The 121,896-nt window shown below is 36.6% G+C and overlaps 4 protein-coding genes, 7 long non-coding RNA genes, 5 other non-coding genes and 1 pseudogene across 20 annotated transcripts; 8 read left to right on the top strand and 9 right to left on the bottom strand.

Annotated features, from left to right (window-relative positions):
• Positions 1-1,416: 1,416 nt before the first annotated feature.
• Positions 1,417-103,192, bottom strand: LOC137579331 (uncharacterized). Of its 2 annotated transcripts, XR_011032801.1 has the most exons (5): positions 102,876-103,192; positions 97,708-97,869; positions 9,804-9,848; positions 1,710-1,854; positions 1,417-1,650 (listed from the first exon to the last, which is right to left on the bottom strand). It is a non-coding gene; the product is annotated as an uncharacterized lncRNA (long non-coding RNA). The 2 variants fall into 2 exon arrangements; XR_011032802.1 differs by lacking the exons at positions 9,804-9,848; positions 97,708-97,869; positions 102,876-103,192 and adding an exon at positions 1,922-1,947.
• LOC137579030 (V-type proton ATPase 16 kDa proteolipid subunit c-like) lies at positions 11,750-12,386 on the bottom strand. The gene has a single exon (XM_068292697.1). It carries the CDS (start codon positions 12,284-12,286, stop codon positions 11,804-11,806), a length of 483 nt encoding a protein of 160 aa, XP_068148798.1. The 5' UTR covers positions 12,287-12,386; the 3' UTR covers positions 11,750-11,803.
• LOC137579016 (V-type proton ATPase 16 kDa proteolipid subunit c-like) lies at positions 14,134-14,955 on the bottom strand (annotated as a pseudogene).
• Positions 34,335-35,769, bottom strand: LOC137579315 (uncharacterized). Of its 3 annotated transcripts, none has more exons than XR_011032797.1 (3): positions 35,657-35,769; positions 35,120-35,514; positions 34,335-35,063 (listed from the first exon to the last, which is right to left on the bottom strand). It is a non-coding gene; the product is annotated as an uncharacterized lncRNA (long non-coding RNA). The 3 variants fall into 3 exon arrangements; XR_011032796.1 differs by having other exon boundaries at positions 34,335-35,074; positions 35,124-35,514; XR_011032795.1 differs by having other exon boundaries at positions 35,124-35,514.
• Positions 39,322-39,395, bottom strand: TRNAI-AAU (transfer RNA isoleucine (anticodon AAU)). The gene has a single exon. It is a non-coding gene; the product is annotated as a tRNA-Ile (tRNA).
• LOC137579107 (uncharacterized) lies at positions 40,037-40,428 on the top strand. Its single transcript, XR_011032782.1, has 2 exons — positions 40,037-40,136; positions 40,285-40,428. It is a non-coding gene; the product is annotated as an uncharacterized lncRNA (long non-coding RNA).
• Positions 40,621-43,089, top strand: LOC137579116 (putative alpha-L-fucosidase). Its single transcript, XM_068292812.1, has 5 exons — positions 40,621-40,763; positions 41,201-41,319; positions 41,394-41,520; positions 42,571-42,677; positions 42,747-43,089. Exons 1-5 carry the CDS (start codon positions 40,621-40,623, stop codon positions 42,911-42,913), a joined length of 663 nt encoding a protein of 220 aa, XP_068148913.1. The 3' UTR covers positions 42,914-43,089.
• On the bottom strand, positions 54,925-54,997 carry TRNAR-UCG (transfer RNA arginine (anticodon UCG)). Its single transcript has one exon. It is a non-coding gene; the product is annotated as a tRNA-Arg (tRNA).
• Positions 55,474-55,547, bottom strand: TRNAI-AAU (transfer RNA isoleucine (anticodon AAU)). The gene has a single exon. It is a non-coding gene; the product is annotated as a tRNA-Ile (tRNA).
• On the top strand, positions 56,008-56,081 carry TRNAI-AAU (transfer RNA isoleucine (anticodon AAU)). The gene has a single exon. It is a non-coding gene; the product is annotated as a tRNA-Ile (tRNA).
• LOC137579291 (uncharacterized) lies at positions 64,196-65,542 on the top strand. Its single transcript, XM_068293011.1, has one exon. It carries the CDS (start codon positions 64,342-64,344, stop codon positions 65,461-65,463), a length of 1,122 nt encoding a protein of 373 aa, XP_068149112.1. The 5' UTR covers positions 64,196-64,341; the 3' UTR covers positions 65,464-65,542.
• LOC137579372 (uncharacterized) lies at positions 90,608-91,281 on the top strand. Its single transcript, XR_011032806.1, has 3 exons — positions 90,608-90,770; positions 90,838-90,982; positions 91,043-91,281. It is a non-coding gene; the product is annotated as an uncharacterized lncRNA (long non-coding RNA).
• LOC137579404 (uncharacterized) lies at positions 92,176-92,822 on the top strand. The gene is made up of 3 exons (XR_011032813.1): positions 92,176-92,310; positions 92,378-92,522; positions 92,584-92,822. It is a non-coding gene; the product is annotated as an uncharacterized lncRNA (long non-coding RNA).
• Positions 95,315-95,905, top strand: LOC137579459 (uncharacterized). The gene is made up of 3 exons (XR_011032819.1): positions 95,315-95,346; positions 95,404-95,590; positions 95,760-95,905. It is a non-coding gene; the product is annotated as an uncharacterized lncRNA (long non-coding RNA).
• Positions 103,193-104,832: 1,640 nt separating the features above from the next.
• Positions 104,833-106,024, bottom strand: LOC137578968 (protein arginine N-methyltransferase 1-B-like). Its single transcript, XM_068292604.1, has 2 exons — positions 105,618-106,024; positions 104,833-105,558 (listed from the first exon to the last, which is right to left on the bottom strand). Exons 1-2 carry the CDS (start codon positions 105,977-105,979, stop codon positions 105,387-105,389), a joined length of 534 nt encoding a protein of 177 aa, XP_068148705.1. The 5' UTR covers positions 105,980-106,024; the 3' UTR covers positions 104,833-105,386.
• A 642-nt stretch (positions 106,025-106,666) lies between these two features.
• LOC137579396 (uncharacterized) lies at positions 106,667-108,125 on the top strand. 2 transcript variants are annotated; one of them, XR_011032810.1, is made up of 3 exons: positions 106,667-106,870; positions 107,016-107,168; positions 108,069-108,125. It is a non-coding gene; the product is annotated as an uncharacterized lncRNA (long non-coding RNA). The 2 variants fall into 2 exon arrangements; XR_011032811.1 differs by lacking the exon at positions 108,069-108,125 and adding an exon at positions 107,290-107,374.
• An 8,842-nt stretch (positions 108,126-116,967) lies between these two features.
• On the bottom strand, positions 116,968-117,041 carry TRNAI-AAU (transfer RNA isoleucine (anticodon AAU)). Its single transcript has one exon. It is a non-coding gene; the product is annotated as a tRNA-Ile (tRNA).
• Positions 117,042-121,896: the final 4,855 nt, after the last annotated feature.

The following is a 121,896-nucleotide window of genomic DNA, read 5'->3' as shown; positions in this document are numbered from 1 at the left end:
CAATAAAATTACAAATTGTGACATAAAAAACAAACAAAGAGAATAATAATACATAATAATGAATTTGGTTTGCCAACTATTAGCTTTTGTTCAGTCCACATTATTATGGATAATTTAAATCGTTTTTTTCCCCCCGTCTCCTTTAGATTTAAGCCACAATTATTTTGTTTTCTTGAACAAAATTTCTTCGAGAAAATGAAAATTCTTTAATGAGCTTAAATCAAAAGCATTCAGACAACTAAAATCTATTGAAAATTTAATACTTGAATATTTGAATATCTCGAAGTAAACATGAAACAATATTGAGCAAAACTTTTTCGTCGAAATTAAATCAATTTACCTTAATCTGCTTACCTTAATCAATGTATTAAAGCAAAGTTTGCTAATGATGGGATTTGCTGATGTTTGGAATACTTTGTGTAAAAACAATCTGCTTACCTTTTGAGCTGCCTAAAAATAACAATGGGACAGGCTATGCCGTCTTAAGACTTTGATTTAATCAAATTTTTTGTTTTGTTTTTAGTAGTAGAACTTGCTAAAAAGTTAATGTTAAATATTAATGTAATTTATTTAAATATTTTAAATCTAAGGGATTTTTCAAATACCAAGGGCTTTATAAGATTATATATGTATATACTGACGTTCCATTAACACAAAAATATTAAGTTAGTTATTGCAACGACTTTTGATATACTATGCACTAGGTGAACATACTATTTTACTCTTAACTTTAAAACATTTATTTCCAAAACTTTATGATTTTCAAACCCATTTTTATACCCTTGCAAAAAGGGTATATTAATTTTGGTCAGAAGTGTGCAACGCATAGAACGAAGCATCTCCGACCAAACAAAGTATATATATTCTTGATCAGCACGACGAGACGAGTTCAAATAGCCATGTCCGTCCGTCCATCCGTCCGTCTGGATCAACGCAAACTCCTCCTAGACCGTAAGAGCTACAGAGCTGAAATTTTGCACCTAGGCTTGTATATACTGCAGGCGTTGTATATCTCGGATTCAGCCGGATCGGACCACTATATCATATAGCTCCCATACAAACCCCAAAGTCACGAACAGTGAACAGTAACTTCGTTATTTCCTATGGGCCCGGCCCAGACATCTTCCCCAGGCATGAACTCTTTTTAAAAACGCCGCAACGTCTGGCAAGACAGACGCTTTGAATTGAAAATTATTGTTTTTGTTTTTTCTTCATTTACATCTTCTGGTCTTCTTCTTCTGTATGAAATCGGAACGACTAACGGTAGCAGTTACAACCGGATATGCTGTATGTACATACATACATATCTTAAATATATTAAAAGAAACAAATTTTCAGTCAACTTCTCCATGTAAATAATGTCACTTGAATATCTAATTCAAGTTGTATAAATAAGAGAGAAAATTTGTATTTTGTTTTTAGTCTACAAATTTATTAAATAGTAGTTACATCAGTTTTTTTTTGGCTCTCAGTTTTTTAAATTTCCCAAAATTCTTTGTACTCATTTTCGACTTCATTGAAATTGCGGGTCCTTGCGCCGCGGCTCGAAAATGCAACAGAGATGCCTTGTATTGCTCAAGTTCACGTAAGCTGGAAGATGATGGTAACGTTCTGTCAGGTTCTCATTCAAAATTGCTGACAAATTCTTTCCTAAAAAAAAGCAAATGATTCAAGTTCAACGGGAAGGAAGACCAGAAGACAGAACTTACATTGCCACTCCATAAAGGGAGAAGTCCTTTGAGAATGAAATTCTTTCTACGCCATCGGCCACATTGAACTTCTTTTGTGACATCCTTGCAAGCTGCGCCTATCACCTTTGCGTCAATTGGGTCGGTCCATCATTGGTACAGAGCTCTAAAAATCAGAATCATCGTTGTCGTCATATTATTTTGAAGCGACCAAACAGTTTGTCGTTGCTCACCGTTATTCGCAATGGATCAATTTTCTTTGGACTTTTGGAAAATCATTCTAGTAACTTGTTAACTATTTGCTAAATTTATAGACGTTTTTTTTGGGTTTTTTTTTAAATTTTTTATAAAAGTATAAAAGTATCCATACGTGCCAGTATGAAAGTTAGAATGAACAATTTTTCCTTCCAAACGAGGCGATGTAGAAAAAACATATTTTCAAAATCTTGGACAAATTTCTCATGGCTATCTATGGCAAACAAATTTACATTGACTTTTTCTGTTAGTCTAAATCAACGGAAAATCTTACTAGAGCCTAAGGACTAAAGACATTATTCAACCATTGCGGACCTTAGATACAATTGCTTCAAATGGAACTCAGGATAAATGTTTGAATGTATCGTTCATTTGTTATACCCTTGCAAAAAGGGTATATTAATTTTGGTCAGAAGTGTGCAACGCATAGAACGAAGCATCTCCGACCATACAAAGTATATATATTCTTGATCAGCACGACGAGACGAGTTCAACTAGCCATGTCCGTCCGTCCGTCCGTCCGTCTGGATCAACGCAAACTCCTCCTAGACCGTAAGAGCTACAGAGCTGAAATTTTGCACGTAGGCTTGTATATACTGCAGGCGTTGTATATCTCGGATTCAGCCGAATCGGACCACTATATCATATAGCTCCCATACAAACCCCAAAGTCACGAACAGTGACTATTCTCAATAACTTCGTTAATTTCTGTGCTATTATCGTAAAACTTAATATTAGAGATATATTTATATTAATTAATTAATAATAAATTAATATTTATTACGCCTGTAAACTTCTGTGCCAAATTTGATTAAGATCGGGTGACTATATCATATAGCTCCCATAGGAACGATCGGTGGAAAACTGTGACTTTGGTCAATATCTTCGTTATTTCCCATGATTGTAGGCCATTCTTTCGCAAACATAAGCCTTTTTAGATAAAACGTTCTTCCACATTGATGGCTAATAGGTAAGGAAAGAGTTACCAAAAAGTTGCAAGGGTATACAAACTTTGACGCGGTCGAAGTTAGCCCCGGCCCTCTGGTTATAATATTCAATAAATTGATAGATATAGCTCCAAAGTTGATTGGGTTTGGCTTTTGTTTTTACAGTCTCTGAGTTTTTCTTTACTCACGACTAAAAGCATTCCATTATTAACTTGAGCTCCTTTTATACCGAACAAGTCTAAAAATCAGACCTAGCTTTCACAAAACTTTCCAAAAATCTATATACAATTTCATTCACGAGAGTGCATGGTATAAAATTGATTTAAACATTAAGTTTAAGGTAAAAGTCCTCATTCCTATTAGGAAAATTTTCAATTATTTGTTGCATTATTTCTTTGTAGTTTTTTGTTTTCAATGCTATTAGCAAATTTTCTAACATGGTAACTTAAATGAAATATACATAAAAATACACATTGTACACGTGTGTGTGTGTGTGTATAGAAAATTCACTTTGTCATTTACACAGCCATTAGCCAGAACCAGAAACAGAGCTAAGAACCGAATTGCTTCCTTCTAGTCGTCGTCCCTTGTCATGTCAAAAAAGTGGACAAGCCTCCAAGCGCGACCAAATGAGCACCGTAGTCCTTCCCCTACCAACCCCATTCCAAAAAATACAAAATGGCCAACTTTCAAACTTTTAAAAGTTTTCAGCTTTTCACTTTTTTTTTTTGTGCTTTCCATTTGCTTTCGGGTTTTTTTTTTTTTTTTTTTTTTTTGCTTTTCAATTTAAGCAAAGAAGCTTGGTAGGAAGCTGGCCATGGTGCGTCGTTAATGGTTTCTTTTTTTTTTTCTTCTGTTGCTCCTCTTTTTCTTTACCAAAAAAAAAAAAAAAACCTTTGAAACAAACTATGTAGAGGCGGGGGCGTACGGTTCGAAGGAGCTTCAATGACCGGACCGGTGCGTTGGGCACGTCAAAGTCATCTCTTACAAGCCGGCATAGAATTGAGAAGAATAGATGGCGACCACCAAGAGGGTTTCTCTAAAGATTTCATATGATATTCATATTCTACTCTCCCAATTTTGAAATATATTTGTTTTGAATGCCAATTCTTAAAGGCAACTATACCTTCAGATTAGTTGACTTTAACTTGTCTTTTATAGATAGGAAGTTAGATGGATTTATAACTTGAAAATCTTCAACTAGCCTTATACAAAAGTATTTAATATTTAATCTTAAACAACATCAGCAGCTTTCGAAAACTCCTGGAAAGTATGTATTTGCTTTTCGGTGTGAAAAAAAAATGGATTGTTACCTTTTCATTATCTGGCTAATTTGGATGATGAATTTTGTGATCAACCCTCGTTGAATAGCCGGTTCACTTACATGCTGCTACTACCCATTACAATGGCTGGGTAATGTCACGTACTTTCGCCAGCTAAACTCCTTGTCGGCACAAATGGTCGTTCTCGTCCTTGTCGTCAATGCGTTGCCCTTCGAAAACGAACCTATTCAAAGCCTCCGTGCGTTTGAATTCTATTAGCCCAAGAAAGGATTTTCTGTGCTTCCGAACAGCTACTACTGCTATTGCTATTGCTGCCATTGCTGTTACTGTTGTTGCTGCTGCTGCTGTCATAAGCACTTTTGCCCCTTCACCCCCTCCACCGCCCATTCCAAGCAAGCTTAGAAACTCTCCTTTTCGTTTGCCATTTACCCTGGGGTGTATTTTCTTCATCATTTTCATTTCTGGTTGGGGTTTTTCTCCTTGCACATCCAATTGACATTTCAGCTTAAGTCATTGTATAAGGCAGACCAAAGAGAGAGAGAGAGAGAGGGAGGAGAGGGAAGAAGGATGGGAGATTGCTAGTAGGGAAAGGGCCAGAGCAAAGAGGAGGCACAACAAAAGGCAATGCCAACAAAACGGAAAGCAGTCAGGTCCCCGGTACCAAGTAGCAAGTAGCAAGCTGAAGCTGTCCGCCATTCAAACAACCAGCCAACCCAGGCTAACCAGCTACTAGTGCTCCTGCTTCTGCCTCTTACATTCTCCATCTCCTCCTACTGGTCTTGCTCCTTAACATTCTCATTCGGTGTCGCTGTGTACATTTATTCTGCTCGCTAGGCGAAAAACAAAGCGCAAGGAAGGAAGCAAAGTGCAAAAGCTGCAACGGCAACAAAGCACCACACAATTACAGTCCACACAGGGAGACAGAGCATACAAAAAAAAAAAGTTACAACACAAAACGAAAGACAGACAAAGGCAGGGGGGCAGAGAAAGAGTAAGAGTGAGAAAGATAAAGGAGAAAGGGAAGAAGGGTATTGCTGCTGCTGCTGGTGATATAGAGGGGTCGTCTCTCGGTGTTTACATAAAAACATTTAGACTGATCCACAGATAGGCGGAGGAGAGACAAAAAGATAGATAGATAGAGAGAGAGAGAGAGAGAACGGGAAGGAGAGCTTGAGATTGAGAAAAAGAAGACTAAGCAGAGCAAGGGATTTGGTAATGTCCCATCAACAGAATGTGGGTTAATGGACGACGCCCCGAAAAAAAAGAAACAAAAGAATGAAAAAAAAAAACCAACACACAAAAACTTCAACTGACTAAAGAAAAGCAAAGCGCTCAAATGATAAAAGAGAACTTTTGCAGCAAAACTCTCCCAAGAGGTGACAAACATGAATTCTCAATTTGTATCTGCAAAAATTCAGAATACTTTTGCTAAACACACACACACGCACACACTCACACAAATGGATAGGCATTCACAAAATTTTCATAGCAAACCCTAAAAAGTATGCTACATATTTGCTTAGGGTCAAAAGGTACCCAACTAAAAAGGGGCCACAACAAGTAAACGGGGTGCTCTTATGCAAAAGGTCAACAGACCAATACTTTTGAGCCACAAAAAAAAAAAAAAAAAAAAGAAGAAACAAATTGCTCAATATTTGCATTCGCCTCAAGATTTTGCATTTCTATATACAGCAAAGCGACAAATTTTACTCCAGTTTAAACATTTCAATTCCATATTAATATTCCACGAATACATTTATTGTAAAGTTTAATTGATAACTGACTTAAAGTTTTCTTTCTTCTTTCTTTTTCTTGAGTCATTTCTCAATGGAGGCAATCAGCAAAGGCTTTTTACATTTTAAGCAACTGAATGTTTTCTTAAAGTCTTATGAATTTCTTTAAATTCCACGTAGATTATGCTGCAGATTTATAGATATATAAAATGAATCTAAAAATATTTCGCCCCCCAAACTCCCCAAAAAGGAAACACCTTGAGCTCTCTAGAACTGGCCAAAAGTCCAATTTATAGGCAATTATTTGTTGTTGTAGAATTTTTATATATTTTGATTTAAATTTTTGTTCTTTGTTTTTTTGTTCTAGCAATTCGACACCAAGAGCAATTGCCACAAGGCAGGCAGAAGTCGGACGGACACAGAGCACTTGAACTTCACTTCAAGTGAAGTGATTTCTGGTGTAGCTGCTGCTGTTTGTCCTTGCCAACACACACACACACACACACACACACACACACACACACAACCAGCATGAACTGTCGCCACTAACAACGCACCAAAATGAAGGCAATATCTCAAATGGGGAACCACATAAACGAAATAATAAATACCAAATGATTTCATAATGAATGGCAGCCAGGCGGAGAGAAAGAGAGAGAGAGCCAGTCAAAGAAGCAGGCAAGCAGAATGACATTTCTTTCTGCCAAAAAGGAACAGCAGCAACGTCCCAGCAAAATGCAGGGAGCAGGAGACAGGGGGTCAGCCCTCATCCTGGCTCGGCATTTCTTTCTTTCATTACAGAAATTGCAAAGGAAAAATAATAAAAAAAAAAAAAAAAAAATTTCTTAATTTCGTTTCATTTCATCAGCAGCAACAGCAGCGACAAGATTTACAACATACTGCGAGCATAAAATAAAAATCTTATTTTTTCCTCTCGTTCATTCTTTGTGCTTGTGTGTGTGTGTGTTGTGGGGGCGAAATAAATAAAATGTGAAAAAAAAGAAACGTCGAAATGGAGAACGAAGGAATAGGAATGAATAAAAATACTCAAACGTACCGAGGAAAATCGAGAGAAAGAAAGAAAGACAGCCAGCCCAGAGGGGGGCGTTGACAATGTTAATAGTTATGGCAGAGAGAAGCACCAAAAGCGAAGGCAAAAGCATCATCATCCCATCACATCACATCCCAGGACCTTGGCAATTGGTAGTGGAGCAGCAACAGCAGAACCAGACTTGTACATATTTCTGCGAATGCAATAAAACGCACATGTGTTGGCCCCCCAACCACTTTATTCCTTACCCAGTCACCCATTCCTTCCCTTCCTGTTCTCTCTTTGGCTCTTTGGCCGGCTTCTTCATAATTTCTGTGCGGTTGTCGCAAATAAATTTGATTTTGAGCGAAATGCTTGAAGATTGACTGAGCGACTGACTGACTGACTGAAGGAAGGACGAATAGACTGGCTGGCTGACTGACTGACTGCCTGACTAACTGAGCTCAGGCTCTGGGGCCGTTTCTCTGACTGTGAATTATAGTTAACTCCCGGGGCTTACCATGGCAACTGGCCACTTCTTCCATTGCCACACCCCCCACACCCACACACACAAACACACACACCCACATACATAGAGAGCAGCTGATAAGTTTTAGCTTCTTTTTTTTTTTTTTTTGCTGAGTTTTGCCATTTCCTTTTTCTGTGCATTGACCTGCCCATTGTATGCGAACCCCCAACAGCGATGTCTCCGGCCATACACACACACACACACACACACATGGACAAAAGGGAAATTGAAACCGTATTGAAGAAATAATAATTCATACAAAAAAACGAGATGAAGAAAAATAATCACAAAAATAGATCCCTTCACACACACACACACAAAGAAGATTGCCTAGAAAAGTAGAGAAAAAATGAAACGGAAAAATAACTAAACTCATCAAAGCCCAAGCATCAACACATTAGATAAAGAACCATACAAAAAAAAAAAAAAAATAATGAAAAAGTATAAAAAGCATAAAACGAATTGAATAGATTGTGGGATACCAGATCAAACGAATTATACAAAGATTCAAAATGACAAAAAGAAAAATTCTAGAAATATTCTTATCAGATCAAAAGCGATTTATATTATTTAACTATTGCTTTGGTAGGGGAATTAAATAAAAGTTTCTCATCTTAATTTTATAAGTTGAAAAGGTCGAAACGAGAGACGTTTGAGACGAAACGAAAGGAAACATCGAGATAAATGGCTACCAGGGCGGCTTTAAATCCTTTAACACAAATGATTTATGAGATATACACTTTATATACTTTATTGCCATAACTTGAAATTTTGTAATTTTTAAGCTATAAAATCAAAATTTGCCAACATATTTGTTTGACATGTCGTATGAGTAATATTTCGAATATAAAACTACATGAAAAATAAAGAATGCAAGAAAGAAAGAGAGAGAGAGAGAGAGGGCAAGAGACAAGCTGATGAAGTAGCAGGAAGAACAAGAAAATGATGATGAACAAGAGCAAGAGAAAGAAGAAGAAGAAGAAGAAAAAAAGCAGCAGCCAGGCAGCAATAGGTCGTAAGAAGCGCGTCAAACGGAAACGCAAAAGGACAAACATGCCATAGAGCAAAGGACAAAAGTCAAAGCTGAGGACAACTTGGCCTTCTCCACCCCCCCCAAACACCACTCTCTGCTCTCACCCTCTTACTGAGGTGTTGGCAACAGGAAAAGCTTCAATCAGCAAAAAAAAAAAAAAAAACGCACAAGGCATTGGAAACTGGCAGAGGGGAATTTTCGGGGTAGGGGGGATGGCAAACAACTACACATTTAGTGTTTATTTCGCATTTATTGAGGCACCGGACGGAAGGAGGTGGGGCGGCAGTCTTGGGTTGGGGAAGGGGGAGTGGGTGTTGGTGTTGAATGAAATCAGCAAGAAATAAATATCCTTGTCCCCTCCCCACACAAACCAATACATACACAATATATAAATTGTTTCCAAATCATTGGACACCAGACCAGGCCACAGCAAAATACGAAAATGAAATTAAGTCCACACAACCAGAACCAGAGCCAGAACTAGAACAGAACAGAAACCCAAAAGCAGAGTTACAAAACGATAGCATAAGCAAAGAAGTAGAGAAGAGAAAGAGAGAGAGAGAGAGAGAGTGAGAGATGAAACCGAAAATAGAGAAATGGAAATGGTAGCCAGAAACTGAACTAAAAGCCAAAAATCATATGATGCTGATCTCAATGATGATGATGAGAATGGCAACGGCAACGGCAACGGCAACGACAACGACAATGAATGTTTGCTTGAATGACTGAGTGAGTAAAATGAATGAATAAAGATTCTAATAGAAGGCCAACCAGCACACGCACACACAAACATATACATAGATGGATTGATGGGTGGATGGGCGGTACAACTGTTTGGACGGACATTAAAATTAAAGGCGGAACGGTTGAATGGTTTGTGGTTGATGTGTGCGGGTTTTAATGGTCCAGAAGTAGAAAGTTTTTGGCAATAACCGAAACAAAAAAAAAAAAAAAACACAAAATAGAAACCAAAAAGAGGGTTTCCATAACACAGTTACGCCTGACTGAGTAGTTTTTATCGGTTCTCCATAAAGGACAACAGCAAGAAAAATAAAAGGATCGCAAGCCACACACACACACACTTAATCACAATAATCGTTAAAACAAAGTTTGCCAAACAAAATGAAAATCAGTTTTTCAGTTACTTTTCTTTTTTTTTCACATTTCCATGGGATAAGATTTACATATTTCGTGTTGATAAAAGAAATCAGAAATTGATATACCTATAAACCAATTTTTTTAAATATTCTTATACCATAATAGTATATATGTATGTATGTATGTAAATTCGTTTTTGTGACTTACCCAAAGGACCAGCCTACTTATGATCTTGACTATCATCTACACATCCTGTAAATAGAAGGAGATGAAGGTTTTACTTTGATTACTTCCTTGATACACAGATTCAATTGAAAATTAAGTAAACTATTGATACGAGCACTTTATCGCACCCAGCGGTCAGCTCGTGGAGGTTAAATAATGGAAAATGTAACTATTTTTACTCAAACTTTTATGAAGTTCGATAGACCTATAGATTTTCATTACGATTAGTAGTATACCAAGTTTGAAAAGAATATTTTAAACAATTAAGTAAAAACATGACGAGGCATCAGTGCATGGTGCATAACTCCAACTTTGACTGTTTGGCCGATGAATTAATATAAGAAACTACTAAAATCAAATGAGTTTGCAATTTTTTAAGACTCCGAAACCTGAAGCATTCGTTTTCAAGATTTACAATGGGTTTATGTATGAAGAGATGATGGTAAGGATGCTTGAAAACTTTTTTTCTTTTGGTTTTCTTGTAACACTTGAGGTTTGGGACAATGGAGTGAATTTTTAGGTTCCAGTAGCTTTTATTTTGATACATTAAAAATCATCTAACCCCAGTCCCTTATGCAATCCATTTGAAGTAAAAGTAAGTCTGACTTATCCCACACTTTTGTTCATTCATTCGTTCGTTGGTTCGTTCATTCCCAAGCATATTTATTTATGTTTGGGCCCTGCCATTTGTACAAAGTGTTTGCCACTTAATAAACCCATTTTGCTAAGCACTTTGTCAGTGGGTGAGTGGGTAAAAGGGAGTAGTGGTGGGGTGGTTTGGTGGGTGGTATTGTGCTAGAGGGATGTAGGGAGAATGCTCTCTCTGTGGGCGTTACGTTTTGCAAATTCAACTGCTTCCGTTTGTGCTTAACGTCTCACACCACTCGCTGTTTTGCTCTCGCCACCCCCCACCCCCTAACGATTTCACCACCTACGACGACCCAATCCTCTTTCCATCTCATTCCGTTCCCCAAAAAACCATTCCCATACCCGTACCCATCCATCCCTCTATTCCCTCTATTGCCACACGCATTTTACTGTTATTTCAGCATTAAAAGTTCATTGAGTGGCAAAGGAAGTGAAAACAATTATCTTCAGGAAGGTGAAACATAAATCCTCGAATCCAAAAGTAAATTGCAAATTTCGTTTATTACTTTCTATGTCACACACCGAGACCGAGAAGAGGAAAGAGATGAGGTCGTCGTCGGTCCCTTTCCTTTCGAACCGAAAAAGAAAGAAGAGAAACCCACCCACAATCTTCCCCACCTATCGTTCTTGTTCTTCTTTCTCTCACGTTACGCTCCTTCTTGCGGCTCGGCTCGTGCACGGTGGGCGGGGCAAGGGGGCAGGCCTTCTCAAGAGATTTGTGGTTAAATCGAATCGATATTTTATGTTATCTCATATTTATTATGCAAACACACTTCAAATGCTAATGCCAATTGGTGATGACTTGCCAAAAATGACACACGCACCGGCACACACACACACACACACACACGACTTACAGTCCCAGATACAGATACTTTCATATAATTGTATGCTGGTGTCAATATACATATATACGTGTGTGTGTGTGTGGGTGGATTTCCCTATTGAATCGCCACTGTATTCACATTAATTTTGATTGGTATTGAGTGTGTTCATTAATTAGAGAAATTTATTATAATTCCACCCACAGAACCAACATTCAAATGGAATTGGAATATAATAAAAGATTGAGAAGACTTCAGAAATTGGTAACAGATTATTGACTAGAAGCAGAAAGGTGAACATGATAGACCCAAAGAGTTGCCACCACGAATTTTGAAGAGATTCAATGATGGTTCTGGAATAGCAACGACTTTCAAAAGGTTCTCTCTATAAATTCCTCCGATTGTCTAAAAGAATAGTCAAGACTGTGAGCACACTTTGTTTTAAGAACAAAAAGATTGTGGAAGAGTAACCAGGAAGGACCGTCAAATGTTATTTAATGACCAAATAGCTCACAACTTGGTATACAAATAAATGGCCACAATTAGGCCATATAGACCCAAGACTTCAGCAAAGATCAGTATCAAAATCATGCCAACGAATAGACGTGGCTGCTGGGCAGTCCCTCGTACACCAGCATCTCCGGCAATTCCAATGGCAAAGCCAGCCACAAGCCCAGCAAGTCCAACAGCCAGACCGGCACCCAATTGTATATAGCCCTTCTGTATGGTATAGTCTTGATCCAGAGAGCCAGCAATAAGAACAGCCACAACCAGACCATATATCGCTATAATGCCAGCCATCACAATGGGTATTATTGATTTCATAATCAAATCCGGGCGATCGACGGCCATTTGCGTAATGCCTATAGCCGAGACGGCAGTCCCATATGAGGCACCAAGTGTTGAAAATATAATTGCCGATGCCGCACCAATGCTGCCACAAAATATGGCATAATCGGGCGTATCATTATTTGGATTAGCTTCCGAATTCATCGTAGGATGGTAGTAGTAGTAGTAGTGGTAGTAACGGATAAGTTGTTTCGTTTTCTTTTGCCAATTTCAATTGAATTGAAATATTTGTTTGATTAGAAAAACCTTGGGGCCCTTTTTTCCCTCGTTTTTTTTTTTTTTTTTGTGTTGAACATAAAGAAAAGTTTCTTTTTATATATTTATGAATATAACGCATAGAAAGAGAGTGAGAAAGTAAAGAAAGAGAATAAACCACAACAAAAAAAAAAAAAAAAACCATTTAGGGTATTGAAAATCGAAGTTGTGCGGTTTCAAATTTCCTTCGCTCTCTCTCTTTGCTATCCCTCTCTGTCTCTGTCTCGCCCTCTTGCCACACCGCGCACTTGTTTCAATTAAACAAATTGAAAAATATGAACCCCAAAAATCGGGGACTGAGCTTAAAAATGCGCAGGGACCCGGAAATGGAAATTTGTTGCTATCGCTAAGGGAGTGGTGGGGGAAGGTGGGTGAGCAAATATGACTGGAATGGGGGCGATGGCACCATGTTACGTACATTGGGTGATGGGTTTTTTGGGTTTGAAGCTCTGTTGGAGGGGTATATGCTCCTGCGACATCTTATGCGGTGGCACGGTCACACACACACTCACACACACACACACAGAGGCACATACCCAACATATACACCATTTACACCACAAACAATCCCTGCCATAGCCTGATGTAGCAGCTACATGACGTTTTTATTTGTGCGCCACAATGTTTTGCATTTTGAATACACATTCTCTTTTGCGCCTTCCTTAGGGACTCTTGTGTTTGTGTGTGTAGACTCTGAGAACCTGGCTGGAAAGGATGTGGCTAAGGAGTGGGGTAAGGGTAGTCAGAATACAACCAAGGACGGGGGCTTAGGACTTTATTACTTGAGTTCACTTCTGGCGTTCGCTACTTTCATGTTGATGTGATTGTTAAGTTGTGCGCGGTGGTAAAAAAAAAAATATATATATATATATACATATATACATATGTATATGTAAAAAAAAAGGTGACACAGATTTGTCGCTAGCGAATTATTTCGCCTGGGAAATGTTGCATAATTGTGTAAGTGAATTTATGAGAGGCCACAACGGAAAGGTTGTACCCAGTAATCAGATGTGAACACGACTCACAAATTTCTCTCTCCCCCACTACACCCCCTCACCACCACGCGCCCCGCAAGAAAACAAAAATAAAAACAGATTGCAGTACCACAGAATAACGCGGGGGCGGGGAAACGGGAAGATATAAAGCGCAAAAGCGTTACCAAAATGCGATAACTAAGTGACGACAATATAAACTACATATACTTTTGCATGTACAAGCGGGTTAGAGACAATTTCAGTATAAATTACGGCAAAAAACAAACGTTTGGAAGTCATAAACCTTTTCACATTTCAAAACCCAAAGAAAAGCAGCTTAAAATTAGAACAATTGTGGCTTGGGTTTCATAATTTTATTGTCAATTATCTAAGTTGTCGGTTTTGTGTATCCTTTTGGTGGGCTCACTCCATGTATGCCCAACGTATAGTAGGTAAGCTTATAACTGATATAGGCAGAACAGAATCGGATTTCTATAAGGTATTGGCCAAAATGCAATGCTTTGCGTGTGAGAGAGATAGATATCTTCGAATTAATTGGCCATTGATCTGCAAGGATGTAGAACTTTGGCATAATCCAAGTTAGAATTCCTTCAATACTACTTGGTCCAATGAACTTTTGCATTCTCTTTCGATGATGTAATGAAAATTCACTTTTTCCCAATGTAAAATATAAATGCATGACCATTGGAAGAGTTTAAAAGATGACTTGACCCCTTTAAAGCATAATTAAGATTAATATTTAAGGTGTTTTGTGATGGTTTTTTTTTGGTTTTTGTTTTTTGGTCTTGGTAATTAGCAACAACAACAATTGAAAGCAAAAAAAGGAAAAAGAAACACCAACAAATTGTCCTCGATTATTTAGTGTATAAATAGATGGCCACAATGAGACCATATAGACCCAAGACTTCAGCAAAGATCAGTATCAAAATCATGCCAACAAATAGACGCGGCTGTTGAGCGGTACCACGTACTCCGGCATCGCCAACAATCCCGATGGCGAAGCCAGCTGCGAGACCAGCAAAACCCACAGAGAGACCGGCAGCCAAGTGTATATAACCCTTGCGTATGGTATAGCTCGGCGAGAGGGAGCCAGCAATTAGTACAGAGACAACCAGACCATAGATCGCTATAATGCCGGCCATAACGACAGGTATTATCGATTTCATAATCAATTCGGGACGCATCACAGCCATTGAGGCGATTCCAGTGCCAGATTTTGCAGTACCATATGCAGCACCCAATGCCGAGAATATAATGGCCGAGGCAGCGCCCATTCCACCAAAAAAAGAAGGCATATGCCGGCTTTTCCTCTTCGTCCTGAACTTCGTTCGATGACATCTCTCTGTTTTTCTTCTTCTGATTTCTCACTTCAGTTCTGCCCTCTGCGAAAGCGAAAGAAGATTGTGTCAGTCAAGGATGTTAGTTATGCAAATGAGAATACAAATTCTGCCTGTTTTTGTTTTTACCCCTTTTTTGTTTTTGGTTTTTATTATTATTTTCTTGGTTCTTTTTTGGTTTTTTTTTTTTTTTATTTTTTTTATTTTATTACTATACTCACATATGATGTGGAAATTTATGCCAAATTGTATGAATATCTATGGAGATTGCTATTTGACAATGACGACAGATTTTACAGCGCATGAGAAGATTGCCTGATTTGTTTTCTAGAGTACATTTTCTCGAATTTCTTCGATTTCATTTCGGTTCGCTTTTTTTCGGGTTGGAGAAAATTGACTGATGAAATTTTGGTTATTGGAAAAACAACGAGCTATAGGAATATTCAATTTTAAATTGACTTTTTGATACAGAGAAAAATATATATAAAAAAAAGAGTTAATAAGAAGAATTTCTTAAGAAAGTGAAACATCCTCAATCGGATGGAATCTGAAAGTGAAGAACTCTGTTAACCCAGTATTCACTTAAAGGTGGTAAATGAAAAGGTAAGAAGCACTCTAATAACATCCTGAATTGGGAAACAATACTCTCTTAACCAAAAATTAGCTTAAGAGAGAAAAAACAAAGTGTTGCCCAAGAGTTCGAAGAAGAATTATGTAAATGGTCACGGCCCATCAATTTTTTTTAACAAAGTAGCCTTCGACAATTAGTTTACAATTTAACAACATGAAAACTGTGAAAATGCTCAATCTATAAAAACTATTGTTCTCGAGTTTGCAAAAGCAAGAAAAGGATTGTGAATTAACGAAGAGTCTTTCTATGAAGATTCACAAAACAATGGCTGGAAACACTTAATTGATGTTCTTTTGCCTTGAAACTAGTTTTCTCTTCTTTTTTCCACTTTTGAGTTCCTGCTGCAATTGATTGTTATGGCTTTAAAATTCTATTTGGCACATTTTTCTCTTGCTTTCGCCCTCGGTCGTTTGGCCTGTCAGAAGCAATAAAAAAAAAAGGGAATACAAACAATTTAAACTGTTACATATATACAAATAAGTATATATATATATATATATTAGCAATAATTCGAAGCATCAATTTTTTTATTGTCGCTGGCAATCATTTAATCATCTGGAGTCATCAGTTGTTGCTGTGTTATTGTCGAAGGACTTTGATGGCAGAAGGGAACCATCGGGCATTCGAGCAGTCGAGCATCCGAGCATCAGCGCAAATAATGGAGCGAGCAGCGGCTCTATTTCGCTACGAATCGCCTCATCGCCCATTTGACACATGTGTCACTCGACTGTGACTGTGACTGTGACTGTTGGCCTGGGTCTGAGTCTGGGGGAAGAGGCTGTAGCTCTAGCTGTAGCTGAAGACTGTTTTGGCTGTTTGGTTGGGCTGTGGCTGTTCGGCTGTAGCTGTTCGGTTGACAGCTGTCAGTGTCAGTTTACATAATTTATAGATTTCAACGCATAAAAAAGTCATAAAATTTACAATGTTGCTTTCAACACACACACACACACACGCATGCATAGACTAAAGCGGTAGGCCTGAAGCCTTATTTTTTTTATGAGCGAAGACATCAATTTTCGCACAGCTAGCAACTACATACATACATACATACATACGTACATATGTATGTATGTACATACTTATAGCAAAAAGAAAGATACATACATATATATATATATATATGTCTCAATTCTCTATTCTTTTCATTGGCAATACGAAATACTTTTGATTTATTTGTATTTATGTGTGATTCCCTTTTCAGCATATTTCTCTCCCTCCCTCCTCCTCCTCCAATAGCCCTACTCACCAACATCATTCACATCACAGCCCGAGTCTGGCGATAAATCCTCGCACTCAACAAAATACATAAACGATTTATAGTTGCACAAAACGAGGTCCAAACAATAACTAACAAACGCTGCAGAAAAAAGAAGAAGGAAATAATACAATCACACTGAGAGAGAGAGAAAGACGAATTCATGTCGAAGAGGTGGAGAAGGATGAGGAGCAGCAGCAGCAGCAGCAGCAACAGCAATGGAAACAGTTGGAGGATTTGTGTTAGTAAATCCCAGGCGCAACTCGCATAAATCTTTAATGGAAAATCTTTTGCAGCAGCAGCAAAGTGCCATGGCAAAAGGCATTACTACAACAGCAAAACCAAAAAGACACAGCGAAGGATTGTGCAGAGGCAGAGCCAGGGGGCAGAGGTAGATTAAAGGGGCCCATGTAGTTGGTTTAGCGGTTTGATCGATTCATGGCATAGAGCAGCAGCAGCAGCATATAATGGTAAAAGTACTTAGATTGATTTGTTTGCATCGGTTGAACATTTGCAACATTTTTTCCTTCCTTGCAATTGAAATTATTGCAATTTTCATTCATTTCACTATCGGTCAGAGTTGAGATTCATTTATTATCCAGGTACACACATACATACATACATACATGTGTATATATAGTCTTTTTACCATATTTTTAGACTGCAATTCATTCAAAGTTAACTTATTCAAACTATTTGACCATTCTTTTGTGCTAAGATTTGATATTGAAATATTCAAATATAATGAAACTAACACAAACTAAATGAAAGCCAATGAAATAAAATGAATTCTTGCATATTGCAAACTTTTAATGTTAATTCTAAAACATTTAGAAAGATGCTTAATTAGTTAAAGCACAGTGGAACCTTAATAAAACAAACTGAATGTAACGAATTTGAAATTAAGTCCCTTGAAAAATAGTTCCCTCGAATTCGTTATATCAAGTTATCAAGAAAAACATTCTTGATTTTACTAGCATCTTCAAATTTTTAAATAATTACTTGGCATGTTAAAATACCCTTGCCAAAATTTATTACCTTACAATTTTTATGGGCCCATTTCGGTTTAATTTTCTACGCCAGCTTTTCGGGGTGGTTTCCACCAGGCATTTGAGATTTCAGTGACACCCTCTTTCCATTTGTATTTATTTATGGCAAAAATCATTTTCAACATAATTTTTACCAATTTTACAAGCTTATTAAAATTTAGAAATAGAGTTATGTTTAAAAAATTGACAGAGTTACAGATTTGTAAATTAAATTTCCATTTGGGCTTAGAATCAGTGGCGAATGGAAGTGAGTGAACTGTTTTCTATAATCCTTAACATAAATTTCCAACTATTTTCCACTAATTTAAGCTGTTATCATTTGTCGTCTAAAGTTCGTTAAAAAATCTTAGCTTTTTCTACAGTTATTTTCATTTTTTTTTTAAGATACTTTGAAATAACTAGAAATAGACTAACCCCAAAAACTTTATAAAGACATGACTTTGGACTATGAAAACTAAGTCTATATGTATTTGTATGTAAAAAAGTCATCCAATTGTATATAGTGAATTTATATTTGCTTATTACGGTGTTTCTTATTATGGGAGGATGGGGGGGAGGTGTTGGTTTCCTTTAGGGTTTTAAATCGCGCGAAAAGTTTCAATATATTATTTTAATGTAAAACATTAAAACACATGGCTTATTGCAAATATAGTGAAAATTTACCTTATACATGCTAGGTTGGTATTTTCATTATTAGTGTTGTTGTTGTTGTTATTGTAGGGATTTGCCATGACCTGTCCATTGTCATAGTTCCACAACAGCAAGTAAACATGCGTTTCCGTTTCATTTTCCTTTATTTTTTTTTTTTTTTTTGGTATGTTGGGGAAAAAGTAAATCGACTAAGTTCCTGCCAAAGTGCAATAAATGAAAATTGTAGGGCATGGGTTCGTTTTTTTTGCTTTCTTTTTCGCTTTTCCTCTTCCCTTACCTCATCCCATTTGGTGTTTTTCCTGTGTGTGTGTGTGTGTGTTTGTGTGTGCCTTGGGCAAAACACAGTAAAAATAACTAACGAAGGAAATTAACCAAAAATAAATTAACTGGAAACTGCTGCTGTTGCTGTTCAACCGGCTCCCCGGTCCCGCTGATTGCCCCACAACGCACCACGCCGCACCGCATCGCACCGCTAGAGTCAAAAGGGTTTTATGGTTTCGGGTGTCAACTGAGCTGCGTTGCGTCGTTGCTTCCGCTACTCTGGGCTTTAGCTCCGTCTCCGGCACCGGCACCGGCTCTGGCCCTCCAGCTCCTCCGACGATCCGGTCCGCTTTGACTCATTCTCTCTCTTTTAGTCTATATCTCTCTCTGTCTGTATGTGTGTGTGTGTGACTTTTGGAATCCCAAATGTGTTTTCAACATGCAATTTTTATTATTGACTGCTGCTGCTGCTGCTGCTGTTTCAGTTTCTGTTGCTGCTGTCGTGCTGGTGCGCAGCTTTTCAGAGTTTTCCGCCCGACGAATCGTGAAAATGCCATTACTGTCAATCAAGTGCGGGGCAAAGGTTTTTCTGTTTTCCAAAACATTAAAGCTACACATTCTACGTACTATGTATATATAAATATATATATGTATGTATATACAACAAGAACCAAACCAAGTTCTGGTTTAGTTGGTGGAGCCAACAACAACAACAACAACAACCAAATGTTGATTAAATTTGTATGAGAATTTTTATATTTCATTTGAAATTGCCGAGAATTTCCATGGGTTCCCCTTTTCCGCTCGATTGTAAATTGATTTTGGTGATGAATTTGTTAAGTGAATTTCCCTTCAATTTGTAACCAGTTTTTGCTATTTGAAAACTTTGATTCTATTTGCTTGATTTGTTTTATGGTACATACGAATGAATATACATACATACACAGATATATCAATATATTTTATCTATCTATGTATATACTTAAATCGTATTGACGATATCATCGTATATGTAATTTCATTAACCTAATGCATTTTTAAGACGCTCATAATGTTTTGAGGCAGAAAGCTCTTTCACTTTTACACAGGAACAACAACAAATATCGAAAGTACCAAATAAAAGTTAAACACAAAACAGAAGAAGAATGACGAAATCTCATAACATAAAAAATGCGAGAAAATTGCTACGCCCAAAAATTAAAAGAAAAACCCCCAAAAAGGGAAAAAAAACGAAGCAAACCAACAAAAAAAAAAAAAAAAAAACACTGAACTTAAATAGACAAGGCAAAAGAGAACAGAAGTAAAGTGAAGGACGTTGATGAGAATAAAAAATACAAATAAACAACATAAGATACAACAAAAAGAAGAAAATAAAAAAACACGTCAACATATTTTGTCTAAGTAACGATCATTTAATACCCTCTAATATAGACTTAGATGAGTCAAAAAATGGAAATAATTCATTAAGAAGTTCTTTCTACTTATCGGTATCCATTTCGATCCAAATTTCAATGAATTACGACCATCTATATCTACATCTATCTATCTTATTCTACAACCTCTTTATATCTTATCAAATCTCATAATACCATTATGTAATTATCGCTTTAGATGCATCTATATACATTTATCAGTCTTCGAATGTAATTATCTAATAATAAGTAACTCTTTCATCTTTGTACAATCTATCTTGTTATTTATTTATAATATATAAAGTATAACCATCTATTCTATTATAGTTTACTATGTATTTAGTATTAATTTACTTATTTATCTAAATGTATTTCTATCTATATATGTGTGTATCTATCCTCAAGTTTTTGCTAGTTATACAATAGTTATGTATCTATGTATCTATATATATTATATAAATATCTATCTATGTTTCTTTTACTCAATCTATTCATTTTAGTAAGGATCTATTAATTAGTCGTTTCCTTCACCTCCATTATGATCCTTCTGATCTGCGTCAAGTATACCCCATTTTCATTTTCAATGAGCATAGGGTATAATGAGAGCATTATTTTCGCTATAGAAAATCGTGAATAGATTTCGTTAGGCCTAGCCTAGGCTAGGGCAGGCATTTTGTGTGTCAGTTGATGTGTCGTTAAACTGTAAAAGACCGTAAAAAAAGCGAGAGCCATAAAAAAATGAATAGTCGCACAGTCAGTCAGTCAGTCGAACATGGAAGCAGCAGAAGCCAAAAGCGAAGACAAGCCGCAAAATGAACGGAACGGAACAGAACAGTACCAAAAATTTGAAACGTAACGAAACGACAACGATATGGCTGTGTACTGTGGCGGAGGAGGGTGGTGGGCGGGGTACTGACCAGGCGAGTAAATCATTTTACAATGGAGCCGCAGCAATAGGCTGGCTTTGCCTCTAACTCCCTTTCCCCGTCCAGAGCTAAGACTTTATGGCCATTCTCAATGAAGGACAATCAAGTAATAGCCTGACGATTTTTACGATGACACAGAACTACATAATAAAAGATATATCAGTCAGTCCAATGTCCCACACACACACACACACTTACACACCACTCTTCATTCACCCATTGACCAGTGACCAGTTAGCAGTTAACGGCGACTAGCAAACCATAGAACCATTCAAAATTCAACAAGCTCTACTCTTTTCCCTCACCCTTCTCCAGCTAGAAATATGGCGTTACATGTTGGCAATCAGTTTTCAGCTTGTTGGACATTTCTGACAATTTTTGCTTTTAGCCTTAATTTTTTGAAATTGATGTAAAGCACGCAAAGGATTCTAAAAATCGGTATTAGAATCAGATACCTCTTTTTCCTGCCTTTTGCTCGCTGATTTCGCCAAATTTAAGGTATATATTCAATAGTATTCTAAAATGGAATGAATCAGTTAAGTCACCAAATCAATTCATTACCAATGTAACAAACTTGGTAATAGTTTCTTCTGATTTCAAAGACATCAATTGGACAATCCGCTTAGGGAATTAATTATCCCTGCAGATGTTAGGCACCGACTGCATTTGGCGATAAGTGCGATAAGTAGATATGTATACTATCGAAATGAGTTCATAATTTAGCCACTTTATGAGTGGACATACACACACACACACACACACACACACACAGGTGTTTCTCAAATGTACCATATTCCTTTTGTTATGTACCTGCTGAAACAGCGAAGCGTGAAGTTGATGACATTGATTAGGGTAGAAATTACTGAATAGAAAGATCTAGAGTAAGGTAAGGTAAGGGCTATCTAAGGTTAGGTAGTGGTAGTTGCATTCAGCGGCAGAAGTGAAAGTGAATAATGCACGTGAGTTATGTAATATTGTAACAAACTCATGCATATACATACATACACATACATATGTATAGGTGGAAAATAGTGTAGGTATCTTCTGCTACCTAGGTTTTATCTGCCTGTGTATGTGTGTATCGGGGGGATAAGCTGCTGTTAAGCCAAAAGGAATGGTACCCATTTTTGGGTTTTGCATTTAATGCCGTGTCATGGCTACCGCCCACTGACTGACTGGCTGGCTGGCTGGCTGACTGACTGACTGGCCACGTCTTTACATATTAGATAAATTAGCCGTAATTTTTTCTTTCTTCTGCCTGTATTTGATGGCAGAAAAGAAGAGGCCACCAAAAAAAAAAAAACATAGAAAAGGTTTTTTTTTTGGTTTTTGTTTCTTCTTCTATTCGGTGTTCAGTTTCTATCAAATGTGCGTCTCATGTGGTGGCTTGGCCTGGGCCCTAAGGTTCCATAAGTTATGTGTCATGGCTTAGACAATTTGGCTAGACCACTTCCACAAGCAACACACACACACACACACACATACACAAACGGACAATCAACATAACATCAAGTGAAAAACCTCTTATCATTGTTAGGCGGGTGGCTGAAGTGGAACAAATTAATTTCGTTCGTTTTAATTCTCTTCTCTCTGTCTCTCTTGCCTTTTTTACTTTGACTTGGTCTTGGTCTTCACCTTTTGTCGTAGTCGTCGTCGTCGTCTTTGTTGTCTATTCTTTTGCCTCCTGTCCCCCCATTTTTCCATCATTTTAAGTTGTGTTGTTATAATTTGAGAGCCATTAACTCACATCATGTTGTTGAGGTCAGAAATACATTTACATATGCAGAGTTACTTTATTTCTTGCCAGATTTATGGAATCATGGTTTAATTATTTGCATGAATTTTACATTTAGAGTTCCTGTTTGATGTTTACTTCTTTAGTTTTTAATGCTTTGATTATGAGTTGATTGTGCTTGATTTCATTAAGTCTGAATCTCCATATCAATTATATCATATCAGCAGTAATCAAGTGAAGGAAAACCGATTTGTTAATGTTAGTAATGGAAGCCGATCGCAAACGATACACATTTAAGTTGATATAATATGGAAATCATGTTTCTCTTTAAGATTGTATAGCTTAGTATGAGTATCTGGCTGAAACTTGGACAAGAATTGAAGTCGACTTTGATTAAGACGTTACTTCTTGGTTCCAAATTTCTGGCCACTTGACTCTCATTATATTACGCTCCCAAAAATATGCTATAAATATTTAAATTGATTTATAATAACCCAACTTAGGAATGGAACTAAGATCCAAATTTTTTCCATTATACACCCCAATTGAACCTTTTAGAACGGACTGTAATAAGAATTCAGTTACTTAAGATATTGGCCCTTAGTGTTTTTTGAAGGATAAACAAATTGTATGGTTGGACTATGTTTGATAGGACTCATGGCGATAATAAACCAGATGGGGAGGTGGGAGCGTCTGTGTTAGGGTACGGGATTACACAATGTTTTTACGCAGGCTTTCCGGGTTGGAGTGTTTGGTGTTCCTTTTATTTTTTTCAGTTTAGCTTAAAGTTTAACCCCGTCGCGTGTGGCTTGAAAATTCACACCCATGGCATCACATATACGCGAATTGAGCAAACCTTTTGGCCCCAGAGCTCAGCACACACACACACACACTCACACAAAGAGCACATGGGCACGCAATCCGCTTCCTGCCGCCTTTTTGCCATAACCTTATACTCTACTCTATATCGTTCGTATCGTATCGGGCCCTGCAGTCTAAAGTGTCCAATCAAGTTTTTTTTTTCGGTTCCCTTTTTTTTGTTTTTTTCTTTTTGTTGTATTTTTGAAATGAAACCTAAATAACATGTCATAATAAATAACCTTCAAGCGACCCAGCAGCAGTAACAGTAACAGCAGCAGTAACTTTAGCGGCAGCAGGCGAGAAATAAAGGCAACCAGGAACACACAGGGCCAAAAGACGAAATCCAAAATCCTGTAATTACAACGTAAATCCAAAATGTCTCAACAGCACACACACACACACACACATAGAGAGTGAAAGAGAGAAGTCGACAGAGAAAGAGAGACAGAGGCCAAAGGGAAACTTAATTCATATATCAAAAAGTTTGCCTTGCCCGGTCTGAAGTGGACGAGAGTAGCAATTTGCGCGCAAGTAGCCAAGTCCAAGACCAAAACCAAGACCAAGACCAAGACCACGACCAAGTCCGAAGTCGTGTAATATATTGTACACACTTTATAGGTCCCCAAATGCGGTGCGGGTGGTCAACGGAAACATGGGGCTAGAACGAGTGAATGAACGATGGAAGGGGGTGGGGTTGGGGGGTGCTAGGAGGCAACAGCAACAGCAACTGGCCTGTCGTGTCGAATGAGAAACACAGCAATTATGCAATTTGATAATACTTCATTCTCGGGTAATAAATATTAATTATTTTTTCTTGTTTTTTTTTTTTCTTTCTTCTCTTCTCCTCTTTTCCTTGCCTCGTTTCAGTATTATTTTTGGTTTTTTTTTTTTTTTTTATGCGAATGCGATTTCATGTTTTACTCACTGAGCTGAGCGCTAGTTTACGGAGATTTATGGGCCAACTGCCTGCAAATGAAATGAGACGTCTTCCTCCTTCCTCTGTTGAGCCGCCTGTCCTGTCCTTTGGCTCCTTCTTCTTCCTTTCCAAGATTCGAACGGATTCGCATGTTCATGTTCAGACATGTGAATTTGCTTCAAGTTTTCGTGTTATTCTTTTTGGGTTTTTGGTTTTTGTTTTGTTTGTTTCATTGTTTTTTGTTTGCTCTCTGTTATTTCTTTATTTTTTTTCTGTGTGTGTGTTGATTTCATTCTGTTTTAGTGTTTCGATGTTGCTTGTGCAGATTATTCGCTAGTTGCGCTATCCTTCTAGTGGTTAGATGGGTTGCGGTTGCGGCAATATGTGCAAAAAATTCTAGACATGACCAAAGTTGAATCGCTGTATACGGATGTGAATACATACATTCAAAGATTATTGTGTGTGTGTGTTTGGAAGGATGAACAGTTCCACGAAATAATTTTCGATAGACCATTGCTTATGCCGATTGTACAATTATCAGACTACAAACGAAAATCCTTTTTGTTTCATATGAAATTGATGTAAAGTAATCCTTCTGATGGTCGAAATACATAATCGTTTCTATGTTCAATCTACTCCTAAAAACATTCCCTTGGAACTTATCAATGTCTTATCTACATCCTTTTCCTTTTGTTAAATTTCTATTATTATAACTTTTTACAATCTGGCAAAAAGATAAACCTGTTAAATGAATGTGACAGACCAAAAAATGACTCAATTCTATCTAAAGCTTCCAAAATTGTGTACATCAACACATAGAAAAGAAGAAACCACTGTGGGGCATATCCATAGACAACTTATCATATAGGAACAGCGGATCCAAAAAAACGAAAGCATCTATTCTAAATTTTATCCTTATTGCTAAGATCTGAATCGGTTTGCATTGCAAACGATGGCGACTTCTTTCATTTATTTGACAATATTTTAGACAACATTCAGATAAAAAGTCCTTGATATCGCATTGCAAGTTCATCAGTCATTTAACCTTTAATTGAGCTAACTCTATCCCAGGGGCTATTGGTTATGCAACCCCCTATGCCATTTACCATTTCATTCTATGTTATTCATCTAGCTATTGTCATAAAACCAATTGAATGCCTGGATATACAATTGGGTATTAGCCAGCATTTCGTATACTTAACTTTTCATACAAAATGAATGTGTTTTTGTTTTATTTTCATTTGTTTTTTTTTTTTTGAAACTTCCAGGCCGTTTACCTTTCATTTCGTTTTACCCATCAGAAATCTCTCGTGCATAAGGAACATTTTAATTTTCGAGCAAAAAAAAAAAAAAGTAACACTCACACAAACACACACACACACCGAAATTCAACCGACTCCAATGGAAATTGCTGCTACACATATCACACTTGCACTCGCAGGGGAGTGAGTGTGTGGGGGGTGGTGGGTTGGTGGGTGGTTGGAGGAGGAAAATAATAATAAAAGGCAACACGGCACCGAAATGAAAAAAGTTAAATTGAATTGTGTACGCTCTGGAATATTTACTCCATTTCGCCTTGTGTCCTCTGTCCTCTGCCCTCTCCACTTGTCCCTGTGTCTCTTGTTCTGCGTCCTGTGTCCTGCGTTCTACTACTGTTTCCTTCTGCACTTGAAGTTGCCGCAAACGCAACTTTTTTCAGTTACTTTTCCCTTTGCTTGTACTTTTTTCGTCCTTTTTTTTTTTTGTGTTTGTGTGTGTGCAGTTGTTGTAGGTGTAAGGAAAACTGTCAAAGTTGCTGAAATGGCAAAACGTGGCAAACGAAAAAGAAAAGTGTAGAAGCAATGGCAAAACGTTAACGAATAACTCTAAACAGAATTTGATATATCACAATACATATACATACATATGTAGGAAATATCAAACAAACAAGCAAAATAGAAGAAAAGCTTATGGTAAGCGCCATATAGTTTCTATACCCTAACAAAGTCTTCATTTACCTAAATGAAGTGAAAGAGTAAAGTTATTTTGTTTGAGAACACCTCACAGTAAATCCTTTTGAATCAAACTATTCGAAAACTATCAGATATTGACAAATTGTTAAAAAGCTCACTTAGGATTTGTTACTCAATTGTTTCAATACTTTGGCTCTTGCTCACTTCTTATAGATCGATTATATGAAAGATTTTAAAATAATATTTAAAGGCGGTTTCTGCAGTTCAATAACATTAATACTAAGAATCACTTGATTAACACACATATTGACTAATACCATAATGCAATAATCAGAGGGAGCAACACCTTGATAGATGTACACATCGTTTTCACACCAAGATTTCGTTAAAAGAAACGTTATCGATTATTATCTCGACTTTACTCTTTTACAACATATCAAAAATGACTAGCGATTGCAGTCTTTGTTGTTAAGGGTCGTGGGTGGTCAACCCGCACCTTATTCTGAGCTGGCCATCAAAAACAGAAGAAAAAAAAGGAAGACGTGTAATAATATTTGACATTTCTCTTTCCCAATGTTGTGGCGCCCATCATCATTATCATCATCATAGTCATCTCTATGCTGTATGTATGTTATACATAATATGAATAGAAATTGGCAATGTACATATGTATGTATGTATGTGAGATGGCAACTCACTAGCCAAAAATCCAAATGGCCAAATTGTCGCCAGTTAAATGGTTTACTGTCACGTCATTGGTCTCTCACTCTCTCTCTCTCTCTCTCTCTTTCTCTTTCTGTATGTTCTGTTGGTGAACATAAAAACCTGAAGTCAGAAAATTTTTTGGTGGGGCAACAATTAATTTTAATATACCCCCACAAAACTAAAAGAGAGCCAAAAAAAAAAAAAGAAATCATTCCTTCTACACACATATACTACACAATTGTAGTCTTTTAGCCTCATTTATATGTGAGTTGATGTTGATATTGTTGGCCACATTAAGCCATACGTCGCCATAATACAACACGTCACAATATACAGTCAGAAAAGAAGTTGCTGGCTGCTGGCTGCTGCCTGTGGTCGCTGACGAACTGTCAACTTAATGTCAATATGTCGCCTGACATTGATGTTGATTTTCCATCGTCATCGTCATTGTCAGCTTCGTTGTCGTCTGTCGTTCTCATTGTCGAGTGTGCATAATTTTATTCTTAACATTTTATTTGACTTTTGGTAAAAGAGATAAGCAAAAAAAAAACAAATGTGTATGGTTTTATTCCATCTCCCCAATTTTTGCTTATATATTTATTTGTTTGCCAACTTGAAAGTGTATGTAATGAGCTTCTAGTATAGGATATATGTACATGTGTATGTGAAACACATAAGTATAAAAATCATTATCATCTTCTTCATTCCAAGTACTATACTATATATACATATACAATAAGTGAGTTCATAACTTCCACTCTACTAAATACAACTGATGACTTTTAAAGGGCTCTAACTTTCTGTCTCTCTGTCTCTCTCTTTATCTTTCTTTTCTTTTGGGGTGATTTCTATCACAATCAGATTTTTGGCTGTAACTGATGGGATCAATAGTTTGCATATATTTTCAAAAATCTTAATCTGCACTTTGAACAAGCAAAAGGACTAATTCGATTGTGTAGCTATCAAAGGCAGACTTTTCCCATAACCAAAATGGCTGTCCAAGTGGGTAAATTTTCTCCTTTTTTTTTCATCGTTCATTCGGACATGTGTATGTAGCCTTGGAATACTCATTCTCATTCTCATCCATATGTATAAGCTGAATCCAAAATGCAGATGCAGTTGGGGTGAGTAAGTGAATAGATGCTTTTCGCCATCATCATTGCAAATGGCTCCTAAATCATAAGGATATCATCAATGTGGCACACGACAGTTTGTGGCATATGCCACTCCAGTTTTTTGGGCCGACGGGGGTGAAGGCGGGCGGCAAGGACAATGGAGGAAACGTTTCATGCATGCACAATCGCTATCCAAATGCAAGCGGAAACGGAAAAGGCAATGGCTCTGGCTCTGCTTTGGCTTCTGCTTCTGGTTCTGCCACTTTTGCCAGTGCCACTGTCAGTGACTATGCCTCTTCAGCCACTTCCACTAACTCTGGCTGCATGTAAAATGGATTTCACCAAAATGGTTGAAGCAAAAGTGAACGTCACTTTTTATACCCTGTAAGTTAAATCCAACAAAAATGATAGATTTGCCCATGCAAATGACTTTGAGGTCAACACTTACATATATGTAGGCTTTAACTTAAGGTAATCTAATTATCTTTATTTCTTTTCCATTTTCAATTCTTCTTCTAAAGTTCGAAAAGTCCTTCACACACCATGTTAAGGAGTAGCAATCAATCCATGTTTAAGGACACTCTTTGGTGAATCTACAGAATATTGGCAAGTCTTTTCTATTCTCTCTAGACACAAAGTGTAAAAAATATTTAGTTCCTGACATGTCTAGTGGCCATTTGAGATTAGAAATGCGAACGTTCTTTTGGAATATATATATATTAAGTCTTTTGTTTATACACTATGATCCTCCAAATCGTGATCTACAAGGATGACAAAAGCCTGACAGAAGGCAAATAACTTTGTTAATGAAGTTAATACGTGTATGGGATAAGGTGCTTGACTTCTCGAACACTTATTTTGAGTATTGGTTCAGATCTGATTGGAATCACAGTTATTGAACTCGGACTTAATTGCATGCGATACTTTTAGAACGATCTATATTACTCGAATTATTCAAGCCTCTTTCGTTTGATCTACTAGGTGAAGTATTTGAACATATTTGAATGCATTAATGATTAGATTAGATCGAAATAGTAATCGCACTCGAAAATGATTTAATCTCTTTGGTATGAGCATTTCATTTCAGATTGATTAATCAGAAACAATCTCACATACTCATAGCAGTTCATTCAGTAGATTCTCTTTTTCATTTTGTTTAAATTAGTTTGTTTTGTTCCTTCAATTCATGTTTTTGGTTTTTTGTACTCTTTGATCGATCGATCCTTGTCTTGTGGTTCGCGTTGGCTTTGGGTATTGTGTAGTTTCTTTGCCTGAATGATTAAATGCAGTCTGCATTAAATGCAGCAAGTTCCATGGATGCTAATATTGCTTAAATCAAAGAGATGGGCGGAACCGTTTTGGTCCGATTTTGCTATCTCTCGTCTTATTTCATTTCGTTTTGAACCGTGTGCCGTCCCAATCTGTCCTCGGTCGTGGCTGTGGTTGTGGATCCTGGTCGCCTGGTCTTTGTCATTGTCATTTGTCGTGGTTTTTTTTTTTTGTTGTTTTGTGCAACTTCCGCTTCATTGGGCAATTACGCAAGCAGCGCTTTGATTATGCTTGCAGCCCGCAATTGTTTTGACATTTAATCAAAGCGAAAGAGCGAGTGAGCCAACCATCCAGCCGGCGAAATGGCAGTGTTGTCAGGAAGATGGCTCCATAACAAAATGGCAAACATATTCACCGAAACAGAGATAGATAGAAAGATAGATAGATAGATGGATGGGAGTGGACTGGAGTGGAGTGGAGTGAAGTAAAGTGGATGAGTTTATGGGGAAAAGGGAGCAAAGTTGTGCTTTAGCTCCCTGATAAGCTCGACTGGACACTTTGGTAATTGAGTAACTTGTCCGCTGGCAGTTCAATGTCCGCTTAATGCTAACCCAAGTCCATCTGCCGGTGGTTAGGAAGGCGCTGGCGGAACAATGGTAGCTCACGATACTATGAGGTATATGGAGATCAAAGCGCTTTGCTTTTGCTTTTACTTGGCAAAGCACAAAAAAAAAAAAAAGAAAACCAAACGAAACGAAACGAAAGAAAAAAAAGTGCTTTCATTTCCTTCTACACTCGCATCAATTGCGCTCGACATGACAACCACAAAACATCCTTCGATAATGTCAAACAAAAAGGCAACAATTTGGACTTAAAGAGGCGACCTTGTTGCCTCTATTTAGGATACCATTCGACCCACCCATCACCCACTTATCCCATCCGCTGCCCACCCCCTCTCTCTCTCACTCACTCTCTTTTGCTCTCATTCTCTCTATTTGGTTGGTTGGTACTTCAATTTAGTTGCAACACATTTCCGTTAGGACTCTTGCACAACTTTTCTCATTTCGCCTTGTCATTTCATTTTTATTTCAATTTATAAATCAACAAAATTGACTTCCGCTTCCGTTTTGCCTGCCACTGACTTTCAGTCAAGACACAAATAGAGAGACTGAGCTTCAGAGAGTGTGAGAGAGGGTAAGTGGGGGAAAAACGGAAAACTTTTTGATATACATAAACTTTAGTCAAGTTTTCTTCTTTTTTTTTTTTTTTTTTTTTGATTGCCAACGCGTGTGGTAATTTGAGTAGAGCTCTACGACAAATAATAGAAGAAAAATGCTTGTACTTGTACCCCGTGTACACTCAATAGCCTAGTGTGCCTCCTGCATGGCAAGTTGGGGTCAGGATGGCAGGCAAATTGAAGTTGTCAGATTACATATGCATGTAACCTTGGACATATATACATTTCACTAGATAAATCGATAAGCAGCTATCTAAATTGGCATCTTTTCTTTCAGCCTACATGCACATACATGAGATTTAACTATTTTCGGTACAATCCATTTGCTAGTTATATACTCTGTATAATCAAACAGAAAAAGTAGGTTAAATTACCGAAAAGAAACAATATACTTATGTATACTTTTGCTCATTCTTGCAGAAATCACACATAGGAAAATAATACAAAAATTAAAAGTCTTTAACATTGTGGTCAAAGTTATCTTTTCTCTTTTAGGTTCAAACTTGGCTATTTCGATCTATGACTTATAGTTTAAAACTGATTGTGAGATAAAACAATTCGAAATTATTACGTTTACGACAGTTTACGTAACAGTATTTGTTAGTTTGATCATACCTTTAAAGTCCTTTTCGCACTAACAATAAAAGGTTTACCCAATATGATGGTTTACCCAAACCAATTAAACATTATGATCTGGAGATGGGACTATAATTTAACATCAACCTCTCAATAAAGTGGAAGAGTATTTAGGGATGTCCTTTCCTTAACAGTTTTTTTTAAAACCGAAAAGTCTTCAACCAAAATTGAAACAAATTTCGTCATGTTGTTTAATTAGTATTATTTAAAGATTGCCAAATATTTTGGGTCCATTTAATATTTTGCTATCTTCTTCTCTGTATCTCTGTGATTCTGTGAGTGTGTTCATGCATAAACAGGCTTTACTGTAGCCGTATTAATATCTGTATCTTGAGCTTTAATCGTTTGTCGGTCAGAAAGTCAATTCACCTCACATACAGGGTGATATGTATGTGTGTGTATGGGGGGCTTGGGTTTTCTTTCCTTTTGACTTTTTCATTCATTTCAAAAGTTGCGTATGCGTAATTAATGCCTTGTGGCTCTTGATTAAACATGGATGAATGGCCCTGCATTGCCCCATCTCTTAAACGTACATACATATGTATTTTGTATATGTAGATGTACATATGTCCCTTTCTCCCCCCATTATCGTCGCATCCTGGTTCTCTACTCCTGCCACTTTTTTGGCCCTCTGGTCCCCTTTTTTGTTTACCTATACGAAAAGTGTATTCTGGTTTCTGGTTCTTAAAAGTTTGTTTGTTTGATTTTCGGGTATGTATATATGTATATAGGTAGGGTATGTATGGATAGGGTAGGTAGGAAGTGTGATTTGGTTAGAAGGAAATTGATTAAAAAGTCTGCACACGTTTCGTTTGTTTGTGTGTGTGTGTGTGTGTGTGTGTGTTTGTAGGAAGGAGTTTTGTTAACTTTATTGAAATTTTTGTATAGTTTTTGGTTTTGTTTGTTTATATTTGGTTTCTGGCTGGATGGAAAAACTAATTTGTACCATGATATGGCAATACATACAAATATATATTCACATACATATGTACATACTTAATTATATATGCATGTGTGTCCCAACACAACAACGAAAAGTTTTCAAAAAGTTTACAAGTTGTTGTTAAATAGTTCATAGACAATTGGGTCCAAGCCATCAGCAAAAGTTGAAACGAAACCCAAAAAGTTGATTTAAGAGAGAGAGAGAGAGAAAATGGAGTTTAAAAATATAATTTCTTTGGCTTTTTTTTTGGATAAAATAAAACTAGGCATATCAAATTTTGATTATATCAGGACAAAATAGAAACAATGAGTAAAAATATTCATGATAATCTTATCTAAGGTCAATTTTGTTTCCTTCTCGTACGATTTTTCCAAACAAAATGATTGACCATGAATTCGGAATTGCTTGGGGAGACTTCTGACCATGAATCATAGCGAGAGAAGACAAGAATGAAGGTGAGTGGGGTAATTTCCATCAGATTCCACCACATCCCTGATTGACCATGAAAAAACATAGAGAGGAGAGAGCGTGAAAGAATAAAAGCAAATTAAAGTCCATCAAGGTCATTTTTTTCTCTCACACACACACACACACACACACACACACATCAATTTGCTTAGAGGGCAGGGCAGTAGGTGTAAGGTTTACTGGTATGGGTACCTGGCAGACAATTGACAATTGGCTATTGACATTTCCAATTGTTGCTCACCCCATGGATCCGACAATAGAATAGAAAATGAACAAAAAAATATATATGTATATATAAAAAGGAAAGGCAACCGAGCAACCTCCTACTGAATCATACAGAGAAAGGAGCAGGAGCAGCGATTGTGGTTGGGGTTGGTGTTAGTGTTGGGGTAGGGGTTGAACAGACACACGCATGCATTGAAAAGAAAGAAAGAAATTTGCATAATAATAGCAATTGCACACGCTTCAGGTATTAAACACTCCACTCGACCCCATCGACCGACCCATCCTCAACTCAATTTTCTCAAGTCAGAATGAGGCAAAAAAAAAAAAATGGAAAATGAAAATAAAAATGGAACAAAGCAAAATGTAAAGAATCCAATTTTCACTTAATTTTCTATGATGGTAGAGTTTGCTTTCTTGGAAAATGTCCTGCTCTACAATGTCCCCTCTAACCACCCCAACCCCCGACCCGGACATCACGACTCTACCTTATATATGCATAAGTGTGTGTGTGTGTGTGTGTGTGTGTGTATGTTTGTTTTGTCGTGGCAACCATTTCCCATTTTTTTTTTTTTGGTGCTGCTGATGCAAAAATAAAAGAAGAGAACCCCGAGAGAGAGAAAGAGGAAGCGAGCAAATGAGTGAGATAGGTTGAAAAAGAAAATGCGAAGAAAAGAAAAGTAGTCGTCGAAAAACGCTTCGAGCAATTTTCATTTGGTTTGTTATTTTGTTTCAAAGTATCAATTTGTGTATCATTAAAATAATTTGATTCCACTCCGACGACCCTCTCTAACGGCATTTCGTATACAAAAAACCAAATCAACCAATTCGGATACTAAAGTAAGGGTATGGGTAAGGGTAAAAGAAAAACAGGGTACAGAATACAGAGTACGGGTGGGGGGCTAGGGGCACGGGTTTCGACTCTCAACCTAATTATATCACCCCGGGGAGGATTCCTTGCCCTTGAGTACAACAAGAAAAACCGATTGTTTGTATGCGAGATGAAAAACTCCCGAAACTCTGAAGCTCTAATTATGCCCCTAAACGTAAAACGATAGAAACCTAATAAAAAGAAAAGAAAGGATGAGGCCGACAGGGCGATAGCGAGAGCAAAACGGGAGGAGATGGCTTAGGGAGAGTTCACATATTGAATTTCGTTCAAACAAATCAGTTTGGAAAAAAGTCGAGATAAAAGTTTAGAAAAAACAGACAAAACACATACACACACAGACAATGGAAAAATTATGTACTTTTTCGTAACTCAGTTAAATCCTAACCGATTTTAGTTTGGAATGCCTTTGGCAAATGTTTTTTCTGTTTTTGTAAGAAATTTTATAAGAAAAAATAAACATCAAATATAAAACAAAAAGTTTACTTCTGAATAATCTAAAATGTAAAAAGTGAAAACTGAAAAGTAAAAAAAGTGAAAATGGAATCCGGGAAGGTTGGTAATCGTAAGGATTGCAGCTGCCGATCTCAGCTACCATAAATGAGCTGAAGACCGAGATCGAAAGTCTGCTCAAAATCCAGCCTGGAACATTGGAGATTTCTGGTTCAGATGTACCGTTGGCCGATTCAGATCTCATAGCAGATGTTGCTGCGTTGCGTAGCAATAAAAATGTTAGGCCGGTTATGTCGTGCTACGACGGCACTAATTTTGTGGGTCGCATTATGGTTGAGCCTGTCTTGGTAGATAGTCGGAGTTTATCGAACACTAGCACAGAATCCCAGGCACCCGACGGTAGCCAGCCGTCTGACAGTGCGCTATCCTGCGGATCAAGTAGTGAGGTCCTAGATAATTGCTTGCCGTTGACGTTCAATCTCCAGCGGGGACACAAACGAAAAGGCCAAGGGCACGAAAAACCCGCGTACGTTAAGCGGAAATGTTGAAGATATCCGCATCAGGTGTTACGTTAGCGGAATCCGATCTCATAACATAAGTAGCTGGTCTGGTCGGTTTTGTCATGCTATAACGGAAACAATTTAGTGGGCTTGATATGCAGAGGATGTTGCGGTTCCTTTAGTCGATAACCAGGTGTCAGATTCTTCCATTATTGATCTTTCCTCTGAATCTAATAGCAAAACAGCTATAGAAAATCTGAATTAGATATAATTGAAAATTTCGTCTATTGAAAATAGGTACAAACACGTTGTCGAATCCAGTGAGGAGAGTTTTCCGAGCACGTCATCTGATGGAGACATGATAGCGGCTTGCGGTATGGGAGGCTGCGAGGTTAAGTCCAGACCTCAACAAGTCGAATCCGAATCGGAGCTGGAAATGGATGAAAATGGACTGCGGCCACCATACATGGATATATTGCCGGAAAACAGGCCATTTGTGCTGGTCGTTACTTCTTCAGGTTGTCCGAAGGATTATTGCCATCTCCTTGAAGATTTCTTCGTCCTACTCCAGATTTATAGAAGCGTGGCTAGCTTATCTTTTAATGCTCTCGTTGCTCCCGTCACCGAGTTTAACAGACGAGTGTTCCTTGCACCCTCTAATGAAGACTTCGGAACGGGTGGAGCGAAACATCTGTCCTATGGGATAGTATGAGGCGGAAACTTTGATTCAGTTCTTACGTTTAAACGCGGCTAGAGTTACATGGCCGAAAGTCGAATGCAGCTTACGTACTCTGCCAAAGCCAAAAACTCTAATAATGCGACAGGCGAATTCACTTACCGGGAAATATTTTTTGTTTTTTTAATGTTTTTTATACTTTTTACTTAATTTTGTTTTATTTTTTTACTACATTTTACCGAAACTTTTTTAATGTTTTTCACTCTAGATGTCACTTGCTACTGAAATGAATCCGAAACGGATTTGGGGCATTGAAAATTTCAATGACAGAAGAAACACAAGACCTACTTTGATTTTGAATTGAATTCAAAGAGTTTATGTTTTTATCAATTTATATACCCTTAATAGATTTGTGTAGACTTTATAATTCTTGTATTTTTATGTTGTATTTTTAATAAATCTCAACTCATGCTCTTTACAACATTTTATCTTAATTTTGTCTTCCTGAAATTTTCTCTCCCTACAATTTTTTATTTGTGTTTGTATAAATTTTTGCAAAGTGAATAAAGGACTTTACATTAGAAACTTTTGGGCCTTCTCCTCCTAAACTTAAGGCCAACCTCCATTTGGAAACTTATTTGCATTTTGTGGGTGTGTGTGTGTGTGTGTGTCTGTCTGTGGGTAAAAAGAAATTAAGAATAATTATATGTAGATGCTAGGTTGTTTAATTTTTGTCTAGCTGAAAATGACCAACGTTTCAGTTGATGGGCCAGAGGTGTGAGTTGGTGTGAGAGTTGCAGATTGTGAATGGGGCGACGATGAAAATATTCTGCCTAAACAAAGTTGACTCTCCTCTCAACTGCCCCTCAGCGTCCAACCGACCAACCTACCAAACAATAAACCCAAGATAAGGGACAGGACCAAAAGAAAATCATTAGCGTGGGGTTGGTGGAGTTCTGGTGGTGGGCGGCGGCTCGGCTGATTGTCATCCAGCTGTAAAGTGAATATAAAAATGGCAACAAAAAAAAAAAAAAGGCAAAAAAAAAAAAAAAAAGAGAAAAGAGAAAAACACGTTTGAAAAATCGACCATTCCATGATTTTTGATACCCTTCCAAAGGAATGTAACTATTTTTGATTCTATTTTAAGCTAAGTTTATGGTTCTCAATATTTTATAGTCCGTCAAGTTTTCTATTTTGCAAGAGATAATGCTTTCATTAGCATTTCCCTCTTAAACTGATGTACCCATTTCCATGGTAAGGGTATTTAAAACGTAAATAAGTAAAGGGGGTGGGGTTTAAATTTGACTGCTGAAAAATTTCAACATTTTGCTGTTATCTTCTATGGAGGGAGAGAAGTAAAAAGAGGAGGATGGAGGCAGCGTGATGACCTCATTAATTTTCAATCTGAGCACGATTACAAGACGCTGGCGCCACGCCCACCTCCCCAAACACACCACACACACACACAAACACACACGTATATACACACATATAAACGCACTCCTCCACTCCACTCTAATTTATGATGATAAATGAGTTTCAATCAAGCGGCAGAAGTGAAGTTGACTGCCACGGACGACGGCCAGTTCCGGTGGCCATTCTGACCAGACCTACTCCTCCTTCTTCAGCCTAAACCCCCGGCTCCCATATACCCTCTATCCATTCCCCGTTCTATCAACAACCGACATCCTCCAGCAACATGGCCACAGCTCCTCCAATCCTCGAAAATTTTTATGTATAAATTGTATATAATTTGATTTGACGTCCAGTTTGATGGTGTGGGGCGAAAGGGGAGGGGTAAAATAGACCTTCATTTGAATATTTATGAATGATTTTTCTGCATTTTTCCATTTGAAAAATTCGAACGAAAAAAATTAAATTTAATTAATTATCTCTTCTTTTTTTTTTGTTGCTTTCTATTTTTATTGGAATTTATATACACCCTGTAGCAAAAGCCAATAAAGTGTATTGGGTGAATTCTAAAACTTTTGGCAATACACATCAAATAAATTGTTTTAAAAATAAAAAACCTCTGGCCAATGCCACAGAGAATTTCAAGGGTATTTAACATTCGGTACAAGCCAAATTGAAGCTCAGGGATTTGGTTTTTGTTTTGAATTTCTATCTAATTGAAAATACTGACGATTTTTAGTAATTTGCATTGATTAAGTGGAAGCAATTGCCATTTATTTAAATAATCTTGCCATATTTCAAATTGACAATGTGCTAGGATGGCAAGGGAGATGAATATACATAAGTCCAGTCCTTTTACTTCACCTCGGCTTACCCACACCCTACCACAAAAAAAGGGTTAAGCCCTTTTCAGCAGCAGCAACAGCAACAACAAGAAAACTGAAAATGAAAAGGAAAATGAAATGGCAATGCAGTAGCAACCATTTGCAATCAATTGGAAAGGCAACACACGTACATATATGCATATATCGACACAAACGTACATACTTATGGTATATATATAGATAAAGTATACATATATATGTGTATAAATATTTTGCTATATTGAAGGATTCACATAAGAAATACTTACTTATATATACATATGTATATATTTATATATATAAATGTATGTACAAGCATATAACCATATATCCGATAATTTATTACTGTTTCATTTTATGCTGGACGACAAGGGGACACGGACATACTGGACAAAAATGGCAAAAGGACAAAACACAACACAACAGAACCGTACAGAACACAGTGCGGAGGTAAGGTAATTATTATCTTTGGCCAACGGTGCGCATACGTAATGAATGGCCCGGCTTTAACGGTTTAAGGTTATGTGACACTTTGAAAGCCCCGTTCTCTTTTCTTGTCTTCTTCCTTTTCACCCCAATCCATTGTCACCCCCCCTCTCGCCATTTTGCCACATTTTCACTTTATGCTATAATACATAAATTGTATATTTGGCATGTTCATTCATTCATTCAACATCGAAAGGGAAAAAAAATGAATCCAGTATCAATGAGGAAAAGAATCATTGCTTATTACGAATATCGTAGACTCTCACAAGCATTTGACATCGATCCAGAATCACAGAAGGAATATGAAGCAAGATATCAAATGACTCTTAAAGTCATCTGATTCACATTTACTCTTCAAACTAATCGGCCTGCATCCAGAGAGAAATCAATATATCCATCTCATATAAAGAGTATATGTCTAAAAAGGAATTCACTTTTCGATTTAACTCCCGAAAAAGGCCATAAAGAGTTTGTCCCCCATTCACCTTTTTGCTTTGCTTTGCTTTTTCTCTTTGGCTTTTGTTTGTTATCATTTATTTTCCAAGAATTTTTGATAAAACAACGAAAGCGGAATTAACAAAAAAAAAAAAAAAATAAAATAAAATAAAAGAAAAGAAAAAATTGGGGGAAGAAAAAATAAAACAGAAGCAAATCCCTTTTCAATTTCACTTTTCAACAACAGCAAAAACATAAAAAAAAACAAAAAAAACGAAAAACTGAAACGAGAAGGACCAAAATGAAGGCCATAAAACGCAGGCAAAGATTTTAGATAATGTAAAAGCATAGCAAATGGCTGGAGTATGAGTGCCTTGGGCTTGGGGACCCGACTGAGAATCAGAGATATCAAATTATGTAAATCCTTTTTAACATGGATAACTATAACAACAACAACAACAACTTATTCGCTTTTTGTTTTCAAATAAACGACAGAGATTCAATATAAGAAAATCTCCCGCCATCTGTGCCGGCTGAGCGATACCCTCTATTTTTAAATATTGAAACAATAAAAAGAAAATTCTCCCCAGCAAAAAACTGCTTCAAATAAAAATATGAAAAAATTTATCTTGGCCCATGAGGGGATCGAACCCGCGACCTTCGCGTTATTAGCACGACGCTCTAACCAACTGAGCTAATGGGCCATGTTGCTCTTCGATGACAAAAGCTCATTTCGAGCTTCCTGTGAAGAAAAAAGTTTAAGAAAATATTTTTTTCATTCCCACATTTGCCATTCCATATTCCATACAAAATGTAATTATATTCCTTATCTTCATCCTAAAATCAATCGAGAATTAGCCATACTATTTACATCTCTACTAGCTGCCCAGTGTGATTCGCCCCACAAAACGAGAATTTATGAATGATTTGTATACCCTTGCAGAGGGTTTTATAAAATTGGTCAGCAGTTTGTAACGCACAGAAGCAAACGTAAGAGGTATATTTGCGTCACCTTATGTACTGATATACTTATGTCTTTGAACTGATTAAATTTCAGCCTCGGCGAAGTTTGTATACCCTTGCGAAAAGCGTATATCAATGTTGGTCAGAAGTGTGCAACGCAAAGAAGGAAGCATCTCCGGCCATATTCTTGATCAGCAGCCAAAATAGCCATGTCCGTCATGAGTTGCACATTTCTGCCTTTTTGGAAGGGTATATAAATTGAAAAAAACATAAACTCTTTAAATTCAATTCAAAATCAAAGTAGGCCTTGTGTTTCTTCTGTCATTGAAATTTTCAATGCCCCGAATCCGTTTCGGATTCATTTCAGTAGCAAGTCACATCTAGAGTGAAAAACATTAAAAAACTTTCGGTAAAATGTAGTAAAAAATAAAACAAAATTAAGTAAAAAGTATAAAAAACGTAAAAACAAAAAATATTTCCCGGTAAGTGAATTCGCCTGTCGCAATATTAGAGTTTTGTCTTTGAAGAGCTTCAGAGTACGTAAGGTGCATTCGACTTTCGGCCATGTAACTCTAGCCGCGTTTAAACGTAAGAACTGAATCAAAGTTTCCGCCTCATACTATCCCATAGGACAGATGTTTCGCTCCACCCGTTCCGAAGTCTTCATTAGAGGGTGCAAGGAACACTCGTCTGTTAAACTCGGTGACGGGAGCAACGAGAGCATTAAAAGATAAGCTAGCCACGCTTCTATAAATCTGGAGTAGGACGAAGAAATCTTCAAGGAGATGGCAATAATCCTTCGGACAACCTTTAGAAGTAACGACCAGCACAAATGGCCTGTTTTCCGGCAATATATCCATGTATGGTGGCCGCAGTCCATTTTCCTCCATTTCCAGCTCCGATTCGGATTCGACTTGTTGAGGTCTGGACTTAACCTCGCAGCCTCCCATACCGCAAGCCTCTATCATGGCTCCATCAGATGACGTGCTCGGAAAACTCTCCTCACTGGATTCGACAACATGTTTGAACCGAAAAACTCACTACCTTATCCAGAGGACTGGCTATCGAGAACAATGGGTGAAGGAGAAAGAGACGATTTGCAATAGCGGGTATAATATACTTATATAACTTTTATAGCGTCGATTTTTATTTGCTTGCCAAACCTGTCACAGAGCAACGTAATGCAAATAATTGAAAATTCTGCTTATCAACCTATTTACAGTTCTCTCGGTTATCCAGACTGTCCAGTTTCTCATACATAAACAGAGAAAAGGAGAGAGAAAGAGTCGGTTGAGAGAAGAGGCAGACCCTCCCACTAATAAAATGTCATTTCATTTCGGATAAGCATCTTATGCTTAGTTGTCGTCGTCGTTGTCGAAGCAAACTTTTTCAATTTAGTTGAACACGGAACTTGCAACGGAACGGAAGTCTTTATAATGCTTCTTGGAGCTATATGCCTACTTCTGATTCTTGTGGAATCCACCGATTTTTGTATAGGTCAAGTGCCTGGTCCACCACGTACACGATATGAACCAAATTGAGCCAGTCTGGATAAGAGACCTTTGCCCCGTTGGTATGAGGAGGCAAAAGTTGGCATCTTTATACACTACGGTGTCTATTCAGTGCCTAGTTTTGGTTCTGAATGGTTTTGGACCAATTGGCAGAGTGAGTATTGGCAAGCGTTTAATATTTCCCTCGGATTTACATTTATTTACATATCATAGATCTACACAATCCAGAGTATATACGTTTTATGCAACGTAATTATAAACCAAATTTCACTTATCAACAATTCGCCGAGGAATTCACAGCCGAGCTGTTCAATGCCACACAATGGGCGTTGCTTTTTAGAGATAGCGGAGCCAGGTACTTGACTTCACAACTCTACAAGAAGAACATTGGGCATTGGGACATTGGGACTGTTGTGCCCTACTTGAGGGGTCTTTTGGGAATTTCGAGGATTGAAATTGAATGAAGTCATCGAATAGTTGCATCAGCTAAAGATGATGTTAATTCTAGATAATGGGCTACTCTGATCGAATGTGATCAGATCTGACTATGTTAAGCGGAAATGTTGAAGATATCCGCATCAGGTGTTACGTTAGCGGAATCCGGAAACAATAACGGAAACAATTTAGTGGGCTTGATAGGCAGAGGATGTTGCGGTTTCTTTAGTCGATAACCAGGTGTCAGATTCTTCCATTATTGATCTTTCCTCTGAATCTAATAGCGAAATAGCGATAGACAATCCGAATTAGATGTAATTGAAAATTTCGTCTATTGAAAATAGGTACAAACATGTTGTCGAATCCAGTGAGGAGAGTTTTACGAGCACGTCATCTGATGGAGCCATGATAGAGGCTTGCGGTATGGGAGGCTGCGAGGTTAAGTCCAGACCTCAACAAGTCGAATCCGAATTGGAGCTGGAAATAGAGGAAAATGGACTGCGGCCACCATACATGGATATATTGCCGGAAAACAGGCCATTTGTGCTGATCGTTTCATCTTCAGGTTGTCCGAAGGATTATTGCCATCTCCGTGAAGATTTCTTCGCCATTTTCCAGGATTATAGAAGCGTGGCAAGCCTCTCATTTAATGAAGTGGCTCCCGTAACGCAGTTCATCTGACGAAAGTTCGTGGCAGCCGCTAATGAAGATACAATGGAATGGGTGGAAAGAAATATTTGTTCTATGGAGCAATACGAGGCCATAAGCCTTATTCAATTCCTACGATTAACCTAAAGAAGCTAAAGATGATGTCAATGCCAGATAATGGGCTACTCTGATCGAATGTGATGAGATCTGAATATGTCACAGTCATTCTTGATGCCCAAAATTCCAATTCAAGCCCATTTAATCCCTTTTGGATTCACCGTTGAATCATAAGCTCTATCAACTATCTTATACATTTTCTCAGATATGTTGTTTTGACAAGTAAACATCATGATAGATACACCCTGTGGCCTTCAAAACACAGTTTTGGCTGGAATTCCATGGATGTTGGACCCAAACGGGATATAATCAGTAAGTACACATGAACAGAGTAATTTAAAAGAAATCTTATCCAACATTTTTCATTCCATTTATTTCCAGAGGAACTATCTGCTGCTGTGAGGGAAGTTAGCGACCTGAAATTTGGTTTATACTATTCACTCTTTGAATGGTTCAATCGTTTGTGGATCGATGATAAACTACACTTGTTAATGCAACAAAATTATGTAAATCAAAAAGTTCGACCCGAACAAATGGACTTGGTTTAACAATATTTACCCGATGTCATATGGTCTGACGGCGATTGGGAGGCACCAGCCAAATATTGGAAATCCGAAACATATGGCGTATAGTTTTACATAATCAAATCAGTGGATAACAAATGAACGACAACAGCGTGAAAATACATACATAGAATGTCAATCATTTAGCATTCAACTTTAAAGTGGCCCCTGTTAAGAATTGAATTCGTGGACACCTTATTGCATACTCTAGGGGGCAAAACCCACCTTTCCAGAACTCTAGATTAGGCACTGCACCAAATCAAAGTAGAAACATTTTTTACTTTCTAAGCAAAAAATAAAAGCTTAATCAACAGCATTAAAAATTTTTTTGTCTCTCACTCAAAATCTTATTTCTACAAATAATGTATATTAAAATTTCTTCTTTTTAAATTAAAGTGTTGTGAATATTTTCGATATAAGAATATATATACTTTATATGGTCGGAAATTCTTCCTTCTATGCCTTGCACACATCATCCTAAAATGAATATACCCTTTTCGGAAGGGTATAAAAGTCGATCAAAACATAAACTCTTTAAATTCAATTCAGAATCAAAGTAGGCCTTGTGTTTCTTCTGTCATTGAAATTTTCAATGCCCCGAATCCGTTTCGGATTCATTTCAGTAGCAAGTCACATCACAGACCAGCTGCTTCTGTTATGAGATCGGGTTCCGCTAATGTAACACCTGATGCGGATATCTTCAACATTTCCGATTTCACTTTTAGATATCGTTCAAGTTCTGACTCCAGGTCATATATGGTAGCTGAGATCGGCAGCTGCATGGCCAATTACTGAAAAGGAACACTTGGCCACCAACCTTTCCGGACTCCATGATTAATTTAACAGTCAACATTTTTTCACTTTTCACTTTTTACATTTTAGATTATTCAAAAATAAACTTTTTGTTTTACTTTTGATGCCGTTCAAGTTCTGTGTTTTTTCTAAACTTTTATCTCGACTTTTTTCCAAACTGATTTGTTTGAACGAAATTCAATATGTGAACTCTCCCTAAGCCATCTCCTCCCGTTTTGCTCTCGCTTTCACCCTGTCGGAATGAAACGGAAGTTACTGCCGAAGAAATCTTCTGGGAGGTTGCAATAGTCTTGCACACTCTAAAGACGAAACGACCAACACAAACGACCTGTTCTCTGGCAAAATGTCCATTTTCCTCCATTTCGAGTTCCGATTCCGATTCGACTGGAAAAGTTCTGGCCTTTACCTCGCAGCCTCCCATACCGCATGCCTCTACCATTGCTCCATCAGATGAAGTACCCGGGAAACTCTCTTCACTGGATTCGACAACATGTTTGAACCTTCATTTCAAAAATCTCATTACTTTACCCAGGACTTGCTATCGTCAGGCGACTAATTCAATGCTTGAGCAGAGTTGGACACCTTTAAAACCAACTGAGCAAGAACATTGGCCCCACAACTTGCAATGAAACGGAAGTTACTATAACTCTTCTTGAAACTACCTGGTCAACACAATCGGAACCCGAAGAGATCCTGTTCTAGTCTAAATTCTATTGCCAAAATTAAAGTGAAAAATACAAAATTATAAAATTGGAATGAAAACAATGGGTGTAGGGAAAGAGGAAACGATTTGCATTTGCTTTCAGAGATTTCTTTTCCTGATTAGTCTAAGAATATCGTTTATATCTAAGCCATGTGGTCCGATTTCCTAAATTTCAAATGAATAAACGGGCGGTTGTACTTCGAAAAATTTAAACCAAAAATTTATTTATTTCCCACGACTAATTACAACACTGGAGAAACTAAGATATCGGCTATATGATCGTAACCAAATTTGGTGCACTTATGGCTGGCCATGCGATTGCCAAAATCTAGAGATATTGGAACATCACGCTCTCGTATATATCTTGCATAGATAAAAGATGCAGCTAATGTGTCGCCAGCACCAAGGGGATCGATCATTTTCGATGGTTTATATGCCGGAGCCAATGTATAATTGCCATGTGGATCAATACAGCCGACACCCTCATTGCCCCACAGGAAGATAATGTAGGGACGCTTCAGATTTAAGCCCCAACGCATACGCATTCTTTCGTCCATGGTGATGCAAGCATCCTTCGGCGTAAGCCAGCCATGTACGGTTGCCAGCTGCTTGGAGAAGAACACATAGTCACAATAGTCCACCAGTGGCCACATCTCTTCCAGCGATCTATCAAAATCCATGGATATGACAATTTTCTGTCCCATAGGGTTATTTTCATTAAACATCTCCACTTCACGCATCATAGAGAGTGTGACGTTTGCGTGTACGGACCGAAAGTGTATCCAACCATAATTATTGAGATCAATTTTTTGAAAATCCTCCAGTGATACAAATGGAAATGCGCTATTGCGACAATTGATAATATTTTGCATCTTTGTCGATGACGAGAGTATTACCGATGAGAAGGGCGGATCATGATCACAGCGTGGACAATGATCGATGCAAATGCCACGAAATTTCATGTCTTCGATAAGGATCCGATATAGATTCGATGTACTTAGCATGCCAAAAAATTCACAGTTTACACCAAACTTTCGTAGAACTGTGCATATATTGGATGAATTGCCGCCGCGTTGCCAAAAGCCTTTAGCACAGCGTGAGTCTACCGTCTCTTTGGGAAGTTTCTTAACAACCGAAACGCAATCAATGATGCATACGCCCACACATAAAACTGTCTTCTTGCCAACAGCCCAGCTCATTTTTCTACCCGGATCACCCATCTTTATCTCTATATCTTCCCCGGCCTCTCTCACTCTCTCCCTATATGGCAATTTAGATAATTTTCAAAACTTTTGAATTTTTTTATTTGTTTGTATTTTTCCAAAACAAACATCATGTGAGTTGAAACGAAGAGAGATACTGTTTACTGTGATACTGGCTTCCGGTTTGTCTCGGCATTTATGTAAATTACAAATTATTTCACTGGGAATTGTTTTTGGCAAACCCAGTGAAAATTGTGAAAATGTGAAAATGTGAAAATGTTGGCAGCGGCCGCGGCGGTGGCGGCGGCAATTGAGAGAAAAGCATTTGGGATACAGATCCCAGTGTATGAGAGAGTCTGCTGTAAATTTTTGTTGCTCTTTCTTTGTATTTCAACAACACACATTGGCTGTTAAGCAGATATAAAAGATAGTTATTGTTATTATTATTTTCATGCAGAGGAAGTGGAACTATTTGAATTTGAAATGAAATGAAACTGCACTAAAAAAAAAAAAACAACAACAACAACAACGCAGAGAATGGAAAGCATTCAGGCCATACAGTGGAACATCGTTATGAATGAAATTGATTGTATCGAATGTACTTACATACAATTGCCAACCCATTATTAAGAATTATATTGCTAATAATGATGGTGGCGTTCAGGGTCCAGTTAGCCATTCAATGCAAATCTCTTGCTCTTTCTTTGGTTAAGTTGGTTGGTTGGTATATCAAAATCAAATACGTACTTAATATTTCTTACTATTATTACTATTAAGTGCAAATGATAAGTTAAAAGGACATATTTGAAAAATAACTTTGCATTGACACAATTCAATAGTGTTTTTCTAAAAAAAATTTAATTTGGTGACCCCGATGTTTAGGCGAAAAATTGGAAAATTTCTAACAAATGTTTATATTTTTTACAAGATACAAGTGTCTTCAGGTTATTATTATACAGCCCTCGTACTGGCACCAGTTCCAATAGATTCTCCAACCAATTTCCGAGTCACTTTAATATATTCCTGCTTCAGCTTCATGCCCGCAGCTATGCCATGGCACGCATAGATTATGCAGTTGGCTTCAGTTTATGATTGGCAAATCCAATATATGTCGCGAGGATGTTTTTTTTTTGCCTTTGCTCCTTCTCCTTTTTGGCATGATGCAGGCAGACGACGCACTCTGGCTGCAGTTTCGACAACTGTCGACGCTTGCACGCAGATTTCGCTTGGCTAATATTCACACACACTCACATACATACATACATACATACATAAGGGAGACAGAACATGATGGCAATGGCGATGGCAGTGCAAAACCGTTTCCGGCTGATGGCGCAGCGAAAGGGCAAACCACAGTGAAAGAGAGAAACCCCAAAAAAAAAAAAAAAAAAGAAGAAAAAAGGGAAGAAAAGTTGCTGTCGCAGCAGTGCGCTAGGCAAAATAAGCCAAAAATATGCGCCAATAAAAAAACACACATACACTCTCTTACACACACACACACACACATATGTATATACACTTACATGCATACATACATATATGGTATATATTCGCCACAGCTGGAAAAACAACAATCAAACCACAGTGGTCACATATTTTGTTAATTTAACAAAAGAGAACAATAATAGTGGACTTGCGATAAGACTAATAAATTCTGCAATACATAAAACCTTTTATATCGATTTTCATTACTGTTCGTTTTCTTTAAGAAGCTGTGGAGTTTCTTTGGAAAATTCATACAAGTTTCTCTTTCATTTGTTAAACAGAATCAAAATATTAGTCAATGATTCTTCTGGATAAGATTTTTGCGTTGTGTTAGCTAACGAAAAAGTTTAACCAAATTTTGACCACTGTCTGCATGACCATTTGCAGTTGAATTGCTTTTGACATTGGCCGCCGCTGCCGTCGCCATTTTGCATTACTTTGCATAACCCAAGCGGCATCTGAAGTGCCAGAGGAGAAGATATTGGGGGCTCCAACGAAATAAAGTCTGGAGGGAATGGGGGGCATCAGGGTCTGCCGCTGTGCCTCTATTTTACCAGAACATTATGCGAGACACACACACATGGATGAAAGAGTAAGATGATAGGCAAACCAATGTTTTTTAAAGTCCAAGTCCAATAATTTTTGAGGACTCCCTTTGGATCAAAACGAAAATAAGAACCGAAACCAAACAAAATGGAAGGAGAAGATCTTATATTTCGTTTGGGCATGTTTTTCCGATTATTACGCTCATTACATAGAAAAACAGTTAACTTGTGGGCACATTTGTGTGTGTGTGTGTGTGTGTGTGCCCGAGATTTGTTATTATTTTTGTGCTTCGTTGCTTTTTCAAACTCCAATAACACACTCATATATGTATATGTATGTATGTGTGGGCTGGGACCCTTTCGTTGAGTCTCCTTGCTCCTTTAGCTATCCACTTGTTCAATTCAAGCGAAAATCCTTTCAAGTCAGCATGAGTAAAACTCTCGCGCGAAATTCATTTGTTAAACCTCGACAACAGGAGAGAAAAAAGGCAAAAGAAAAAAAACAAAAAAGGACGCGCACTTGCCTAATCCACTGCAAGGACCTGACAGCGTTTGCTGTTGCTGTTGCTGTTTCTGTTTCCCTTAAGAAATGATTGATGAAGGTATTGGCGAAAATGTTGCCCCCGCCTCTCTAACTCAACCCCCACCAATGGCCCCTGCATCGCCACCTTTCTACTTGCCAGCATCTTTTAAAAGAAACAAAAAAAGAAGAGATGAAGGAAAAACAAAAACCGTGAAGAGACGACGAAACGACGAAAACGAAAAAAAGCAAACCATTTAAATGCATTAAAGGAAAATTCTTCATGCTTTAAATTGATGCTCGATGCCAACAACAAAATCAATCAAATTCTGAAGAGGGGATTGCCAACATCATTCTTAACCTTATCCACCATCCATTCAATCTCCAACCCCCCTGGCATTCCCTCATCCCACATCCACATCTCGACTGAAAGCCAGTTAAATCATTATTATCAAAAGAAAAGTTAGCAAAACAAAAACAAAAACGAACCAAGAATATCCGTAAAGTCTACTCTACTCTACTTTAGTCATTTCAAGTCAAATCGAATGACAAAAGATACCAAGTTTAATGTTTGTTGCTAGAGAATTTTTATGATTCCCCGAGGTTTTAATGACCATCATAAACATTTGTGTCTACATTGACCTGTTGGTTCTTGACATTTTACCTGATGATGCCTTCTACTAGTTGGCTTATTTAGTGTTTTTATGGTCTAGTTACAAACACACCGTCTCTCTCCCGCCCTCTCTTAGTCGTCCTTTCTTCTTTTTGATAGTATTAACATATAATTTATGTATGAACACGAACACTAACTAACTAACTAAACACACTTACAAAACTGTTGCCAAGTCTTATGCAATCGTAACAGTTGAGAGAGTCGAGGAGATGGAGAGTGGGTCACGGTTGGGGTAAGTAATAAAGCAATAGACACACACACACACGACAGGATGGTAGGCAAATGAAGGGGATGCTATAAATTGATACACAAAAAAATTAACAAAAAATATATAAATAAACGTAAAGGGAAAATGGAAAAATACCTTAAATATAAAACTGTCAGTAACATAAACTGATAATAGAAACCTACAACATCCACCTATATACATATATATATATACACATACATACATATTTATATATAAATATATTTAGATACGTAAAATATTTTGCGTACATTTAATTTTACGATATGCAAAATAATCATAAAACGAAATAAGCGCAACAGCAACAACAGCGACATCAAATATTGTAATAAAAGCACGAGTACCCCCAACAAGCAGCAACAGCAACAAAATGTATATCAACTTCCGCTTCCGCTGACTGTTCCTGGCTCCTTCAAAACTGGCCAACAACGACAAAAGCAAAACCCCCTAAACAGTGGGCTAGCCCCTCCTCCAAAATGCAAGAAAACAAAAATTAAAGTTTCAATTTTCATCTTTCATTTCTTTTTTTTTTTTTGATAGACCATTATCCTTACACTTATTTGACTGAGATCGAATCGACTTTTTCATTTTCTATAGAGCAAAATTTAAAAATTTTTAAACATTAAAAAAAAAAAACAATTTTGGTGAATATTTACTTAAGCTACTCGGGCCCAATTTAAGCTACATAAATTTGGTATCAAGCGAAAGAAAAAATTCCACGAGCACAACCTCAGGTGCGCCTTGGCGATTTATTTGTGTTATTAACAAAAGAAAATTAATGTATTTAGCGGGATTATAGCTGAAATTGGCCGTTTCCGGCTAAAAAATTGTCGAACTGCCAGATCAGCCGAATATTCCTCGAATTTAAAATTTTAGAGTCGAATAAAGAATAGCGTTTGTCAACACTGAAATCTAGCTTTAGCCGATTTTTCCACTTTTCAACACTGAAATCTGGAGTAGCTCAAGTAAATATTTAGCAAAAATTTAAATCTGAATTTCAGTTTCAAAATTCAAATATTATTTGCAATATCAAGGATTATAGGATTATAGTTCGTTGGGTATTTTTTGTTTGTTATCTCTTGTCGTTTTTCTAAGGACATATCCACTGTATATGATGGTTGGGTGTCTGCTTATGTTGCCAGTGACCATGCTGGTATTTTTATATACCCGTTAAAATTCAGCGCATACACATACACGCCATGTCCTGCCACGCCTACCCGTTGAAGTACACACACAGATACAGGGGGAAAAATACACAGAGTCATAATCATAAACAAGTGACGGCGACCGCGACCGCGACATTTTATAGCTAGACCTGAGCGGGTGTACATGTTGTGTGGTTTAGATCTGAGACTACACTGAGAGAAAATGTTAGTATTTTCACTCACAACTGTGAGAGGAGAAAAGTACCCATCTTAACTTACCTGGACTTAATCTCTTACTTCTCACAGTGTAGCATAGGCATAGGTGATTTGCATGCCAGGACACAGTATGGCAGACTTTCCGTTTTTAAGCTCAATAATTCTTTGGTCCCAAGTGCTGGATATACATATATTTGATTTGAGAGTTCTATGCTCAAAGAGGGTATCTCTGTCCTTTTTTGGCTAGTGTACTTTTAGCATAAATTAAAACGACCGTTAAGCATAAGCTCGCCCAATTACCAAAGTATACTTAGCCATTATATTTAGGGATTTTATTATAGTGTTGACTGTTTGTGTAGCCGTCCACGTTCCATCTAGTTGCATTCTATGTGGAAAAAATATGTCTGTGTGTGTGTGTGTGTGTGTGTGGGCCGCCCCAACCAAAATATGCTGAACACATGCATGCCTGCATGTACTTTTATCGGCCCTTTGTCATTTGTCATGTTAATTTAATGATTTTCGCTTTTTTTTCTGCTTTGCCTCCATGTCTTTTTTTCTGTTGTTCTCCCTCTATCCCTATCCCTCTAATGGTCTCTCTCACTCTTTTCCTCTCATCACTGTTTACCTCGTTTCGGTTTTTATGCCTTAATGACAATGGCCCGCGGGCACTTTCAGTGTTTAGCTTCATGTGTGTGTGTGTGAATGTGATGGCGGCGGCGGCGGCGGCGGCTTCTCCCATAAGTATGCTATATAAATTATGTCTGTATGTCCCCACGTATATGTGGATATGTGTGTTCAGAGTTGTCAACTTGCTTGACATTTCGTTCATTCGCTTCGCCTCCTCAGCTGGAGCTGTAAAAACTTAATGGGATCCGGACGCCCATCACATTGCCGCATTGGGCGTAGCAGGACAAAAATTTGAGTTATGCGTGAGGCGCTCAATTTGTAGCCGCCTTCACGCCTCCCTATCTTCCTTTCCTTCCCCTTCCGCTAACCGCTGTCGTCCACTTCCTCGTCTCCTTGTCGGTAGCTAAAAATGTTTAGATTGTCTCGTTTGATTAGTCTATTTGGGTTCTTGTTTTTCTTTCATTCATTCATATTTTTTCCTTTCCTTTTTTGTTTTCTTCTTTTTTGTGCGTCCCTAGTTTATGTTTGCATGTCAGTGGCATAGCAGACAGGTGGAGTAGTTGGGTGGTAGGGTGTTGGTAGTTTGATGGAAATTTTCCATAACTGGAGTCTATGATTTCTTAATTCAAACATTGTCAAGATTTACGATTTCTTTGAAATGGTTCGATTAGGCGCACTGACTTGGGGTAAACTAGCTAGTTAATCAAAACAAAAACAAGAAAAAAAGGTGATCAACATATGGATATTTATTGATTTTTTTGTATACTAAATTGCTTCATGTTTGTTTGAAATCCAGAGCAGGTGAGGCAGATGTCTGTATATTGTTGTATTATCCGTTGAGTCCTGGGAGTTTTTCAATCCGATACTACATGTTATATAGCCACAGCCAAAGGAACAGTCTGTCAAGGAATATGTGTAGTTATAATCCAGCGGCGCTTCTTCAATTAATAAATCCGGATTCTTCAACGAAAACCTTGTCATCAATTGGTCTGCCATAAGATTCCAATTTCCGGATAACTTCCACGCCGCCAATTATTTTACCAGTTAGTTTGCCAAATTTGCCACGTTGTGTGTACACTTCTTGCTTCTGACCATTGTTCTGGAACCGATAGCTCGAGAGATATTTCTTTTGCCGCATTTGTGGTGGCCCACTTAGACTTGCATCGATAATAACACGCCCAAGCTTCTTCTCACCAGCGGACAAATCGAAGAAAAATCGAAGGAAATCCATGTTTTGAGAACCAAATAAATATTTTTATTCGAGAGAGACAGATCTTTATTTATTGAAACCCTTGGCCAAAGTGAGAGAAATCTAACAATTTTACAGTTTTGTGACATACAAAGTCATGGCCTGCTGATTGACAGTTTGGCAATAACATTTCTTACTGTCAAATCAATGTTGGCCATGAGAAATATGTTGTTATTATGTTATTTCATAACAACAGAAGCAATAGACCAAAATAAATTTTCTGTTTTGTTCTCAAAATGTCCAGTTTGGCTTATGGTAGATATTATGTCCTAATTAGCAGCCCCAATGGCAAACTTAAACTCTTTCGCAGTTTTTACAATCCCATTAGCCAGGATATTCTCGATGCTGGTAAGTAGAATTCAAAATCGTTTTATTGTAAATTAATTTTGTTTTATAACAATTATATTCTAGCATCCGAAATTGGCATCCATGGCAAATATTTATTAAATGCCGAAAATAATGCCGTAATCGGAGATACATATGCCCTACGCTATGTCCTGGATAAAAAACAAATGCTTATAGTGACCGATTCATTGGATTACATTGTGGAGACACCGGCAGAACATATCACCCTAAAAACGACGACTAAGGGTGAATCAACAACGGAGGAGGATTTGCTTGATAATGCTGTTGATATACAAATTGAATTGTCGGACAAATTGACCGAATTGCGTTCACAATTTAGTTCTGTTTTGGGCTCGTTTACCAATTTTCTACAGGATTTTGCCAAACCCCAGACTGGACAGGAAGAGGAAAACATATAATTTCTTAGAAATGTATAAATCTCTCACGAAATAGAATTCATATGAACAACAATAACTCACAAAATAGAAATAGAATTTTACAAAATTTCAAGCTTCTATTGCATAAATTGATGGAATTAAACCCATGAGGAATAGGTTTGGAATGTTTCTTAACCATCAAAGATTGACCTTAATATATGTATATATAAATAAACGATATACACAGTTTATATAATTCCAATTTTTTATGTGAAATAACCCACTAAGCAATGTCTAGACACTTTTTTCTAAATATTAGACCTTTTTATTCTTCTTCTTGATATTGACCTACGGTAATTTTTCCATATCGTAAGATTGATGAACTGCCGGAATCTCGGGCTACATTTTTAAAACGATTTATTTGCTTTTCGGATAGTTCAGACGTTGGCTCTTCCTTAAGACTAACAAGTGATGGAGCATTTCGTATTACAAGTAATAGATGATCAGGCTTTTTAATGACACGATTCAAATACTTCACACAAATACGCTGTTCATTTGTTAGGCCATCCTCATCAGCGTCATCCGATTGGCTACCAGTATCGAGAACGGCAATTTCCTTTCTGGGACACATTTTGAAATTGGCAATATGTTCGTAGCCGAAACTGCTAATTTTGTGACTAGCAACCATATTGGAGAAATCGACAGCATCACGTAGACTACGTTTACGCACATAAATCGAATAGATGAAGGCGGCATTGAAACAATCTCCCACACCGAAAGAATCTACAAATTTCTTTGGCTTATACGAAGGCAACTCATAATAATTGCCAACGGTATCTATGCAACCAGCGCCAAGACTATTCCAGGGGCATATAAAACATGGACGATTCACATGAATGTAGCTTGGTATGGGTAAAGATTCAATCAAATTGAAACAGGCCTCCTCTGGGGATTTCCAACCCAGTTCATCGGCCAATCGATTGGAGAATATAACATAATTGCACATATCGAATAAATCTTTATTTTTTTCATATTCCTTATCCACCATTAGAGAGATTATTATACGATTGTTCCAGTCACGTCCACTATTGTGTTCCAGGACAGTTCGTATCATTGCCATTGTTTGCTTGGTGTCATAAGCCTCGAAATGTATCCATCCAAAACGTCTTAGATCGATTTCTTTGAAATGTTCCGGCCTAATGTATGGGAAACCCTTGTCACAGGTAATTATCGAACGTGTGCTCAAATCAGATGTTAGTATAATAGTCGTGAAGGGTGGATCTGCATCCGTTTTGGGACAATTATCAATGCCAATGCCTCGTCTCTGAAGATCCTCTAGCATTATATGAAATGCACTCGATCGGCTTAGCATGCCAAAGAAGTTGACGGGGGCATCCAATAACCGAAGGACTGTACATATATTTGAGGCGTGACCACCGCGTTGCCAGAACGTTTTAATGCAACGTTCCCAGGAATCCTCCTCAGGAAATTTCCGTATTACAGTCACAAATTGAATCAATGTACAGCCCACACACAGTACGGGCTTCATAATGCTTAACGCACACGTATGGGCCATGAGGATTGAATTAAAAAAAAAAAAAAAAAATTATAAATTTGGAATTTTGTATTATTGTTAAACAAAAAGTTGATGTAGAAATGACAGGCAAACCAGAAAAAAATCTTGCAATTCCATGTATTTAGGCTTACAAAACAATGCAATGAGTAGGTACATTATTCTATCTTAACTGTTCAAAAAGTAAGAAAGAATATATAATAAATAAAATAATTTAAAAAATATTTAACCATAATAATAAAAGAAAAAAAAAAAACAAAAAAATTAACTTCTTTTCGACCGTGACAGGACTCGAACCTGCAATCTTCGGATCCGAAGTCCGACGCCTTATCCATTAGGCCACACGGTCACTTGAATGCTTGGCTTTCCAATGCGTATTTCACTCACACGGTCGTTTTAGAACTCTGTTCTAAATGTTTTGTAAGAATTATAAAAAATGCTTCAATTTATGAAACTTAAATACATATTTATTAAAATTTCAGAAAGCATTTCAAAGCCGATTTGCAACTACCCTTCAATTAGAGTAAAATATCTCTTAATCGCATTTTTAATTTATATTTTTATACAAAGTGATGAATGATGAAGAAAATAATATTCCCATCTATACTTATTAGTTTTTAATATTTTATTGTTTTTTTCTGCCACAATCTCTTGCAAAATGTAAGAACTTGTGAACACAATATATAAATACGTTTGGTAACTTTCTTAGAAATTAATTTATTTATTTTATACATACTTTGAAGTAAATTAGTTTGTCTAAAAACAAAAAAGAAACACATTTTAATTGATAAATAAAAAAAAAATTGAAAGCAAAAAATTTAATCTTGGCCCATGAGGGGATCGAACCCGCGACCTTCGCGTTATTAGCACGACGCTCTAACCAACTGAGCTAATGGGCCATGTGCTTGGCGGCGAAAAAAGCTCTTTATATACTCAGCCACATACGATGAGGTGAAGCAAATTGTGAATTAATTTTGTTTTGAATATATTTAAACTGCATTTAAATAAAAATTAACTATTATTGGTGTGCGATTTCGATTACCTAAACAGAATGGAGGGAGAGACAAATAAAAATAAGTTGTGAATTTATTATCCGAAGAGAGAGAAGGAGAGAGATAGAGGGAGAGAGAGAGAGCGAGATACACTATTGGACACAGCTTAGAAAGAGATGGGGCATCTTCATATGTGTAAATTGTCTTATGTAAGAATTTAATGTCTCATTCCAAGTGTGAGTCCAGCAATAAGCAACGTTTTTGCCCTTCTATCAATAGATTAAAGACAGCGACAAGAATTTCCATTTCCATGATTTAATTTTGCTCCCCTTAGTTCAAGTAGGTCTTCTGACAGCTGCAACGACATGGCCCATTAGCTCAGTTGGTTAGAGCGTCGTGCTAATAACGCGAAGGTCGCGGGTTCGATCCCCTCATGGGCCAAGTTTAACTTTTTGTTTTTTAATTTCACGTTTTTATATTTTATAAATATTTTTACTAAAAATAGAAGAATTTGTTTTTTTTTTTTAAATTTATGATTTAATAAATTTGATGATGTGGAATAAATAGTCTGGCTATGTTTTATAGTTTCCCCAATAAAGAAATAACCATACTAATTGTATTCAAATTTTTTTATGTAAAAAGGTAATATTTTAGAACTCAATATTTCATAAGTTATGAAAAATTAAAACAAAGTTTTTAAAAATATATATTTTTTTTATATAGAATATTTATCAGCTCATTCGTTTGACCCTTTCGAAGTAGACTTTAAATTAGAATTATTCTTCATATTTCTCCAAATTATATTTTTCCTATTCCATTTCAAATAGACAAAGAATTTACTTGACATACATATATTCATGGAAGTTTAAAGCTTTAGATAAAATAGTGTTGAAATCATTTGTGCAAAACTAATGTACATAAAGCAAAGACACCTTACCTCAAGTATTTAAATTCTAGCGACAGTATTAAAACGTTTAATTACATACGTGCGAATATTGACTGCAGTAAAACCTGCATTTAAAACTTAGCTTAATGTCTGTATGATCGTTTTGATGCTTGGGATAAATAGTAAATACTTGCTATGAAAACATTTATCGATTTGTTGAACAAGACAAGACAATATGCTAAAGTTAAAGTTGGCTTCATATTGAAATCGTCATCATCATCATCATCATCATCATCATCATCATTATCATTATTGTCATTGTCGTTGTTGTCATCATCATTGCTCATGGCGCTGCTGTTTCTGCTGTTGCTGCTGCTTGATATCGCGCCATGAAAATATATAGGAAAATTGTCACTTATATTCCTGGTAATTGTTGCTGCTTCCTTTGCACCAACCAGCGGACCAGTTGTTGTTATTGCTGTTGTTGCTGCTTTCTTGTCCTGAATGATAAATGACCAAAAAATATATACATATATATTCTCGTTTTGTCTGTCCGCCAGTCAGTCAGTCCGCTCGTCTGCCTTTGCCTGTTGGTTGGTTGGTTGGTCGGTTGTCCAAATGCTATGCATAACATTTGTACAATGCCATAGAAATTGTTGTTTATTCTCGCAACTTATACAGACAAATACACACATACATACATATTTATGTAACATTTATCTTTGGTTCTGGTCTTGGTCCTGATGCTTGGCTACAATTTGGCCTGACTGTGGAATTAATCATGTGGCAATTATGCTTGTTGTTGGCGACACACACACACACACCGTCTTCGGGGGGTGGGTGGCAATCAGGAGCGGATTTGTCCCACCCAAAAAAAGAATAAAGCAAAACTTATTATTCTGTTATTATTATTTTCAAGACTTAAGCATTTGAGCATTTTTTTCCAATTTGCTTGACTTTTTGTACTTTTCTATAAGTATTTTGAATTTTTTTTTTAAATTGATGTGAGATTTTCAAGTTCGCCTACTCCGAAAGTGAGATTTCCCCCACTCTTTCGAAACTTATGTTATTAATGGATAATGTTCCCTTGGTTCCTGGAGGCACTCTTAAGTGTCAGAGAGTTAGGCCCAGGAAGAGAAGAAGACTAACTGTTGTTTATTTTACAAGAAAATTAAACAAAACCTAATATATGTAATTATTTTGCAGGTGGGTCAAATCTTAAGAATTTTCACAATATTTCATGCCACTTTCATCAATTAGAATATGTATGTCTTTTTCTTCCACACAAACATTTTATCCTAGAACAGCCGCCACTGTCTTTATTTAAGCATTTGAATTCTCAAGTTTCTATTTGATTTGAAGTTAGAAAATACTTAAAATCATTTTGTCAGTAGCACATTTAAATCCGAATTTTACTCTAATTAAAGAGTGACGAATCATTGGACACCTCTGTAACAATTTGATTTGATTTCGTTCCTGTGTACATACATACATATATACTTATATATTTCTCTATGTATGTAAGTAAGATGAGGAGATTTTGTTTGCTAATGCTGAGCTTGCACACACACAGATACAGACACAAAAATAATTGAAAGAGAAAATCTGAAATCTAAATCAAAACGGCAGTTGCATGGGTTGTTAGAACACGTAACTAACTAACTTTGATACCAATACCAATATTCCCATCGTTGTCGTTGTCGTTGTCGTTGCTTTTGCCCGTCCGTCGTGTTCGAGTTTGTTCTTTTAATTAATGCGAAATCTAATTGAAAAACTGATACGCACGCCAGAGTCAATGCCGATGCCGATGTCTATGTCTATGTCGATATCCGTTCTATCTGTGTGTTTGTGTGTGTGTGTGTGTGTGTGTGTGTGTGGAGTATCTAGCAGTGTTAATTGAAATTTAATCTAAGCTCGAAGAGCTAGTGATGTGATGCGAATGCGAATGTGAATGCGGGTCGGTCGTGGTAGTCGTCGTCGGCACAGATTAGAAACACTCGCGGATGCGAAAACCAACTTCAATACAACTTTCCTTTCTTTTGCTAGTTAGTTGGGGCTGCTTTTTTCTTTTTATTTTGTCTCCATCACCTCTAGAAGAACACGGTTTTTTTTTTTTTTTTTGAGCTAGCCAAGAAGTACTTTTTGCCGCTTCGGCTATCTACTCTTTAATATCTATCAACCCAGTTAGAGGGGCCTTAAATCAATTGCTGCTGGCTTGGCCAATGCCATTAATTTCCCACAACGCGTAGATCTTGGCCCAGGTCGCTCTTTTCTTTCCCTCAAACAACAACAACAACAACGTGTGTGTTTGATGTGTGTGTGTGTGTGTGTGTGTGTGCATTTTGCCGATTGCCGTTTGTCTGTCACCCAACACACAAGCAAGCCAAACCGACTTTAATTTATTTTGTCTCCTCATGCGACTCAACAATGTCTCGGGGCTGCTTGTTGCATTTCTTTAATTTATTGCACACTGGCAATTCACATACGATGAACACGGCTAACCACAAAAACAACAACAATAACAACAGCAAGTCTCAGTCTCAGTGTTTCAAAACATTTCTAGAAAATACCCAAAGGAGATACAAACTTCTAAAATAATTATTTTTATAAATAATATATTTCAAAATTAAACATCAATTTTAAAATGTCTGCATAAAGCACCCAAGTTTAGAATTTTTCGTAAGTATAACAATCTTTTACTCTTAAACTCTGTTACCCTCTCATAAAATTGGGTATATTAGTTAGTCAGAAGCTAAATACAGACGAAAAGTTTTCGATCAACGTAAATTCCCTTGATGATTCCCTATGACAACCATTAGATATCAAAGTTTTCGTTTTGAAATTGAATTATTTTTTAAAGGATTCTTTTTGTTAATCTAATATACTGCCAAGTCCCTTTACGATCGTTCGACTATATCATAGAATTGTCATGAACAAAATGCTTCCTTGGGTAAAGTTTTCTGTGTCTTTTGTTATTGTTATCATCATATAAAACTCCTACAAATTTGATAAAAAAATGGCAATATAGATATTCCAGGAGCAAGTCTATATTGGAGATCCTTGCATCCGATTTCTAGCAGGTAATTGTGGCCTTAAAGACATCTAACTAAGTGTTAATCTCTTGAAAAAGAAACTGCAATTTGCTTTCTATTTAAATGTCTAAGCATTTTGTGGTTTTCGAAATGTTCTTTCCTTTTTGTTTTTGCAATTACAATGTAATTCATTCATGTATTGGCGATTTGCTTTGGTTGCTTCTAAAGATATTACAGAAATTGAAGATATTCTGTTTTGTGAGTTTACGGCCACTTTTTAGTGACATTTACTGCCATGGCTGGCAATTCTCTTTCATTCTCGTTTTGAAATCATGTGAAAACTAAAATGTCTTTAGTCCTTGCTAGGGTCCTTTCTCATCTCAGTCCGTTTTCGCAGTGTTTGTTTTGCGCCTGGTGGAGCGCCCACCCATTTTTTTTTTTTTTTTTGCCAGGGAGTTAGCTAGGAAGTGGAGGAGGAGGAGGAGCAGAAGGAATAGGGGAAGTAGGACCCTATGCTTCGTTTAGTTATTTATGGCATTTTGTGAATCAGCAATGTCGACGCACTCAGCGTGAGATTGTTTATGCCAACTGGCCCTGTTCCGTACCGTTCGTTCGTTCGCTGCCTTGTTTGTTGCCGGCTTTCCCTGGGTCTGGGTCGTCGTCATCGTCGTCTTTTCTAGCCACCCAGAACTGGTGGTGGTGCTGCTGCTGGTGGTGATGCCTGGGCTACTTTTCGCTGAGCTGCAGTTGCTGCTGCCGTTGCCGCTGCCGTTGCCGCTGCTGCTGTGGCAATCATAATAATATTTTTGCAAGTACTCTGCTACTCTACGAGTCTGTGACTCTAACTGCTTTGATGCTGCTACTCCGTCCATTTGCCAGCCATCCGGCTGGCTCTGGTACCGCTTGCCTTGTCATCGCATTATTATTCCGCTTCGACATTTTCTGTGCTCTCTTTTGCTACTTTACTATTATGTCTCTCTGTATGTGTATGTGTGTGTGTGTGTGTTTCTTTTTGCTTTTTGCCATAAATGGTTCATAAAATTTTATATACTTCATACATAAAGGAAACCGTTTGCTAGCGCTTTAGCTGTTCCACTTTTCACAATATCAAGGAATATATTTATGTATGTATGTATGTATGTATGTACATACATAAATGCAATTTAATATTTGAACTATCAAAATAAGTTTCCAAATCTTGCATATCTTTCGCCGCGTATCTTCCGCGTTGCTTCGGCCCAAAATCAAATGCTTAGCTTATGCAATCGATCTGAATCTCAGTTGAAATCTCCATTTACGTGACCAAAAAACGAAACAACCAAGTGGAAAAAAAACAAAACTAAAAAATGAAATCTGTAAGCAAAGTTTGGGCCATCAACTATTATATACCCTATAACTAATAAACGACAGCTAACATTTCTCTACCGTGACTGAAATCTATTGAAACACTGCCTTGGAGTTTCTGAAACGATTTCAATAGTGATAAAGGAAATTTCCCTCTATTCAAATATCAATTTTATTGAACTTCGATGATCCTTCTATAACTTTTACCCTTTATAGTAATGCAAATTTATGAAAATACAATTGCCCACATCCATCCTTTCAGGCAGAAGCTGCTGAAACACCTTTTACTCGGGTTGTGAAATCAAATAAGAAAGAACTCTGACGCAGAAGGACTCTCGAAGAACCAGCAATCCCGTGTACCTTTGTGAATTTTCCAAGTCTCCAAACAGATTGCAACGCAATGCATTAAGCTACCCATTTCTTACCCTTTTTTTGGTTTACAGGGTATGCAAAAATAACGAAAAGAAAATACCCAATGGATATACATACATACATACATATGTGAGGTTGTGAGCCGATGCCGTCGTCGTCGTTGGTCTCTTTATATCTCTCTTCTCCCCTGCATTCATGTATCTATCCATCTCCTCTATATGTACGTATTATCAATTCACCGCTGCTGCTGCTGCTGCTAACAGTTGAGTTCGCTGGCCGTTCATGAACTACAAAAAGCAAAAATGTACATACATACTCTATAGACGTATAGTAGTATAGAGCTGTTGAGGTGTGTATGTACATATGTATGTATGTATCTTGGTGTATGCACAAACTATCAAACAAACGCACTGCGCCGAAAACGTGTGCTGTGCGTTTTGCATTGTATCAGCAGCAATTCAACTTTGACGTTTGGCTAGGCAACAATGCAACAACGAGGTAAATCTCTCTTTCTTTCCCGCTCTCATTCTCTCTAGTGGGACTATTGCCTCAATTGATCGACAATTGAAATACTCTAACTATCACAACACTCTATGTATGTACATACATATATGTATCTCTACATGCAGTTCCACCACTTTAACAGCAAAAAAAAAAAAGAAGAGATACCCAAAAGGGGGGTTCTGCATCTTTAAACACAAAACTGCGTTTTGCAAGTTCATAGCAAAACAATGAAATCCAACAAATTAAATAAGCAATGTTAATAGAATTGGATTAGAAGACAGTGAAACTAACTATTAAATTATGAGCTTGACTCTTTTGTTCGTTTCTGCCCCCTAGATGCCAGGCATATTTGTAATCCATTTAGGGATTTTATTTAGTGGAAGTTTGTATCGAAGGATTTTTAAAATTTCCAGACCACAAAAAGTGTTTATACTACCTATTGCCTACTTTTGGGGGCCAAATTCACGAAATGCACTAGCCATGTCAGATTTATCAATAATTTTAGTTTGTCATGTAGTAACACTCGCCCTCAGGTTTAAATTTAACTCTTACTAAGAGTAATTTATGGTTTATCTTCATCTTTCAGGGTCGATGAAATAATTAATAGATGAAACTGGTAACTAAAAGTTAAGAATGTATTTTCTTTTTTATTGAGGCCCTAATACATACATACATACATATAAGTTTCCTTGTTTCCTTAGTTAAAGTTACATGACAAAATAGATATTGTCAGCTACTCAGCTGTTAGTCCATGTATTTGTTACATCCAAGTTTACCAGTTATCTAGAACATGAGATCACATTTTTGCACCTTATCGCAAGTGTTTTTGATTTATTTGTCAAATAAAGTGACTCAAGAGGTTTCCCGTTCCCTATACGAGAAAAGAAAGCAAAGATATAATAATATTTACACTCACATTTGTCATTTTGCCTAATTGTGCAATTCGTTGCATGTGTAGCAGCTAATGTACCCCAGGTCTTTAATATTTCATAGAACTTTGGCAGCGACGTTCGACGGCCTAGAAGTTTTCTACGCCAACGAGCAAAAATGAAAAAAAAAAAAAACAAGTAGGAAAAAAAACAACAACTAAAACCGAGAGGCAAAGACCAAACATGCTCTACAGCAAATGCAATTTGGTGCTTGTTTGTTTGTTGTTTCTTTGTTGTTGTTGTTGTTGTTGTTGCTTGATAAATGGGTGCAGCGTTTTATTTTGTTGTTGTTTCTTTTTTGGTTTTGGTTTTCGTTTTAGTTTATTTTTTTTTTTTTTTTTTTATTTTAAATTTATGTATCTTATTTGTATCTACGCTGAAATAATTATCTGCATTGCATTTCAAAAGAGGCAACAACATTTTTGTTAAGCAAATTTATTCTCTATGTCTGTTTGTCTGTGTGTGTGTGTGTGTGTGTGTGTCGAATAGAAACGTGATCAGAAGTCGATCTACATACATAAATATATAGAGTCAGACAAAATATAGAGGCTATATAATACATACATAAAGCAAATCACATTTTCAAAGCATTTACGAAACTCAAAATAATTACACATATTAAATAAAAACTCTGAAAGCGAACAATCAAAATAGTGAAAGTGCACACAAAAAATAATCTAAAGAATTGAAACTATATAAAATTAATTTCTTACATAATCAAAGCTAATCAAAAAACAAATGAAAAGTAAAACAAACGAAAACGTGAAAAGTTCTTTTTAAATATAGGTTAAATTTTACGAGCTTTTCTAGAGAAGTAAATAAAATTAAATTGAATTTTAAAAATTGGTCAAAAAGTTTACAGAATTAAATATTTATTAAGTTGGTGATTATTTCAGATATTTTACAAATAATCTTTGGTAATTTCATCTATTTTCCTCAGATTGTTTTTATGTAATTTTCTAATAACTTAAAAAAAAAATATATTTCATAGTATATTTTAAAATGTAATGAACTATGATAATGATGTAATAAATTGAATTTCTTGATGATTACATATTCAAGCCAATTCGAACTAATTTTGAAATAATTTTGTGGTAATTTCATCTATTTTTCCTCATAATGTATTTTCGTTTCTAAATATATAAAGTTTCTAAATAAAAAATTTCAAAACCTTTTGTAAATTGTGCATAACAAAATAATAACAATTAACAAATTTAGTTTTTCTTCTTGTTCCTTATGAAAAAGATGACAAAAGTTGTTAATTTTCTATTATAACTATAACTGATATCCATCATTATCTTTAAGCATAGCAAGTAACTATAGTAATAATTAATTAACAAATGATAAGAGCTTATCTTCACACATTTTAAAGTTAGGTCATAAATTAGACAAGTTTTCGGTAATTCTTTCTTTCACTTATGTATAAGATAGATTGATTAATCTTTTTTGGCATGTCTAGTTTTAGTTAAATTGTTTCTTATAAATAAATTATAGACACTGTCATATTTGTTTTGAGAACATTTTCAAAAAGAAAAAAAAAATTAAATTTTCAGCGATACTTTTCGATAGTTTCAACCATATATGTATATATAATTGTTTGTTTTGCTTGTGAAATAAATTTAAAGAGATTGAACATGCAGCATCGACGGCCAGTAACAATGAAAAGTGTGTCCTCGCATAGCTTGGATCCTGGCCATCAAGTGCAGACGGAGGCGGAGGATCCACGCAAGCGTGGCATATTACGCAATACTTGCTGTTGCCAATATAGAAAAAGATTGCGTAGCAGCCGTCGAACGAATATATTCAAAGGTCTAATGACCATTATGGGCATTACGTTAGCGATGAGTATACTCATTCTGAATGGCATGGAGGTGAGTGAAACAGCCAGTGAACTGGGTCTGAAGGCAACGGCCTCAGCATCGGGGGCTATGGATATAAACCAAGCCAAAGATGCCCTTTGGATGGGCATAAAAAATATATTCGCTAGCATCGGCGAATTAATGCCCCCTCAACAGGTGGCAGACGAAGAGTCGGTGGAGGAGAAAGAGGAGCCAAGTGAAACGGAACATTCAAATCATTATCATTACAAAGAAAAGCGTTTGGATACACAACTAATTTTTCAACAGATTGGCAAGAAAGTGCTTAATCAGGAGCAGGCCTTGAAACGCCTGGAGCGGGCATTTGATAGGGATGGCAAATTGAATTCAGTCGCCCTATTGGGTCCGCCCGGCGTGGGCAAGTCTTTGACGGCCAGGACATTGGATCGGCATTTCCCATGGCCGGAAAATGTGCACACCTATTTATGGAGCACCTATGTTCCCGATGAAGCTCGCAAATTTCATATGCTCAGGCAATTTGTTGAAAATCTCTCAGATTGTGGCAAAAATCTATTAATTATTGACAATCTATCGACATGTGACTATAGCATTGTGCCTATATTCAATGAAATGACGGCAAGGGCATCCAATCAAAGTGTTTTCATTCTCTATATATTCAATTTGGATACCGAACAGTATTGGGAGCAATTTGATATTCTGCAAAATTTACCAGATGAGACAGCTATAGTTAATTTTCGTTTCTTTGGACGTTATGAACTAATGGATTGTCTGGAAAATGAGCTAGAAAAGAGACACGAATATTTAGACCAAAAGACAATAGAGCGGATCATAAACAAAATTTACAATGATTACTCTGCCACGGGCTGTAAGGGTATAAGCGAGCTTGTATTGCAGCGTGGCTTCTCAGAAATGGTTTGAGATACCAACACACATTCATATCTAGGTACATATGTATAAATAAATTCTGATTCGTCTACCATTACACTGTGTGTGATCCAAAGTATTCACTTTTTTCTATCTGTTTTGTTGTCCCAAATAAAATAGTGGAAATTTTCCACATAGATTTGTGGGTACGAGTGAGGGAGACTTTGTACATATATGGCCAGTTTTCACTTGCAAAACTTTTCCGCTTTGGCAACAATTATACTAGCTGACTCAGCTGATATCGAGGAGGCCCCCAGGGACAGAGACAGACACCAAACACCATACACCATACACCATAGTCGGCGAACCCAAACCAAACCAAACAAAAAAAAATCTCTAAGCCCAAGCCCCCTCTCTCTCTATCTTTCTCTTATTTGCTCTATTGTTTTTTCTGCATGCGGTAAAAGTCGGTTTTGAGGGCCAACAAACTTTTACCTAAAGCATAATGACACATAGAGGAGACATAATTACCGCTGAACCCAAGCGAACCAACCGCCAAGTGATCTCCGCTTGACAGCTGATGGAGCTCTGCAACTCTTCGAGCTTTGAAGCTAGAGTTGAGAGTTGAGTTGAGTTTAGACTTAGACCTGGGAGATGATAATGATGATGATGATGATGTTGATGATAATGGAGCCAGAGGAAGCCAAAGAGTCGCCCCGCTAAGAGACCCCAAGAGCGTTGACTGATTTATGAAGACACTTTTGCAAGTCGCCCAACTTGATTTTCATAAACCGTTACCGTCTCGGCGTTTGTCTGCGCCGTCTGCCTTATTGTTAGTATTTTGTATGTGGTTTTTTTTTTCTTTTCTGTTTTTGTCTTTATAATACTCTATATTGGGCAATATCAGGCTTATATGTGTAAATATTGGGTATATCTACTACATGTGGCTCTTTAGGTGATAAGCCAGTTATCTGCTTAAAAACCCTAAAACAAGATTGATTTAAAGGGAGATAAAAAAAGTAATTTGTGAAAGATCTAGCTATAGATCCGCTCATTTTAGGGAAAGGGAAATCAGTTAAGGGACGAAAGGTTTTCCCCTTATTTAACTCTCAAGGGATACGTCATTGATTCCTGCAAGATTTAGACTTGATTTACTGTTCAAAACCTATCATTAGGTGTACACTAGATTCTAAGAGAATCGATTGGTAGTTACGATTTTAAATTAGGAGGTTTATGTTCATATAATTAGAGTATTTCTAATTCGTACAAGTCTCGGATACTTTTTGACTTTGTCTTTTCTGTTTCGCTTTGTCTTGGTTATTTTTTTTTTTGTTTTGTACTTTTTGTATTATTTTGTTGTTGTTTTTGTTGTGTTGTCTGCCGTTTGAGGTTTCCTCAATTTTGTCTATTACACGGCTCTGAATTGAAGTGTCTTGTACATTTTTTTTTTTTTTTTTTTGAGCAAAGTTGTGTTTGTTGCTAAGCGCCCAAATGACTAGTTGACTGGCTGTCCCCATCTTTGTCGTTCGTTTCGCCAAGCTCTGGCTTGGCTTGGTTTGGCTTTCGGTCTGGTTTGGTTTGGTCTGGTCGGTTGGTTAGGTTAGTTCGTTCGTTGGTTGGCTGGCTGGCTGGTTGGTTGGTTGGTTAGCTGGTTTGGTTTGGTAATCATGTTGGCAAGATCTTCCAGCTGTTTTTTTTTTTTTGTATTTTGGAAGAGTTGCCCCAGTTGTTGCTTGGCGAGGTTAATCGCCAGCGTAATGGTAATGGTTTTATGTTTCTTTTGCTGCTTCTCCAAATCAGCTGATGTCTGCCGTCTGATAATGATGAGTAAGCGCTTTTAATGCCATGAACTTCGAGCCACTTCCATGAACATACATACATACATACATATGTAGACAATAATAATTGTATCTTGGCACATTGAAAAATATTTGTGATTAGACCTGGGCTAGGCCCTGCTAAATAACTTAGTCATTTAGAAATATTGATAAGCAAATTATCCAACACTTCATATTCGATGATTTAACAAGGTCTTCTTCGTCTCAATCTCCTCCACTATCTCTTCAAAGACCACTTCACAAATGTTCCATTGTAATGAAACCCAAAAAAAAAAAAAAAAAAAAAAGAAAAACGAGTAAAGGAAAAAACCCATAGCACTCTTTTTTCTCCCTTTGTTGCTGATGAAGCAGCAGCGTCTGTATTTCGAGTGATAGACAAATATTTTCGAGTTGTGCGTAATGTATGCGGCATGCAACCCTTTTTCTCGGCGCACTTCACTTCAAATCTATGTATGTATGTATGTATGTATATGTGGTACGGCACACTTGAGGACTTGAAACTCTCTTAAGGGTTCTTCGCAGTCTGAGATGAACTTCATTAATACTGAACTTTTGATGACTAAGCGATAGACTTCCATGGCAGAGCAGGCAACCGAAATGAATTGACTCTCTATCGTTAGGCACAATGTTAATGTTAACGGTCCATGCTTAATCTTTAACGATATATCAATGTTTAGGTAGCTTCACAAAAGCATCTTTTGATTAATTGCTTTATTTAGTGATGATACCAGATTGCGATAACACACACAAATTGATCGGCATCGATAAAAGAAACTAAAATAATTGAAAGTCTTTCCGAATTTACTAGCATTACATCTGAAATAGAAGTCAGAAAAGGCCCTTAAAAGTAGGGTCCTACTCCCTGCCCTTAGTACCAGGTTTATTGGTCAACGATCTATGGCTGACGAAAGTTCGAAGAAAACAATCTTATTCTAAGTCATAGTTTAGGTTCATTGTGACTACATTTTTTGGCTTTTGTTTGTAGTAGTAGACTTATCTTACTGTCAAAGTTAATGCCATCTCCAATAGAAGATCTATTCAAGTTCAAGTAAAATTGATCAAGACAATGAAACTTTGGTTAGACTCAAAGATTGGATTACATAACGGTGATCCCTACAATAAAAAAGCAAACTCAAAGAGACAAAAAATAGAAAAGAAAACTCTTTCCCGATTGATACATGAAGATAACAACAAATGGATTTATAAGAATCATCTTGCAGCACTTTTAGATTGCTTTTAATGCTGCATAAAAAACGTTAAAAAGTAGCGCAAATGTGCGCCACATGACAGCTTGAGCGACGATGGCGATGGCGATTGCGATGGCGATGGCGATGGCGATGGCGAGATGGCGATTCCGATGGCAATGTCGATGGCAGCATAAATTAAGCACAAACTAATTAAATGCGTTTCAATTGAAGTTGAAACTGACAGCAGCCGCCATTTGCCATCGAAAATAATGAGCAGCATATTGCTATCTTTTCCTCGTCCCTCCCCCTCTCACTCTTTTACTCTATTGCTCTTTCACTGTGTGTGTGTGTGTGTGTGTGTGTATATATATTGTGTATCTTTGTATCTTGCAGATACACTTGGGCATTCGCCAAAGACTCTCACGTACAACATGTCTGTGTCCATCTACAAAATTTAATTTTGCTACTCTCATTGGAGCTGTTGTTATTGGATGCTGGTTGCTGATACATTTTCTCCTTCTTCTTCCTTCATTTGTTAGAATTTGACTTACATCAAAAAACTTCTTTGGGCTCTCCGAGCTCTCTCTAAAATTTGATGGAAATGTGTTTGAAATGTTCTGAGCGTCACAACAACTAACCGAAAAGCGCGAAGCCCTAAAAAAAAACAAATGTAAGAGGAGTGAAGAGAACGATAGAGAAAGAGAAAGCAAGAGCAAGGGGGCGGCACTGGAAAAATACCAAATGCCATACCAAAAGCCCAAATGAAATGAAAATATTTCATCAAATGAAATGAAAGTTAATCATAGCAAAGAAAACGCATTCAGTAGATTTTCACTATGAACGAAGCCACACAAAAGCCATCAAAATAAAGCAAAAAAATAGCAAATACACAGTATAGTCGATATCTAGATACCCTGTAATCAATAATTACAACAATTTACTTCCAAAAAAAACATCCCTTAAACTACTTGTAATTAGAACTGATCGATCAACTTGCTCTTGTTGCCTTTAAAGGGTATTTAATCAATTTGTCTGAACATTGTCTAGGGTAGCACAAAATGCTTATAAGAAAATAACAAATACGAGAAAAGAGAAGCTACAAAATTGTTACTGTCTCTGAGCTCTGTTTTGTTCTTTAAAACAATTAAAGCAAATGTCAATTGAATGGCGTACGGAGAAACGTTAATTAAATTAATTGAGACAAGCAAAGGCGAGAGAGAAAGAGTCTCTTACATACATTGTAGTTACATATAGCTGACGATGACGATGATGATGATGATTGTGATTGTGATGATTATATGACCACCATCCCTTAGACTAGGGGAGCAATAAGACACACACGCAGATACTGTAACTGACCTGCACTTTGAGAATTGTGTGGGTAGTGACCTCTCTGTATTAGATGACAATTCGTTTTATTCAATCAAAAAAAGACTTACAGCTCAGATACACTGAAAGAAATTTAGTTACAATTCTTTACAAACGAAATTATAGATATTAATGTCAATTTTTTTTTATAAATTATCAATTAAAGCATTGAGACAAAACAGAAAAGTGATTTGTTTTTAACTTAGGTATTCAAATCATAAAAATGTATATATATACCTTTATTTATATACTGCAATCATTAAAAATTAATTGATAGATACTTGAGATACTTCGTTCTTAAAACTCATTGCAAGATTTATTCGAAAAAGAAATGCTTAAGGTACTTGAAAATAATTTTTTTATTGTTTAATCAGCAGAAAGCAATTCAAATTTCTGTGTATGTACATTTCAAACTTTTACGATCAATTTTATTAATATTTTGCTTTCAATTTGATTGCCTGCAACTATTTTAAATTCAATGGAGAATAAAAAAAAAATTCATTTTCGAGTTGGCTTCAAAGACTTTGAAATTTGAACTAAGAACAAAAAAAATTAAATAAAAATATTTCTAGTTAACTTCAAAGACTTTGAAATCTGATGTGCTTTAGTTGTCGTTCTCTCTTTATAATAAGCCTGCTGTGGGATATGCAATCTATACCCAGGGCTAACCCATAGAAGCATCGAAGAACCAAGCAGAAGTAGAAGTTTCTTTTTAATTTGCATTGCCCATAGCAGAAAAAAGTTGAGGTTTTCATTTATTAGAATGAGAGAGAGGGGTGGGATGTGCCACAGCGGCAAGAGCAAAAGCAACAGCAGGGGCAGCAACTGACCCAACTGGTTAGTTGCCGGTTATTTGTCCCTCTTGTTGTCTTCTACTCCCTTCCATTCCCATCACTTCCTCTTCTTCGTCTTCTTTTTCTTTTCTATAGTCTTCTCCTTTTGCAGCTCCTCCAACTGCTGGTCCGCCTCCTGCAGCCCCACTAAACTTTGTTGAGACTCAACTTCAACTCTTTCAACACTACTGGAGTTACACACCTACCACACTTTGTTGTCGTCTGTCTCTCATTCTCCTTCTTTGTTTGGCTTGCCCCTGGACCCTGGCCATGCCCCTGCCTCTGGCCGCTGCTTCTCACCCCCTTCTACGAGTGTGTCTTTCTGGCAATTCCTTGTGTTGTTTACGTTTAGCGCGGATTTCTTCATTCCACGCTGGTTTGTTTTGATTTTTAAAAACCAAAAAAAAAAAAAGTTTAAAAAAAAAACCAAAAAAAAAAAAAAGGTTGCGCTACAAAAACTGGCTGCTGCTCTTGTTTGTTGTTCTTTGGGCTTTTAGATATTTGGCTTTTGTTTTTGTAGTTTCAAAACAGACAAAACACAAATTGGCTAATCGACTTGAGATACTCTAACCCAAAAGTTAGGGTCTTCTGTTCAACCCTTGGCCAACTGAAGGTTTATCATGGCTTTCATCTATCTTTCAGAACCCTATGGACTCTTCTGTGTATAGAGTATTGAAAAAAAAGAGGCACAGAATACAAGATGATGCCTTTAACTGGGCTGAAGGTTTATTATTATTTAGCAAAACAATTTTGTTTGGCATGAAATGGGACTCTAAGAGCATCTGCCTGGATTTGTCACTCAACTACTTGTACTTTATAGACTACCTAGCTGTGCCTCTCTCTCTCTCTCTCCTCCCCTCTCTTTAGGGTTCACCCTTTGACACCTAATTAAGATTCATAGGTAGAGTAATCTCTGTAGAAAAATATATTCAAATTGGTATTGAAGTTTAGTTGAAAGTTAACTTTTAAATATCTCATTCAATAATGTTTATAACGAAACTAAATGAAGAAATGAGTATCATTTTCACAGCGGTTTTCGTTTATGTAGCTTAAAACCGTTTCAGCTTTTCGGTAAGTTTTTGTGCGTTAATGACATTTTGTGTTGTTGCCGGATAACAATGCTTTTTGGCTTTCTTCCCCAAGGAAGTGGGACAAGGGGAAGGGGTAAGTAACGATTAACAGTTTCTGTTACAATGGCAGCAAGCGATTCGCCATTTTTCCCTTCTGATCTTCTGAAGTTTTTAAGAACTTTGCTGCTGCTACTGCTGCTGCTGTTGAGCTCAACCAAAACTGATTAATTTATCAAAAGGTACTTTGACTTTATTCAACTGTTGCAAATGGGCCATCTAATCGTCCCGTCCCACCATCTAACCAACCAACCATTCCCACCATCGTTCCCTTCTCTCTATCCGGACGGACGACCTCTTGCCCGTCCGCCCGCTTAACCGCCACCGCGGGAGCTGCAAAACAGAGAACAGAACAGAAATAATAAACACCAACAAGTGTCGTAAAAACAAATTAACGGCAATGGAGCGAGAGTTCTCCGGCCAAAGGCACACACACACCCAAGCAAAAGCAAAGGCAAACACTTGCCTCCGGCCTAAGTTTTAAATGAGCAAACATTATTTTAATTTATAGCATCGCCTTTGCCTCTGCCACTGCCTATGCCTTCACTTCTCCACCAATTCTGTTGGTTCCCAAAACATTTCGTTTCGTCCCCACATAGCACTAATCCGCCGAACAAAATGCGGCATTTCCCTATGCTCCTCTTTTGCGTCTGTATTACGTGTCCATGTAGATACATACATACATACATATGTATGTGACTGTATGTACGGATGTTTTCCCAAAGGGACAGCTGCATTTGAGAGAATTAGAGAACTTCCAGTGTTTTCGATTCGTATTAGTTAGAGAATACAGCAACACACACACTCACATAAGCGAGGGTAGTCTCTAAAGTAATTGACTGTAACTATTTTGCCTCTCTAACTAATGTGTTATGCATCAGCGCTAAAGCTGTGTCAGCAGAAACCCCCAAAAATCCAAAAACTGAGCATACAAGATTTGCTTGACTTCAATTCACTTGATTATCATCATTTATTGATGCCCAATTTTGTGAATAAATCAGGTCAGAGGTCAATCAGATCGATTAATAGTAAATCTGCATTCATTACTCTCTCCTTTTTGAGTAGATGAACCGTATATTGATGGGCAGAGTGATATTCTTAATGGGTACACGTCTAAAAAACGAATTTTAAAAAAAATGTTCGATAACTAAGTCGATTCTTTTAGGGGAAATAGTTCTTAAATTATCCTGAGAGTTGTTGTTTCTCTGCTTACCTCTCTTATAAAAATGTTTTTCAGCAAAAGAAATCAAAAACCAATTGCTTTCTCATTAAAGACAACTCTTGATTTCGAAAGACTTTAAATTTTAGGCATTGAATCCGTAAGTTTTGGATTTATTAGAATAAAATTGCATACCACCCTCGTTTCATTGTAAATGTACGTATGTATGTATGTATGTATGTTCATATATGCAAAAAGGGAATGTGAGAAGGAGAATGGGATAAAAAGGGAGTTAGTATCAAGGATATGAAGGTATTACTTCACCTTTGAAATTGCATAACTGAGGCTAAAAGTTTTCTCCATGAAATTTAAACTAGTTGTTGCCTTCAATTAGGAAGACTGGATATAGGGTTGGGTTAGATTGGGCACCTTCCACTACCCTCTCAAGTGGGCTGTGGGCACTTTTATGACGAAAGCCAGATGTCGATGAAGCTGCCACAACATGCTTGTTCATACCATACTTGCCATCTGGCCAGGGCCTGGATGGGATGCTATACGATGCGATACGATGCGATGCGAGACGATGGTATGGGAGCACACTCATGAGTGTGTGTGTGTGCGATTGTATGAGTCATGGTCTGCTCTGTTCCGCATATGTTTTTACTTAGGGCATCATCATCATCATCATCTTCACGATTTGATGATGCATTTCGACTTAAATTTAGTGGCAAAACATTGTTGAGCGCATTAAGCAATTATGCTGCAGCCATCACGAAGATAAAATACTATTTGAAGACATTCTCTGCACCGATTCCAAAATTCATTGCTCCACACACACACACACAGACAGATGTGAACGCATCAAGTGCAATGCTTTGGGTAGGGTACTGCGGGTATTTTTGTGGGGGTAACAATGGGGGCGAAATTCTAAGTAAGTATCATATTCCCACCAAATAAGGTCATTTCTTCTATATTTTGTTCTCAGTGCTTCGAGTGAATTAATGGATTTTATATCTCCATCAATTACAATTCTCAAGTTGCTATTACCACATCCACAATTTACCATTTTATATATTGAAAATCGAAATTCTTTATTTCTTTCAAAATTGATCTTAAAGGCGGTGTATTTCTAATAAATTAAAAGACTCACTTTTTGATACAATTAGGGCACTAAAACACATACTTTTTTCCCCCTCCCTTTTACGGTTTGTAGCTAATTGCCAACGAGAGAGTAAAGACAAAAAAAAAGAAGAAAAGTTTTGTCCAAAAGTTTTTTTTTTTTGCCCCAAAACTAAAAGCCGTTTTAGTTCCCCCCCATTTTGTTTTTTTTTTTTTTTTTTGGTGGGGATTCGTTTTGGACCTGAAACATTTAGTTGTTGGGCTAGTTAGGGTTATGATTTTGATGTTGATGAAGTGCCACAATTCACCAGGAAGCAGAGCCAATGCATGAATGAGTGATGTGGCTGATGGATGTGAACGTATGTGGGGCAGAGAGATAGGGTAGTCCTGCGGGCAGTTCAACCCTCGCTTAGTTTCGATAAGTGTGCGGCGGCTTCACCCACATACACATATACACAAACGCACACACAGTTCCTATTTGAAGTTGATGGATGACAATGGTCACTACCTACCATACCCTGCTTACCCGGTTACCTCCCTCTCTATATACACAAGTTTAATGTAAGCCTACTGCTCTCTAGACCCCTTCCATCTTAAAGAACTGGTATGCCATGTACTTGATAAATGATCAGGCATTATGAATGCTTTTCGACCCCAAAAACTGCCCATTTTCTATGTAACCAAATTGAGGATTTGTTCGGCTTTTTGAGTAAAATATTACATTTAGTAGTTGAAAACATACAAAACAAAGAAGTAAAATGCTCTTAGATACTAATTGGATCATGGAACATTTCTTTTAACTCACCCAATTGTAATGTATCTCTATATTCTAAGACTATTTTGAAATCTAGAATTTCCTTAAGTTCAAAAAATATCATTATGTTTTCTATATAAACGAGATGGCCAAAGGAATGGCAAATGATATGGAATTGATTTGTCTTCTATCGATTTCTATCTGAAGACAACACGATTTAGGCGATTTAGTCATACGATATCTCTTAGGGTCATGACTCTTGTAGGGTACACATATATTGTCGTCTTTATTTAAGTATCTGAAATCACTGTTATTTAATAAGAATTTCTCTTAAGTTGGCAAAAAAAAAAAAAAAAAACATTTTCTACTTCAGAAACTCTTCTTCTACTCTTTATCTATATATCGAAAACTCATACATATATTTCGGTTGCCTTAAGTGTCTTTAAGACTAATTTGAATAAATTTGAATTTAGTTTCATCAAAATATTAACATAAATATCACTTATAATGCTCTGCTGCCACCATAATATATATCTTTTATACAAATGACTCACATCATTATAAACAGTTTGGAGGATCCAAGAAACTAATTCTTCTATCATATAATTGTGACCATTATATTTAGCATAAGCAAACATTTTCGGTTGGTTGTTTTTTTTTTCTCACTCTCTCCAATATTTTTTTTTTTTTTTTTTGTGGGTGCGTATGTGTTTGTAGTTGAGGAAGTCAAATGTGTAATTAAAGGGAAACGTTATGGCCATGGGCGTAGATAGGATAATGTTGTCATCTATAGGTCGAACATCAACTGTAAACTTAAGATAATAATAATTTTGGTAGTTAACTTGAAAAGTCGTTAATATTGACATCAGGTGGAAAAAAAGGATTTGTTTTGAAAAAGAAGATGCCTTGAAAATCTGAAGGATTAGTTTAAATTAAAGTAAAATAATTTTGAGGGGAAATATTTCGACAACAACATTTGAAAGTCTAGCCTCTCGTTTGGTTTTGGTTTTGTTTTCCTTTTTTACCCTACGTCCCTGACAATGGCTTCATTTTGGGTTTGGTCAAGTAAGTCCTATTTAGTGAAGAATTATGCAAATATCAGGAAAAGCGAGATAGAGTGAAAACACATTAGAGAGGGTCTCAGCTGCTGTTTAAATGCAAATTAAATGCCGTGGAAATTATACATAAATACATACAAACATTGTATACATTTATGTAAACTTAATGTAGTATATACATACTAGCTGACTGGTACTTACATGCTTACAAAAATGATGTTCCATGTGAGAGTGGGAGTGGGAGTGAGAGAGGGGGAATTGGTAGAGGCCGCACAACACAATTAACTGACCACAACAAAAAATCTATAATTAAAACCACATACAATTTGTTGGCATAAATAAAATAAAATATATGTAAATATATTTTTGTGTGTCTCTCACATGCATACACTCTTCATGTGTGTGTGTGTGTGTCTATAGGTCTTTTAATTCTGCGTTTATAATAATGCTACACACGCACACACTTGGCACGTTTTGAAAATGGAATTGTCAATGTTATGGGAATACGACACGTTAGTTATACATATATACATATGTATAGGTATGTATAAAAATTTGTATATATATATATATAAGTAGATTTATGTGTAGATATATTTTTTTTGACAAATTAATTTGATATTCCACTAACATTGCACACGTCATTTCGTATTTTTTAATTTGACAACTGACATTTTGATGTGCAATTAACGATTATAAAGAATATAGAAACGAAACGAACAAACAAACCAAAAAAAAACAAATTTCCATACCCTATAACTAATAGCTTATATCTGGGTATAACAGACACTCGAAAAGAAACATTTTGTCCTCCATTTTTGGAACTTAAATCTATGACATTTTATACTCTATGCAGGGTATTTGGATTATCGGTTACTTCTATTCAATTGTTGTTTGCTTTTTAAGTAGTGAAAGCGTTTGATTGTAGCACGAGTTTGTACTTATACAAAAAAAAAAAACAGTAGAAAAAAACAATAAACATATTAAAAATTTACTTACAATTATTGAAGATTACACGACAAAAACGCACGAACCTTTGCCCTTATGGAACTAACATTTATTTTGACAAATTCATTAAATATCATATTGATTTTATTGAAAAAGTTAAAGAGAACCCATTACAATTTGAAAACAATTTAAGCCTCCACTTTTTGTCAACTGATAAACTTATTATAATTATAAACATTTTAATTAAATTCTCTTGCTCTGATAGATAAGCACTAGAAAATGATAGATAAGATTTCAGAATTTGTTGAAAATTGTTAACCAAGAGCAAATATAGGAATTAACCACACTTTGTTCATTGTAAATACTTTGTATTGAAATTGTTGATGTTTGGATTTATCAACAAGATAAAATCCACATACAACTTAAGTAAGCATTGGTAACATTTCATAGGTAAAAAGTTTCCATAAATTAAGTAAACTAACAATACTCTTACATAGCTTAACTTTATTTGTTGGTGTGAAATTAATTAGGAATTCTGTTAAAGTAATATTTTAAATGCCTGAAAAAAGGTTTTTTGTTATTAAATTATTATAAAAGTATCGTTTATTAACAATCTTACTTGTTATCATTTGAAATGGCAAAACTTTAAGCAATGATTTCAAATTTTCTTTCATTAATTTTCCAATATTATGGCTATCGATATGTAAAGTTTTGTGTTAAGCACACAATATTTGTTTTCTTAATTTTTGATTTATTGAATTCTTTTGCTTAGAATTTATCTCAGCATTGCCATCGCACCGTGGTCCTTTGTGCAAATAATGGTCAACATTTTAGAGCCTCTTTGTTTCAGATTGATATCTTTAAAAGTTGGGGATTTTTTTTTTTTTTTTTTGACTTAACGAGACACTGTGCATCGTCTACACTTGGTTACGCAATCAAAATTGATTTCCACTTTGATGGCTACGCATTATTTTGCACATTAAACTGATTATGGACAAAAAAAAAAAAACAAAACAACAACAACAACGAGAGGAAAGCAAGCAAGAACAAATTTTTGGAAAAAAAAAAAAAAACTAGATAGATGTCAAACTTTGCCCTGGCCTCTGATGGGCTCAAAGTGAATTTAGTAATTTATTGAAGACACTAGTAGATGAGATGGCGAGAGGTCTCTCTTCCTCTCTATCCCTCTTTCTCTGTAAAGTGAACTGTCATAAATAAAATAAATAAATATATATTTTGCTCAGCCAATTTGTGCTTTATAATCAAGGATGATGCCCAGCGGCAACGACGAAAAGGAGGCTCAAAATCAAATCTATTGACGAACCTCCGGACATGATGCTACACGTGATGCCATTGAAATGGAACATCTTTCATTAGTCCTAGACCATATTGAGAATCTGAGAAGGATAGGTGGTTAGGGGGAGAATGGCAGAGAACGATACTCTACGAATTGGTAGCTTAAAGAAGAAACTCTGGCCATAACTTTCAGGCATGCGGCTGTTGCCTCCGCCCATCACCCATCACCCATCATTTGCCTTGTGCCAGAATTTGGCACTTCAAAAATCCTGTGAAATCTGTGACCAATGGCCGGGCCAAGCATTCTTCTCGTTTTTCATTTAGACCCCGGTGAATTTATTAGCATAATGCGTAAAAATATATCGCCAACGTTTCAGGGTTTCACTTATTTGACAGCTTTTCCTAGCTTCTTTGCTTGACTGCCCTCGTCCGCATCCGCAAAACGCGGCTCCGTGTCCTCTCATTCTTCCTTTTGCTCTCTTTCCACCTTTCTCTCTCACTCTCTCTCCGTCCCTTTTCTCATTGTTCATTATGTTAATAAGCGCAAAAGGCAAACGCGAAAATTTTTCCTATAATGAATCCCTCTCGACCAGCACCAGCAGCAGCTCACTCGAAATCTCTAATATTCAAGTTTATTATGTCATCTTTGGATGGGACAGACGACAAGGATTGACGTGAACGACAACGAGGACAGCGACAGCAACAGCAACAGCAACAACGACGACGACGACGAGAACAAGGAGATGAGGGGCACAATAAGGACGCTTTGCTGCAATGGCGCCATAAAGTTTATTCGTGTACGAAAAATACCTATTTGTTTTAATACGGAAACTGAGAGGAGAAAACTGCCAGAGAACTGGGCACAAGTGGGCACAATACAGGGCGATAGAAAGAGAGTAAGTAAGTGGGTGGGCCAAAAGAGGCAGAGGCAGAGGAAAGACCTGGCCCTGGACACTTGTCCGGCGGCCATGTCGCAAAAATCATGGGGGAAAAAAAGGGTAATGAGCAGAGCAGCTGCAGCCAACGGGCAAGCATTGACGAGGCACTCCCCATACAAATCGACACAATTATTTTTGGCAACTTTTGTTGTTGCCTCCTGTCGGTTGGGTTCTCCGGTCTTCGGTCTTGTACTTTCGTCAGAGTTCGTCAAATTGGAACATTTACATAAATTACACAAAAGAGTGAGAAATACGAAATAGCAAGGATATGTACATATATTGAAAGTACAGAAAATATGAAACCAAATATTATTCTTCGACAAAAAAGTGTTGAATATAAGCAAACAAAAGAAACCATTCAATTTCATTTGGTTAGGCCGTTCACATGGATTCATCCAGTATCTATATATGTATGTATCTTTAACTAGCTAAAATATGAGCCAACAACAACGGAATCTAATATATGTTTTAACTAGATTAATGTTAGCTGAAACACTGTATGGGATTCTCTAGTATGACTTGTTTTAAAAATGGGGTGGTTCTATTTAACTAAATGGGAGTGTATATATACCAATTTCTTTTCCATTTAAGTAACTTCTAATACTAAAGTTCTTTATTGTTTGACTTGACAAGCCAAAACGCATTTGGAAGCAGAAGAAACACATTTAATTTGTAAAACATTTAAATTCTCATATTCTTCTTTCAGATTCTAGCAATTTATGGCAAGTTGTAAAGCGAGGAGAAAAAAAAGAAGGAAAACTAAAAAGAATTTGAATGACAAATGAATCTGTCTGTTCAAAAAACGGACAACAATAAACTGAATAAAGTCAGAACAGAATAAAACTGAACTAAACTCTCTGTGTGGCATCATGCCCCATGGGACTTACAGATGAAGAAATGAATATATTCTCATTATGCTCAATTGAACTTTTTCACATTCCTTTTTCCGTATTTAAAAATATATTTAAGGCTTCTTCACTCCACTCTAAGAAGGCATAGAAAATGCAAGAAAAAAATAAAGGAAAGGGCAAAAAATGGGGGAAAAAAAGGAAAGAAGGCGCAAAAAAAAAAAAAGGAAAATAAAAAGGAAAGAAAAATCATTAGACACAGCTGGGCGCCAAACTGAGTTTGAGTAATAATAACTTTCAATTGCGGTTTATGCAGCCGGACGGACTGACGGACTGGAAGTAAATGTGAACTTAAACCTGGTCGACGACTATATGGACATGGACACGGACATGGACATGGATGTGGACATGTACAAGGACACGGACCACAACCAAACCAAACCAAACTGAGGCGAGTGAGTCCCTGAATTTTAAATATTTATGAAATGTGTTGTAAGTAGCAAATTGTGTTTGTCGGCTTCGCATCGCTTTTCAAATGGTTCACAAAGTCATTCAACTGGCCCACCAACATCACCACCACCACCACCCATTATCATCACCCAACCGTCCTTTGTCCCTCCTAGCTCTCTCTCTCTCTCTCTCTCTACCTCTACCTCTCCTTCTCTATCTCTGGCTGCCTGCCTCTTTATTTATTTATTTATTTATGCCTGTGCGTTTGGTTTTTTGGGTCCGTCTTTTTGGCTCCTTTGTGTGTGCAGCAGCAACAACATTTTCAAAAGCACAAAACTTATTTTAATTTTAATAGAAATTAATGAGGTAATCTTCGTTGACTGACTTTGCTTTTCCTTGCCGCTGCCTTTTGTGGCAAATGGATTTTAATTTTCAGGGTCCACAAGGAAAAAAAGCAAAACAAATTTTTTTGTAACTTTTCTCTGATGGAAATTTTTTTTTTTTTGGGTAGGAGGTCGGGCAAAGTTAAATAACTGTACAGATTTATAATTGTTAGAGCTACAGATTGAAGCCCAACAACAAATTGCTAAGTAAATATTACTTGTTTATGCAAATGCAACAATCAGCTATGAAAAATGCGAAGTAGGTTAGAGAATTGGCTGTTGAAGCGGAATCAACGAATGCGTCTTTGAGCCGTATTATGTATTTCCTTCCTTTAGTTATAATTCTCAACTATTTCAAGCAATACTAATGTAGATAAACAATCTGCTGAGCCAAAATATTGTCAGAAGTTCCAATGATTCAGTTTCTTGACCCTCAGGCTTTACTCTTCACTACTCGTCCCTTTCGCTCTGGCTTGTTCACTCTCTCACTGTCGCTCTTTCTGTCTTTCAGGGCATTAAGTAATCGTAATGGTAATCGTAAGTAATCCCCGGCTAAGTCATTGTGATGCAGCACTTTGAAGTGAGTTGTTTTTTGGCCAGTTCTTAGCACTTAAACAGCAACAAACAAACACACACACACACACACACACACACTCGCACTGTATGTGTGTTTGTGTGTGTGGTGGGGGAGGGGGTAGAAAATGAAAGAACATTTTGCACGCGCTGCCGCCTTAATGACGACGATTAAAATGCACTGGGCAGGGCCATGACAGGGACGCAGGTGCATGAGCTGTTTCGAGTGGGTGTGGCATGCCATGATGGAGACACGGTTTCTGCTTCAAGCTCAGGCTAAGGGACTGAGGCTGGTGACACTTTGTGCGATACATGAAAAACTCATAAAGCAAAAAGGAAACAATTACAAATATACGAGACGAGTACATCATACATATATACATATATGTGTGTATACAAGAGGGGAGTGCATGTAGTACATACATTTATATTAGACTGGTTTTTTTTTCTTCTTTATATAGAAGAAAAAAAAAACATTTTCAAAGATTTCAAAGAAATTAGGAATATTTAAGATGTTTTTAAAAGTGAATTAGTCATATGTTTCCAAAAAATAAAAAGAAATTCAAAACGTTTCATATTTTTTCAAATTGTAGGCCCACCTGTCGTATACGTGATATTATTATTTTTTAACCCTTTTAAGATTTTTCTTCGTTTTTTTGTTGGACAAGTTTCGCAACCTTTGTGACTTGCTTTGGCTACAACAGCAACAACAACAAGGAAAAAGGAGAACCAGACTAATGTATGTGCCACCTAAACATGTGTGTTGTTCGTATGTGTGTGTGTGTGTGTTTCTTTTTTTTTTTTTTGAGCTATGAATGATGCTGTTAGATGGGTCCGGTGGAGGGGGGAGGAAAGTGCTGTAACGGCTGCGCAGATGTTTGAAGGATTTCTCCTGTTACAATTTGTTTTTAACAAGTATAGCCCCCCCACTACCATCACCACATCCATCCCGACATCCCGCCAGCATCCCTCTTCATTTTTTTTTGCCCTCTTCCCCCGCCATCTCTTCTTCTTGTACTAGCAGTAGCAGTAGCAGCAACAGCAGCAGTTTCAGCGCATTCCTTTTTATTTCCTTTTATGGTTTTTCTTCTTCGTTTTTGGTTGTTTTTTTTTTTTTTTTTTTTTTTCGTTGTGCTGAAGAGTGAAATTGTTTCCGCCGCACTTAACGATGCGGCGAGCTCTTCTTCGTCTTTCATTTTGGTTGGGCAAAACATTTCCGCAGCTCGTCGCATAATTTAATGCAAATACCACGCCTCCACTCCGCTCCGCTCTCCAGTCTCTGTCTTTTTCTATCCCGCCTCCATTTCCTTGTACATCCATGCCACCTATCTCCCCCCCGCCCAACTGCCATCTTTTCCCAACTGTGTGTGTGTGTGTGTGTGTGCGTTTCCTCTTCCTTTCGTTTTGTTGACATCATTGCGTACAACTAAATATCGATTTTAATAAGAGAGCAGCAAGCCAACATACAACATTTTGTGTGCTCTTCCTCCTTTTTCATCGTCTCTACCTCCTTCTCTTCTTCATCTACTACTTATTTCTTGTTTCTCCTTCTCTTACACACTCTCTATGTGCATTTCACTGGCTTTTTGTCCTTGAGCTGACCTTTGGGATGCTGACTGTTCTAGCTGGCTCCTTCTATTGCTGCTGCTGCATCTGATGTCGTTCTTGGGATCCTTGAGCCAACTGCATCATGACATTGAGTTGGCTTTGCTGGCAGCAAGAATTGGTGGGGTGGGGGGGGCTGTGGGGGGCGATTAGAGAAGTAAACTTGACAAAGCCGCTGCCGCCGTTGCCGCCAACCGAATGAAGTTAAAAGCAATCACTTAAGATTTAACGAAATTGCTATGTTTTTTCGCGAAAGGCTTCCTAAGCCGATCACCAAGCATAACAATGTCCTTAGTAAGAAAAAGAAGAAAACCAAACACATATAAAACGAAACGGGAAAAACAAAGTTTACACAAAAATTTGTTTTAAAAACTTTAAACTAATAATTAATCATCATTTTAGCTAACATTGAAAGCTTAGTCATTTGATAAACAAAAACAAAGACATTTCACTTTTATTTTATCTAGTTAATCGATTCTCAATATAACAATGCTGTTGTACTAACTAATCGTAGGTGTATAGTCACACGAATTCCAACCTCCAAAATCAATGATATATATTTTTGCATTGTATTACTTATGGAACTTCTAATTGTTTTAGTTTTAGTTACTTACTCTTTGAGTAGTTTGTGGTTTTTATACCTAATACATGTGCCAGCTTTCCAATAAAAGAAATTCCAATTAATTTGATTCTATACGATTGTTAACGAGCTGGGGCTTAATGATTCAATATCGCATAATAGGAGGTTTCTATAAATGACTTGAAAACTTTTAGAATTTTGGGGCATTTCAAAACTTTTAGAAAGGCCCAAAGAGGACGTTGAGGAAATGATTCATTGAGGAGATGACGATTGACTTGAAGGTAAACCAGAGGGCCGCGGCTAACTTTGACCGCGTCAAAGTTTGTATACCCTTGCAACTTTTTTGGTAACTCTTTCCTTACCTATTAGCCATCAATGTGGAAGAACGTTTTATCTAAAAGGCTTATGTCTGCGAAAGAATGGCCTACAATCATAGGAAATAACGAAGATATTGACCAAAGTCACAGTTTTCCACCGAACGTTCCTATGGGAGCTATATGATATAGTCACCCGATCTTTATCAAATTCGACACAGTCATTAACAGATATATTAAATTAAGAAATTTTTAATTTGAAAACAATCACGTTAAAAGTAACGAAGTTATTTACAAAAGTCACTGTTTTCGACCGATCGTTCCTATGGGAGCTATATGATATAGTCATCCGATCTTGATCAAATTTGGCACAGTCGTTTATAAGCGTAATAAACTCTCTAATATTAAGTTTCACGATAATAACATAGAAAATAACGAAGTCGCGGTCGAAGTTAGCCCCGGCCCACTGGTTTTTTCTTCATTTCCATCTTCTGGTCTTCTTCTTCTGTATGAAATCGGAACGACTAACGGTAGCAGTTACAACCGGATATGCTGTATGTACATACATACATATCTTAAATATATTAAAAGAAACAAATTTTCAGTCAACTTCTCCATGTAAATAATGTCACTTGAATATCTAATTCAAGTTGTATAAATAAGAGAGAAAATTTGTATTTTGTTTTTAGTCTACAAATTTATTAAATAGTAGTTACATCAGTTTTTTTTGCTCTCAGTTTTTTAAATTTCCCAAAATTCTTTGTACTCATTTTCGACTTCATTGAAATTGCGGGTCCTTGCGCCGCGGCTCGAAAATGCAACAGGGGTGCCTTGTATTGCTCAAGTTCACGTAAGCTGGAAGATGATGGTAACGTTCTGTCAGGTTCTCATTCAAAATTGCTGACAAATTCTTTCCTAAAAAAAAAGCAAATGATTCAAGTTCAACGGGAAGGAAGACCAGAAGACAGAACTTACATTGCCACTCCATAAAGGGAGAAGTCCTTTGAGAATGAAATTCTTTCTACGCCATCGGCCACATTGAACTTCTTTTGTGACATCCTTGCAAGCTGCGCCTATCACCTTTGCGTCAATTGGGTCGGTCCATCATTGGTACAGAGCTCTAAAAATCAGAATCATCGTTGTCGTCATATTATTTTGAAGCGACCAAACAGTTTGTCGTTGCTCACCGTTATTCGCATGGATCAATTTTCTTTGGACTTTTGGAAAATCATTCTAGTAACTTGTTAACTATTTGCTAAATTTATAGACGTTTTTTTGGGTTTTTTTTTAAATTTTTTATAAAAGTATAAAAGTATCCATACGTGCCAGTATGAAAGTTAGAATGAACAATTTTTCCTTCCAAACGAGGCGATGTAGAAAAAACATATTTTCAAAATCTTGGACAAATTTCTCATGGCTATCTATGGCAAACAAATTTACATTGACTTTTTCTGTTAGTCTAAATCAACGGAAAATCTTACTAGAGCCTAAGGACTAAAGACATTATTCAACCATTGCGGACCTTAGATACAATTGCTTCAAATGGAACTCAGGATAAATGTTTGAATGTATCGTTCATTTGTTATACCCTTGCAAAAAGGGTATATTAATTTTGGTCAGAAGTGTGCAACGCATAGAACGAAGCATCTCCGACCATACAAAGTATATATATTCTTGATCAGCACGACGAGAGTCATAGTCATCAAATAGCCATGTCCGTCCGTCCGTCCGTCCGTCTGGATCAACGCAAACTCCTAGACCGTAAGAGCTACAGAGCTGAAATTTTGCACCTAGGCTTGTATATACTGCAGGCGTTGTATATCTCGGATTCAGCCGGATCGAACCACTATATCATATAGCTCCCATACAAACCCCAAAGTCACGAACAGTGAACAGTAACTTCGTTATTTCCTATGTTATTATCGTGAAACTTAATATTAGAGAGTTTATTACGCTTATAAACGACTGTGCCAAATTTGATCAAGATCGGATGACTATATCATATAGCTCCCATAGGAACGATCGGTGGAAAACTGTGACTTTGGTCAATATCTTCGTTATTTCCTATGATTGTAGGCCATTCTTTCGCAGACATAAGCCTTTTTAGATAAAACGTTCTTCCACATTGATGGCTAATAGGTAAGGAAAGAGTTACCAAAAAAGTTGCAAGGGTATACAAACTTTGACGCGGTCAAAGTTAGCCCCGGCCCTCTGGTTTTTAAGTACAAGGTGTGGGGATGGGCAAGGAGTTAACTTGGTCTCTCTTTGCATATAAAAAACTAAGCCTGTCAACCAGATTTCAATCCGTCTTTATACACCATCTCTCCAATGTTAGTTTATATATCCCGATGAGTGTCCGTGTGTCCGTGTGTGTGTGTGTGTGTGTTGGTGAGTGTGTATTTTGCAAATTTGTATCTTTTCAACAGAGGTCTGCTGCCTCATCGAGAGCGCACGTTAATATTTGGTTTGCGTGTATTTGTATTTGTTTTCCTGTGGCATCAACGAAGGGTCGGGGGAATTGGAATGAAGTTTTCGGGGGATCGGTGTATGGGGGCGGGATTGGTAGTATATGGAGTATGGGATCCAAATAAATCCGCTATAAGCCCTTTTGCACAAAAATGTGTTTTTCTATTTTGCATAAAAGTTGTGCTGCGCGCTTATCCCTTTTTTTCTCGTCTTCTCCTTCCTTTTTTTTTGCTTGTTCGTTCGTATGCGAATTCGCATATTTAAATTCGAGTCTCTGATATTTGAAATTCGATTTTTTTTTGCGCTTTCCAGTGTGTTTTTCTTCTGTTTTTTTCCCCCTGTGTGTTTCGCTGTATGTGTGTGTGTGTGTGGCTCCACGTGTGCCACGTGTCTACTTATTTTATCCTTCACACACACAGGATTGCGTGTGAAAACTGACAAATGCGTATGCCAGCGGTTTGATTTTTTCTCGTTTCTTTTTCTCTTTCTTTTTTTTCCTTTGCATTTTATTATTATTATTTTATTTTTCTGCTTGGCGCATTTTAAAATCCAAATGACTGCAATTGGAATTGGCAAACGCGTTTGATATACGAAGGAACGACAGTTAAGAAGCCCTTAATTGGCGCTATTCCAATGGGGACAAAAACAAAACAAAAATTGTGAATGTATTCCATGGAGAATTTGTTATCAAACAAATACCAGCAAAAAATGAAACAACAAAAAACAGTAAGCCCAAGCCAAAGTACATACATATATAACTCTCATCTCATATAAATACGAAATACATACATAGCCTGAGTATTAGTCAATTACTTTTCAACCGTTTAGTTAGTGAATCAATAAATTGTGAATGAATCTTTGTAGTGGAATCTTTCAATAATTCAAAAACTTCAAGCACTTTGATTGAATGTATCCCTAAATCATTCAAAGACTCAAAAAACTCCAAAAACTCAGAATATTTATAATTTAAGGTATACATAAGTCTCAGAATACATGTAATCGAAACCCTGAATCATTCAAAAACTCTGAATACAGAAAGATAAATACAAAATACCGATAATCCAATGCTTTAATCATTTAAAAATCATTACCAGTACTTTGAGTATTCATAGGCACTGAATGAATATAATTCAACATATGATTTAAGGTGCAGTCTATCTATCAGTGTATTTTTATATCTTGTGGTAACTTAGGATTCAAAAGGACCCAATTGAATAAAATATTGAGATTTTCAGAAATTGAGTTTGAAAGGAATCGGAGCTGCTTGTTTGTGTGAATACTTTTTCATCTCAATCATTTGACTCGGTTTTTTATTCATGCCATTCAGTCGACTAGTAAACCAATGAGTTCAACTATCAAATTTGCATTCGTATACGATTCAATTCGATTCGAAGGTTGAAAACTAAAATGTTCAACAAAATAACCCTAGACAATTGCAGATAATGTGTTTTTCTCGTCCTTTTGCGAGGTTTATACAAAATACATATGTATGTATGTATGTGTACAGAATGTTGACTTAGCTAATCGCGGAATGTTCAATTGTTGAGAGTGAAATAATTATGGTGAAGATTTCTGTAAACATTATGGGCCTAGAAAAGTTCTTTAACGATAATTTCCCACACCCAATACCAGGTAGCCACCTTGGAAAATTCCTTAGCCTTAACCACCGACCGACCGTATAACCGACCAGACCATCCCTTTCCATCTCTCCCTCTCTCTCTCTCTCTCCCTTTCTCTCAGGCCCATTGACACCCCTTTTTATGCCGCACTTTAGCTAAGAAATTTCTCTAATGACTTAAACGCAGTAACCACTAAAACATTTACAGCGCTCCCCCAACCTGCTAACACAGCCCCCGCATCCCCGCTTACCCTCCATTCCCTGCCAATCTGCCCCGCCTCGTTGTTGGGTAGAGTTAAGGTAAATACTACGCCCTGCTACCTCCTCTCCTCTACTTTTCTCATTTCGTGCTGTACGTAGGTAAAGTGGCGCATTTTTGCGCAAATTTTCCTCGAAACCGCAAGTAGAAAACTCATTAAGCGAAAAGCATTTGATGGGTAAAATGAGGGTCAGGAGGTGGGAGGGGGAGCGTGGAGGGGTTGAAGTGAAACGGCAGGTAAACTTCAACACAGCCTCCCGACAGTGAGAAAAAGCGAAGGGAGCAATAAGATTCTAGCATTAGGGACGTTGGAAGACGAAGTATTAACTTGAAGTAGATACATATGTAAGTTGTAGTGTGTGTGTGTGTGTGTTTCGTGTATATATGTATGTGGGGTAATTTTTATGTGTGCATGTGGCAAATGGCCAAGTACTTCTGATTGACCCCGTGTGGGTAAAAATAATCAAGCAACTAAAAAGTATAGAAATCTAACCTATCGTTACCTACACATACAATTAGTATATTAATATTTATTCGAGGTATATAGGTACATACGTATAAGTTTATACAAATGTTCAATTACTTAATTTAAAGGTAATTATTAAAACAATCCATTACCTTCCATTAACTTATTCTAAAGTTGTGTAAAAGAATCAAAAGTCAAATATTAATTTTAAATTTCCATCAAATCGAAAACCAACAACAAGTTAATGAAAAGTTCACTCAGAGGAAAACAGGTAAAATTTTTAGAAAACAAAATCTTAACTCTTTAAAAATATAAAAAAATCTCTCCGATTCCGAATTACTTACAATAATTTATGCATATGCTGATCCTAATGCTGATTACGAATACATATGTATGTATACCAAGATAATGCATAATGTTCTTTGATTATTGTAATTCATAATTTTCGATTAGTTTTCTTCTTTTATTTTTGTAAATTCAAAATTTTGAACTGAAGTACATTTCCTCAGTTGTCAAGTTTATCAGAATGACGAAATGGCAGAGTGAGTTTATTTAGATTCATTGTTATTCACTCATTTCAAGCAAAACTCAAGAGTAGAGGAGTCAAATAAGTCTACTCACTCTACTCTTAAGGTGGTACTCTTAGCAAAATATTGCTCTTGAGTAGTAATTTTTGTCACTCAAATTCAGACTCAAAGAGATTTGAGCTAAAAAATTGTCTCTCTCACTTGTGCTCTCTGACTCTCTGGCAAAAATTGAGCCCTCAAATTCTGATGGGTTTCCATATGTGTGCTAAATCTCGCTCGCTCTCTCTCTCTCTCTCTCTTTCTGCCTGTCGTTCACACATGTGCGTTTATTTCCTAGAGAAATTTCTCAGATAAAGTGCAAAACTTGGCGTCGATTTCCTACCTCAATTTTTGATATCAATTTTGTTGGCCGACATCGTCGTCTTTGCCATTGTCGTCGGCGACTATAAAAAATTAGCAATATTACTCCAATTAGCCAAGTTAATAATTGTGAATGCAAACACACAGAGCCAGGCCCATCTTGAAAAGGCCTCTTTGACATGCTTCCCCCCTTCCAGGCCCACTTACCGCACCTTGGACCAACCGTGCACGTCGTGCTTGTCGTCATCAAGTCTAAATGATTATTATTATTATTATTAAGTTTTTTTTTTCGCATTTCGGTTTTTGTACTTTGTCACTTTTGTGCCTTTTTTGCAGACGACGCGTCTTGAGTTTGTTTTATAAATAGTAGCAAAAATGAGCCAACTATTTAACACTATTTAGCACTATTTTGCAAATTTATAGGGCAAATCTTTTACAATTAATTATACATTCATCTCATCCATCCATCCATCCATCCATCTATCCATCCATCTATATATCCATCAATATACTAGAGAGCTTAGGTGAGAAATGAGTCTAATTCAAAAACTCTATCAATGTAAATAAAATTCATTGTCAAAACCTAACTGGTTTGATTTAGAGCAAACCGGAAGCTAACGAATATTAAACACTCTTTCATCTATCAATAAAATTAACATATTGTCTATTTTATTTTAGGAACTGTTAAATTATTATAATTAATCAATTTATAATGTAATGCTAAAGTTTGAATGCCCTTGGACGTTTTTGGCTTACTCTCTTACTATAGATTTATTATTTTCTATTCTATTTGTTTGACCGTTATATAGTTAATTGTTAAATCCTATGACAGCTATATCGTATGGTAGTCTGATATTGACAAAATCTTAAAATAAATATGAAGTAAAAAACAAATGAACGATACATTCAAACATTTATCCTGAGTTCCATTTGAAGCAATTGTATCTAAGGTCCGCAATGGTTGATTAATGTCTTTAGTCCTTAGGCTCTAGTAAGATTTTCCGTTGATTTAGACTAACAGAAAAAGTCAATGTAAATTTGTTTGCCATAGATAGCCATGAGAAATTTGTCCAAGATTTTGAAAATATGTTTTTTCTACATCGCCTCGTTTGGAAGGAAAAATTGTTCATTCTAACTTTCATACTGGCACGTATGGATACTTTTATACTTTTATAAAAAATTTAAAAAAAAACCCAAAAAAAACGTCTATAAATTTAGCAAATAGTTTACAAGTTACTAGAATGATTTTCCAAAAGTCCAAAGAAAATTGATCCATTGCGAATAACGGTGAGCAACGACAAACTGTTTGGTCGCTTCAAAATAATATGACGACAACGATGATTCTGATTTTTAGAGCTCTGTACCAATGATGGACCGACCCAATTGACGCAAAGGTGATAGGCGCAGCTTGCAAGGATGTCACAAAAGAAGTTCAATGTGGCCGATGGCGTAGAAAGAATTTCATTCTCAAAGGACTTCTCCCTTTATGGAGTGGCAATGTAAGTTCTGTCTTCTGGTCTTCCTTCCCGTTGAACTTGAATCATTTGCTTTTTTTTTAGGAAAGAATTTGTCAGCAATTTTGAATGAGAACCTGACAGAACGTTACCATCATCTTCCAGCTTACGTGAACTTGAGCAATACAAGGCACCCCTGTTGCATTTTCGAGCCGCGGCGCAAGGACCCGCAATTTCAATGAAGTCGAAAATGAGTACAAAGAATTTTGGGAAATTTAAAAAACTGAGAGCCAAAAAAAAACTGATGTAACTACTATTTAATAAATTTGTAGACTAAAAACAAAATACAAATTTTCTCTCTTATTTATACAACTTGAATTAGATATTCAAGTGACATTATTTACATGGAGAAGTTGACTGAAAATTTGTTTCTTTTAATATATTTAAGATATGTATGTATGTACATACAGCATATCCGGTTGTAACTGCTACCGTTAGTCGTTCCGATTTCATACAGAAGAAGAAGACCAGAAGATGTAAATGAAGAAAAAACAAAAACAATAATTTTCAATTCAAAGCGTCTGTCTTGCCAGACGTTGCGGCGTTTTTAAAAAGAGTTCATGCCTGGGGAAGATGTCTGGGCCGGGCCCATAGGAAATAACGAAGTTACTGTTCACTGTTCGTGACTTTGGGGTTTGTATGGGAGCTATATGATATAGTGGTTCGATCCGGCTGAATCCGAGATATACAACGCCTGCAGTATATACAAGCCTAGGTGCAAAATTTCAGCTCTGTAGCTCTTACGGTCTAGGAGTTTGCGTTGATCCAGACGGACGGACGGACGGACGGACATGGCTATTTGAACTCGTCTCGTCGTGCTGATCAAGAATATATATACTTTGTATGGTCGGAGATGCTTCGTTCTATGCGTTGCACACTTCTGACCAAAATTAATATACCCTTTTTGCAAGGGTATAACAAATGAACGATACATTCAAACATTTATCCTGAGTTCCATTTGAAGCAATTGTATCTAAGGTCCGCAATGGTTGAATAATGTCTTTAGTCCTTAGGCTCTAGTAAGATTTTCCGTTGATTTAGACTAACAGAAAAAGTCAATGTAAATTTGTTTGCCATAGATAGCCATGAGAAATTTGTCCAAGATTTTGAAAATATGTTTTTTCTACATCGCCTCGTTTGGAAGGAAAAATTGTTCATTCTAACTTTCATACTGGCACGTATGGATACTTTTATACTTTTATAAAAAATTTAAAAAAAAACCCAAAAAAACGTCTATAAATTTAGCAAATAGTTAACAAGTTACTAGAATGATTTTCCAAAAGTCCAAAGAAAATTGATCCATGCGAATAACGGTGAGCAACGACAAACTGTTTGGTCGCTTCAAAATAATATGACGACAACGATGATTCTGATTTTTAGAGCTCTGTACCAATGATGGACCGACCCAATTGACGCAAAGGTGATAGGCGCAGCTTGCAAGGATGTCACAAAAGAAGTTCAATGTGGCCGATGGCGTAGAAAGAATTTCATTCTCAAAGGACTTCTCCCTTTATGGAGTGGCAATGTAAGTTCTGTCTTCTGGTCTTCCTTCCCGTTGAACTTGAATCATTTGCTTTTTTTTTTAGGAAAGAATTTGTCAGCAATTTTGAATGAGAACCTGACAGAACGTTACCATCATCTTCCAGCTTACGTGAACTTGAGCAATACAAGGCACCCCTGTTGCATTTTCGAGCCGCGGCGCAAGGACCCGCAATTTCAATGAAGTCGAAAATGAGTACAAAGAATTTTGGGAAATTTAAAAAACTGAGAGCCAAAAAAAAACTGATGTAACTACTATTTAATAAATTTGTAGACTAAAAACAAAATACAAATTTTCTCTCTTATTTATACAACTTGAATTAGATATTCAAGTGACATTATTTACATGGAGAAGTTGACTGAAAATTTGTTTCTTTTAATATATTTAAGATATGTATGTATGTACATACAGCATATCTGGTTGTAACTGCTACCGTTAGTCGTTCCGATTTCATACAGAAGAAGAAGACCAGAAGATGTAAATGAAGAAAAAACAAAAACAATAATTTTCAATTCAAAGCGTCTGTCTTGCCAGACGTTGCGGCGTTTTTAAAAAGAGTTCATGCCTGGGGAAGATGTCTGGGCCGGGCCGGGCCATGTCATGCCGCCTTCTACCGCTATCAGTTTGCTATGTACATACATATATAGTATACATATGTATACATACTATATTAATACATATTGTATATAGTATGTATAATGTATTTATCTATGTATAGCCATTGTATTTTGCGGCTGATAAGTTGCGCGCGCACAATCAAATATTTACTTTAGACATTTGTACTAATTGCATTGTACATATTGACACAGATTATATCTCATAGAGTGCTCTATGTACACGCGATATATGTACATATGTATGTATGTATGTATGTGTGCATGTTTGTGTGGCCACTATGTACTGAATCCATGAAGGAGTAACATCGCACTCTTACATTCATACATATATATTTATGTACCTATGTATGTACATATGTATGTATGTATACGTTTAACAATTTCATTTGTGAGGTAAACTCACGAGACGGCACTATCAAAGGTAAAATTGTTGAAATGCTTCAAGGACCTACACACACACACACACACACAAATACATCGAGACTCTCACGTGAACCTAGACAGAGTTATATATGTACATATGTATAAAAGTAAATTGTTGTTAGAAATCACAGTTGCTTTTTGATTTCTATTCAAATTGCTTACAAAATTCATCACAAGTTTTTTTTGTTTCTCTTTCAATCCTACATATGTGGGAATAAAATGGTTTTCTAGCCACGAATTTTAATTTGACCCTTTCTTTTAATCAATTTCCTCTCCTCTTAGACACATTCTGTTAATCATACACGGCTTTATTCTAGTTTTGAGCATATGGAAGATGCATTTTCGAGTATTCTTTCATTATTTCTTAATCAACAAGAGCTCTCAAAATACACTCGTCAGAATGCATTCTTATCTGACTAATGCTGGGAGAGTAATTAAAGCATTGGAAATATTAAAACTTGTAAATAATAAGTGTCTATAAGTATTAGCTTCCAAAATCTTAACCTGTTCGGACTGCAAATTACTCTCAAATGCCAAATAGAGCTTGGAATGGATTCGCTGGTACCACTTCTTCCTTTTCTCCATGGTAAAACCTTTTGGCCTTCTTGTTCATTCATTTACATTGGCTGGCTTCAGAGAGTTGAGGCTATATAATAAAGGCTGATGCATATTTTGGCATGATATTACACTTTTACAATAATATTAATAAAAAGTAAAATAATAATTGTTTCGCGTTTTCTCATCATCAACTAAAACTGATGGCAACTGCTGCTTTTGGCTACCGTTTTGTAATCTTTAGATACTTGGATTCGCATTAGAGAAAGTAGAGTATGTAAATTTTGTAAGTACAGATGACCGTAAGTAAGTGCTGATAAATGTACATAGATGAATGTCTATTTGTCTATGCTTCAGTTTCACTGTGTCTGTGTGTGTGTGTTTTGTTTTTGTGCCTTCTGTTTGTGGTCTTTCACATTTGCCTTCATCCGATCCAAATGGATGGATGGATGGATGGACGCGCGGGGTCTCTTATCAAACCGCGTAATTAACGTGTTCTATTTATAGATGTCGTCTTGTAGTTTTTATTTTTTATTTTTTTTTTTTTTTTCAGCGCTCTATCAATTGTATCATCAATTGACTTTCAGTCGTTGTGGTTGTCGTTTAGCTGCTTTCGTTGTTGGCTGGTCTGTCTCTCTGTACCCCAGCTGTAGAATCGCCATGGAGTATGAGAGTAATGGGGTTGGTGGTTGGGCGGAGGTGGGTGGCTAAGGGAAGGGAATGGGGCAGTATATACAAGTACTACAATAAGATTATCAAGCTGAAAAATCAACAGTAGCCCCAACCAAGGCGTTTGCAAGCAGAAGCAGAAGCAGCAGCAGCATCAGCATCTGTTGTTGTTTGTTGATTTTGTTTTTTTTTTTTTGCTGTTGATTTAATAAATTAAAACTCGTAAATTAACTGTGAAGGCAAAAAACGACGCGCGACAAATCAAATAAATAAATAAATGGCCAGTAAACTGAAAGACAGAGAACGAGAATAGTGTGTGAGAGACAGAGAGAGAGAGAGAGAGAGGCAGCAAGGAGTGCAAAATTTGCCAAAATACAACAAATAAATAAATGTATATACATATACATATACATATACATCATTGTATGTACAACATGTTCAACAAATTGTAGAGTCAAGGCGAACCCTTTCGGTGAACCGAATGAAAAGTAGAAGGAGGAGCACAGGACACACCATAAATCTGCCACAGTTTAATCTCACCTTAAGTAAGTTGGCATCTCTTAGGATTGGTTTATCTCGTTTCTTCCTTCATACTACTTAAGGCAGAAATTAGGGTCAAATGCGATGAGTAAATCAAAATATCAAAGTAAGCCCCGGAAGGAACAAAAAATAAAACCAAGGAAGATTCATAGACAGAATTTAAGACGAATTTTTCATACTCTTTTGAGAATATTTGATTTCAAGCTTCATCCAATGGAAAGTAGAAGAAATATATAAAAACAAATCATTGTAAGATCATTTTATTTAGTTTTTTTCTTCCTTTTTCTAGAATAAACTCATTTTTAGTCAAATTATTATAATTGTCAAAGAAATATATGCCAAATTTTTCTTTAGATGGCGTTTTCGTTTCCAAATGAATTCTGCATTGTTTAAAAAGTTTGTCTTTACTTTTTTTCAGCTTAATGTCAAGGGGTTTTCTGTTTGCCAAGCAAAAGGTTGAAAAGGTTTTTCTCGCCCACTGTATCGACAAGCATTCGTTGTGGACATCGATAGTAAAATTGTCGTCGTATATTCATGAATAAATTTTGTGAGGTAATCAACACTTAGGAGCAAAGAACTTTTGATTCGGAACGAAGCATTTCATTTAATTTGCATATCAATAAAATGACATGACAGATATGTATGTATGTATGTATGTATCTACGTTTATTGCTTTGTTGCTTTTAAATCTGCATTGAACGGGAATTCAACTTGAAAACTGTAGTATTGATCACACTGTACCTTAAACTAAATACAGTTGAAAGTTTCATATAATATAGATTTGAATATATACATATACCAAATGGTTTCTGTATAAATAGGGCATTTTTAGACCTATATAAATCACTCAAAGTTCAAAGTCTTGGCCTTTTAATTACTGTGATGATGATGATGATCATAACACATTTTGTGATCCTTTGGCAAACGTCTTTATGTTTAGAACGAAGAGAACCCTTTTAACGAAGGGTAACAGAAAATAGCACACGTGTGCCCTGGACTTTTGACGATTTGGTTGATAAAACCAAAAACTAAGCCACAACCATATGAGCAAATATGTAGATAAATATATATATTTATACATACATACATGTAAGGTATATGTATGTATATACATATGTATGTACAAATCCCATCCCTCTTGCCATTCGAAACGTTTATTTACTCTTACCACATAACATAGCAGAGGGTGGCCTGGCCCAGCTGACGATTGAGTTATCAATGTGCCCATCTGTGTTAATGATAACCGTTAGGTTTAGGTATCTGGCCCATGGGCACGTGTGTGCCTCTGTGCCTCGACGTCGTCAGTTGGGTCGTCGCTGGCTTGTTGAGAGGAGCCAACTGGGAGGAGGGATGTGGTTGGGGGTTGGAGTTGGGGTTGGGGAGCGGTAAACGTAATGAAGAGTCGATAAGGCACACAGACCCACAAACACATTCAACCTTTTGGCTTGCAGTCAATTGTGAGCTTAAATACAAAGTCGTTAAACCCTTTTTTTTTTTTTTTGATTGGAATACTGGGGGCTGAACTGGGTTCGGTTGGTAGGTAATGCTGCATGATTGATTTGCTTGGATGCAGTTGGCTCACCTACCAATTTACTTCCCTTTCCCGCCCTCCCCTTTCCTATATTCCCAAAAAAAAAAACAACAAAAATTGATCGATTGGCCTTCGAAGAAGGTGTGAGAACAGAAAGCCAAAATAAACAATGCGCAACAATACTTTATTATTGTTAAATATTTATCATATATTTACTAAAAATCTACCATAGATATACCCCCATAAGCTAGCTAAGTTTCAACAGGGCCACAAAATGGAAAATTCTATATATTATTTTCAATAAATTTTCCTTTTTTTAGATATTTTTAATCGTTTATATTGGTATCAATCAAAATTGATTATTTTGTAATGAAATACTGAGACAGTCAAATCCTCTCTTAAGGCAACAACCTTCCAATCATATTCTAACAAAGTGCAGGTCCTTTTTGCCTAGGTGTAAGTTTGATGACTATTAACTCTGTGCAAGGACCTCAAATTCCTAATTTGAGGTCGCTGATTCCAAACATAAGCTTGGTTATTCGAGATTGATCTCAGAGTTAGGCACTTGATAGACACTTTAGGCTTAACACTCTGTTGATATTGTTTTAAACTTAATATTTAAGGTCTATGATGGTTTATTTTAAGTAAATATTTTCACATACATTTCAAGAAATACAGTTTATCGATCAATTTTGCCCCCAAAAAAAGAAAATATGTATTTATGTAGGTACATTCAATATATGTACACATAAATATGTACATATGTATATGTAAAGATAGGACACATGTATGCTGTAAATTTCGTAGGCAAAAGTTTTATCCAGTACGTGCTTACCCCGTGCGCTTGATAGTTGTCGAGTCGTCGAGGAGTCGTCTGCTTGGTATGTGAAGTACACACTTCAATTTCAATTCGACAGCAGCCAATTGCAAATCGCCGAACAAGCCTGCAGGCCCCCAATAGCCCAGGACACTCTAACTATAGATATTTAGATTTTGCCTGCAAAAAAAAAAAACATTTTCAAGAGAATTATTATAAAGAATTAAAGTGAAAAATATCGCAAATTCTTTTATAAAATCAATAAAAAAAAAATACAAAAATGTAATTGCAATTGAGAGTTTAAATAAAAAACTTACTCAATTTAAAAGTAAGGGTAAAAAGAGCCTCTAATAATAATTATTGTTCTTATTTTGTAAGAATTTTTCAAATATAATTCTAATGTAAAGTCTTTAACATGAGATTTTGTTATCAAATTTATTGTTAGGTATTTCAAATTCGTATTGAAATAAATTTGCTTTCAATATTTGTGGCAACTATGTATGTATGTATGTATGTACGTCGTCGTCGTTGCCTGTTTCTGTCATTTTGCTGGCTTGCCCACTTGGGATCTTCGGGGGCCCGGGCTTGGACCCTCAAGGCCCTTTGACATGCCTGCAATTGTTGTTATTGTCTTTACATTTTGTTGGCGTGTTGTTGTTGATTTTTTTACACAGAGAAAGAAATTGAAAAACTACTAGAGCAAACTTCAAGTGAGACGTGAGAGAGTGAACACCGTGTCCTGTGTGCAGTAAAGTTCTGAGTCCTGCAATTGAAATTCCAAGCAGACGGAGAGCTTAGAATGCCCCAAAGGTATATCCCAACCCACACCACATTGCGCCCCATCCTCTCTTCGAAAATATATTGAGCAGCCATAGATGAAAGCAGCAGCGGCAGGATTCACTTGGGAACTCTTCAAGCAATTACGAGGCGTAGGCTCTAAGAGTTTCATAGCAAAGCAAATTTTGTTACGCCTGTCGTCATTCACTTTCACAGTAACCTTTGGAAATATCAACAACAGCGTCTAGCCATATTGTCCAGGATCTTATTCGTCCGGTCCGTGCTAATTATCGGCTATACAAAAGGTTATTGCAGGGATGCGTGTTCTGTGTGTGTTTTCTATGTCGACGCCGCCAAAAGGAACAGCAAACAAATATTTACTAAATGCACTCGTATTTAATTGCATTGCGGCCAGTTGAATTGACCCAAAAAGGAAAAACGGGAAAACAGGCATATGGCATTGAAATGTGAGAAATGGTCTTCTCTATACATACATACATACATACTGTATAGGGCTGAAGATCGAAATCAGCTGTGGCCAAGGTCGTGTTGCAATTGGAAAGATAATACTAATAGCTCTAACATGACCAAGCAGCTGACCTTTGAAAGGGGGCGGCAGTAACGGTTTCAACGGGGGGTGCAAATTAACTACACAAAAATTTGGAACCGAAAACAAAAGTTAATCTCCCTTCACCTCTCTTTGTGCCTGCTGAGATTTACATATACATACAGCTAAGTTTAGTTTAAATAATGTAGAATAAGGAACAGTTTAAGATCAATTTTCCTCACTATGACTTAACTGATCGATCCTATAGCCCTAAATGTTATATGTATGTTCTTACCAGTAGCTATCAAATTGTGAGCGTCAGATTGATTAAAACAGTACGTACACACATACATATATATAAAGTAGTATATATATACTTTACTGGGGTTGAGAATATCTTTTTCAATTTTATAATACCCTCTCTAAGGCTATAAAAACGCATGGTTAATGCATAAATCGGAACCAAGTAAGGGAATACTATAAAATTTAGGCTTAGACACAAAAGTCTATTTAATCCTTTTGACAAACAATAATCAGTTTAATATGGAAATGTTTTTGTTTTCGAAGAAATTCATTCGATTAACCACCAAAAGAACGGCATTGTCATTAACCATGATTTTCCACCCTAAACATTAACAATATCATTGTCATCATCGTCATCATCATAATGGGCAGGGGGATCGGTATTGAAATTGTGATCGGGTTGGTCAGGCAGGCGGCTGGCAGCTGGCAATTGGCTGAAACAGCTGAAATTTTGCACACACTCTCTCAATCCTTTTAGCACGAGTTTTCTGTGTGTGCGAGTGTTTCTGTGCCATTGAAAACGGTTCCGTTTCGGTTCTTAGGAAACATTGTTCGTGCTGAGAGGAGGAGGCGGCGGCGGCGGCGGCATCGGCGGACCACTTGTGCCTAAAAATATTTCAATTTTCGTGTGTACGAACAGCTGAAATTCGTCTTCCATATATGACTTTCTATTTATTTATTTGCCCGGAACCAGGAACTAGGAACAGAGCAATAAAGAGAGCCAGGCGCAATCAGGACAATGCCGGAAACGTGTTTCATGTGTCGACGCAGCAGCAGCCACCACTTAAAATGTCTCACACAGCATGCAAATGCGATCGTGCCAGGATGTGCCCAGGGATCTTACTGTGTCATCCAATGTGTGTGTGTGTGTGTGTGTGTGTATCAGCTGTCGACAATTGCGGGTAGTTAGCTCTGGTCATGCTGTGCATCCGATTGCAGGGAAATAATCAATAAACAAGTCAAGCGCTCCCCTCTCCTACTCCTTCCTCTTTTCTCCTCCTTCTCTTCTGAAATATCCCTCTTGGCAAATGTTTGTAAAGTTGTAAATTGTCAATTTGTCACCCAAAATGAAATGAAATGCTGGTCAATAGAGAATAACCCTCACCTCTCTCGCCATCCCCTTTGTGCACTCTTTGGCATTGTTCTTTGCAAAAATTTGTTGACAATCATGGCAAATATTTCGCATTTAGTGTCTTGAATATTAAGTTATGCATTTTAAGGATGTGATGATTTTCCTTGAAATTCATATAAAATGCAGGGTGTGACTTCATAATTTGTAGAGTTTTTTCATAATTTTAGGGGCTATCCATACGATATCCATTAACCATAAAGTTGTGAGCAAAAAGTCAATGGGATTTCCTGGGATTCGTAACATAAAAGCCGTCCACTTGGTTGACCAAATTTTACAAAAATAATATGAAATTCACTCAATTCCCTCCCTACAAAATGGAACCTCATTCTCATCTGATTGTGAGCCGTTTAAAACTGCCTTTTCATTAACTGGGTTAAAGTGTAGTCTGGGCTTTCTATAGCCCTCCCCACACTCTTGACGCGTCTTTTGCTTCTTCTTTTACCCCCGCGAACATCTAATTGAGCACGTCATAAGAAATCGCATGACTTCTTGCCAACATGCCACCCAAACAACGGGAGCAAAACAAAAGCCGCAGAGGAAGTCGTCGTCGCAGTGTGGCATGCATCAATTTGTGCAACATGGCAAAAATTTCACGCGTACAAAATGTGCGGGAAATTGGGGGGAAAACTGGCGAGAATTGCTAAAGAAGAAAGTACATAATGAAGGAGAAGGAGATAACAACTGCATAGTGGGTGTGGTAAGGGGAAAGGGGAGGAGGGTTGCACAAACAGAGAGACAGAAAGTTTAATCAATGCTGACAGAAGAGAAGAGACAAAATGCGTTGAATTGCCGGATGGCGGTGCAACGAGAAGGTAAACTGGAATGGGGCATGAAACTATTTTCCATTCAATATTTAAAGCAGGGCAAAAAAAAATGAAGCAAGTAAGTCGACTCGTCGACTTGGGTATACCATACACCAGGCGAAACAAATATTTCAAATTTCGAAAACCAAATGTATGTCTATTAAATTGTTTTTACATGTTTCATAGTATGTGCTATCTCGCTCACTCTACGAACATACGAGCACTCTAGCGCCGCCACTAGCCAACGGCCAATTCTGGCCTTGTGGACTGCTTTGTAAAATACGTTCATACGCATATTTTGCATGTTTCTAGTCCGATTTCAATAAAATTCGGTAGTTTTGTAGAAATAGATAAGAATAATTAGTCTGCCGAATTTGAATGCGATAGTCAAAAATCTACAGGAGAAAATCGGTTTTTTCTTAAATATGGAGGCGGAAGTGGGCGTGGCAAAATATGAAAATAGATGTACCCTGCGCGCATACTAAGCCAGTGTACATACTAAATTTGGTGACTTTAGCTTTGTTAGTTTTTGAGAAAATCAGTTTTGTTTAATTTGCGGGGGCGGAAGTGGGCGTGGCAAAATTTTTAAATAGCCAATATCTGCGCGTCTATCAAGCTAATCTGCATACCAAATTTGATGTCTCTAGCTGTTATACTTTTTAAGAAAAACAGTTTTATGTGATTCCTGGGGGCGTAAGGGGGCGTGGCAAAAAGTTTGAACAATCAGTTTTTGCGCGCTAACTAAACGGGTATACAAAATAAATTTGATGTCTCTAGCTGTTATACTTTTTAAGAAAAATAGTTTTATGTGATTCCTGGGGGCGTAAGGGGGCGTGGCCGAAATTCCAATTAACTCTGTACGCGTGCATAATACACGAGTATACATACCAAATTTGGTGGCTCTAGCTCTTATAGTCTCCGAGATCTGCGTGTTCATACGGACGGACGGACGGACGGACAGACGGACATGGCTAGATCGACTCGGCTGTTCATCCTGATCAAGAATATATATACTTTATAGGGTCGGAGAAGCTTCCTTCTGCCTGTTACATACATTTTGGCGACTTTAATATACCATTTCACCCTATGGGTGTATGGTATAAAAATACATAGGTGAACGTCTGCGAGGACAGATCAATAAGTTCGTGACCTTTTCGAATTTGTCTTAGGTCTATTGGCCTAGAGAGGGCGACAATATTGTAGGAGAGGCACAAATCTTAATTGGCGACGGTGGAAATTTTTTTGTTGCCTCTACAAATAAAAACAAATATTTCTTGCAAATAATTAAAAGTGATTTTAACACGAAGTGATTTTAAACGATTTGAAGCCAGTTTAAGTAGAATTTTTTATAGAAATATCAAAAAAAATCTACTTAAATAATTAATGTCCCCCCCGATTACATTTATGAACAAACTTACAGTTTTGCACTTCTGATCAAACTTACAGTTTTACATTCAAAGAAGTGCACACAAATTACAGTTTGAATAACCAAAAACAAAACGTTCTTGTATAACAGTTTCGTATGACTTTTCAACAAAGGCTTCACGCACAAATCCAAACATGCATAAATAACTGATACAGACACACACACACACACATTCACACAGACACACAGCTTACTTACATTTTGCTTTCTGTCCAAATAAAACCAGAAAACCAAAATGGCCGCCTATTTCGAAGAAACAACAACAAGCCAAGAGTTTGCTCTTCCTTGCATTTCACCAACACACACATACACACACTTGCACGCGCGCTGAAAAAAAGATACACACACACACAGACACACACCGAAGCGGCCACCCGCCAAATTGGCAAAATTGCCAAAATTAACTCGATAATCACTTAACAATTTTGTATGCTGCGCGATTTTCATTCACTAATTAACAATGCACTGAAAAAAAAACAACAAAAAAAACCAAGTTCAATGAATTTAACACAATAAACAATACATAAACCATTTAGAAAAACTTTTGGCCTGCAGATTTTACAAGCGGTAAACTTCAACTAAAGAAGAAGACGAATGAAGCAAAAACAAACTTGGGAGAGCAAAGAATGCCAAAATGATGAGAGCGGGTTAGAGAGAGAGAGCGAGCGAATAAGTAATTGAGGACTATGGAAGAGTGGAATCAATATTAATGCAACACAGTGACGTCACAACAATTGCCCAAGGAGTAATTAAATCAATCTACCATAATCTATCCATAGTTTCGTACATCGTGAACCAATATTTGTTTTTTTTTCTTAATTAATTAATTAACATACATACATAATTTCATTGAACTAAGACAACAAATGCAAAGGCAACTTTATAAATTTATCAAAACTTATTAGCTAAACTCTGAACATGAAACTATGGAAATCTTCGTACACTTAATTTATACAAGTATTAGAAAATATTTTCCAAATTAGTATTTTCTTGTATAATTAGTGGCAAATTAAACGAACGCCTTAAAATTTATTCATCGATCACCATGTGATCTATATTTATATCCTTTTGGAGGGGATATAATACTTGATCCGAAATACAGAAGAAACTGAACCACCCCCTGGAAAAAAAAAAGAATGCCATCATAATCTAAATAATCTATACAAAAATATTATGACGAAAAAGTTTATTGACGTACAAGAACATTATTGGCCCACTGTATGTATAGAAATGTAAAAATTTCCAAATCTAGTAATCCTTGTCAATGGAATTTTGAAGGACCGAGTTGATGTACCTATGTTTTTTCGGGGCTCATATTCAGTTGAAATTTTACCTCACAGCTAACCACTTCATATTCTCTGAAATTCTCAACTATTATTTGTCAGATATAAAAAAGTAAAATGTTTAATTTTACATATATTTTATTTGTACTCGCTCTTCTAGGACAGTCTTTTGCTAAAGATGTGGAACCAAAGCATTGTTGTAATAGTGGCTGCAGTATGTATAATCATCCAGCCATATTCGAACTGACTGAAGATTCATGGAAACTAATGCTAAAGGGTGAATGGATAGTGCTTTTCTGTCCTCTAACCTCTATAATATGCATGAACTTCGAGAAACACTGGATAAATTTTGCCGTGGAAAGTCGAAAGTCTAAAGAACTTGGGTGCAATTTGGAAATAGCTACCATGAAACCGAAATTTTCCGAGGCGATGAAAGAACGTTTTCAATTGGATATGTTTCCATATCCATACATTTTGCATGTGAGAGATGGAGCCTTTCGTCGATTGCCCTGTTCCAGAGGTTGCACCCTTAGGGATCTTCTGGATATATCGAATAAATGGATGTATATCGATCCTTTCCCCTTTTGGAAGCATCCAAATGGTTGGGTAGTCTATACTAATGTACAATTCGTTTATTTTATCGATTGGATATATGAAGTGCAGAACTTAAATCTCAACTACGGGCAAGCGACATGGGTGGCACGTTTAGTTGTTATGTCAGTCTTCACCATTTGGTTTGCCCTGACTGTTGAATTCCTGAAAAGACGAAGAATCGTGCAATTACGACAAATATGCCCATGCCCAGCATGTAACAATCGCTACTACAGTTGGTAACCGAAGATCATCCTTCCCTCCACAAGAACATTACAAAATTCAAAAGTAGATCTTGTTTAATTTCATGTAGAACGACAGGTTAAAACATTGTTAAAAATCGTTAATTAAAATTTAATGAATTGTATGGTATTTTACGTCTTTTTAGCTACACTTTGCATACGACAAATTTGCTTATGCTTACTAATATTAATCAACTTATTACGGCAGCTCCAATTGATATCGAAATCCAGATGACGGTTGCCACGTTTGACCACAAATAAACCATAGATCGAATCATTCGCACACAAAGGCAAATGTTCATCGATGTGAAAGAGCGTCTGCTTCCATTGGGTACATGGGGCAAGGGGACTGGTCGATATAGTTTTGACCTTAGAGCTCATGGGGAAGTCGAATTCAAAGTAAACCACAAACCAATGAGCAATGCATTTGCGTACAATGGGCAAACGAAATTGCGATGTAAAACTGAGATCATTACGTTTTAACCTCATCAGATCAAAGGTCTTTAGAAGTTGACTCTTGGCAAGCAATTGTTCACCAGCCACAGTGGCTACCAATGGCATACGTTGGACAACTTGACTGGCATGTGACATATTCAAGCCAGCGAATCGTGACCAAAAAATTTTGGCGGCACATAATGTCGATTCTCGGTGGCAGCCGTTAGATAAAGACGAGCATTGCGAGGAAAGATATGTCCACCGGATTTCAACCACTTGTCACGGGCATAAAGAACCGCATCCAAACTTGTATTAAACATAAGACAAGCCCTGCAGAAAGTTATCAAAAGTCTTGAAGTCTTGTCTTTAGATATTTGAGATTTACTTACCCCATCCATTTGGATATAATAACATCAACATTATTCACCGGCAGTGCAATCTCTTTAATATCTCCTTCGATCACTTCAATTATATGATCCAATTGATTATGGCTTACCAATTGTCGGGCCACCTGGGCCACAGTAGTTGGCTCTTGGGCAATTACCCGGGCGGCACCCAAGCGAGCGGCCCACATGGACAATAGGGCGCTGCCACAGCCAATTTCGAGGACCACAGCGTTTTTAAAGAGTTGCCAGTTCGACTCCATGGCTTCCTTGAATTCCAGCATAACACAATCTCGTATTATCACCTCCTGAGTGGCTAGAAACTCAAGATAAACCGATGGGGAAATTACTGATTCGTCAGCTTCCATATTTTTATGCTCTATGCTCTTCTATTTCCCGAAATGGTCTATAAAGAATGTCTATCGTCTATCGATCTCATATATAGTCTATCGCCTATCGATCTCATGTATAGTGTATCGATAGTTTCAGTTTCGCTGCATATATCGAGATAAAAGCGCTTAAATTTGAATGATCTACAAGTCAAAACTTGAAAATTGGGATGTTAGAATTCCTTGAATTTTCAATCAATCGTAAGTTTATGACCTTTCTAGGAGTATATATGTAGTTTTTATGAATCAAAGCGTTTTTTAATTCAAATTTGCAAGAGTTTAAATGATCTAAAAGTCAAGGTTTGGTATTTCCATTAGTTAGAAAGGTATTTTTTTCTTGAAATTGTTAGTCAATCTAATGGTCAAGGCTCTTTTAAGACTATGAGTACTTATTTTCACTGAGATGATGATGATGATGAGTAGGAGGAGGGGAAAGGGCGACGGATATTTGTATCCGTTATTTGCTCTGACGTCAAACGGCCAACACGGGACGCGTGCCAACAGAAATTGAATGATAATGACTAGTTGTATGTAGAGAGCCCCATCAGCACCACCCAACCGCGGTCTTTTCATACCACCAACCACACCCTCCCACTGACTTGACCTTGAAATTGGGATGAAAAAAAAGTTCAGAAACGCGAAGAACAAGTGCGCGCGCGATCACTCTGAAAATTCATTAGTTGGCATAAACACAGAGGAACACACACACCGCACAACACATTTACAGAACGCGAACAACAATAAATAAGAATTTATTTAGCTATTTTCGAAAATCTGCCATCACCATCAGGGCGAAAAGAAAAAGAAAGAAAAACCTTAGTGAAATATTGTTGATTTTCCCCATGAACAGATTTTTCTTCTTTTACTCGTGTAGGTGACAATTATTAGGAATTAATTTATAATTTTAAGTATTATCTAATTCTATACTAAGAGTGTCCAGATTTGTCTAAAATTGAATCTGTCTATTTACCCCCCCAAAAAAAAAAAAATAAATAAATACTTCTGTACACGACAGGAACCCAGGAACCCGAGGGATACAATTTTCAATTATCTATTGAGACTATAAAAATATAATGATGGGCATACACACACACACAGGCACACACCATGGGGCATGCGGCCATAGCATATACATACATATACCCCCAACTGTGTGTGCAGATAACAGGTAATTATTATTTTTGGCAAGAGGCCCATTGCTAGTTCCACACATATTTCATACATATTTTTGGCATTTTCATATTTGGATGAATTGGGCGATGGGCGCTGGGCGATGGGTACCCCCGTAGGAAATAGAAAAAGGTTCACATGAATTTTTTTTTTTTTTGGTTTTGCATTGCCTCTGCAAATGAAATTTGTTTGTCTATCCATGGGGAAGCACATGTAATTATTATGGATACTAAGGAGTCCAAAATAAAATAAAAAAAAATTATAAAAAAAAATTGATACATTTGTTTAGTGTAATTGTGCATTGCAATTACGTGTGGAATGAATTTTAAAGAATATTGTTATTTATTTACCATTCATTGTTATTATTTGTTTACGTTCTACTTGAGTAATTTTCTTTGAATTTTTAGTTTTGCGCTTGATTTACTAATACTATTCTATTCTTGGTCTATCTAACTACATACATATGTATATGTATTAAGACCTTTGTGGCTCACCCCCTTAACTTGGCTAGATGCACTCTGGTCTAAAGCGGATGATAAAGAATATTTGTATTTTGATATTAACAGGATCTGCTTCAATCTATGATGAAAACAAACAATTGAGACCACTGTGCAGTGTGGCCACTGTCAAATTATATTTCGCTTGGTCACGTAGACCATAAGGTAATGATTTGGCAAGAGTCAAGCACGTTTTTCTACCTATTAAGAAATGAATAAATAATATAGATATAATATATACACATACATACATATATATATATACATACATGTGTTTTTTTTCAATTACGTTTTTGCCAAAAAGATGACAACTGATTACCAGAAAAGACAGCAAATCCATTTTTAAGCAAATGACAGAAATAATTTTTAACAAATTTTTGTGAATTATTTTCTGTTGCCAGGCTACATAAAGAAAGTGTCAACTGAAAAACAAAGTGAACACAGCCACTCCCCCTCCCGATTCCACTCACCGATTCCATCAGCAGCAGCAGCGGCAATTAGTCGAACAAGTCCGATAATCAAAATCCAAAATGTTTGCCGATGACAAAGATAAAAACTTTTGCTGACGTTCGTTCATTTGCCACTTTTGCATTATTTCGATTCAATGGAGCGTTACGAACATCATACTCAGGGAGGGCATTATAATGTACATAAAATATATACATATGTACATATGTGAGAGCGTATTGTAATTAACAGGAAACACAAGTTCAAACAAAAAATAAAAAAAAAATGTACGTAAAAATTGTTATTATGATGAGTTTTTGGTTAACGGTAAAGCTCATGATAACGGTAACTTTCAATTTGAATTTAATGTGTCAGTTTATTGAGGAAATTAAAGTTAAATACCAAATGTACTTACATTACAAATACAAATGTAGGTACATTAATGAAATTAACACTTGTAAGAACATAATTATTTGAATTCTTATTGAATTCATATAAGGCTAAGAGCGTAGAGCATAAATTGTTGTAACATTTTGCTAAATGATTAAACTTAGTTAAACTTAGATCAAATCAAATTTCAGTCGCTATGACTGGGATAGAACAAGTCTCTTAACTTGAATGCTGTTGATCTTTCCCATTTAAAACTTTTCAGAACCGCCATAAAAATTCTCTAAAAAAAAAAAGCTGCTAGAGCCTATCGATAGGCCAGGGCTACAGCAATTGCTTATCAATATAACAAAAACGCTTGAGTTTAAGACTATCGATAGATTAATATTCCTTCGAGTTTTCCCGCGTCTGCAAAGCAGCATTTTCTTTTTTTTTCTTTTTCTTTTTAAGTGTGTGCTAATTATGCAAATAACAAAGATTGGCTAAAAGTTAATGCTACTATAAGCTTTAAGTTCGTTAATTTAGTTTTAGTTTCAATGTTGAGTGTTTGTGTAAAGAGACAGAAAACAATCAATTCGATGGCCTAAGAAATGGGCGAAAAAGAGCGAAAAGGATTCAAATTGGGAGAGAAGCTAAAGAAAATATTGAACATTATGAAAAAGTTTAAGTTGCTTTTATGTGTACGTATTTATTTTGTCAATTAATATTTTAAATTTCAATTTGCAATAAAACTTTACACCTACACATGCATGTGTGTATGTATTGCAGCTAGGATCATGAAATTCCTAAGCTCTCTACGGCTCTCTCTCTCTCTCTGTGTTTGAAATCGCAATTAACCTGCTCTCTTTCCATTTAGTTTTGTCTTTTGGCGCTGTTGCATCTCGACTTGTTGGTGATTTTTTTTTTTTTTTTTTGTGTCAAAGTGAAAAATAGTAAATAATAAATTAAAAAGAAAAAAAGGTAACAAAAGGATTGCTTCTCTTTAAATGGCTATTTAGTTTACAAGTTATTATTGCAAAATATTTCAAAAAGACGTTAGAAAAAAAATGAAAAGAAGAAAAAAAAAATGGCGCGTTGAAAAAAAGGCAAGCAAGAGGCAGCAGAACGTGAGACCAGGAGTAAAATTGAGAGGGAATGGAAAAAAAAGTATCCAAATGTTTAATTTTTGTATGTTTCACTTTATTGCTTATTAATTTTATTGAGCAAACACATTTCTTTACATACATATATTTATGTATTTGAATGCGTAATGCACACATATGTACATACATACATATATGTACATACATATGTATGCGTATGTGTTTAAATTTGGTTCTGTTGCAAAGCCCCCTCTTGCCATCTCTCTATAACTTTTTGTTGAAGCCACTCATAACTTTTGTTTTCCTAGTTAAATTAACTATTAAAAGCAGCCAAGCCACGATTTTACTTATGCAAATTGTTTAATTAGTTGTCAATCTATTGTTGCTGTTGGTTAAATAAGAAGAAGCGTGAAAAGAATCTTCTTCCCACCTATGCTTGCCAAACTGTATAACAGTTTTAACAAATACAAAATCCTTGAGTGTGCAAGAGACAAAATACCTAAAATGGCAAAAGTTCTTTCAATCTTGCTAAGTCTCTATATACTTGGTTTCTTTTTTTGTCTTGTCTTCAAAATCTTCGCTGCCTTTGTGTTTTTAATGTACATAATTCGATTTTTTTGTTTTTTTTTTGTGTGAGTGCGTCTTAAACATAAATTTAATTTATTTTCCATTACTTTTGTGAAAAAAATCGGTTATTGTTTAAATTTTAAACTTTGCTAAGAAGAAGAGTTGAAAAATATTTGGATAGTCGCAGTTCCTCTCACCGAAGTCGCAGTCACCAAAGTCGCAGTCGTTATTTCGGTCGCAAGTGACATTTCTAGTGTTAAGAAATTCGGTGAATATACTGTTTTCTTGTGTGTGTGTGTGTGTGTAAGGGATGCTTGAAAGTTATAAGTGTGGTGAGTAAATAAATTGTATATATTTACATTTAGTTATTGTATTTCAGATCATACAAAGAGGTAAAAATAAATCATAATAATTTTCTGTTTTTTTAAATCTTGACTTTTGTATAAGAATCCGTAAACAAGATCAGCCGTTAAATACAGTGTGACCAGTTGTTGCTTTTGGCCATAAATATGTGCCAATTGGCTACAATAATTCTATTTCAAAATTGATGTACCTGTATTTGTATTGAAAGATACTTTTCAATTCGAATTCGAGAGAAAGAATGATGCGGCATTTGCTCTCCTGCCGTGCATCAGCTATCACATTAGCACAATAAAACTACAAATACACGGGGAGTGTTAATGAAGGCAAATAAACGAAAAGAAAACTACATACATACATATGTATGTATAACTAAAAACAGATAATTAATTTAATTTTCACACTCCTTTATCAATCAGGAAACTCTCACACAAAGTCTTTGAGCATCACCAATTGAAAAATATTGAAATACTGAGAATCTTGATAAATTATTGAATAAAATGAAATATCATTTAACTATCAGAGGTGCCAGCTTAAAGATTGAATTTTGCCAAAAATAATAAGAATTCAGTATTGAAAAGTTAAGTTTTTTTTTTTTTTTTTTTTTTAGGAAAGAGTTCATCAAACTCGGTGCTCCATTTATTTTTTGTAGAGGTTTTTTCCCCCTATTTTTTAATCTGCATATGATATAAGAAAATGTTGTGACTTTTGTATAAGCAAAGATAAAGACAGTCATCTGTTTTTTCCCTCGCTTCTCATGTGTGTCATCCTTCATATCATCTCGACGACGACGACAACGACGACGATTTCGATAAAAATTTGCGAATTTGTATAGATTTTTTTCGTGCTTTTTTTTTTGGGTTTTTTTTTTTTTTTTTTTTGCTTGTTGCCAACGCGATTTTATTGTTTCGTTTGCGTGTTGCTTGCTGCCGCTTGACAACAAGCAACAGCAGCAGCAACCGGGTTTTCGTCTGAATGTGCCTACACTTACTCACCTTCGCCCCCGTCACTGCCCCTGCTGCCCCCTCAATCCATCCATCTCATCCATTAAAGTTGACTGACGTGCGCTATGGGCATTGGGTCGTGCAATTTTTGTACAGTTACATGTTGATGGGCCGACGTCATAGACGACGACGTCAAGGAGGAAATGGATGTCAACTGTATTTACACTGTAAAAGTCGAAAAAATAAAAATATATACTACTACTTTAGCCACACTTTGCTCAGAGGATATAAAGATCATCGATCTCAGATCAACTGATCATCTTTACCCATAATCCCTACTCCTTGCCTAGAGGGCATTTCAAAGTCGATGCTGTGATCGAACTTTTTATTACTTATTTTTCGATCTCTGTGCGTTTTTTTTGTTTTTTTTTTGTTTTAAATGCATAAATTTGTTTGCTATCGACAGATTTACATTTGCTGCCGGCGTCCCCTAAAGATACGTTAACCTTTTCTGTTGCCATCCGCGCGAGAGTTTTTTTTTTTTTTTTTTTGATCGCACAATATTACGAATATGTGCATGTGTTTATATATATATATTTATCACTTTTATGCTTAAAAATTATAAAGGTTTATTTTAAGGAATTTTTCCAAAATAATTTTACATTAAATTTGTTTGGTTTGAATTAATTTTGGATATTGGGAGTTTAAGGTGATATTTTATCATTCTCCAAATGGATTTGGATATCGATTTGAAAACTGTTTATTCCTCGCCAGAGTGTAGTCCCTTTTGGTTGAACAACAGCTTCTGAGAAGTATTTTGTGCAAAGGATTCGTTATAGGATAGGAATAGTCTATAAGCTAGAATACGGTTCAAGGAAGTTTTACTCTCTAATAATCTTGATTTGACCTCTTAAGCAGCTAAAATTATAATTACTTTTCCAATTTCACCTATAATCAAACTTCATGTAGATCCTTCACGGTTCTATCCATCATTGCATGGAATATGTAGATAACAGGTCAATATCTTGGTAGATCTCTCAGAGTGAAAGAGTATTGCATTAACTGAGACAAAGATAAGCAGGTAAATCTTGATTATAAGTTGCCTTGAGTTTGATTGAATGATTCTGTTCTCTCTCTCTAACTATCATGACACTATAATTTGCCTTCCCATGACGTTAGTAGGCGGCGGCAATTTTAGATACCATTATGTGGGGCCAATGAAAACGTAGAAAAACAAATCTAAAACGGTCAGTGACGGTTTTTTTTATACTTTTTTTTTTCTGCTGATGAAAAACCAATGTACGTCAGTTGAAAGAGGTTTTTACCTATTGCTTGTTAATTGGCTTAATAAACACACAAATAGCATAAATTTCAATTAAATAATGAACGAAGGCAATGAAATAAACTTTATTAATAGTTGTTTGCCAAATAAAATATGTACATATATATATATTTTTATAATAATTTCTTTTTAGTTAAATAAATAATTATAATAGAAGTGAACTCGTTTGGTAAATATCAATATGGTAAGTGTTAATTCTCGGCATTGAAGAAAACAAGTGACGCATAAAGCGATTTCCATTGCTTGATCTTATTTAACTGGCCAGTTGAAAATTTATTCTAGTTTTCGACTTAAAATACTGAGAAAAACCCGGCTAAAGTTAGGTTATGCTTATGGTTTTTTTCCAACCGATCTGTGATCTAAAGTTCATATTGTTGTTGTTGTTGTTGTCATAGTGTACTTTCACTGATTATTATCCCAATATGTATGCATCTAGTGTCTCTTCATAATGTCGTGTCTATGTCCATGGCAATATATTGGCGCCAAAGTCGTTTTCAGTGACGTAGTGTGACCTTTTTGAACACGCCGCGGCGAACATTCACCGCACGTGAGCATATGGCCGTCTTCCTGGTTTAACGTCACACTCATGACGGCGCTCACCTGGATCGCCCTCCTTCTCCCCCCTCCACAGAGCAAAAGATCTAAGTGAGCATCGTGCCCGTGTCATTTGGACAACGTGCTGCACTGCACAACGTGGCCAAGCAAAACGGACTTCGACGCGGCGGCGTCTGCGACATCTACGTGACTTCAGTCACCCACAGCAATTGCCACCTAGAAAGGTTTTTTGTCGTCATAGCAACTGATACAAAAAGACAACAAAAAAATATATATTTTAAATGCAAATCGTTTTTGTATTCTTTTTTTTTTTTTTGTAATTTGTTTTTATTAAAATGATTGTTTGCTGTAATTTCGCCAGGTTTAGCTAAGATAACATATTAGTTGTTGTTCATTGTAAATATCCTGTAACTGACTCATTTTTGGTTCACACTGTTGGCTTAGGCATAATTTATCCCTAATCTATATCTGATTCTCAATCATTGGGTTAATTGACGCCTTCTCAGTCCTAAGACTAATAATAAAACTAATCCTTTAGCTAGTCGACTTGCATATGGATTTAAGGCCATTGTTGTACTTCCTTTTAATTGGTATCAGGTTATGGTTGCTATTCCCTCTGCAATACCAAGGATTAATAGCGGATTGGACCACTGTAGACAAGTTTTCTTGACAAGAGTTGTTAATTGAAATAGTTTTCGACATTAATTTGGGTTAGACAGGTGATGAGAGGGAGAGCCCTCCTAGATAATTAATACAATGAACTAAAAATTTTGCATAGAATGAACATTTTCTATTTTGTTTCGTTCTTTTGTTTAGACAAATTGAGGCACATTGTCGGCACGGCACGGCACTTAGCTTTCTATTTCCGTTTCCTAACGTGTTTTTTTCCATATTTCTTCTTTTTTATACCATACACCCATAGGGTGAAATGGTATATTAAAGTCGCCAAAATGTATGTAACAGGCAGAAGGAAGCTTCTCCGACCCTATAAAGTATATATATTCTTGATCAGGATGAATAGCCGAGTCGATCTAGCCATGTCCGTCTGTCCGTCCGTCCGTCCGTCCGTCCGTCCGTCCGTATGAACACGCAGATCTCGGAGACTATAAGAGCTAGAGCCACCAAATTTGGTATGTATACTCGTGTAGTATGCACATGTTCAGAGTTAATTGGAATTTCGGCCACGCCCCCTTACGCCCCCAGGAATCACATAAAACTGTTTTTCTTAAAAAGTATAATAGCTAGAGACATCAAATTTGGTTTATATACTCGTTTAGTTGGCGCGCAGAAACTAATTGTTTAAACTTTTTGCCACGCCCCCTTCCGCCCCCGGAATTTACATAAAACTGATTTTCTTAAAAACTATGACAGCTACCGACATCAAATTTGGTATGCAGACTAGTTTAATAGACGCGCAGAAACTGGCTATTTAAAAATTTTGCCACGCCCACTTCCGCCCCCCGCAAATCAAACAAAACTGATTTTATCAAAAACAAACAAAGCTAAAGTCACCAAATTTAGTATGTATACTGGCTTAGTATTCGCGCAGAGTATATATATTTTCATATTTTGCCACGCCCACTTCCGCCTCCATAATTAAGAAAAAACCGATTTTCTCCTGTAGTTTTTTGACTATCGCATTCAAATTCGGCAGACTAATTAATCTTATCTATTTCTACAAAACTACCAAATTTTATTGAAATCGGACTAGAAACATGCAAAATATGCGTATGAACGTATTTTACTAAGCGGTCCACAAGGCCAGAATTGGCCGTTGGCTAGTAGCGGCGCTAGAGTGCTCGTGTGTTCGTAGAGTGAGCGAGATAGCACATACTATGAAACATGTAAAAACAATTTAATAGACATACATACATATGTACATTTGGTTTTCGAAATTTAAAAAAATTTGTTTCACCTGGTGTATGGTATACCCGAGTCGACGAGTCGACTTACTTGCTTCATTTTTTTGGTGGCAAGAACTTTCAATGGAGCCTAATTACATTCGCTTTTTGGCATTATTTGCATGCTCCAATGACATTTTCAACGCACTAAAGAGCGGGGACAATAAATGGCAGAGAGAGAGAGAAAAAGCAGAGAATCTATTGTTTTTTTTTTTTTTTTGGGTAGAGGCTAGGAGGAAATGTCAGGTCAAGTGACGCTAATGAACTTGTGTGTGTGTCTGTGTGCCCATTGTTTCTGGTGTTTTTGTTGTTGTTGGGCTTTATTAATATTAAATAAGAATACAATTTTTTGTTTTTTGCAGCTTTAACCACAATAACAGCAAATGGCACAGAACATGTCATGTAGACAAGCTGGAAGGGGGTAGGGTTGCCTAGAAGGGGGCGTGGGGGCAAGGGAAAGGTCTGACAATACGTGTATGTAACATGACACAAAAGTCAAGTGTAAAAGGCTGCAGCAAAAACACAAAATGGGATAGAGAAAATAATAAGGAGAAAGAGAAGCCCCACAAAATGTCAGTCGCCGTCGTCGTTGTCGGCACAGTGGGACATCATGAGGCAACATACACGACGCGTGGAGTCAAAGCTAGGGAGAGAGAGGGAAGAATGGAAGGTTGGGGCTGTCGGGAAAGAGCCATAACACCGCACGATACAAGCAATTAAACAATTGTAAACCAATTGATACACACGCTCATTAATTAAATTAAATGATGGAGAAACAAAACTAGAGAGGAGAAAAGTTCAGCAGCAGTTCCCTCCCTCTACTCCTCTTGATAGACTTTTCTGTGTGTGTGTGTGTGTGTGTAGCAAAAACCAAAAGCAATCAATCATGCCAATTAGTTTTAATGGGACCCCCTCCCGTAGACAATTCCATTGCATTGCATACAGTAGTCGTCAGTTTGTTCGCTCGCTGCATGGCATATTGACAATAATAAAGACACAACAACGATGACGATGACGACGACGACAGACGTACGGCCAGAGCAATCTGGATTCCTCTTCAGCGACTATTAACCAAGAAGGACTAACAAACCATAGGGAAAAGGAAAGAGGACACGTACATAACTAAAACAGTTAGCTTTAGCGAAATGTTTCATACACGAACACACACACACACACACACACACACATACAAAACTAAACTTACCTTTCTGTATTGCCCATCCAAAGTTATAGTGAATATATTTCCGTATATTATTCTATTGAATATATTAATTTGAGTCAGCGACGACATTTTGCGGTGAATGACTCAAATAAAAACTTAAAACAAATAAAGAACCCTAAACAAAAGAAGCGTAATTACTTTTATCTGTTTAGAGGAATACATACATATGTATACATATACATAGCTCTTATATAAAGTGGGCTGATCTAGACCTTGGTTATTTTTTGTTTTTCATATTCTTCAATAACACCAACAAATTCGGATTTCCATCCACTTTTAAATTTTTTCTGTTTTTTTTTTCTCTATTTCAAAAACGAAAGCTAAATAAAAAAAAAAAACTTTGGAAAACAATTAAAGAAACAGCTCAATAATACATATCAGTTCGATTTCTAACAACTATAATCAGTTTTCAGCTGCTAATCAAAATTTTAGTAATAATTTCTTAAGTTTTTTTTTTTTTTTTTTAGAAACAAGGAAAAAAAAATTTCTTTATTGGCCCATGAGGGGATCGAACCCGCGACCTTCGCGTTATTAGCACGACGCTCTAACCAACTGAGCTAATGGGCCACGTTGAATGAAAGCTCCCAAAAAATCAGTTTCAGAACAAAGAGAATATATAATATTCTCTTGGGATTCGGATTCCAATCGAGTTCAATTAGAAGATACATAGACATTCAATTAGATAGTATGAAAAAAGAAAAGAAAAAAATTTAATACATTTCTATTTTCTTTTTAGCTGTTATCATACAAAGAACAACTTTCATTTAAATGACCGATAAGAAGAGCAAGTGAAAGAGAGCGAGAGAGAAGGGGAGAGAGAGTTCATACAAGTTTAAACTTTATCTAGGCCAAATGAAAACAATATTCATAGACTCTTTACGAAGAAACAATAGAATCACATTACGATAACAACAAATTCAAACTGTCCGTCCGTCTGTCTGTCTGTCCCGCTTATCATAGAAATCTTTTGGCTCGTGCATTTTGTACGTCGATTGAGGAGGGGGGAAGAAGAACTGCGTTAATTGTTCGGCAAATTCGGCCATTGAACCACCTTCCACCTACTTGGCCTTGTTTGACCTTGTATCGATGAGCGGTACTCTCTCTCTCTCACTATGTTTGTGGGGGGTCGCAGTATGTGAATGTGAGAATGAGTGATGAGTGGGCCTGCACGCAAAGTACATCAGAAATAAGAGAGTAAACCTATAGAATTCGTTCCTTACAATTCTTTTTTTTTGTTTTCTTACAAGTTTTTATTAGGAAAATTCCATTTCCATTTGTTGTTGTTGTGTGTGGTGTGTGATGTGTTTAAGTCAATATTTTGGCAGCTGTCCGCATGAAATAATTGCAATTTAATGGCTTGTCAACACGTGTAAGGGGCGTAGAACAGGTGCGATCGCCGGTAGCAGCAGCCAATGGAGGTGAACGAACATTTAAGCATCAGTCCACAATCCCTTACCATCCTCCCCCTCCCGCTCCCTGCCGCTTCATCATCAATGCACTCCGGCAAACATCAGACACACACGCCCCAGTTGATTAGCAAAGTTTGACAAATATTTAAAACAATTGTTGACCTTGATTTACATTAAAAATAAAAGTAAACAAAAATCTTCAGAATATTTTTTATATTATTCATAATTATGCCAACAGAGAAAAAGAAAAAACACGAGAAATGGGACAAAAAATAATTACTGCTAAAATTAATAATGAGCAACAATTAAAATAATAATAATCATAATTATAATAAAAACAGCAATAAACAAAATAAAAATAATTTAAATGTCTAATAAAAAGTAATAAGACATATAATTATTATGCTACAACTAATAAAATAAAAAAAAAATTAAATATGGTAAGAAATAAAACATTATAATAAACAAACTAAAAAATAATAATACCAACAAAAAATGTATTAAAAAAAAGAAACATAAGAACTATTTTATTTCCTTACAAAAAGAAAACAGGACATATTACTAAAAATTACTAAAAGAGAAATAAAATAAAAATAACAAATATACATATATATAAAAAAAAAACAAATAATAAAAACATATAAATATAACTTTAAACAGAAAATTTGATAATTATAAAAAAAATGAAAATAATAAAACAAAAAAAAGGTGTAATAAATAAATGAATGAATATAGCAAAAAATATGTGAACTAAAATTAATTGGATTTATAAAAATTATAAAGAATTGTTAACGCATTTTTAGCTTACAAATGTTAAAAAATCAAACACTTTAAGTAAATAAAAGCAGTTTACTTAGAAAAAAAGAATGCTATAATAAAATATAAGCCAAAAAGAAAAAAAAAAAACATTACGAAAAATTGTCCGGGGCAGAATTCGAACCCTGAATGCTGAATTGTTTTATAAGCGAATGTTATATGAATTACACCAATTAAAAAGATCGTGGGATGGCGATTTATAGCCGACCCATCTCTCCTCTTCCCTTCCCCATGCATTGGCGCACGTTTTATAAGTTGCTTTGTCGGCCAGCAAAAGTTTATGCATAAATGTATATTAATCTATTTTGATGTAATTAAATAACAAAATAAAATCATACAATGTAGTCAAAGTATTTTGCATATTAATTAAATCTGAAGATATGACTTTTTATTCTTAATTTGATACACATACATATCCATTATAGATATATATATATATTTATTGCCCTAGTTTTTCTATTCAAAATGTTATAATCGTTATAATTGATTTATGTTTATTTTTGATTAAATCTCATTTTCAAGTGTCGACCTACAAAAAACTATAGAAACCGCAGAAAGTGCCTTCAATATCTAAAGATTTCTATATAGATTCACTGTACGCTCATGATATAATCTCTTTCCGATTTGACTCCATGACTCATGCGATCAAGTTTGAGATAAAAAGTATAAAAATTAAAGAATTTTGGAACACTGAAAAATATATAAATATTTTTATTGTTTTTTGGGAAAACCCTATTCAATATTGAATGCTAAAATGAACTCGACAGTTGTACAAATATATGTACTATATAGTTCCATGCAGTGTATGACAAAACCAATGACTGAAAGGGGGTTATAGCGAAAGGGGAGAGGCAAAAGCTGTTCGTTTGTACGTTCGCGTGACAAGCCCAAAGCTCTTTCCCTTTTACCCGCTCTTTGCCTGCTGTTGCTGCCTGCCCCTCGAGCCCCACTTATTCACAGTGTTTACCCAGTGACTAAAGTTTAACAACAGCAACAACAATGCATAGTTTAAGGTCATCTATATAACTGTTGCCAGGCCCCGAGAACCTAGAACTAGATCCCCCACTAAGCAACAAAAGAGAAGGGGGGCAAGTGGGAGACCTCCTCTATAGTATGGTTTGGGGCAAACTGCTGCCAACGTGTCTGTGAATTCGCACAGTGGAAATTGTGCAGAAAATTTGTTAGAAAATTATTAGATAATTTCTAAAAATAATTTGTTATACAAAAAGGGCTTCAAATGAGATACCGTTGTTGGTAAAGTTGTTGAAAAAAGAAACACTTTTGGAAGTGTCTTCAATCTAGTACATTATAATCGTACAAAAGTGCATCTAGCTTACCATTTGCAAAGTTATATATATAGAAATTTGAAAAAATCCAGAGGTTAAATCCGAATTTATGAGGGAGATTTCCCTCATTATGAATTTCCCTATGTCACTGACTTTGAGAAGGAAAATTTGTATTTACAGAAAAGATTCATATTGTTTCATAGTGTTTTCATGAAATGTTGATTTGAAATAAGATTATAAAGATATATGTATATATCTTTAGACATTCTTCGAACTACTGTGAGAAGGTCTATTATATGTAGTTATGTACACAATTTTTCTTTTTCGCTTTTCCACTTACAAAACTTGGCTGACTAACTAACTAGCTAAGTCTAACTAGTCTGTCGGTCAGTTATAATCGGTTGACGACGGTGAGTAACAGTACTTGGATGGTATTGTTGTTGTTACTGATTGTGAAGTTTTCTTGGAGGTAATTATCTGTTGTGGGGGACCTTCAATATACGTTTCTATGTACGTTTCCATTGGCTTTGGAGCTATTATGGTGGTGCTGCTGCTGCTCTCTGTGGTGGGGCTCGCGTGCTGTGATGTTGTTGCTAACCGGTCGATGACTAATCATCAATCAGGCGATTGTGGTATATCATTAAAAGTGCTTACAATGGGCAAAGAGCGCACATAGAAAACACACAGCAACACATACACACACACACACAAAATAGAAAAAAAAAAAAAACAACACAAAAATAATATAATAAAAACGATCAAGATCGAGATCGAACAGCGGCAAGCACCGTACACGATCTAAACCCATTTTGGTTTTGCTCTGCTTCAAAAGCGAGAGAGAGTGAGTGACAGAGACAATTAAATACTCTTATTTTGAAATGCTGGAAATGATGACTTATTAAATGTTGATTTGATACTTTTAGACAAGAAAAATAATACATTTTGGTTTAAGCAAGTTAAGTTTACATAAAGGTCCGTTAAGCATTACTTTAAGAAGACTTAAGTGAAGATACGTTTCACATTTCTTTAAAGGTCGATTCTAAGGTTTCAAGTCATATACATAAATTGTTGTAAATGCAAAAGGAAGTGTCATGATATGATTTTTAAACCGAAAAGTATGTATGTGCTACGTATGTATGTAAAGAGTTTGTATAACGTTACGTATAATGTCTTACGTAAAGTTAAGAGTCAAGTTGAGAAAAAGCCAATTTTAAGTTCATATTTCTTAAGAATATCTGTAAATATCAAAAAAAACGTCCATGCGTCAAATGGCTTAAGAGGTCATTTAAGTTTAGCTGACATCACTTAATGTACCCAATAAGTTAACAAAAGTCACTAGAATCTACGTAACGTACGCGAAGGTAAATCAATAATAATACAATTTCTAAATGGCGTAAGGTGTAAATAAGTAAGACGGATGATAAGATAGTTAGTCAGCCGATTGGTGCCGATTTAATAAATTAAATTTTACCACTAACAAAGCCCTGATTCTGTTCCCTTTCACATCAAATTCAGTGGACTCTTTTTGCCGTAGAGAGTCAGTGAAAGAGAGCGAGAGGGTATTATAAAATATAATAGATCGACAATAACCCACTCGTACCATGTACTCAAGTATGATACCTCACCTCTTTCTCTCTTTTATTCAGCGCCCCCCTCGAACCACAATACCCTATAACCACAGCAGAAGGCAACAGCGGGCATAAAAATCACACGGTGCCGTCAGCTTGTCTGGCGCGATTTGCTGTAGTCTTTGGTTGTTGTTGCCATTGCTATTGCTGTTGCTGGTCGTGTAATTGCAGGCAAAAAAAAAGGTGGCACAAATGTCGTTTCCCCCGCACCCGACACTGAACCCCACCAACAGCTACCTCACACCTTTATCCAACCAACCGACCGACCGACCGACCGACCGAC

This window comes from Drosophila tropicalis, unplaced genomic scaffold (genome assembly GCF_018151085.1).
Source record: "Drosophila tropicalis isolate 14030-0801.00 unplaced genomic scaffold, ASM1815108v1 contig_694, whole genome shotgun sequence".
Lineage (NCBI taxonomy): Eukaryota > Metazoa > Arthropoda > Insecta > Diptera > Drosophilidae > Drosophila > Drosophila tropicalis.
Note: the sequence above shows the minus strand (reverse complement) of the source record. Positions and strands in the feature narration are given on the sequence as shown.

Coding starts and splice junctions, on each gene's coding strand:
- LOC137579030 (XM_068292697.1), bottom strand. CDS start 12,286: ATGAATTCGGAAGCTAATCCAAATAATGATACGCCCGATTATGCCATA.
- LOC137579116 (XM_068292812.1), top strand. CDS start 40,621: ATGGCTCCATCAGATGACGTGCTCGGAAAACTCTCCTCACTGGATTCG. Junction 41,320..41,393: donor GTTTTGGACCAATTGGCAGA/GTGAGTATTGGC, acceptor TACACAATCCAG/AGTATATACGTTTTATGCAA. Junction 42,678..42,746: donor ACCCAAACGGGATATAATCA/GTAAGTACACAT, acceptor ATTTATTTCCAG/AGGAACTATCTGCTGCTGTG.
- LOC137579291 (XM_068293011.1), top strand. CDS start 64,342: ATGCAGCATCGACGGCCAGTAACAATGAAAAGTGTGTCCTCGCATAGC.
- LOC137578968 (XM_068292604.1), bottom strand. CDS start 105,979: ATGGAAGCTGACGAATCAGTAATTTCCCCATCGGTTTATCTTGAGTTT. Junction 105,559..105,617: donor ATTATATCCAAATGGATGGG/GTAAGTAAATCT, acceptor AACTTTCTGCAG/GGCTTGTCTTATGTTTAATA.